The following is a 144,179-nucleotide window of genomic DNA, read 5'->3' as shown; positions in this document are numbered from 1 at the left end:
TGCATTGAGTTTTTGGAAAAGCTGCCAAACTGTTACTGAATGTGCTTCACTATTTCACATTCCCACCAATCATCTAATCATGAATAAAGATTTTAATTTCTCCACATATCCATCCATACCTATTGTTGTTCATATTTTTATTATAGTCACCTGAATATATGTGGAGCGATATCATAAGGTGGTTTTGATTTGCATTTAACTAATGACTAATGATTTTGAACATTTTTATGTGCTTATTGAACATTTTTTGTATCTTTTTTGGAGATAACCATTTTTTCCAATTTTTAATTGAATTGTATTTCTTTGTTGAATTATAAAATTCCTTTATAAATTCTGGATACTAGCCTTAAACAATGAAACTCAATGTATATATTTTTTTGTTGATGATGTGCTTTTGGTGTCATATCTAAACAATTGATGACTAACACAGTCATAAATATTTATGCCTCTATTTCCTTCTAAGAGTTTTATCATTTAGGTCTTTGAAGCATACCAAGTTAATTTTTATATATAATCTAACACAGAAGTAAAAATTCATTATTTTGCAAATGGATATCTAGTTGTTTCTACACAGTTTGTGAAAAAGACTATTCTTTAACCACTGAGTTGTCTCATCTCCTTTGTCAAAAGCAATTGGCTATATACATAAGTGTTTATTTCAAGACTCTTGATTCTATTTCTTTAATCATTATGTCTATACTTATGCAAGTACGATATTGTTTTCATTACTGTCACTTTATGGTAGGTTTTTAAATTGGAAATGTGAGTCCTATGAACACTATCTTAGCAGCATCCCATACATTTTGCTATAATATGTTCTCATGAGTTATAAATCAATGTCCTTTTAAAGAAGTATTTATCAAGTAATAAGGATTCAAAGGATTCTACATTTAGATTGGTACCAATATTGCCACTCAATAAATCTAATATCATTACTCAAGAAAACTGAAGATTTAAAATGAATCAATATTCAATTTTATAGAACAACATTCCATTCATGTGAACTTTCTACAGCCCATATTACTACTAGCTCCTACATACTCTGTACAAAGAAACAAAGAGGTGAAAAAAATTGATAAGTATCTCCACTTCCAAAATCAGTTAAACCTTTGTGGATCCATTATTTCATTTTGGAATTTTAAGATACATTAGGCAATGTTGATTAAATATTTTGACAGAATAATGTGATGAAAGCATATTACATATACTTTTCTCACAAATCTCTAAACTTTATTACCTTCTGTCTTGGAGCAAAACACTTTGAGAAATATATACTAGTATCATGTATAGAGCACAAAACACATGATTTGTGTTTCATTGGGTGTTTGTATTCATCTTTTCAAAAAAAGATAATATTCTTGAAAGTTCCAGTTGTTTCCAAAATATCTAGAAAAAACCAACAAGCTATGCTAAAAACAAAGTCATCATAGTTGAAGTGCCAAGACTTTTTTTATTTGTTTACTACTACTGTTAAAAACTGGACCTTCCTCTAAATCACAATTTTATTAGCTTCAAGTCAAGGTTATAGTTGTAGAACCTGGGGAAAATACTTATAAAAGTATTCTAACAGCTCCATGGATTATTGTTTTAATATTTAACTGAAAAAAATGCAGAAAATTACCAGTCATTTTTTGATTCATCACTTCTGAAACTTTCCTCTTGAATATCCCAGTTATGGTTTGGAAGTATTTTTCTTTTCTAATGTGGCTTGACTTCTTTTGAGGTTTCATATTTTTAATGGGCTTTTGTCTTTTTCTTTATTTTCAATAGCACTCACATTTTTGGCCAAGGTTTACCTATTATTTTGTAAGAATTTACTCGGTTTTCTTTCTAAATAGCCTCTATTATTCACTGTATATACTGAGAAATTTGATCGATTAGAATATCAGTTTCAATATTTATGAGACTTGGAATTCTTTTCTTGCTTAGTCTTTTATTTCTAGCAACTGGCTATTCTTTTAGGTTTTAGTAATCTATAAATCAGGAGGAAAATGTATACTTTAATTTTTCATGTTGAGTCCAATTTGGCTTTCAAAACTAGGCCTGTTTCCCATAAAAGTCAAACTCAGACTTTCAATTTTCTTCACCTAATTCGTTGACCCAATTCAAAACAAGATTATAGTATATTTAAGTGTTACTAACTTATTATACCTAATATTTGACCTGAAGATAACATAAAGAAACTTCTTTTTCCCAAGCAAAAACGAACACAACAGCCCATACCTTACACTGAAATTTAAGTTTATGATACATTTACAACTTCTTCAATTTTTATGTCTAACCCAAAACCCTATTGGCACTGTTAATCTAGACTTTTTTATGACATGTCTGGAGATTACAAATGGTAGAAAATTAATACTGATCTTTTTTGAGATGACTAGTTGTTTGTTGGTTTTTAACTCATAATTCCTATATTATTTAATGTTCTTATTATCTGTCTCAAAGAAAGACATGGAGATGAACCAGCTTTTAAATAATTCTTTGCTTCTATTAAACCTAATTAAGGATTATGGAACTAAAGGCAGCCAATGTAAGGAAGCATTATTTTAATGCTTCATTGCAAGATAGAATCAAATATTCAGTCTATCTTTAATTACCTTCCAAATAACTAAAAATCTTTTTCTTAGACCATTTTTAGACTTCACACTTACATTGAAATGTCAGCAATTCTAAATAATGAGACATTTAAATAGAATTTTCAAACCAAAAGAGACCTTAGAGGTTCAATAAAGCACTGTTCAATGAATAAATGGAGGTACAGAAGGCCAAAAACTTGTCAAGATCTCACATAGTTAGTGGCAGATATCTGTTTTGAATACTCGTGACTAAAATTGTAGTGGTGTTCGTTCTCATCAATCATTCTATTATATAATGAATTGTCTCTTAACTTTAGAATGTATTTCACATATAACAAAGCATGAAGATATAATGAGGAAAATAACTCTAAATATATCTCTTCACTATTAGGTCATAAGTTTTATGAATTCTGCTAGGATGGAAATATTCAACAATAATCAGTAATATAATACTCTTGAAATCACAGCTATTTCTAACTATAATATGTTCCAAAGAATCATAAATCTTATTTCTTAGTATTTAATAAACTTTTTTCAAAGTTAACTAAACTTAAAATTAGATGAGTCAGTCCTCTATTTCTTTGCCTACCACTGTTCTTTTGAAATACCAATTATAAAATAAAAATATTTCCCATTACTGGAAAAGAACCAGTCAAATTTTTGTCTAGTGTTAACTAAAACTTTATAATTATGCATTAGCTATAGTGTTCCTATGTTACACAGTCTGTATATTTTCAAGTCAACAATTCTCTAGTGGTAGGCTTGATTCCATTCAGCAGAAAAAATCTATTATTCTGGAACTAGTACTATGGAAAACCCATTTTAGAAAAAAATATTTTTCTCACAATAGATCCACAATTTTGCCTTTTTTTTTTTTTTTTTTTTTTTTTTTTTGCCTTATGTTTGGAACCACATGATTCAAATCGAATGTTTATAGTCCTTTTACTAGTATTTTAATTTTATTACTATAGAACGCCTGCGCATAATCCCTTCTAATCATTTCAGCTATGGCAGTTTTACCAACTGATAATGCCTATCCCAACATTTAGGCTTTATGTGTGTTCGTCTTTTATTTCACTGGATTGGCACACTGGTGTCATATCATCAAGCCTGAATTTTCTCAATGGGCTGCTTCCTAGCCTTGTAATCATTAACTTGAAGTACCACTTTTTGTTAAAATATTGATTCTGTCCAAACAGTAAAAGCCTTTAAGAAAAATATTTGTCAAGCAAGAGGCTCAACAACATTTCTGAGATTCAACTTAGTAAATAAAGGTCAAAATTATCAGCAGAAAAACTATACCATGGTATAAACATTTAATCTTCATATTTCAATACAGACCTTGAAACATTCAAAGTACTAATTGCAACTGCTGGCCACGATTGGCTTATACATCAAAGTTTTTCCAACTATCAGAGCCCACTACTTCATTTTTCAAAAATGCATAAAAGAACCGCCACACTAATCACTGCAGAAAAATTATAGAACAGTTATGAGGAAAGAGGCATGATGGTCTGAGAATAGAAGACGGGGGATTTCGCAATTTGCTACTCTCATTCTTCTCATGGGACTCAAAGCAGCAGCTGCTGCCCTGAATCATACTCAGGCATTGTTTTAAATGCCAGCGTGATCTACTGCATTGGATATCTTTCCCGTAAGAGAATTCTGAAGGCTTAGCCCAGGAGCACTAGGAAAACATAAGATTTGATTACAATGCTGAGTGCCTCAAGGGACACACTTCACCGGAAGCTCAAAATCCAGGAGCTTTAAGGAAAGGCCATTCTGGAATATTACACAGATTCAAAAATATTACTGATAGGCTCCTGGTTAAATTATGGGAAATTAAACTATCAAGATGATAATCCCAATGTTTCAAATATGTAAAACATCCTTAAACAAAATCTTTAATAAAATGACAATGAAATAAAATACTTCTGTATTTTAAAAATCAACTGTCTCTGGCTGAAAAAAAAATGTACTATTGTAATATAATACTAAATGATCAATAAATATACAGTAGCTTTTCTTAACATGCCTCAACTCTTCTAAATTTGTACAAGAATCAAAATGATTTTTAATGATTGAGCAGCTAATCGCACTTTAACAAAGGCCACTGCCATTAGATGAAAAAATCCAGAAGCCCTTTCAGACCTATTAGGTGAAATCCATCCTCAATAAGGCATCTGAAAATCTTGGACTTACTTAACTTCTCAGACTTGAAATTTACATACATCTGTCAGAATGTATCCTTTTAATTGAAATAATATTTTATAGTTTGCCTTTAAAGTGTCAAGAAAAGGCATTAAAAATTTAGTGTCAGTGTAAGTTAACAGGAAAATTTATAAAAGAGCCTTACTCAGAAGACAGGAATTGCCTATGAAGATTCAGGAGAATGTTTCAATAATACAGCCTTCCTTTGTGTACCTTTTTAATTATTTAACTCCAAAACTCCTAATCCATTTCCGGACCACATTATTCAGCTATATGTCCTTCATCCTCTTTTTACAAAGTAATTCAAAGTCCTTATAATTTTTTAAGTGATTGTAACATATGTGCAAAGATCTAATCATTTGCAATGCATCTTATTCCTGAACTAGAGGCCCGGTGCATGAAAATTCATGCTCTGGGCAGTGGGTTGAGGGGTATCCTTCAGCTAGGCCTGTACCCTCTTACAGTCCGGGAGCCCTCAGGGGATGCCCAACTGACAGCTTAGGCCCTTATAGGAGCAGGCCTAAGTTTCACTCTAGCCTCCATCTGTGGGATGCTATCAGCAGGTCGATCTGGTACTGCTTTGTGTTTTAATTTGCATAATACAAGACACTCATAAGCATGGGAAAACCATGAAGATAGCATCATAAATAGAGGGAAGTTTAAACACTGGGAAGTGATTAACAAATGTGGTAAATAACAATACCAATACTTAATATAGTATCACTTGTTACTTCTAATCCAGGCTCACTTTTGTCCTACCCTCACTACACTTTGAGGGGCAGGAGAATAAATGGAATTTTTCTATGTATTCAAGATGAGAGTTTGGTGTTGATTTAAGAACAAACATAATCAATAACACATAGGAGATCCTGCAAATACTTAATATCAATTTAAATAATGCAGTATACTGGAGACCTGGTGCACAGGATATTGGCCGGTCAGGGAGGAACCATCTTGCCAAGTCCTGATCGGCCAAACCCCAAAAGCAAGTTTACCTACTGGTCTGAGCATCTGCCCCCTAGTGATCAGTGTGCATCATAGCAACTGGTCAAACTGTCAGACATTTATTGTAGCATATTAGGCTTTTATATAGAGAGAGAATATAAAGCTATCAAGTCAACAAGGAAAAAAGAAATTCCAGTAGTTAATAAACATCAGGATATTAATCCTTTAGAAATAAAGATTGGTTTTTACTCAGGCAAACAAAATTCTTCTTTTCATAAAAAAACAAAGAAAAGTGACCCCTAACAGAAAGAATTTATTTTAAAACCATTCTATATCAGCATAGTTATTGTCCTGATGCCAGCATACTTTTCAGCCATTATCACCCCTTACTGTTAGAATTCTTATTTTTGGATAAGTGATCAAGTGTTTCATGTTTATCATCCTCAGCAAGCTATAGGCTCACTACAGCTGTAAAAATTTTCTAACTCTAAGCAAAGGCTCCATAGGCAAAATCAAGATATGACCTTTCAAACACAAATAGCATAGCTCTCTAGGAGTCTACTCAAGAATTTGAGAAAGAAACTTTATGAGAGAGGTAAGTTTGTAGCATGTATTTCTGTTTGCAAACCTGACCCCAAAAGGTGACCAAAATCCACATATAAATGACTATGCACTTAACTGTTATATAGGGATTTTAATATACTAAGCCTATTTAATTTACCAAAATTTTCTCTAAATACATATTACTAGTAAGCTACACTATGAAAGAAATTAAATCAGAAACTTAGAACAAGTTGTTCAGGGGGTGCTTAGTCTTGATTTTAGCATGCACATTAATATAATTAAGGTATAATTCGTGCCAATTCATAATCACAGAAGTGGGTTTGCTTTACAGCAAAGGCAACCCTCATGCTAGATGAATGGGTTAAAAAATAAAGAAAATTGTTGGTTTTCTTTGTGTTGGAATCACTAGCTTAGGGGGAAAAATTTTATCTAGTATTATTAGATGATAGAATTACTAATCTTATAGAAATGGAGAAAGTCATAGTATGCACATTTTTATAGAAAGAAAAATTTTTCTACTGTCTTTACAGGGGGAAAAATGTGCTTTTGTGTTTTTAGCTTACGGACTTTCTGTCAGACCTCATTGTTTGTTTTTTTTTCTTTTATTTTACTTTCTTTCCTCTTATTTTCTTTTCCTTTTCTTATTAGAGGCCCAATGCATGAAATTCATGTAAGAGTAGGCCTTTCTTCCCCTAGCTGCCAGCACTGGATTCCCCCGGGGAACCCAGGACCCAGCTTCTCTCTGGCCATTGGCAGACACCTAGGACCTGGCTTCCCTCGCAGCCCTGGCTTCATCTAAAAGGTTGTCCAGAAGGATGTCTGGAAGGACATCTGGTCTAATTAGCATATTACACTTTTATTATTATAGATTTTTTTAATACAAAAGCTTAGGGACATATTTATGTACCTCTTTCAGCAAGCAGATATAAATTCATGACCTATATTTTATGTTCTAACATCATTCCATAAGTCATCCTTTTCCAAAACTCGTTTTCTTTTACTTCTTTTAAATTAATTTAAATCATTCATCTTTTTAACTGTAGATATTCCTGTGCTATTTCTTAAATCACTTGTTGACAACACAAATTATAAATTAACTAACTAGAAAATTATGCAAACACTGATATTTTTAGTTATCCACTTAAGATACTTAAAGTAATGCAGTTATTAGAATAGAATGTGAATGATAACTATATTATCATCTTAACTCTATGAGATCAAGTCAAAGAAAGACTATAGGGTATTTGACTGTTGGTGGTATAAATTATATTTAACTCATAGGGAAATAAAGACAAGAGAAAACAAATAAGTCTAATGGTTCAAAAATCAGAAACCTGATATCAATGCACTGTTACTGACTCCAAGTTCAGACTTCAGTTGTTCATCAACAGAATGAAAGTTAATCAGCTTTATTATTTTAAAACTTTAGATGTAGTTAAATATAACCATACCAATGTGTTTGGGTTGGTTCAATTTCCTATTACAGATGAACTCAAATTAAGAAAAAAATACATCTGCTATAATATTTGGGTGGATATATGAATCATTATAACAATATTGTACATAGAATAAAATAACAAATCGAAAATGCTTATGCTCACCAGTTTTCACTGACACTGCAGAAGAAAAAAGAAGGGAAAACATTTTTTTTAGAATCCCTTGCCTCTGTGGGGTCTCTAGGCAATTTTGCTCTAAAGCTTTCTGTCTTACTCCATATCACTAGACTGAGACAGTTTCACTAGGGAAGTTCCAGTTTATACCTCTTCTTGAGCAATCATTGCATGTTGGTTATTTAAGTGCCTCCCCTCACTTTTAAAGGTGTTCTGATTTGTAGGAAGAATTAAAAGGTCACCCTAAATTTGATGGAATTTACTCAGTAGTTCTCAAGAATGATAGATTGCATAAGGCCCTAACTCCCAAAACGGCCATGACAAATTAATTATGCAAAAAGGGAGGTGATCATTCTCTCAATACTGTGATTAAACATTTTCATAAACTAGCACATTATCTAGGCTTAGAGCATATTTAGAGATTTCTGGGAAAAGTGCATGAACACAATCCTAGTAAGAGTTAACATTTATTATTAACTCCCTACTTGTAAACGTGCCAGGAACTATACTAAATATTTTGTTTAGAGTATGTTATTTATTCTTCAGCACAGCCTTAGAGTTACTATCAGGATTACGTCCACTTTACCTACGGGCAGTTGACACAGAAAATAAGTGATTTACCCAAGGTTACACAGCTTGTAAGCGTCAGAGCCAAAATTCAAACCTAAAATTGAGCCTTCAGCCCATGGCACCCCTGCCATAGTCCATTATTTTTGCCCAACACACATTTTTTTAGAATTCCACGTTGGCATGCAGCTCTCTCATGGCCCAATCCAACACTTCCCATAACCCTCATCATGAGATCCTACCAACTCTAGTTTCTAATATCACTATTCTTCTCTGCCAAACCCAAATTCACTTTTTTTCCTCATGACCTACCCTGTGATTTGTGACAATGGTTATAATAGGTAATCGGATAAATTAATCATTTGCTAATGGGTTGATATTTGATGTGTAACGTCTTCTTGGGAAAATCAACATTCTATTTAAAATAAATGTTACAAGATGGTATTTAATGGGCATATAAATACTATAAATTACTAGTAAACATGTCAGTGGGGCTAGAGACATGAAATCAACAGAAGAACCATATTCTGTGTCAACTGTAATGTGAGATCTGTAATAATTACTGTGTAATTCAGATCTAGTTATTATGCACCCATCATTAACTATATGTATGAGAATTGCTCAGGTAGAATATAATAGGGACAAAAACCTTAAGTGTATTCCCCCAAAAAGTATAAAGAAATGGTAATGTGTGCATTCAAATCACTCATCTGTCTGCTCTCATTTCAATGAACCACATACCTGTAGAACATAGACAACAGAGTGATGCCTTGTTGGCTTTGTAAGAAAGTAAGTAGGGATGAGTGAAAAATGTCTGTAAGGTGGAACATTTGGAATCAATGGTCAGTAAAATCTCAAGTTCTGTGCCATAATGCTGCAAATCTTTTTCAGATTTCACCTGCTTTACAAAATGTTCTTTACTGTAGACTATAATAGTTTTAGTGTCCTGTCCTTGCATCTCAAAAACATTTTTTATGCCTCAGTGACAATCTCTTCTTCACTTCTGTCACTACTTCTCCAATCACTAATCCAGGCAAATGGAAGAAAAGCAAAAATGATTCCCTTTAATTTATTGCCATACCAGAGTCATTTTTAGCCTTTAGGCTGATTTTTGCTGGCTTTTAAGTAAGGTTTGCATCTCTGCCCATTGTGCTAGAGCTTATTTTCATGAGAATGACATTTCTCATACTCACTTTTCTGCAAGCCATTTCTGCAGAGATGGGTACAGCACTGCCCAGGAGGGAAGCTGTCAAATCCCTTCAGTAAAGGAAACAGGTGCCCTCAACCAGAAGGCTCATGTCCAAATCAAATTTTTGGCAAAAGCTGACAAAAGAGTGCCAGAACATCTGATTTTATATATCACAAGAGGCATGATACTGATATTCAGAAACTCTTTAATTTGTTTTGAATAGTTTGACACTTTTATAAGTCAAGACATCTTTCAGAAACAATCAAGTATAACACATTCCCTCAGGTGGACTGGAGCTTATTTAGGATGCAGGTCTTTTTACAGAGACTATAAGACTGACTGGATTCCTGTGATATTATATGGAGTGGAAGATTACCATTGTCTCTTAAAATTTAGGAAAATATAGCCTTTAGTCAGGCATCAAGCAACATTTTTGGCACTTCACTCACAATGATCTTCTGGTGTTAATTTGATAATGCCCTAAGGTTGTTTAAGCTCATTGGGGGCCACTCAAAATATGTACAGAACTTGTGAAAATAGCTGTTAAATTATTTTCCTACTTGTTCTAAAGTGTTCACATGCCCCTAACTCTAACCCTCACCCTCACCCTAACCCTAACCCAACTAACATTTACATTTTTGTTGTTGTTGTTGTTGTTGTTGTTGTTGTTAATCTTCATCTGAGGACATTTTTCTATTGATTTTTAGAGAGAGTAGAAGGGAGGGGGAGAGATGGAGCGAGAGAAATATCAATATGAGAGAGACACACTGATCAGTTGCCTCCCACACATGCCTGGGCCACGACTGGAGTAAATTTGCAATGGAGGTATGTGTCCTTGACTGGAATCAAATTCTGGACCATTCATTCTGCAGGCTGACATTCTATCCACTGAGCCAAGCCAGCTAGGGCAACATTTGCAGTTTTAAATAACCAGTAATGTTTTCAGTTCTTAAACTCTTTCCCAGGCCAGGGCCAAAGAGAGATCAGCACAATAGATATCCACACTACCCCTGAATCTTGTCTGTTCTGCCTCCTGCTTCTCTTATCCTGCTATTTATCATTCCTCTGTTTTCACTGCTGCCACCATCCTTGTCCAAGCTAACTGACTTCCCACCCATATTGTTGCAATATCCTCATAACCGATCTTCGTTATCCCAATCACACCCAATTCCATCTACTTTTCCACTCTACAAATGAATTTTTTTAAGTGCTGTGTTTCCTCCCGTTAAGACATTTGCTTAACTTCCCATTCACCGAGGATAAGGTTGAACCACCTTCACGTAGACTCTACAGCTAAGAGGATTAGGGCTGCCTACATTCCATCATGAAACTTCCCTGCTTTCCCAGTCTCTCAGCTCCCCATATTCACCATGGCCTCTCTCCCTTCCAGAACTTTGAAATATTGATGTCTACCTATTCCCAATGATCCAACCTCCCCTCGTCTTCCAGCATCCCTCCAACATGCCATTAGCTCACTTCTACTCCTCCTGCAGCCTCAGCTTTAACTTCACTTGCCCAGAGAGTCTTTCAATGACCACTGGTTCCATGTTATGTTCTCTGGATGTGTCCTCAGAGTGCCCTGTATCAACTTTCTTTTAATTCTTAACAGTCGAAAAAATGTAATATCTATACTTCTGATATCATAAATTCTGTGACATCAGAAACTCCATCTGCACCATGCTTAACAACGTGTATTCCCAGTGCTTAGCACATAAATAAGGCCCAATCAATAATGAAGGAAACAGGACTCTGACTTCTGCTCTACTAGCCAAAGTCTCCAAGAAAAATTTGCCAGGTTCTAGGATAAGTACCCACATATTTTTCTGTTTTCAGAAACAGACTCTAATTTCCATTGAATTTGCAGATCTCAATGTGCAATTTTGAGTATAAGTGGAATGCAGAATTTTTTTTTAAAAGCATTTTTTAGTCTGTTATGTACTCTGCATGGAAAAAAAATTCACCTAAATGCATGTAAATATTTATGTAACTACTAAATAATACCTTCTCTCTTATAATGTGTATTCCATGCTTATTACTTAGGGAAAAAGAGTTTAGAGGGGAGAGACGTAGAACTCTGTGTATGTGTGTATACATGTATCTAAAATAGCTACATATTAAAGGTATATGTGTTATAATTTCAAATTTATATAATTGGTTTTGAATCATTCTCCTGTTTGTTTTTTCTATCATCTCTTCCTTTTACTGTGGGTTTATCCCATCAACTTTACTGAATCCTAGCAGAAACCACTTGTTTATTTAGTAACAGGTACAATCAAATTTCAATTTTCCAGAGCTAATCCCTAAAGCAAATGTTCTTCAGAGACTTTATTTGATAAAACAACAGCAGGCTGTTTTTAAAGATAATAAACAGAGCATGAAAGAGATGAGTAGAGAAATAAACAATGCTGATTAACAAGAAGGTTCCAAATATACCCAATATTTAAAATATTTTTTTAATATTACACAAGTGAAAAATACATACAATAACACATTTTCATTGTTTTGGGGTTTAATTTTTATTTTGAAAATATAACCCCATAAACAAAAGTAAAGATAATAAATAATTCAATGAACTATTAACCAGATTCAATAATTATCATAATTTTGCCACATTTGTTTCATCTGTCTTTTTTGCCTTTTATTCTCATTGTGTCATTTCTATTTTACATAATTCAGTATTCATATAAAAAATATATGGACTTTTCTTCCCTAATCATAATGCCATTATCACAATAAACAAAATAATCATCCATTCCTTGATATTGTCTCTTTAAAGCTGCTTTGTTTGAATTGGGATCCAAACATACCTCATACATTATTTACAGTGCCTTCACTCATTCTCTAAGATGGGGAGATTTTGTTATATAAGTTTATGTTGTCAGGAGAAGAGAAAACAAGCCAGAATAAGGGACTGGAAGAAGGGACTGTTATCCAAAACTCACAAATAACTCTTAAAACTCTTAAGAAAATGAACAACCCATTTAACAATGAATAAAAGACCTGAACAGATGTCTCACCAAAGAAGATATACGGATTGCAAATAAACACATGAAAAGATGCTCAATATAGTATGTCATTAGGGAACTGAAAATTAAAACAATGATATAATACTATACTTGCATTAGAATGATGAAAGTCTAAAATGCTGACAACAGCAAATCCTGGTAAGGATATGGAGCAAAAGGAGCTCCCATTCATTGCTGCAGGGAATGCAGAATGGTACAGATCCTCTGGGAGACAGTTGGTACAAAACTAAACATGCTTTTTTTTAGTCCTCACCTGAGGATCATTTTCCATGGAATTTTTTTAGAGAGCGTGGGAGAGAGAGGGAAAGACAAGGAGAAATATCAATGTGAGAGAAACGCATCAATTGGTTTCCTCCTGCATGAGCCCTGGCCTACAACAGAGATGTGTGCCCTTAATCAAATCATACCCAGGACCCTTTTGTCCTCAGGCCAATGCACTATCCACTGAACCAAACTGGCTAGTTTGGCTAAACATGCTTTTACCATACAATCTGGCAATTGCAATCCTTGGTGTTAACCCAAATGAGTTGAAAACTATACCCACACAAAAACCTGCACATATATATTTAGATAAGCTTTATTTATAATGGCCAAACTTGGAAGCAACAAAGATGTTCTTCATTGGGTGAATGGATAAGCCATGGTACATCCAGATAATGGAATATTATTTGGTCCTAAAAATATATCTATCGAGCCATTAAAGGGAACTTTAATCCATATAACTAAGTGAAAGGAGCCAATCTAAAAAGGCTGCACATTCTTTTATTACAATTATGTAATATTCTAAAAAAGGCAAACTATGGAGTAAGTAAGAAGGTCAGTGATTTCCAGGAGTTAGCAAGGAAGGGAGGGGTGAATAAGTGAAGCATAAAGGATTTTGTCGGCAGTGAAAGTATTCCATATAATTCTAATGGATACATGTCAAAACCCCTAGAATATACAACACAAAAATTGAACTCTAATGTGAACAATGAACTTTGAATGATAATAATATCTGAGTATAGTGTTGGCCTGCAGACTGAAGGGTCCCAGGTTCAATTTTGTTCAAGGGCACATGCCCAGGTTGCAGACTCCATCCCCAGTGTGGGGTGTGCAGGAGGCAGCCAATCAATTATTCTCTCTCATCACTGATGTTTCTATCTCCCCCTCTTCCTTCCTCTCTGAAAACAATAAAAATTATGTATTTTTAAAAGTGATTTAGAGCAAAGGAAAAACTATAACAAAGGTGGCAAGGAAGGATGGAAAAAAATGTCACCTACTTTAAACATTGGCTTGGTGCTCTCTTTATTGTAGAATACCAGATGGACAGATTGAGGAAAGGATATTGAAAATCTGGACCCTACTAAACTAATAAGAAGTTATTCTGCTTTAACAGTTACTCCGGATTTCACTTCTAAGCCTCCTCAGTTATTTTGATTTGTTTTAAGTCTGTCATAATTTCCCGTCAAGTGTATGAAGCAGTCACCTTCCCCTTATAGTTTATTCTGGTTCATGTTCAACCAGTGAGGGTGACCCAAATGGGTACAGAGAATGGACTTTTTACCTGTATATTTGGGTATAATTCAGCTCTTTAGTCAGCTACCAGAAAAATAGTTTTACAAGGTTTTACAGGAATTTATGGCTTTTTCCATACTCAAAGACTTTTAATATTATTTTTAAGTATCTTTGAGAATTAGAAATTGAGTGCCTAAAGATTAAATTGCTTCCAGATATATCAATACAGACTCTTTGATGATGTGATTTTCCTTTGTACCTTGACTGTCAAACATTTTTTTAATGCTGTCTTTCAATACAAAAACAAAATTAGCAGCAAGTGTGCTCTCTGAGGAAAATGAAATAAGATTGCTTCCAACAGCACCAGCAGCTGAATGCTTCTTATTCTTAAGTAATGCATTTTTATCCACCTGGAGAATTTTGGCAATGCAATAATATTCAGAATATGCTTGGGTCTGGGGATATTTTGATGACCAAATCACTTTTGTACTGTTGTGTTCAAGCGAAACAGCTATTAATCTAAAATTAGTTTAGAAAAAAAAATCATGGTTATAATTTGTTTAAGTTACTCCATGAAATTAGTTGTTTAATCTCCCACTCCCCTGGAAGAAGCTAAATTTCATGAGAGCCAAAACCGGTTTGGCTCAGTGGATAGAGTGTCAGCCTGCGGACTGAAGGGTCCCAGGTTCGATTCCAGTCAAGGGCATGTACCTTGGTTGCAGGCACATCCTCAATAGGGGGTGTGCAGGAGGCAGCTGATCGATGTTTCTCTCTCATTGATGTTTCTAACTCTCTATCCCTCTCACTTCCTCTCTGTAAAAATATCAATAAAATATATGTTTAAAATAAATAAATTTCATGAGAGTAAAACCTATGTCTCTTTTATTCACTAGCAAATTGATACATAGTCACTCAAATATTTATCAAATGAAAGATTTAGTTCATAAATTTCATGTTTTTAAAATTTAATTAAAATTGGGCCCAGCCAGCATGGCTCAGTGGTTGAGTGTCAACCTATGAACCAGGAGGCCATGGTTCAATTCCAGGTCAGGGCAAATGGAGGCATGCAAGAGGCAGCCGATCAATGATTCTCTCTCATCATTGATGTTTCTATCTTTCTCTCCCTCTCCCTTCCTTTATGAAATCAATAAAAATATTTTTAAATGGGAATAATCTCCAATGGCTCTAAGAAGTAACCTGTAGAAAATTTGATTCGTGGCACTAAAATCAAATTCCTTAGACCACTGACGCTTATTTCAGCTGTGTTATTGAATATGAAGCCAGTGAAGATAGAGAAAGAATACTTTTCTCTGGTTCATTAAACTCTTCTATAAATGACAGCAACTGACTACGCATAAAGTCTCTTTTATTTTAAACCATTAAAAAGTGGTTGGGTAGCCGAAACCAGTTTGACTCAGTGGATAAACCCTCGGCCTGCAGACTGAAAGGTCCCAGGTTCAATTCCGGTCAAGGGCATGTACCTTGGTTATGGGCACATCCCCAGCAGGGGGTGTGCAAGAAGCAGCTGATCGTTGTTTCTCTCTCATTAATGTTTGTAACTCTCTATCTTTCTCCCTTCCTCTCTGTAAAAAATCAATAAAATATATTTTAAAATTAAAAATTAAAAATAAATAAAAAATAAAAAGTGGTTGGGTGGCTTCTCCTTGGTCACAGCCGTCTCCTACTTTGCATTTTGGCTGTCCTCAGATCCCTCATGAAACTCAAGATTGTCAAAAAGAGGACCAAGACGTTCCCTGGCACCAGTCAGACCAATATGTCCAAATTAAATGCAACTGGTGAAACCCAGAGGCATTGGTAATAGGGTGTACAGGAGATCCAAAGGCCAGATCTTTATGCCCAGCACTGGCTATGGGAGTAACAGGAAACAAAGCACATGCTGGCCCATTGGCTTTTGGAAGTTCCTGGTCCACAATGTCAAGGAGCTTGAAGTGCCGCTGATGTGCAACAAATCATTCTGTGCTGAGACTGCTCACAGTGTCTCCTCTCACACCGGGAAAGCCACAATGGAAAGGGCAACCCAGCCCCGCCCTCATGGCTCAGTGGTTGAGCGTTAACCTAGGAACCTAGAGGGCACAGTTCAATTCCCAGTCAGGGCACATGTCTGAGTTGTGGGATAGATCCCCAATAGGGAGAATGCAGGAGGCAAACAAGCAATGGTTCTCTCATCATTGATGTTTGTATCTCTCTCTCCCTCTCCTTTCCTCTCTGAAATCAATTAAAAAAAAATTTTTTTAAAGAAAGGGCAATCCAGCAGGCCATCAGAGTTACCAATCCTGATGCCAGGCTGCACAGAGCAGAAAATAGACAAGATTGTATACACATTGTATTTGTGTTACTAGAACATGAAATTCTGCCAAAAAAAATAGTTGGGTGATAGTTGTATAATAGATACTGTTGTTCCACTAAGCATCTCACTACAATATAATTTTGTGGTGCTAATCATAGTCCTGGACATGGTTATATAAAGAAACTTTTTTATTAAATCAACAGAAAACAGATGTTTCTCTTGTTTTTGTATGTCAGAATTGCAAAGGCTTTCTGCTATATAAATTGTACATCACTTTATGTTCATTGTATTGATGACAGTGCAAAGCTAGTTATGGGGCAATTTCCTGGGGCTCAGTATCTTTGGTCTCCCCTTTAGGACCAATTGCCTACAATAAATGAGCCCTTAAATAAGTGTTTTTGGCTCATCTCATTTCTCATTTTTGCCTTAGTAAACATGAATATTCATAAAAACTTGTCAATTTCTAAAATATGCTTTTTATTGATTTCAGAGAAAGGAATCATTGATTGGCTGCCTCCTGCATGCCCCACACTGGGGATCAAGCCCTCAACCCAGGCACGTGGCCTGTTGGGCATCGAACCGTGACCTCCTGGTTCATAGGTTGATAGTTAAGCACTGAGCCACACTGGCTGGGCGACTTGTCACATTTTAAACAAGGTTTCCTGCTTCCAAAAATATTTGGGTTCATTGACAAAAAAAAAAGTCAGAAACCAACCTAAGAGATATAGTTATGCAAAATTTATCTTTTCCCCAGAGGGCAGCCTATGGAGGGTCAGATTCACAAATTTGTTTCATTAAATTCAAACAGTGCTGGGACAGTCCCAAATTGTTGAGGACCTGAAGAACTAATATTATAATTCAACTTAAACATATTAATGGGAATTTCCTTTCTCATCATTATCAGCAAATCAAGCAAAAGAGAGATAGTGAGAGATCATGAGGCATAATCTCAAGTACAGCAGTCTAAATACTTCTATGCAATGTAACATAAAAATAAGGAGTACACACAATATAGAAGTAGATGTGTTTGAAAAGCAATAGGAGTCTAGGTGACTTTTTCCCTTCACAACTCTAACAAAGCCTTCAAAAGCAATGCACCCAGACCATCAGCGGCTTCGATGTGTTTAATGCACAGTAAAAGGCTTCACTAGCCTCTCCAGTGAATGATTTGACAAAATAAAACCCTCAATTTAAACCATATTACATGGTATATTAGGCAGAAAATGCCAAGAGCAGAAGGCAAGCCTCAGATGCGGGCTCCGTGAAGCAAATTTACTGGAACTGTTAGTAAATTTACTGGGTCATTGCTTTTGGAATGCCACATACATCATGCAGGTCACCGTGTTTAGAAAAACATATAATGTCCAAGGAGGATAACAGAAGGCTCCCTGGCATTACTTTTGTGGAGAATGCCCTGCTTTTGGTTCGGCTTTTCCTTTCAGATCCAGACAATGTGATTCAATTCTTATTCAAATAAATGGTATGGGATAGCTTTTCAAAACCAATAAGGGAAAATTGCTTTTGGAAAGCCAAGTCGAAAATACACCCCCACTTGGGTACCTCAGTGCATAGCCCTCGCAGATTGCAGTCCTACCTCTAACTTCAGGCGCTCTCCAACCAGTGTTTACGAGAAGCAAACACCCAATCACAGAAAGATACTGCCATCTACAGGCTTAAAGGAACCTTATGCTAACTATTCAACAATTTTTCTGAAACCAAAGGACAAAAATTTCATATGGTAAACAGATAGGATGTATCAGCCTACTTTCCCAATAAATATTTATTAGAAACTTCCAGATGACCTCTGAGATATTAGATTTTATGTTTTAAAACCAGATACATTTAATAAAAACTTAAAACCTAGAGTAATTTTAGTAAATTCACTTTCTTTTTTTTCTTTTCCCCCCTCCCCCCCCCCAATGTATTTTATTGATATTTTACAGAGAGGAAGGGAGAGGGATAGAGAGCTAGAAACATCGATCAGCTGCCTCATGCACACACCCCACTGGGGATATGCCCGCAACCAAGGTACATGCCCTTGACCGGAATCGAACCTGGGACCCTTCAGTCCTCAGGCCAAGGCTCTATCCACTGAGCCAAACCAGTTTCAGCTAAATTCACTTTCTTGTATCAAGTAACATACTGGTATAAACAATAATAAATATCTCTCATGACCTTACCTATATTTTCATAGTACTCTTAATCATTATCTAATTATTCCTCTTACAACCACTTAATTAGCAGCTATAAATCACTATTAAATGCAGTATGGCAAAAAGCACTAATTGCACAGAATCTGAATTCAGAGGGCTCTTCTTCAAATCCTGGCTCTATGACTTATCAGTGGTATTACCTTGGTGTAATTTGGCATCTCTATGCCTTGGTTTCTTTGTCATTAAAGTGGATAGAATACATACTCTATAAGGGTATTGTGATGTTTAAATAAAAATTATACCCTGGTTCATTTTACTTAGTGGTTAGAGTGTTGACCTGTTGACCAAAGGGTCACAAGTTTGATTCCTGGTCCAGGGCATGTGCCTTGGTTGCAGGTTCACTCCCTGCCCCCAATCAGGGTGCGTGCAGGTGGCAACAAGTCTGTGTCTCTCTCACATCAATGTTTCTCTCTCCCTCCCCACCCTTTCTTCAATTCTCTCTGAAAAGCAATGGAAAATATATCCTCAAGTGAGGATTAACAAAAACAAAAAACAAACAAAAAAAAGTGCATTTGTTGTAGGCAGAATAATGGCTCCCTCCAAATATGTCCACATCTGGAACCTGTGAATATATTACCTTAAATGGCAAAAGTTACTACGATGATATAATTAGTTAAGGATTTTGAGATGGAGAGATTATCCTTCATTAGCTGGATGGGTCCTAATTTTAATCACAAGGTCCTTACAAGCTAACGAGGAAGGCAGGAGAGGGAGAAGGAGATGTGATGATGGAAACAGAGTTTGGATTGATGCAATGCTGCTGGGATAAGCAAAGGAAGACAAGTGGCCTCTGGAAACTGGAAGGAGAACCAGCCCTGCCAGCATCTTGATTTTAGCCCCATAGAACCCTTTGCAGACTTTTGACCTCCAGAACTATAAAATAATGTGTGTGCCTTTTGAGCCACTAGATTGGTGGTAAATTGCTACAGTAGAAATAAGAAATTAATGCGTTTAGGTTAAGGGGTTAAACTGGTTGCTGCTCTTCACATAAACGCTCTGGTATTAAAAAATCTGAACCAAATCCCACAGCACAAGTGACTTAGCACTTCCAAGCTTTGTTTTTCTAGTCTATAAAGTGAGGCTAATAGTGCCTACTTCAGTGTTGTTGAGAATATTGAATGAAATAGCACATGTAAAATACTTAGATTAGTGCCCAGCATAGAGCAAGGGCTCAGTGAAAGTTAATTATTATTATGTCACATAATAAAGTATTAAGGGGCTGAAACTGGTTTGGCTCAGTGGATAGAACATCGGCCTGTGAACTGAAGGGTCCCAGGTTCGATTCTGGTCAAGGGTATTTACCTTGGTTGTGGGCACATCCCCAGTAGGGGGTGTGCAGGAGGCAGCTGGTCGATGTTTCTCTCTCGTCCATGTTTCTAACTCTCTATCCCTCTCCTTTCCTCTCTGTAAAAAATCAATAAAATATATTTTTAAAAAATAAAATAAATAAAGAATTAAGGGGTACCCTAGGCAGGGAAGAAGTTAGGCAGTAAGGCACACAGAAATCTGAGACCTGTAGAAGCTCAGTGATTTCAGGGTCACAAAACTCCCTTAAACTGATGCAAGTCAGAGTCCCACAGATCTTGACCTCTGACCCAATAGAGGTTTCGCACTATATCACAGCATTTGTGGCAAAGGCTGCTTGCTAACTGTTCCCTTCACTCTTGTGACAGAAACCCTGCATTTTCTTCTGACAGAAATCACACAACAGACTACCTTTCACAGCCTTCCTTATAGACAGCTGTCCCATGTGACTATATTCTGATCAGTGGGTTGTAGATAGAAATACACCATGCCACTTTTGGACCAATCCTCTAAAAGAAATATGATTGACCTCTGCTTTCTCTTCTCGCCGTCCTAAAGGCTGGAACACGGGCAAGATGCTAGGGAAGCAGCTTCATTCAAGTAAGAGAAGATTTCATCCAAGCACAGCATAACGAACGGGAACCAGACTCCTACAGAGCCTCACTGAGCAGCGCCTTGAACACCTATAGACCCACCTACCTCTGACTATCACATGAGATAGAACCAAATTCAATTTTGTCTAAGCCACTTCATCCATCCTGTATATACTGGTACTCTTCCTATAAATGATTTAGTGAAATAGGAGAGAGGAAAGAAAAGAAATATAGAGCAAAAACAGAGGAACTCTGAGGCTTCTCGTTTCTAAATTTAATCATTGGAAAAGATTGAAAAATAAACTGTTAATAAAAACATTAATAATAACGTTAATAGAAAACATATTATGTTCCAGGCACTAGGCTAACTCCCTTTTATACACACATTCCTATTTAAACTCTATTATATGTCTATAAGAATTTTAATATATATACACCCTTTTATTGATAGGAAAGGCGGTTCTTCATGATATTAGCTAAATCGCCAAAGGCCACACAAATAGAAAGTGATAGAGTTGAGGTTTTAACCAAGGTTAGCCTAATTCCACAACCCCAGCTCCCAATCACTGTATATCCTGCCTCTCCTGCAGGAATGGCAAACAACAATTTGGCCATCTTGGAGGGCAGCTAAAGTACCTTCACATATATTTTACATCTAGTCGTGATTTTTAAAAATATTTTTATTGGGCCGGGACAGGTTTGGCTCAGTGGATAGAGCACTGGCCGGCTCAGTGGATAGAGCACTGGCCTGCGGACTGGAAGGTCCCAGGTTCGATTCCGATCAAGGGCATATACCTTGGTTGCGGGCACATCCCCGGTAGGGGGTGTGCAGGAGGCAGCTGGTCGATGATTCTCTCTCATCGATGTTTCTAACTCTCTATCCCTCTCTCTTCCTCTCTGTGAAAAATCAATAAAATATATTTTTAAAATATATATATATTTACTGGGAAACATCCTATATAATAAAGATGTAATATGCAAATGGTCGGTATGCCATAAAGCATAACAACCGGCCACATAAGGACCAGATCAAGGATCAGCAGGAGGGTGGGGCAGCAAGCTACAAGCAGGCTGAGAGAGCTACATGAGGGGGAAGGGCAGCAAGCTATGAGAGGGAAATGGGGGGGGGGGGGGGTGGAGGAAGCCATAGGAGGGTGGGCCACGGGTGGGGAGCTACAGGAGGGCAGCAGCAAGCTACTGGCTACCAGTGGGTGGCAGAGAGTTACAGGAAGGGTCAGGGCAGTAAGCTATGGGGGGCAGGGGAGCTACAGGAGGGTGGGGCAGCAGGCAGAGAGCTACTGGAGGGCAGCAGCGAGCTACTAGGGAGCTACTGGTGCACGGATTTGTGCGCAGGGCTACTAGTAGTTTACATAATGATCTCTTCTCTTACCCACCTTTTATAACTATCTGGACATTTTTAAATTAGAAATGTAAATTTGAGCTGCATGTCCTGCATGCACACATACATACACATCACCATTTTCAAGAAGTTAACAGTGGAATTGGCTGTCTCAAATCGTAAACAGAATGTGAGGGAACAGCTGTATAGGGTTTAGAACCTAAACTGCTAATCTGCCACTTGTTCAAAGGAGCCAATATTAAGCAAATTATAATTTTGAATTATTATATCTTTTTCAAATACACATTCTTCAAACAGTTACTAAAGATTATGTCTGGAAATTGAAGCCTATTTCCTAATTACATGTGTTTTGATCTTCAAATGAGACTTCTCAAAAGAATAGATTGTAGTTTTGTTCAAAGACTGCCCAGAAATTTCAGTCCTTTTTCTAAAGCTTATTATTTCATTCACATGCAATATATATAGTTAGGCATCAGTAAAGGCCACTAATTTGAGATTTCATTTCCAGAGCAGCAGTCAGTTCAAGAAAGGACAACTAAACCTGATTGTGACATTGTTACTGGCCACATAGCAATGAAAGAGTATAAAAAGTCTTTCCAATAAAACTATATCATAACAGCCCGTCAATAAATGAGTGGATAGAAAAGGTATTAAAATTTACACAATGGAATACTACGTAGCTGTACAAACGAAGGAAATCCTACCTTTTTCAACAGCATGGATGGACCTAAAGGGTGTTACGCTAAGTGAAATAAGCCAATCACAGAAAGACAAATACCATATGTTTTCAATTAGATGTGGAATCTAATGAACAAACTAAGCTAACAAAATAGACACAGACTTAGAGATACAAAGTCAGACTGACAGCTGTTAGAGAGGAGGGGGTTGAGAAGCTGGGAGGAAAAAAAAAAGGTGAGGGATTAATGAAAAAAACAAACACCTATAAACAGACAACAGTAGGGTGATCACCAGAGGAAATGGGATAGAGGAGGTAGAAGGGGATAAAGGGGGAATAAATGGTGACAGAAGGAGACTTGACTTTGGGGGGGTGAATGCGCAATGGGCAAACTCACTCTTTGGGGCCTCTTTTATAGGGGAATTAATCCCACTCATGACAGTTCTGTCTTCATGACCTAATCACCTCCCAAATGTCCAAATAAAGGTGATGTATTATAGAATTGTAAGCCTGAAATCTATATAATTTTATTAACCAATGTCACCCAACTAAATTCAATAAAAATTAAAATAAAATAAAAACTACATAATTTAAATGATGTAGCATATTCCAAATGAGCTGCAAATTTATGTCCACTACTAGATTGACTAGAACTCAAGTCTATACCCAGTGAAAGAGGTATTAGGTAATTCCAGATTTGTAATCAAAGCTTTGTTTTTGCCATATACTGTTTGTACTCCCCAAAGTTCATAAGATAACTCCCGATCCTCAATGCAATCGTATCAGGAGGTAGGACATTTGGGAGGTGATTAGGTCATGAAGACAGAGCCGTCATGAGCGGGATTAATTCTCTTATAAAAGAGACCCCAAAGAGTGACCTTGCCCATTCTGTCCTGTGAGGACACAGTGAAAACCAGGCAGTCTATGAACAAGGAAGCCAAAGCACAGACCCCATCGTCTCGGAGCTCTCAGTCTACTGAAGGATTTGATTTCGCCTCAAAGCACCATGAATAAATGTTAAATCACAGCCGTGATATATTTTATGATGAACGACCATTGCAATAGTACAAAACAAGAGGATATAATATAGTTTGTGATATCACATAAAACTTCTCTGAGGGAGAAATGTTTAAGCTGTGTCCTAAAAGATGAAAGGAAGTTACCAGAGAGAAGAAAAGTGTACAGGCAGATGGAACTATATGGAAAAAGAAGAGTGCGTACATTAAAGTAAAAGAAAGCCAGGGTAGAGCTTGGGGCTAGATGAGGTTGGTGTAGGAGGCCAAGCCAGAACTGATGGGGCTTTCTACATCATATTAATGATTTTGGTCACTGTCTTAGGAAGAATGGGAAGGCAATAAAAGGTTTTAACCAAATAATGACAGGGTGATATAAATATATTCTGGCTTCATCGTGAAATTTGAAGGGGAGCACGAATGAATAATAAATAGGAAAGCAGTTTGGAAGTGTATCAGTTCAGGTCTTCCAAGAAGTGGATGCCAAGATGGAATTAGAAGTGCAAGAGATTTATTGGTGGTAATCTATTTGAAAGATAAAGAGAAGGAGCTTGAGCCCAGCCCACATGGCTCAGTGGTTGAGCACTGACCTATGAAGCAGGAGGTCATGGTTCGATTCCTGGTCAGGGAACATGCCTGGGTTTCGGGCTCAGTCCCTAGTTAGGACATGCAGCAGGCAGCTGATTAATGATTCTCTCTCATCATTGATGTTTCTATCTCTCTTCTTCTCCCTTCCTCTTTTAAATCAATAAAAATATTTTTTTTCTTTTCAAAAGCAAAGGACTTTGAATATCCAAGGACAGATTTCAGACTGCAATGCAAGAATGCAAACTTTAAAAAAGAAAGGTCAAAAAGAAGGAATGAGCTGAAAGGCCTGAGACTGCTATATGTCTTAAACAGAGTCTCCTTCAGCCCAATACAGAGTCTCAGTGAAAACTGCTCATAAAAGTTGTTCCACACTGGTCTTCAGAGACTAACCCCTACCATCCCTCTGTGATTAGTCCTTAGCTAGGGCTCCTTATGGTTGATTCTCACTTGGAGAGAAATCTGAGAAATGCCTCAGTCACAGGAAGGAGTTGACTTAAAAAATCAGACAAGAGATGAGGTAGGCAGAGGTGAAGGTAGGGCTACAGCCAAAATGATAGATTCAAGAGGTATTTAAGAAGAATAAAAATGAGTAGTGAAAGGAAAGTCAGCATTAAGTAAGATCTTGGGATTCTGGCTTGCACAGGAATATACTTCGAATATCTCACATTGTGAGAGGATTTCAGAAGAGATAGAAAAAATTAAATGGATTTACAAAGACTATTTCAAATACTTTAAAAATATTTTTATAGGACCTTAATTTCAAGTGATAATATAATAGACAATAAGCCAAAACCGATTTAGCTCAGTGGATAGAGCGTCAAGGGCTTGTACCTTGGCTTTGGGCACATCCCCGGTGGGGGATGTGCAAGAGGCAGCTGGTCGATGTTTCTCTCTCATCGCCGTTTCTAGCTCTCTCTCTCTTCCTTCCGCTCTGTAAAAAATCAATAAAATATATATTTTTAAAAAATAGACAATAAGCTCTTCTAGGATGAAAAATTATAAAGAGGAATGAAAGAAAAGAAGGAAGGCAGGAAGGAGAAACCCAGAGTCTAAAATCTTATTTAGAGAAAAATACTTTCTATATTGAATTCTTGTCACTTATAAACTGAATAAAGGAACTGCTAATATATCCCAAACATCACAATTTCCTCAACTTAAATAATTCAGGCTTTGGGCAATATCTACACCAAATAATGATAAAATATGGGGATTTTAAGAAAGATTTCTGTATAGTAGGTGTTAAACTTTACTAAGATAATAGAGAACATTTAAATAAAATTTTAATGACAAGAAATTATCTCTGTATAACTGACCTTTAGATACTGAGAAGACCTCATTTTATGAAATAGCATGCCATGAAACATTGTTCATAACTCTTTTTTTTTCCTAGTGGAATCACATTTCTCCACAATAACTTGTAATTTCTAACATGCTTTATCTTTATTCCAAGTCATTCTTCAATTGGCAGAAATGCCTAACAATTTGGCTTTCAGTTTCTTTGTCAAAAACCTGTCCAGCAGTAGATGATTTATAATTTTAAAACAAAAGAACGGATTCCCACCGTTTTTCAAGGGGGCATTACTGTGAAGATTTTTATGACACAAAACTCATGTAACCGAATATTCATCTTAATTTTGAACTGTATTATTTAGAATTTGATAGCCTATTTTGCAACAGCAAATAAGTCCCCACATATCAGTGGCTTAACATACCAAAGTTTGTTTATCACTTCTTGATATTAGTTTGGAGAGCTTAAAAGTATCTCTTCTCTCTTTCATGTGGTGACTTAGAGATTCAGATTCTCTCCATCTTAACTTATGGCTCTGAAAGTGCTGTGGTAGCAGAAAATGCAGCTAGAAAGTCATAAAGGACAACTTATGGCCAGGCCTCTAATTTGCACACATCATTTCTGTCCACCATCCACTGGACAAAATTACAACACATTGTCTCCATCTGTCTGCAAAGAGACACAGCTATTTAGTGGGGTCTTACTCTCTTAGCTACCACTTTTCAGGTTTTAACGATGAATTTATAGATGCACTTCAAAAAGTTATCTGCAGCACACTGGTTTCTATTAAGTGTGTATATTTGCATGTTTGGATACACAGGAAATCATTGTACTATGTGCTGCCACACTGAATAGTAAAACTCTCCTTCCCTCACCATTCCATTAATTGGAAGCTTTCTCTCCTCTTCCATCTCTTTTTCTTTGTCTTTCTTTGATTGTTCCGAGGAACAACTTCTCACCTCCAACTTGTCCATTCTCATTTAACTCCAGAGCTGGTCCAGCATGCAATCTACCACAGTAGAACCAGTTATAACGCAGGTGATTCAGGAGAAGAGAAAGACAGAAATCATTAGTCACCACCCAGTTACCCACTGCTACACTAAACCTTTTTTTTTTTAATGTTTCTTTTTTTTTAATATATTTTATTGATTTTTTACAGAGAGGAAGGGAGAGGGATAGAGAGCTAGAAACATCGATGAGAGAGAAACATCAATTAGCTGCCTCTTGCACACTCCTTACTGGGGATGTGCCCGGAATCAAGGTACATGCCCTTGACCGGAATCAAACCTGACGCCCTTGAGTCCGCAGGCTGATGCTCTATCCACTGAGCCAAACTGGTTAGGGCACACTAAACCTTTAAACCCAATGTTGATTTGGGGAATAAAATACTTTCTCTTCTGCACAGCAACCAACTAACAAAAGGAAGGAAAAGCAACAAATAGACGTTTGGGGTCCTGAGAAAGAGAGAGAATATTTTCTGCTTTAGAAAGCACCAGAGAAAAATCAATATTTAAGAAATAAATGACTTTATGGCAGATCTAGGCCAGGGGTGGGGATCGTCCAGACCTCAGGCTATATATGGCCCTAGAAATCATTTGGCCAAGGCAACCACAGGTCATACTTGAAATTCAATAAATCTAGGAGCTTTTTTCATAGCAACATAAACTTATAAGAAGTGAATTACATTAAATGAATGATGTTATAAATATCCCAATGGCCCTTGGCAGAAAAAAAGGTTCCCTACCCCTGTTATAGGCAAAGATGTAATCTTTCAAATGATCCCCATGTCTCAAGTGTGGCAACCAAGGGGCAGAAAACTGCCAGAGCTGAAAGAGCCAAACTTCTGGGACCACAGAATGTCATTGCTAAAGCAATGATAAAATCACTGCTGCCCCACACACCTGAATAAGCCCCTAGAACTCTGGCATCTGCTGGAGAGAGTTCCAGGAAACTTCCAGCCTAACTTCCAGACTCAACCCCCTGCAACAGCAGAGCTGAGTGAAAATGCAAAACGCAAATTGAGCTGTTTCAGAGAAAAATTTAGGTACAATCCGTTTGTAAACAGATCCGTATCTACCACAGTTAGCTAGAATTCTTTTAAAATATGTGTATACATGTAAATTGTAACGGGAAGGGAAAAACAAAAATAAAGCATACTAACTTCTAGGAATTATAAATGTTATTGTTAAATATGTTTTAATGCAGTTTTAATATGCTAAAGGTGAATACTTATTCAAATTACAATTGACTATGGTAATAAAGCTCTCAATAAAACAATTTAGAGACATTTAATAAAATATGTGAAAAAGTATTGGCCAATACTATTCTCTTTAGCAAAATTTTCAATGAAACAGTATAACCGGACCCTCTTAACAGTTTTTAAATCATTATTACGTTTTAAAAGTAGACTGACTGCTGCTATTTAAATTCATGTTGATTTTCCTTAGCTTCAATATCTACCTTCTTTATGTAATAATTGATTTATGGCTAAAGAAGGAAAAAATATTAATGTTTTCTCAACTGCCTAAAAATTTTATTTTATTCTCAAGACATGCTTTATATTTTGATAAAATCTAAGATATTTGACTATCAACTTAATATTACCTACTGGTAAAATAAAGCAACAGGCATTCTAATGGGCAAACAATATCCTAAGTATTTGGGGCATAAAGAAAATTAGCATTGAATGAAAATGAGTCCTTGGCATTCAGTAAATTCTATCAGCCAGGAGAACTACTGTATTCTTTATTTTGATGAAAAGTGAAAAATTAAAATGTATAGCTCATTGTAGCAGTAATTTAGGTTCCTGACACAAAAATATTGAAAAACCAATAGAACACACAACTATTTCATGAGACTTCTGCAAGGGTCCTTTGGACTTCTTTAGTAAATGTTGTTCTAGAAGCTACGTTCAAACCTCAAAGTGCTTTCCTCCACTAAAAAATGTGGCTGTCTGTTGTAAATAATGTTGTCGCAACACACCTTGTAGTAAATCAAGTAACACGCGGCTCCTTGCTATCATTTAGTGCAGTAATGGTAGCTATTAAAAGACAAGACACATATAATTTGAATTGCTTCCAGCTAAGCAGCTGTTATCTAGATATTATGCAAATAATACTCCTCTTCCTGAACTACTCTGCATTTGTGCCATTAGTTGTTTTGTTTTTAATATATTTTTATTGATTTCAGAGAGGAAGGGAGGAGGAGAGGGAGAAACATCAATGATGAGAGAAAATTATTGATTGGCCGACTCCTGCACATCCCCTACTGAGGATCAAGCCCCCAACCAGGACATGTGCCCCTGACTGGAGTCTAACCCGGGACCCTTCAGTCCACCGGCATCACTCTATCCACTGAGCCAAACCAGCTAGGGCTAGTGCCATTAGTTTTATCTCCCAAACGTTGACACTGAAACAAAAAGAAAAGTTTTTTTAATAAAAATTATGCAATTACACCACAAATAAGGTGAGGTATTCTACCTAACCCAATAAAATAATAGTATTTTATTATGGTTAATATTATTTTTTGTAATTTTGTAAATTCCAAGGCAAATATAATCATCTGATGTAGGGGGAAAAATGTCTTCATACTGTAAAAAATTATGGAATAAAATCATAAGCAAATCAAATATACTGAATGATAAGAATGAGGCTTATTAGTCATTAATAAAATGCTCAAATTTTAACAAATTCCTAAAAGCAAAATGTGGGCATATAACAGTTTTGAATAATATAGATCTACAGACAGAAGGCATCTCAAGTATATAAGGGACTTCTGGGACATTTCTACCCTCTTAGTCATGAATGGGTCACATACTCAATCCTGGTATTGGAAACGTATCCTTTAAATATGAAATAACAACAACAATGAAGAGAAGAGCTGCTGATATCATGACAATTATTAACACCAACTTTAAAAATTTATTTTCACATAAAGATTGTCTCAGCTATAACTTGGGTTAGAAAGGCTTAACCTCCTAAAAATTATAATAATCTTAAGTCTTTCAATTATCAGCCTAAAAACTGTTAGTTGTCATTGTAATGGTCAAGATTGCATTTAAATAGCATTTTCTGCCCAGCTGACGTGGCCCAGTGGTTGAGCATCAACCTATGAACCAGGAGGTCACAGTTTGATTCCTGGTTGGGGCACATGCCTAGGTTGTGAGTTTAATCCCCAGTGTGGGGTGTGCAGGAGGCAGCCGACCAATGATTCTCTCTCCTCATTGATGTTTCTCTCTCTCTCCCTCTCCCTTCCTCTCTGAAATCAATAAAAATATATTTTAAAAATAAATAAAAATAAAATAGCATTTTCTTCTGTAATATTATTACATAGTAGTATGGGTGTGTTTTTGGAGTCCAATGACTATACATTTCCCAAAATAATTCAACTCAACAAAAAATACTTGGACACTTATTATATGCTAGATACCATGAATAACAGCAAACTTTAAAAATCTAAATATTTTCCCTTGAAGAATGGATGTAATATTTGGTGAGAGAGTTACAGAAAAAACACAAATGTAAACACAAACATACATGTTAGCTATCCCCTTATACCTGATTTAAGTCAAAGTAAATGAGCTTTACAATAGTATGTTATTTTCTCCCGCTTTGCACTGTCCACAGATTGTGAAACTAAGAACTCCTCTTCTGTCTATATATCAATCCATTCCATGTTGCAACACTACATTAAAGCAATCCATGTGAATCTATACTTAACAAACTGCAGGCACTTCTACATCAATTTATCTTGAACTTGGTTACACCTTCAGTATGCAGTAGACCCTAAATCAATGTTCATTGACACAGAATGAAATTGATGCTGCCTATACTAACTTAAATTACAACAGGAGGACTCGGGGAAGTGTAGGAGGCAGCTGATCTGTCTCTCTATTGTCCCAGCATGCTTCAAATACCCTCCCTGTGCTTGAGGAATTTCCCATTATTTAAGGCCTGCCTTGCCAACACAGAAACATCCGTGCAGTTAGGAGCAATCCTGACACTCCGTCAGACATTCTAGTAAGAGACGTTGGTGAGCTATGTGAGGAAGCCCACAGAATTCATTTTCCAGGGAGGGTGGAGGTGAGAAAAAGTGACCAGCTTCCAGCCACAAAGGGACCCCAGTGTTCCCAGTGCAAAATGGCAGCAGAGAAATTTCTAATATCTGGTAGCAGCTTCTCTTCAGATAATCCTGCCATCTCTGAAAAGATCAGGGGAGTCCACGTGAAGAGATCAGCCTTATGATCGCTCCAGGCTCATGCAGGGAGAAACTTAATGGCCTATTTTTCATATTTCAACCACTATTCCCAAGATGTACTTACGTGCAGGAACCCGATAGCAAAATTATGCAAGGACAGAAACAATAACATTTCTGAGGACCTAGGAAGCCAAACATATCCTATGCATGCTGGGCTCTTATTTAAATAATGTGGTGCACACTGTGTTTGCTCAGCTGCAGTCTATTTAATGGGGTAATTTGACTTTCAGTGTCTGAGTGATTCTCAAGTACCATTGGAGTGAATCCACCAGCTCTTGCCAATGATGTGGGACAATAATCCTCTGACCAGTGGTTTCTCAAGTTTTGCTGCACATTGGTATATCTTGGGAATTTTTTTTTTAAGCTGAAGCCTGGGTCTCAGCATCAAAGATTCTAATTGTTTAGGGGTATGAGCTGAGCATCAGGATTTTTTCTATTTTCTCAGGTGTTTCTAATATAGGCCAATGTTCAGAACCACAGTTCTAGATCCTGTCTACTCCAGAGATGGGCAGCCTGTGGAAGTTTGTTAGAAATACACCATCTCGCTCTAACTGGTTTGGCTCAGTGGATGGAGCATCAGCCTATGGACTCAGGGGTCCCAGATTTCATTTTGGTCTAGAGCATGTTTTTGGGCACACCCCAGTATGGGGTGTGAAGAGGGCAGCTCATCGATGTTTCTAACTATCCCTTTCCCCTCCTCTCTGTAAAAAATCAATAAAATATACATTTTTTTAAAAAAGAAATACCCCATCTCAGGCCCCACCTCTGGACTACTGAATCAGTATCTATTTCTAAAAAAGGTCCTACATGATCTGTATAAACACCAGATTTTGAGAAACACTGGCCTAGACCATTTTACATCATTTGGGACATTTGCAAAAACTTCATAATCACTGTTGGTAAATAAAGATTGTTCTTCCTTTTGTTGATATATTTTTATTATTGATAGTATTATATACATCTCCCATCCCCACCCCCTTTCCTCCTTTTCCTCCAAGCCCCTACCCACCCACCCCCAGGTCTTCACTTCCCTATTGCCTGTGTCCATGGGCTATGCGTATAAGCAAATAAGTTCTTTGGTTTACCTCTTCTCATTCCCCCATTCCCACATCAAGGTATGTCAATCTGTTCTATGCCTCCATGCTTCAGGTCTTATTAAAAGTTATTCTTTCAATTCACATCTTTTTCTTTCCCCTTTTCCTTCTTTCTCCATCCTCTCCCATCATTTCCAATGTTGTTTGAAGCATTTTGAACAAATTTTTCCCTCCAGGTAATAATTTATATGCCTGAGTTTATGCTTACAATCTTCATAATATTCTGGAAATTAACCATTTCACAATTAACCTGGCTGTGGCTTAAGATACTGAATATACTGAAGCATATAAGCTAGTACTAATCATGAAAGTAGCACATAATGAAAACGTTTTTATAAGGATATTTTGCATTAAAAATATATTTATTTTAAAACGGGAAAATACAGTATTTTATGCATTATTCTAATTTATTTGATTGACAATAATTATGTCAATTGAGATTTTTATAGAATGAAATAGCAAGCCTCTAAAATGTAGAAGTAGTTATATTTACAATGTCCCACACCAAGGAAAAATCTTTATAATAAATTATTTTACAAAAAAGTAGGTTGGTTTTGCTTTACTTTTTTTTCTTGTATATTATTGTTTTTCTTTTTTATATAAAAGGAGTAGGTTAAGAAAGAAATTAAGGCAGCATAGAGGTACATTCTTTCAAATTACCATTAATTTATCTCATGTTATAACACAGTATTTAACACTATTTTATGAGATCATGAATGCTGATTTTTAAATTTTAAAAGTCAGGGTTTTAGGTTAGAAGTGGAATTTAAATATTTGCTAAGTAGGGAAATTCCAGAACCTTGATAACGGTTTTGAATTGCAAAACCAAGAGACTCCCTTTGGAGGTGCAGGTCAGTTCCACTAGATTTAAACAAAACATTCTCTAATCTTTTGCTTGTCGTTCCAGAATTTCACAGTATCTGGGCTAGAATAGGCTTCTCCATGCTCTACGTTCCTGTCACCTCCACACTTTCCCATCTTAAGAGTGCTCACACTTCATAATTATTCTTTTGGTGCCTATCTTTCCTGGAAGACATTAATTTCAGGGAGTGAAAAATAAAGATCTAGTTGTTCATGGCTACATTCTCAGCCCTATAACAAAGTACCTGACACAGTGAGGGCCAAAAAAAATTTTGTTCTAAAAAGCAAATGATCAACTAATAATGATATCCAAGTATACATTTTTACTTACTAAAGTTACAATATAATTTTTCCCAATCAGAAGACAAAAGAATGTATAGAAGTTAGGAACTCTCTTATAAATCTATAATGTGCAATTATTGCCCCACCCTTTATCACTGTTAGTAAGTAAAAATGAAGCACTCAGAAAGAAAACAAATCCTGTTGCATTTTTCCAATTTGAAAGTTGTGCTACCCAGCACAGGGTAAAAATAAGAAGTCCATCTCCTCCTAGTCATCTGTGAAAATTATACTTACAACATAGGTCAAACAGTTCTTATCCAGAATATAACTTAAAAACATTTCCCATTTTGCTTGTCCTAAATACATCCTTCAAGATTCTTGATATAATGCAAGGCAGATAGAGCTATGGTCTTCCAAAGATGTCCTCCTACTTCCCAGAATTTATGAATATGATAATATGTCATTCCCATGATTACATAACATTGTGTGGTACCACTGGCCATAAGATAGGGAAATCACACAAACCCTAATATAATATAATCTAACCACAAAAGAAGAGAACTCTTGTAGCTGGAGGCAGAAGAGAAAGTCAGGAAAGGGATTAAGCGTAGCATTGTTGGCTGAAGATGAAGTGGGCATGAGCCAAGGAATGCAGATAATCTCTAGAGGCTGGCCTGGACCTCCAGCCAGCAGCCAGCAAGGGAGCAGGGCCGTCAGTCTTACAACCACAAGGCGCTGACTTCTGCTAACCTGAGTGCACCTGAAGAGGACTGCCTCCCTCCCATTCCACCACCCCTAAGAGCCTCCAGATAGAAGCCAAGGCTAGTTACCCCTTTAATTTCAGCTTTGCGAGACTAGAGCACCCAGCTGAACCCACGTAATTGTGAAACAAAAAATGACTGATGTTTAAAGCCACTAGGTTTGTGGTAAATTGTTATGCAGCGGTAGAAAACTAATATCATGGTGGGGGAAAACAAAAACACAAAAAGCCTTTGCAAAGACTTTGTCCTCTTAAACTGGCATCCAAAATCATCTTGCTATGGGAATGTTATTCATTTCAACTAAGTAATGGATTTATTTTTTCTGACGGCAGCTTGTGGAAATCACTTGTAAGTTAATCTAGATATAAAAAAAAACAAAAAACAAAATACCAATCTTCATGGTTTTCTTTTCAAACTGAAATTTTAAATATAAAAACCAATAATTCAAAAGGATGATTAGGGTTAATGAAGTAAAGGAGGGATTTGGGGTTCTGAGCACCCACCATGCACCAGACTCTTTATATGTAAAAATAGACCAGACACCGATGTCCTCCTCAAGAAGCTCAGAACACAGATGAACAATAATCCTAATAATACTGGGCAGCATTTATTGGATACAATCTATGTGCCAATGTTTTGCTAATGTTTTATCTGTATTTTTATTTCAGAAAAACAGATAAGTTCACAATAACATGCACGATAGAAGAATATATTAGGCAATATGTATGGTACAAAAGAAAGGAGCAAACATTGTTGATGAAGGAGACTGAGCAGGTTTTGTTAGATTAAATACTAAAGACTTAAAAAAAGAGAAGTGAAGATAAGCATTCAAAGTAGAGAAAATAGTATGCATTAAGTCTTGAGAGATGAAACACTGAGGTTTGTTTGGGAAAGTTAGAGGTACAATAGTTTAGCATGTGAAAAGGTCACATTAGAGAAAGATAGAAGTCAGTCAATGGAAGAACTTGCATGCTTAACTAAGGAATTATAAACATGTGCTAGCTGTTTCAAAAAAATGAGTTTAACTTCAATTCTAAGACCATACCCTTTTCTCTTTGCCACCTACCATAGTACTTAGCCCTAGCTCTTGTGTTTAAGGAGACTGACCTATTTTGAAGATAATACAAGCAATAAGAAAATGTATTTTAGAAACCCTAATGAAACACTACCCAGTGAATTTCACCTGGCCCCACCCGCTTATTTTAACCACTGAGAATACTGGGCCTCGGAGAAGTTCCACAATTTGCCTAAGTCCCATGACTAGAAACATACTTATTAAGAGTCTGGGCTCAAGTATTCTAGCTCCCACTCCAGGATTCTTTCCCCAGTGCCTTAAATTATTTTTTGTAGTTTTTACATAAGGATGTTTTAAAACTAAAAACGTTTTGTCTTTAAAATATTATTTTTAAATACTTAAATCTTATAAGGTAAGCGCTCAGGATGAGTTATACAGTTTTAGAAAATCAAATATAATACATATAACTAAGTGAGTTGGCCCTTGATTATTAACTAAAAAAAAAAAAAAAAAAAAAAAAAGGAAGAATTAAAACAGATGGGTACCGAAAGCATTCTCAGTTTTTTGAGATACAAACATTTGGTTTGGAAACTCTCGTCACGCCAGGATCCTCTCCTGAGCCAGTGTACGTTAGGGTTCTGGGCTGTGCAAAGAAGATTGACATTAATCTTCCTCACAAAGTCTTAGAAAATCTGATTTACTCTTATAAGAACATTATGCCCAGAAACACCATGGAAGCATGTTAGACTCATATTAAGCCTAACATAACAGAAAACTTGCATCCAGATTTTTATAGATGAGTATCTGGCAACTATTATAATCTTTTCTCTAGACAGTTTCTACACACACACACACACACACACACACACACACTCCCCTTTCCATCACTATACTCACTTATATATCATAGTGATAATATATATTCCTCAACAAATGAAAATGAGTCTTCCAATGTTTTCCTTATTTTTTTAAATATATCATTTTCTAAAATATAAACAGTCATAGTCCAGAACTATTCCAGATTCCCTGATACCCTCCCCTATAATTTTGTCAATCTCGGAAGATAATATTCTAATTCCCACTGCCCTCATATCAAAATCTCAGGGGCACAGGTTTTACATCAAGAAAGAGAAAGTATGCATTTTTTATTGTGCCTATCACAATAGTTATAAACAGACCCAAGGCAGAGGAAAATACCAACAAGTTATATTTGTAGGATTAGAATTCTCACCCCAAAGGCTTTTTATCTAAGTGAAGAAACATATTAATTGATTCAATAAGACTCTATAGACTTAAGAAAGTTTACTTCCTTATGCAGATAATTCTTGCTTTGGATTTAGAAAGAAAGAAAAGGGACAATAAAATAGCACTATGCTAATAAATTTGACATTGCAGACAAAGTGCTTTGTAAAACTTAAATAGACATAGCTATTAAAGAAGTTGAATGCACTCATTGTGGGCAATTATATTATTGTTTAAATATTCCTAGCCTCTCTTTATGATGTCCTGTCCCTAAGGGAGAATTGGGTATTCCCAGCCTGTTTGAATCAGGTGTGGCCAGTAGAAATAAATGGTCAAATAAATGTAAGCAAGAGATGTGTGCCACCACCCCCATCCCCACACATGATGCTCTGGCAGGAATGTTAGGAGCCAAGACAGTGTTCACCACGAACTGCTTTCCTCAGCCATGTAAATGGTAATATTAAAGACCAAGATGCCCAGCTGGCATGGCTCAGTGGTTGAGTGTCGATCTATAAAACCAGGAAATCAGGGCACAATGCTGGGGTTGCAGTCTCAACCTCCAGTGTGGGACTTGCAGGATATGGCTGATCAACGCTTCTCTCTCATCACTGATGTTTCTATCTCTCTCTCCCTCTCCAAAATAAATACATATTTTTTTAAAAGATATATTTTTAAAATTAAAAATATATATCTTTTTTTAAAAAAAAAAAGCTCCATCGCCTTTTTTTCCTGGCATGAGGTAATGAGAGAAGAGCATAGCTGACCCATAAGGAAGAAAAGTATGAGCCCAACATAACCTTTCTTTGCAAGCCGCTAAAATGCTCAGGCCATTTGTTATTACAGCCTAACCTAGCCTATCTGAAAGGAGCAGGAAATGTCCTGTTTGTCTAAAGCAAAGAAGACACTAAATTATAAAACATTAGAAGAATGCTGCCTGGAATAAAGCTAAGGATACCCACTATCAACAATACTATATGATATTGTGTTGGAGCTCCCAGCTAGCTCTAGCTCTGTAAGACAAGAATAAAGTTAAGAAGACACACACACACACACACACACACACACTTATATAGATATATAGGTGGTTATTCATATGTGTGGTATATATAATATACCTTTTGTTTCATTTTCCCAAGAAAACTGACAGCCAAATAACTACAATTAATCAGAGAATTTAGCAATGTTGCTAGATGCATGCTCAGTGTAACAATCAATGCAGAAAACCAATTGCATTTCCATATACCAACAACAAACTAAAAATAAAATGGTTTTAAGCTTCCATTTATAATAAAAAAAAGAAGATACCAGAGATAAATCTAACAAAGGGTATCATAAAGAAATAAAAAATATTATTGGAAAATATTGAAGATAACCTAAACAAATGGAAATCTGTACCCCAAAATTAATATATTATATTATTCAGTTACATTCAGACTAACAGGTCAGTTCATCGAAGTTAACAAAACTGATTATCAAATGTATAAGAATGAACAAAGACCCAAGAATATTAAATATAATATTGAAGAAAAATAGTAAGATTCAAGATAGATAAATATAATACTGAATAAAAATAACAAGGTATGGAGAATCACCCTACTGATATCTTGGCTAACTAAAAAGCAATTGAGACAATGAGGAATTGGCAAAACAGAAAAAGAAAAATATATCAGAAAGAAACAGAGACATGTACATATGAGAACTTGGACATGACAAAGATGAGATTTTAAATAAAGGAAAATCTCTTTAGGTTTTCATAGTAAGAAGAATAAACCATTAAGAAAAAGACTGATAAATTAATTGTATTAAAAGTTAAAACTAATGTATATAAGAGGGAGGGAGAGAGTATGGGCAGAAAGGAGAAAGGAAGGGAGATGGTCTTGGAAAATATTTGCACTGCATAAAAAAAATTAGTAGTTAAAGCATATAATATCTAATCAATATAAAGTACAACTTAAGGTACAACCAAGATGGTGGCATATGTAAACACCTGTGCTTGCTGCCTCTCACAACCATATCAAAACTACAATTAAAATACAAAACAAATATCATCCAGAACCATGGGAAAGCTAGTTCTGAATGATATTAGTTTTGTATTTTAATTGTAGTTTTGAATTAATATAGAATAAAAAGAGTAAATGAAAAGGAAAACCTAGTGGCCAACAAACATTAAAAAATGATAAAGCATTAGTAATCAGAGAAATACTAAGTTAAATTAGTAGTCAGAGAACTACAAAGATATAATTTCACACCTTGAATTGGCAAAAGTTTAAAAGCCACACAATATGGGAGATTTCATGTACAGCTGGGACGATAAAATGATGTAATCACGCTAGGGAATAACTGGCCTTATATTAAGGGAAAGATATGCATTCCCTGGGATCAAACAATTCTACTTGTAGGTACATACCCTAGAGAAACTCTCACACAGACCACCATGAGACATGGGCAAGGAGGTCACTGCATTGTTAATATTGATGAGTTTCTCATCTGTACATTAGGGATAAAAATAACACATCTCATAGGGTTATTGTACGGAATAAATGAATTAGAACATGGAAATTCTTGGAACTGTTCCTGAAACAGAGCAAGTGCTTAATTAATAATGATTAGCTATTGTTAATAGATCCATTTCTAGGGCTCCCTTTGCTTTATTTTGATTCTCAGCATCCAGTACACTATGCTCAAAACTTGAGTATTTTCCTTTGCAAGTTTTCTTCTCTTCACAATTGCTGACTTCATTTAATGGGTTGTTCCTTAAGCCCCAGACAAGTCAGACTGCCAGGTAATCAGGCTGCAGCCAGGCCTGCTGCGATCTGGGTGAGACTTACTCATCCTCTCAGGTCACAGTTACACTAAACCTTTTCTCCCGAGGTGAGCTGGCTTTCTCCCATCTTACACTCTCCCCAGTGAGGTCTGCCAGAGTTCTTAAACTTATTTTGATCTATGAGATGAACAAATGCTAAGTTGTGCCAACAGACTTTCAATTTTACTTTCTAACAGGATTCTTAATCATAAGGTTCTACCCTAAATAAATGTAAAAGGAAAGAGAAATGGAAGGAAGAAAGGAAGAGAGGGGGAGGAGGAATTAAAAGAAGAAATATCAAATATTGTTCAAGAAGAAAAAAAAATGCATGTAATGAACAGCATAGATAAAATGCTTTACCAAATCTATTCAAAAGTTCGATGTGAGTAAATTTTCCACTCCACCTTTACCTACAGCTGTTTTATGACTCCTCTCCCCCTTTGATTAACTACTCCCATTCCCTCAGCATCACGTCCTTTGAAACTCTGAATCCTAAAACAAGTCAGTATTCAAGAGCAACGGGTGCTAACATATAATGTCATACGTTCCATATAACATATTGACATTTTTAAATGGTCCCCTAGATTAGATACAATCCTTTACCAGGACTCTTTAAAAGTCAATTCCTCCGTCGTTAAAAGTTTTCATCACAATGGCCATTGAATGTGGGAGAAATCTTGAGAGCAGAATTTTAGGAACCTACCAAACTGTATAACCTATCTGACTTCAAGTACTCTCCATCCCACTCCCTACCTCGCTGAGGAAAATTAGCTTAATTTGAACATACAGGGCATAGACTGTTCTTATTCATGACAAATTTATTTATTTTAAAACTAGAGGCCCGGTGCACAAAATTCGTGCAAGAGTAGGCCTTCCTTCCCCCAGCTGCCCGCACCAGCTTCCCTCCGGCACCCGGGACCTGGGCTTCCCTTGCAGCCCTGGCTTCAGCTTCGTCTGGAAGGTTGTCCAGAAAGAAGGACATCCGGTCTAATTAGCATATTATGCTTTTATTGTTATAGATATTTACAAAGCATTACAATGTGTCAGGCAAGTCTTAACAGTTACAAATCATTTGATTTTTGTTTTACTCTGTAGCATACTAGCGTGCCTTTTTCTATTTTTACAGCTCAGACTTCCTTTGCCCCTTCTCTTACTCTTTCTCCCCGCCTCCTCAGAACTAAGAAATGAAGGTACGAGGATAGGGTCCATCTCCAAAGACTGGCAAGGAGTAAACTACTAGCAGTGAAATGGGAAGCAAGCAAGGATTCTGTGAAGTTATGACAGACACCTTAAAAAAACCAACCCTCTCAACTTACAGATACTTTCTCTGGAGTCCTTTCTGCTAGACCATGGAAGCATTTTACAGAGTGCTTCTGCTGGGCAAAGGTGCTTGCTGAAAGAATCTGTGTGCGTGTTTTGTAACATGCCCGTACGCCTATGATGATGCTGTGACACACAGATTCTGTGGTCTCCAAGTGGCACACCATCCCCGTGTGGCCATGAAGAAGACTGAAAATTAACCTTAATCCCAATTGTCAGGAGGATTAAAACCACATAAAGAATTAATCAAATGCTGTTTATTTGAAGCTTACACCAGTAAAAAAGAAAGTCAGGACAGATCACCACCTACAGCACCACGCCAGAGACCAGCCAACACACCTTAACTCCTCATTGCCACAACCATGAGCTCCCAATTTTCTCAAATTACCCCACCGAGGTGGAGGCTGCAGTCAACCGCCTGGCCACCTGTTAGGTTTGATTGGACAATTGAATCAATACCCTGCCCCTGGGAACTGACCTTTAGGCCACTTCCCAATGGGCATTCCACTTGTCTAGACCAGGGGTCGGCAAACTGCAGCTTGCGAGCCACATGCAGCTCTTTGGTCCCTTGAGTGTGGCTCTTCCACAAAATAACATGGCCTGGACGAGTCTATTTTGAAGAAGTGGTGTTAGAATAAATTAAAGTTTGAAAAATTTAGCTCTCAAAAGAAATTCCAATCGTTGTGCTGTTGATATTTGACTCTGTGGACTAATGAGTTTGCTGATCACTTGCCTAGACCATAATCCACCTGCTAAAACCATAATCTCTCCCTCCAGACTTCCTAGAATCCGGACCTGCATAGAGAAGTCTCTGCAAAGAGGTCTCCGCCCAGAGTCCCTTAAAGCCGCTGACTCCATCACTGGGTGCTGGAGCCATCGGGGTTCAGCCAGCTGGTGTGCGGATGATGGAATGAACTCCTAATCCCTCACCAGTCTGGCCTAGTGCATTCCTCCTTCGGAGACCCTCACATCAGCCTGCAGCTGCGGGCCTCCAACCTACCTCTCCCTGGGCGTGGACCACGTCTTCCATGAGTTGGTGAAGTGGGAGGGCGCTGAGCATCTTAAAGATGCAAAACCAGCCCAGCACGTGGCCGCATTCTCCTCCAGCACGAGCTGAAGCCTCCCCAAGAGGAGTGGGCAAAACTCAGGGCACCATGGGAGCCACCCTGGCCTTGGAGAGGACCCTGAACCAGGCCCTGATGGAGCTGCAGCCCTGATACCACCTGTGCAGGCCCTCAGCTCTGGGACTTCCTGCAGAACCACTTCCGGGGTGAGGAGGTGAAACTCATCAAGAAGATGGGTGACACCGGACTCACCTCCACAGGCTGCGGCCCCCAGGCTGGGCTGGGAGAGGATCTCTTCAAAAGACTCACCCTCAAACAGGACTAGGAGCCTGTGGAGCCCAGAGGCCTTTGAGAGGCCCCTCTGCATCCCCTGGTGTCTGGCTTTGGCCTGAGCCTCTCCCTGGAACTACTAGCCATTCTTTTAGCCACCCTGAAGCCCTCTCCCATGCATTGGACCAAATGAAACAATAAGCTTTTTGCAGCCCTTGAGTGTCAGCCTATGAACCAGGAGGTCACAGTTCGATTCCAGTCAAGGGCACATGGCTGGGTTGCGGGCTCAGTCCCCAGTAGGGGGTGTGCAGGAAGCAGCTGATCAATGATTTTCTCTCATCATTGGTGTTTCTCCCTCTCCCTTCCTATCTGAAATTTTAAAATATTTTTAAAAAACTTTTTGCAGAGGGGAAAAAAAAAAAGAAAGCTATAGTCATTAGTTCTGGTAGACTGATGGGGTTTGAGAGGAAGGTGGATTTTGAAAGTCTTGACTTGGTCAGTGTTCCATTAAACACTTAATTTTTTGTTAGAATGGATTTGGGGAATGAGGAGAAGAGACTTTGTGATTGGCTCTTGGCAGCCTTAGCTCAGTTCACTATCTACTCACACATAAAACTTTCCAGGCTGGCTACAGTCAGAGGAGTTTTCTTGTTTTATTTTTTTTTTGGGGGGGGGGAGGGAGTTTTCTTGTTTTAACTAAAAGACTATCTGTTCCTCTCCTTTGGGGTCCAAGTTTTGAATAAGAAATTCATAAAAATAATTTATTTTTCCAGAATATTCACTTTAATGAATTTTTACTTCCCTCTCTTGCTTCATACATCCCATTTTACATAACTTTTACAAAAACAGTGAGTTTTAATTGTTCAGAAACACTTTATTTAAGCACTTCATATAAATTTTATATATAAAACAACATTAGAACTAATGCAATAAAACAATGACTGTTGGTTTAATTATATTATAAATTAATAAAACCACTGAAATGCTATGAAAACAGAAATAGTTCATCATTTTCAATCCACATCTGTGGCTTTTAAAAGTAATAATAATTCTAGGATCTGGATCTCTAATCTGATGGTCTCCATTCTTTAGCAAGTCCTTGTTTTTTTCCTTTCTCTAAAGGAAATTTCTTTGCTGTGTTTTTTGTTTGTTATTATTTAATCAACAAAGGGCAAGTGGACAGCAGCTTTTGTGTGTGTGCTCTTGTTGAAATGGTATTTTAGTAATTTTAAATAGTGTTCCCTCCAACATGTCAGGATGACTGGCAATCCTCCCCACTATTTATTAGGAAAACTATTGCAATTTCCTTTTCCTTTCCCTAGTTGCATCAAATACTGTAATCATTTTATTCTGTAAGGTGGTCACCAATGCCTTCTGTATGCCCTTCAGCTATGTCTCTTCCCACAACCACTCTAAACCTTTTAACTTTATTGTAAATGCTGTATTATTCCTGCCTTTCATCATCAGTCTATTCCTCCTAGACTCCTCAATTATCCCCAGACTCCTACTTTGAACATTGCCCAATTGGATTGCACAAACATAGCAAAGTTGGTCCAGATTTGCTTGTTCAGACTAACAAAGGCTCTCGCTTTGTGAGTTTGTAACTCAGATGAGTCTCTTTGCTAAGTTCTTTTCATACATCTTCTCATTCAATCTTCCCAATAATTGTATGAAGTAGGGATTTTACTAATAAGGTAAGTGAGATTCAGTGCATTCAGGAACAGGTACTTGTACATGATCATACAGATCTGGGGAGCCAGAAGGTCAATCTGATCCCCAAGTCTCTGACCTACTTGAAACAATAATTAGGTATTGGCTAAGAACTATATGCCTGGAATTAATACATTAATTCCAGACCTTTGGAAATAATATATTGAGAGAAAGGACCAGAAATATACATTTTTAACAAGCTCCCAAAATGATTCTTAGGCACAATAACATTTGAGAATCCCTGAAGGCCCACATCTTACGGGTTGGTCTCTGTCTCCATCACCAAGCAAAGAAGACAGAATTTTGTGTGATTTATTTTTCTGATCCTTTATTCTGATTTAGTACTTCCCATATTTTTTCTTCTTAATAAAAGAAAAAGAACCATACCAAATTTTAAAAACCACTAATTTTTTAAAAAATATATTTTATTGATTTTTTACAGAGAGGAAGGGAGAGAGATAGAGAGCTAGAAACATCGACCAGCTGCCTCTTGCACACCCCCTACCGGGGATGTGCCCGCAGCCAAAGTACATGCCCCTGACCGGAATCGAACCTGGGACCTTTCAGTCCGCAGACCGACACTCTACCACTGAGCCAAACCGGTTTCGGCCCACTAATTTTTTTTTTAGATAATCAAAAATAATATAATGAATCAAAGGTGAGTAAGGTACAAATTTTAGCTTAGTTTGGTTTTAGAAATCTGCTGTCATAGTAGAAGTTGTATAAAATAGTTCAAATATAATACATATTTTTACATACAAAATGTAAAAGTTATAGATCAAATACAGAGTTAGTGACTATTTGGGGATGGAAGAAGGGATAAAAAGGAGTGAATAAATACAAAACTGTTCTAAGAAAGGCATACAGCAGCTTCCTTCAATCATCAGCGAATAAGGCCCAAGCTTGATTGAGGCAAACTAACTTGTAATTTTAAGATTGTGTATATGATTAGGTTTCATTGTTTGCTTTTGAGAAGTTAATGACTGCTTTTTAAAGTAAAGTTTGTAAACTTTACATAATAAAGCAAAAGACAATGCCATACTCCATGTATAGCATGAGTTTCCGGTCTGTTTCTAACACAATTTCCCCACCCTTCCCCCTTCCCCCTCCCCCCACACCCCTATTATTAACCTGGACTACAGTCAATCTGCTCAGTGTGATGGAGAGGCACCTCAAAAGAATAACCTATAACTGGTCTAAGGTACTATTATTGTTAGATAGATCTATCAGAAAATCTAAGAGAAACAATTGTCTCTTTCATTCCCTCCTTTCTCAGTATAAGTTCCTCACAAAACTGATGAATGAACACGTTTGCCATTTCTTTACTATCTCTTTTGTTTGAAAAGTCTATGATTTTTAACATTTATAGTAAAATATTTTACTTATGGAAATTTGAATGACAAAAAATAAGAAATATGACAACATTAAGTTTTGGAGAGGATAGGGTTGACTATAGCACATGTAATATGAGAAAAGGGGTCAGATGGAACCACCTGAGAACACAGTTTGGTATTGCTTTGTAAAGTTGAATATGTGTACATCCCATAACCTAGACTTTCCACTCCTAAAGAAATTCCCATGTATATTCCAGTGAAACTCTTGCACATGTGCTCCAAAAAGGCTCACAATGACAATGTATGCCATAATAAAATGGAATTAGAAAATGATGATCTAAAACAGATAAAGTGTGGTATGTCCATGCATGAGGACAATAAAACAGAATGAATGACAAAATTACAACTTACAATAAAAACAGATGCCTCTTACATAACTAATTTTTAAAAATGTTAAAATCAAAATTAATAAAAGGAGCCAATACAGTCTGATACAAATTTTAAAGCTCAAAAGAAGCAAAAATAATACTATATTCCTTAGGCATGCATACATATGTGATTTCTTTCTTTAATTAAGGCAGGGAAATGATAAACCTCAGTGCTGATTCTCAAGGTAGAGGGAGGAGTCCAGAGGAGGAGTGAGAAAGTGAGCTCCCAGTTTAGATGTAAAATATTGGTAAACTTTCTAATTCAATGACAGGTTCCTTGGTGCACATTATATATACTTTAGAACTTACATATGTGATACATATATTCTTGCTATGTAGCAAAATAAATTTTCACTAATGATAAAGGGAAAATGTTCAGAAAATAGCAGCCTAAAAAAATTGACTTGAGAGAAAAACTGTGTATAGCTTTACATGAATACAACTTGTAGGTCCCACCCTAGAGAAATGACAATGCAATCGCAGTTAATAGCAATGTAAGACCATGGGAAATTCCAATTATAATGAATTTACTGTGTTCACTACTAGTTTTTATTTCATTAACTTTTTTGCTCCATCAAAGTACTTGGAACAATAAACTTAGTTAGTCTGACATGTGGGAAATATTAGAAAATCTTTTACTTCACATTGTCTCATGCCCAGAACAATCTCTTTGTTTAACACTGACTTTGTTCTCAAATTTGCCAGGGACAAGTAGGAGGAGAAAAGTTACAATAAACATCAATTGAATTGTTTGGGGGTTTCTTAGTTTTTCTATGTATTTTTGCAGCAATTTTGTCACAGAAAATTTTTCCAGAACTCTATATTGTCTGTGTACAAAACCTTTATTCTTTGATTTAATATAAAGGTCCTTAGAGATTGCAATGTACCTAGAAATTCTTGAACCTGATATTTCTCCTCTCCTTCAGAGAGCTTTTGTCACTATTTCCCCTTTCCTTGGATATACTAGCTACTGTCATCATGCCTACCAACTTTATTATCTGAATCCCTGTCTTCCTTAGGAAATCATTATACTGCAGAGGTATTGTTTGCACTATCATATTACTTCAAAAGTAAAATTTGTCCTTGAATACCAACAATCCTCTAATGGCAATGATTCTTATATCTATGAATTTAAAATATCGTCTTACAATAGTAAGGTTTTTTTGGGGGAAAAGAGTAAGTTTTTGTGTCCCCATGTGTTGGCAGATATGTCAAATTTTTTCTATTCTGAAAAGTAAGGGATATGAGTGAATAACTGAACAAAATGTTTTCCAGAAATGCAAATCAATTGTAATTACTAGGAATTAAAGGAAACTCAGAGAAAATTCTGCTTCATCAATATCTCTAAATTCTTTATGTATTTTCTGTAATAGAGAAATCAGTAAGAGGATTGCATAGAAATTTAACAACTAGAAGTTAACTGGAAATTTTGAATCTCCTAAATGATTTTAAAAGTCCTGGTCCTTCTTATCCTTATGGCCTGACCTCTCATCTTTCATTTTGGCTCATTCAGATTTACAGAAGCAAACTAAGGAGGCATTAACTCCTTAAAAGTTAACAAATACCAAGTTCAATAAATATTTTCTGAATAGTATAATAGAATAGAAACAAAAATCTGCAGCTCATGTCCTAATGTGCTTAAGAATCAGAAATATTTTTTTATATTTTTTTATTCTTTTCAGAGAGGAAGGGAGAGGGAAAGAGAGAGAAGAAAAAACATCAATGCTGAGAGAGAATCACTGATTGGCTGCCTCCTGCGTGCCCCCGACTAGGGGTCCAGCCCGCATGTGCCCTGACCAGAATCGAACTCTGACCTCCTGGTTCATAGGTTGAAATTCAACCACTGAGCCATTCTGGCCAGGCTCAGAAATTTTTTAAAGTAATCCTCCCATCCAGTGAAGACCTTTTTACCCAGCATTCCTGACCAATGCTCATCTAGTCTCCAGTGACAGGAAATGCATCACCATAAAGGCAGGCCCACACCTTCAGTGAACAGCCTTACTGGTTAGAAAATTCTTACATTAAACTACAATTTACTACTTTGCAGCTTCTCTACTTTTTTATTTTTCCATAAAGATTTTTTTTAAATATATATTTTATTGAATTTTTTACAGAGAGGAAGGGAGAGGGATAGAGAGCTAGAAACGTAGATGAGAGAGAAACATCAACCAGCTGCCTCTTGCACACCCCCCACCGGGGATGTGCCCGCAACCAATGTACATGCCCTTGACCGGAATCGAACCTGGGACCTTTCAGTCCGCAGACCGATGCTCTACCACTGAGCCAAACCGGTTTCGGCCTTCCATAAAGATTTTGAGATAATGCCTGTTTAAATTCTCCCTTTTTCCTTCTTTGTTCCACTATAACACTCCCCATAGAACACACTTTTTGGTTTTTCTTCAACAGAGTTTCCAGTGTTTTCTTCTGCATTTTGTCAATGCAACTCTAAAAGCATGGTACTCAGAAGCAGATGTAATATTTTGGGTATGAATCATCTCATACTATAAACTCTAGACTCCTATTACTACAACCAAACATAAAGCTAGCTTTAATATAGTTCAATAATTATTCGTTCAGCAAACATTTGCCAAATATCTACCAACTAAGTGCTATTAACAGGTTAGGTAGGCCTTAGAGATTCAAAAATCAAGGAAGGCTTAGTTACTGCCCTCATATATCTAGCTGCATTACGCTGTTAACTCATGGGAAGCATATGATCAGTTAGCACTCCAGCTTTTCATTTGTATTTTTACAAGCAAATCGCCACCTCTGTCTACTGAGGAACTTGCCTCCAACGCTGATGAAGTTCACGGTGACTTTAATTACAGCATCCTCTTTACTAGTGAGAACAAGTTTAACGGAATTCTTACAGAATGTAAGTGAAACATCACAACACCTGTGGGTGATCTTTGTCTATTCAGAAGTAGATATATTTAGCAGAATATCCTGAATTTTATGTTGCCTTTTTCCCTACAGAAAAAAATAGTTATTTTTCATCAGAAATGTATTATTAATCTTTTTCAACATGTGATTTCATTTTTTTCTTAAGTAACAGAATTTTAACTAGCCAGGTGTCCTCTTTAATTCACTAATTTTTATTTAGCAAGAAAAATATAACAATTCACTTGATGAAGATTAGGATAGCAAAATCTTCTATTCCATTAAGGGAATGGTGCAAGAGCGGTTGTATGTAGCTCAAACCATGAGATACCGTCTCTAATTAAGTAAATGTTTATTTATAACCCATCTACAGAAAACTGACGCATGTGAAGAGAGAATCAGAAGTACTTCCAACAGAAACTGCTTTAATTTTTGATACGGGCCAAGCTCTTCATCCTTGAGAAACAGTTTGTATAGAGAAGTGTCCTACATTCTTCCAACAGTGCACCTCCCAGCTGCTCCAAGTAATACATCTTGTCCTTGTACGTGCGAAAGTGTTTAGTAAAACCAGATGGCTCACTGTTTTTCCTGTCCTGCAACACTTAAAACTGGCAAGAATATAGCCAAGGTCAAAAACTTTACAGATCTTAATGACATGAACAGACACTTAAAAACGCTGGTTCATCCATAATTAGATTATTTCAGTTATTCTCCACCCAGCTCTTACTAAATCTCAGTTCATTCCCTGGCAAATATTATCCTAGCACACACAGAGCCCGAGTCTCCCCCACCCACACCTTTGTGAAAGTCATGCTATCACTTGAAGCCCTAAGGAAAATGGGGAAATAAGACTAAATGTCAAACCAAAGTTTATCAGCCAGTCTTTATTACCAGATATTTTGAATGTCACACCTGAATAGTCAACTCAGAGAGATCCACTCATGCACCAGAACCCGGCTCGATCATGAAGTCTGCAGGCAAGACAAGCGGCTGTTCAAAGCCAGGGCTTCACAAAGGAATCGGCCAGGGGTCTTGTTATTATGAAGAGTCTGACTCAGCAGGCCCGGAGTGGGGCCTGAGGCCCTAGCTGGTTAGACTCTGGATAGAGCCTCAGCGTGTGGACTGAAGGGTCCTGGGCTCGGATCCCTGTCAGGGCACATGCCTGAGTTGCCGGCTCAATCCCCAGTAGGAGATGTGCAGGAGGCAGCCTATCCATGATTCTCTCTCTTCATCGATATTTCTCTCTCTCCCTCTCCCTTCCTCTTTGAAATCAATAAAAAATATATATTAAAATAAAAGTTAGAGTGGGGTCTGAGCATCTGCATTTCTACAAAGCTTCCAGGCAATGCCAATGCTGCTGGATGGTGGACCATTCCAGATAACAAATTTTCAGGGCTAGACAATAGTCAGAATTCTACTGCTGCCATTGCCGCCAACTTCTCCCAGGACTTGTTTCCAACCTACTCATTTTTCTCTCCGTGACTCACCTTTCCTGACACACCAGCTCCCCTTCTAGTAACGATTGGTGTAATCATGAAGTTGGTAGCTTTGTCCATCTCTCCTGCCTCTGTGTTTCTCATCTCAGGTGAAGATTCTGTCTCTGCCGTCTGAAATCCCTCCCTGCATTTAACATCACCTCCTTGTAGGGTGGTGCCTAGATGATGAGAAGGGACAGAAAGGGCAGAATAAAACCCTAACATGCCAAGGTTCCTGAAGGTCAGGCCCCCCAAAAAAAATGTTTAGTTCCATTTATCGGTGGTGGAAGCGCGGAGTTGTAGTAGGGAGTGGAATGACTAGGGTGATCGACCTTGCCTAGGACAGTCCCAGTTTACACCACTGTCCAGACATAATTATAATCATCATTCATATCTCCCCTTTGGCTGTTCAAAGTGATACAGTCTTATATAACCTTCCTAGACACAATGAAATCAGTATTTCATCTTAAATGGGTTAGAACAGTGTTATGCAGCCTGTCACTCCAAGAAACCTCACTCACAGATGGAGGTCTATACAAGATGCTAAAAGAGCATATGTGGCTGAAACCAGTTTGGTTCAGTGGATAGAGCGTTGGCCTGTGGACTGAAAGGTCCCAGGTTCGATTCTGGTCAAGGGCATGTACCTTGGTTGCGGGCACATCCCCAGTAGGAGGTGTGCAAGAGGCAGCTGATAGATGATTCTCTCTCATTGATGTTTCTCTCAATCCCTCTCTCTTTCTCTCTGTAAAAAAAAAATCAATAAAATATATTTTTTTAAAAGAGCATATGTGCTTGGTGTGATTATGCTGATCATTACATGTGGATCAAATGTTTATTATAGTTACACATTATGCACCTTATATTTATAAACTATGGATAGATTACCTAAGTCCCCTGACACCTTATCAATCCAATTTAGTTTATTATTAGGACCTTTCAAAACTTTAATTGTGAGGCAATTAATCAAGGGAAGTGTGGAAGTGACCACGGAATTAGAATATGAGAATAAGTTAGGCAGGCAATGGCAGCTTTGGGGGTAGGTAATGGAAGGATGTTAATTAGGATGACAACAGGCATGACAAAGTGAGTTAGATGGTAGATATATTTTAGATGGATAATCAATGGGGCTTAGAATCTAGTTGGCTACCAAAGGCCAGAGAGGGGAAGCGGTAAAGGGTGATTTTTTTTTTTTTACCAGAATATCACATAAGTTTATTTCAGATGTAACAGCAATGTTAAAATCAATACGTTTACTTCTTAACTGTACCAAGTAAATCTAGCCATTAAGTTGTTTTTAAATTTAAACTCAAGCAGGGCTGGTTTCTTTTTATTTTATTTTTTAATATATTTTATTGATTTTTTTACAGAGATAAAGGGGAAGGGATAGACAGTTAAAACATCGATGAGAGAGGAATATTGATCAGCTCCTTCCTGCATGCCCCCTACTGGGGATGTGCCCGCAATCAAGGTACATGCCCTTGACCGGAATCGAACCCAGGACCCCTCAGTCCGCAGGCCGACGCTCTATCCACTGAGCCAAACCTGTTAGGGCTCTTTTTATTTTTTTTATTGAACTTATTGGGGTGACATTGGTTAACTGAGGGAGCTTCTCATTTCTGCATACCATGGTTTCCCAATAGTTCTGTTTCTGGAGGACTTTCAGTTGATGAGTAAACTGCTTTGGGAATATTTCAAACTCCTTTCCCCAAATGAAAACTAATCTGGACAAATTATATATTTTTACATAGGTCTTCCTGCAGATTATTTTCTTTAGAGTCTAAATGCAATTGCCATCCAGTACATTTTCTGCCTTTTTGCCCCACAGCAAAACTTAGCTGTCCTGAAACATGATGGATATGTCCTGTGATCATCCAGTCAATAGAATTGTTTTTACATCGATGATAATTTTTATCAGATTTTAAAATAATCAACCCACATGGGACATGATTTCCATCTCTACTGACTCCTAAGCATATGAATTAGTGCCCAGCAAATGTCACTGTGACCTCTTCTACTGACAGGACTGGTTTATACCAGACCATTTTCTACATTTTTGGTGGGTGGATAACTTTTCATAAGATGGGAGACATCAAATGTCTAATTTATTTTTAAATTATTTTAATATATATTTTTATTGATTTCAGAGAGAAAGGGAGAGGGAGAGAGATAGAAACATCAATGCTGAGAGAGAATCCTTGATCAGCTGCCTCCCGCATGCCCCCTACTGGGGTTTGAGCCTGCAACCCAGGCATGTGCCTTTTGATTGGAATGGAACCTGGGATCTTTCAGTCCACAGGCTGATGTTCTATCCACTGAACCACACCAGGAAGGGCCAAATGTCTAATTTATATTCCTAGTTCAAGGATGTGAAATGTTTCAAAACATTTATGTAATTGACTTGACAGTGCTTTTTAAAAATTAATTTATTATCACCAGGAAAATTACAAATTTAAGTTATATCCACCTGAAGATTATGTGGATATAGCTTAACTTACCCAAATTCAATGGTGTCTAAGAAAGTATCTTTAAAAAAAAATGCACAATGCAAAAGAAAGAAAGCATATTTCATTAAAGATTTGGATTGGTTATACCTGAATGGGAAGTGCATGAAGGACCAGGGAAGGCAGAGTGTTACCTCAAACTATTAAAGTTTCCTTGGAGCTGGTGCCTTAAGTCTATTGTTCTATTTGTTTTCCCTACACTCTGGCTCTGGATAGTCCCTTAAATTCAGAACTGCTCAGATTTTGAACCCTCTGCCCAACCTAATCCTTGGCCATGTGTTCCCTCCTGAGTCCTAGCAGGGTATCTGATTCCCAGATTCAAGTACACCCTAACTATTGTTTTCTATCCTAGTTTCCAACCATATCCTAGTTTCCAATGGCATTTCAGACTGGCCTCTTATACTCGAATGTTTCTGGGTTTCTTACCACTGAGTAGTGTGATATCTGTATCCAACTCAAATCACATGCTAGCGTAGGAAAAAATCTCACGGAACATGGCGTAATTGTATAGATGAGAAAACTGAGCTCAGATAGATTCATCAGAACCATATGGCAAATTTAAGACAAACAAGCCAAATGTAATGTCTTCTTGACTTTGTTTATCATAAAAGCTTCTTTATTTCTTAACCGTGGTCCCAGTGCTGAGAACAGATTTAACAATAATTATATTTTTATCTTTAGCATAGACATTGCCCTACCTTTCATATCCTCCAACTAAGCTTCATTTATAAGATACAGGTATTTCATTTTCACCTGTAAAATTGAGATGCTCCTGGGTAAAATATTATAGCTACTGAAGCAATTCGCTAAAAACCAATTACCTGATTCAAGCAACAGAGAAATAACATATTAACAATTTGAAGGGACATGGGGAATCTAAATGTTGCTGAGTAACTATCAAAATAAAAATAGTAGATATAGCTCAAATACATTATCACCTTCGCCATATTCTTGGAGAACTACTATCATCGAGAAGTTTCATGGGATTTTTATACGAAGTTAGAACTTTAGGATTTCCCAGGAGCACAGAACTAATTAGGTTGTAAAGTACTGATTCAGTACTGTTTCAAAAGCCACATTCTAAATTGCCAACACTGGTGCTCTAACAAGCTGAAAACTCATTTTGCTTGCAGACTTCAATGGCTTTATAGATAAATTAAAGAAACAACAATATAAATGCAATACCCCAATGCTACAAAAAAAAGGATAAAAATCAGAGTAGAATTCCAGAGTCTCAAATGTACATCTTGTTCCAGGAACAGCCCACATAAACTTTGTCCTTCCCCAATGGAAACCAAAACACTAATTTAAGTGCTTCAAAGCTAGCATGGTTTTTGTGCAAAGCACTTACTGGATGCTTGATACGGAAATAAATCAAGAGTCTGTAAGAAAAAAAAAAATGTTTTGCATGAAAAAGTGAGGATTCAAATCCAGGTCCATGCATCTTTTTCCTCTTCTTTTTCTATTTTACATAGCAAATCCCAGATGAGAAAACTAGGCATAAATAATAAGGTGGGAAGAATAAAAATCTGAGCACCTAAACTCCCAAGCCCTCCATAAAAATATAATAACAAGGCAAGACAAAGGCTGGGATGTGCGTGGTCTCTCGGGTACAGCAGGTGGGTGTTCTTTTTTGCTTAAAACCCTTTTGTGCATGCATCTCTAAATAAACAAAATTAATATTTCTTATAAAATACCTTTAGAAAAGTAACAAAATGAATTTCAACTTGAAGACGTTAGCTTTTTTTGCTTTGAGAAAATTAGATACAGACTTCTGAGCTAATGAAAGATAAAAATATAGTTCACATTTATGTCCAACATTAAAAAGTACAATGTCTGTGTTCGATGTTTTCTCTATCAAGAAGTCATAGTGTCATGGGTTATATTTTTTCTTACAGTTTTAATCTCGCAAATAAAACAATGGAAAGAAAAAAAACGGGTCATAGGTCAATCCCCCTTATTATACTTCTGAAAATCTCAGAGCAACTACTTGGTTCCTGTTTTGATGCTGAGGGCACTAAATACAATATTTGCCGCAACCTTAGAAAGTAGAAATATTATTGATCTGCTGTTAGTAAAGAAACTATTATGGTTTAGAATCTAAACTTTAGATAGAGTGAATGTGAATTCAAACCTAAATGTTTCTGACTCCAAACCCAATTTTTGTGCACAGAGCTGTGCTGCTACTGAAACTGCAGGTAATCAACCAAATGTGTGAATTAGACAATGGTATGTTGCATTTACTAAAAATATCGTAAAATTTCATTTAAATTTACTTGTAGCTAGAGAGAAAATACTTATATAATTTTTTTAAATCCTCACTCAAGAATATTTTCCACTGACTTTGAGAGAGAGTGGAAGAGAGAGGGAAAGATAGAAAGAAATATCCATGTGAGAGAAACACATCAATTGGTTGCCTCCTGCACATGCCAGGCCAGAGCCCAGGGAGGAGTCTGCAACCGAGGTACTTGTCCTTGAGCAGAATCGAACCTGGGACCCTTTGGTCCGCAGTCCAACACTCTAGCCACTGAGCCAAACTGGGTAAGGCCTTACATGATTGTTTAAACCGTTAAGTTATCCTGTGAAAACACCATGATTATTGTTTATTATTAAAATATCATCGATGCAGCCAAAACCGGTTTGGCTCGGTGGATAGAGCATTGGCCTGCGGACTGAGGGGTCCCAGGTTCGATTCCGGTCAGGGGCATGTACATTGGTTTTGGGCACATTCCCGGTAGGAGGTGTGCAGGAGGCAGCTGATCGATGTTTCTCTCTCATTGATATTTCTAACTCTCTATCCCTCTCCCTTCCTCTCTGTAAAAAAAAATCAATTATAAATATTTTTTAATATATATATATATATCATCGATGCACATACAACTAATAAATAAAAATATACAATAGTAATAAACTATTGAGCAATTTAGAAAAATCCCCAAACTCTTCAGTGCATCACATTTCTGAACATGTATTTAATTGCTCTTATCTTTCCACGCATTTCCCTACTAGAAGGGACAGATAACAATGGGCTGGTTCCACAGATCGAGATCCCAATGAGCAATCACAAGATGCAACTTCAAGTTGATTTCTATTATTAGAAGCATTTGCTCCAACCTTCCATTTGGAACAAGTACATAAGGAACAGCGAGCCAGAAGCTTGAATACAGTATGTGGCCAAGGAACAGCATTCTCTGTGTGACACTAACTAGTACCTAGAGCAAGCTAGTCATGTTGACCTCACTGAAATCAATCTGTCATCAAGTGAACTATCTGGCTTGAATCATCTATGACCTCTCGATGGCCGCTCCAGAAACCCACGAGTTAGTTATATGTACAAGGTCCAAAGATAGCCACATATATTCAGTTACCAAAACCTCAGTCACACATGAAAATGTTAGGAAAAGCCTTCAAACCTACTTTCAATCCAGAATCACTTTCTGATTTATAGTTTAAAAATGCAAGTTGTTGGTTGCTGCTTTATCATGCTGAGACGGCAATAATCCACATAATACCCAAAGTTCAGGAGCCTTTTAAAATGAGACATCCACTCCTTTCAGGCTCTGAACTTTACTTTACTTTTAGAAAGGAGGGTTTGGCCTTAGATTCCTTTACCTCAAAGCCACATTACTGCTGAGTGGAGTAACAAAAGTAGATTAGGAGGCAGCACATTTCTGAGTGGTTATCATAGTGGCTGTTGTAAGACCCCAGGCCAAAAGCAAAGAGATTGACCAGAACTTCATAAATCAGCCAGAGTTTGTTTTGTTAGCCTTCATATTGTCATTGTGGAAGGGAATTAATATAGACTAATGAAGATCTGCTACATGCTAAACTCTTCCTGTGCCTTCTCCCCACTTCCTCAACAGCCTCTGATTGGACATGTACCAGAGGAGAGAAACCATGAATAAAACTCTCTAGCTGAAGACAAACGCTGCAGCGTACACCTGGTTTCTGACTACTCTACCAAGTAAATAATCTGTGGACACCAGGAATATTGCCAAAGCCACCCATGTAATAAGTAAGGCAAAAGGCTATTGCGTGCAAGGAAGTTAAGGAAGGGGAAGGTGTTTTTCGTGCACTCAAAGAGAAAACGTCAGCCTGAAAGAACTTTTAGAGAAGGCTCTTCGCCAATGTTCAGCAGGCAAACGTGAGTTACCTTCTTGGTTGCTGCAGAGAGTTATGAATGAGCAGCATGCAACTGTGCAGATTGCCACGGAACCTCAGACTTCAGCACGCTCTACCTGGAATTTAGTTAACTTCAAAGAAATGAAAAAGCTTAGTCATGAACCAAAAAGAGTATCTATACTAATAAAAGAGTAATATGCTAATTAGACCAGGAGACCTTCTGGACATCCTTCCAGACAAAGCCAGGGTGGCAGGGCCAAGGCAAAGGCAATTAGGGGCAATCAGGCTGGCAGGGGAGAGCAGTTAGGGGGATCAGGCCAACAGAGGAGGGCAGTTAGGGGAATCAGGTCGGCAGGGGAGGGCAGTTGGGGGTGATCAGGCAGGCAGACAGAGAGGTTAGGAGCAATCAGGAAGGCAGGTAGAGGGGTTAGGGGCAATCAGGCAGGCAGGCAGAGGCAGTTAGGGGCAATCAGGCAGGCAGGTGAGTAGTTAGGAGCTGCAAAAAGCCTGCCCTGCACTCTTGTGGATGCTTCCAACCATGTAACAAGCATGGAGGGAAGATCATCTAAACTGTGTATGCCACTGCATGCAGACTTCCTGTGCCTTTCACTGATGTTAAGGAAGAGAAAGGAATTGTTTCATGTATATGAAGGCATGGCAACAGTGCACAGCTTGAAGAGCTAATCTTCAATGCTGAACTGTTTTCAATTCTGCATTGATAGTTGTATAGCTGATGATGATATCAATATTTGGATATTTATCATTCACTTGAAAATAAATAGATATATCAAAATATAGATATAGTATATCAAAAATTTTATTAAGGAGGGCTAACAATTTTATCATGCTAAGAAAAATATTATACCTGCATTTTACTGTATTCCAAGCAATTATTCTATACATACCAGTACCTAAAAATATGGTGTAATGTTATTTTAACTATTAAAATATAATAGATAGAAGAAATTTGGTTTTATTCAGATGCAGAATAAAATACGGACAGGCTTTTGTGATTTCCTATTGATTTTTTCAACATAAATGTGCCTTGTGCGCCACCTAGAGGAAAAAAGCAACATTTCTATTGAACATAAACACAACACGTACTGGTTATAGAGACTGAACAATCTAATCAAGTTATAATATAGAAACTTGAGAGAATTTTAATGTAGTCCTGATAGAATATTACTTCCAGTCTTATCTAAATTAAGTCATATGCCAGTTGGAATCTAACAGGAGTAATTACAGTTGCAATTATTTAAAATTCTTCTTGAACAGAATTCAAACTCTAATTTCCCTTAGCTAGATTTTCTTTTGACATTAAGCTAGAGTCTAATTATTTTAAATTAAATGTGACACTTGTGTTACCAATAAATAGTTTCAGCGATACGAAAAAAACTTTCTCTTTTGTTTTTCATATATTTTTTAAAAGTATTACTGATAGAAAAATTGGAATGTAGCTCATAAAAACTTCAAAACCTAAGTGTCTTATTACCAGAGTAAAAAAAGAATCAAAGTCCATCATCAAACATTTTTTTTTTTTTAAATATATTTTATTGATATTTCACAGAGAGGAGGAAGGGAGAGAGATAGAGAGCTAGAAACGTCGATGAGAGAGAAACATCGACCAGCTGCCTCTTGCACACCCCCTACTGGGGATGTGCCCGCAACCAATGTACATGCCCTTGACCGGAATCGAACCTGGGACCTTTCAGTCCGCAGACCAATGCTCTACCACTGAGCCAAACCGGCTTCGGCCATCATCAAACATTTTTATCAAGTATCTTTCTGAGCCTCATGTAGCAAAGTCAGTTAACAGTAACACTACCTTCTGTGAGTAAACATTTTTAATATGCAACTCTGTTTTATGGCATATATTCAAATTAAGTAAACACACTTGTTTTTTTTTCAATTAGAAGAGGCTCGCTCCTTTTACTATGCTATATTAAAAGCACTTAATCTGGACTACATCTCTATGCCTTCATTTTTCTCACTATATCCTTTCTTCCTAATTAGTGTCATGAAAAATTAAGTCTCTTTGGAGAAGTGTCTATTCAGGTCCTTTTCCATTTTTCAATTAGGTTGTTTGTCCTCTTGGTGTTGAGTAGGATAAATTCTTTATATTTTTTGAAAATTAACCCCTTATCAGATGTATCATTGGAAAATATGTTCTTCCATTCAGTGGGCTCCTTTTTCATTTTGTTTATGGTTTCTTTTGTTGTGCAAAAGCTTTTTACTTTCAGGTAGTCCCATTTATTTGTTTGTTTTCCCTTTGATCCTAGGAAATATAACTCTGACATGTACTCAGGGATGTAGTTTTGCTAAGAATGTGCGATTGCAGTGCTGAGAAGGTGTAAATTGGGAAATAATCATATTAAATACCATTTTGGGCCTCTTAAAATGACATTCAGGTTTCTTTAATAGACATTTTTCTTATCATTTTTTTTTTCTGCTGTGTTTCTTTTTAACTCGGCCGCCAAAAATAATGCATTTACAGGTCGCAGCAGTAACACATTATGAACAGCAGAGGGAGCCAGAGGCACTAGCCAGATGGTAAAGGTCAATGAGGCCAAACCACGCCTAAATTTGTATCCAGGCATATGCAAAACCCCGCACGCTGAGAGTGTGCAAATCATATTGATTGAAATAATTGGAAGATCTCTTTATTCTCAAACATAGCATAAAAATGTCTAGCTATCCTTAATGGAACCCATTCTTACCAAAGATTAAGTCCTGGGTAACTATAATTAGGAAAATACCTTGTCAATTTATTTTTTAAATATTTTAGAAACATCATTTTCAAATTTTTAGCACCTCCATGACTCTTGTTACGAGTGCCTTTGCACCAATCAGAGCAGAGTTCGAGCTCCTTATAGGGATGCGTTCCACCTTGGGGAAGAGAATTAGGCCAAAACAAATCATCTCACTCATGACTTCTATTAAGAAGGAAGGACTTGTTAGGGTGGCCCAATTACAGACTTATGCCCACAAACGGAGCATTTTTAAATTCCTGTTTATTCCTCTCTGTGGTCTCATGTTTTCTCACTTTTTTTCATATATTGTCTTTTCTTTGTGTTTTGTTTTTCCTTTTTTCCTTCATTTTTACTATTTTTCCCCCAAATATTTCCTATTTTTCCCTGTTTTTATTTTATGTTCAGCTATTATTTTTGTAATGTTCTTTATACTATTAATAATTTCCCCCTTTATCCATAAGTTTTCTTACTTCTATAATCATAGCCATTGTCTCAAAATTTCTTTTTCTCTTTTCACATTTATTGAAAGGAATACCTCTTTTCAACTTTTGTAAAGTGGGAAGAATAATGTCTCTGGCTATATTCTATAATTTACTTACTTTATGAATGCTTACCACACACCTACAGCATGTGGCAGGTTTCAGGCACCAGGGCTGGGAGGCAGCAATAAGGAATATGAAAATGAAAATGGCATGATTCCTTTCCTCTGCTGCTCCCAATATGATATTAAACAGATATAAATAACTATCAAGGCGGTATGATATCTGTACCATCAGAAACACATAATCTTTTTCTCCAGGGAGATGGGATTATAAGCGAAAATTTTTACATATCAATGAGCGTAAATGGAGAGAACAGGATGAATAGTAATTAGGAGAAAGAGGGAACAGTTTAAGTATGTCGAGCATGGGCTTGTACTGCGGGGAATTTTGTACATTATCTGCCAGACAATAGGGATGGTTCCTCTGCAGGATTTAAGACAGACTGCCTGCCAGCAAGTCTTTCCTGCCTGCTGTAGGCTCCGTGAAAGAGGCTGGATATCACAATTACTAATCCTCATCCTTCATCAGCCTCTTCCTTCCTTTGTAAAATGGGATAAAAATCATAGTACCTAATTCGTAGAGGTTTGCTGAGAATTAAATGAGGTAAGAAATGTAAAATACTTATAACTGTCCCTGGAGCATACAATACTAGTGTTAAACCCTGCAAGCCTTTCTCATTGTTGGCATTGTTGTTATATTAAGGGTTAATCGAGGCCTATTCAAATACTCTCTATTCTTCCCAGGAAGCTTTTTTGAATCTCTCCAACTTAGTCTAATCATTTATTTCACTGTACTCCTGCTCAACGTTACCCAGTTAATATTTAATTGCTCCCCAATCATGGTGTACATTTTCATTATGTGTCCTCATGAGAGCATAAATTCCTTTTGGCAGGGAGCGTGGAGTTGTGCGGTGTATTTACTTGATTTGCTCGTGGAACTAACATGAATGAGCACAGCTAATAGGCCCTCAGAAAGCATTAGCTCATCAACGGAGTTCAGACCTTACAAGTGAATGAGTGACTACTGTGAAATGCAAGCCTGCACTTTCACTAGTGGGAAGTGAACATTGTCAAGAAGCTGAGGAGATATCAGAGAAGAATGGCTCAAATAAACAGTACCTTACTGCTTCAGGGTTCTTTGACACTGTTAGAAAAACTGTTATTACACATGTATTTATCCACAATAAATCCGTTATTCAATTAAAATTTTACAACAACCTTATGAGATTTTGTAAATGAGTGAGGCTCAGAAAGGTCCATAGTCACGTTGTCGTTAATAAAGACAGAGCTAGGGTTCTAATCCATGTCTACCAAATCCCATGTGCTCTTTCTTCAATCTATAGTAACTTCCCTGTGCTCTTTCTTCTATACTAACCTTCATTAACATAAGTAAGGTAAATTGGAGAAAACCCTTCTTTTTTTTTGCAGAGAAGAGATACATTACATAGTCAGAACAATTACGGAAGCACAAATAAAGTGAGAACCACGATCAAAATGGAAATTTTAGGAAATCTAGCAATAATTATCAAATGTTGAAAACTGATTTAAAAGGTTGTAGCAACAAATTAATTGTAAATAAACAAAATCCAAAATATTAATATTGACATTTTTCAATGGTGGAACAAATGCTTGCTTTTTTTTTTTTTTTTTTTTTTTTACAGGTAGTATGGTAATCCTTGGGCAGGGGTTTATTGAAGGACCAAAGTTCATGATAACAATGAAGTACTTCCGTTTTTATTTCATGTTTTTAAAGGTCAGCCTAAATTCTTTCTTGACCCAATGAGTAGCCATTTCTTTGTTAACTTGGAGTCCAATTCCTGTATCACTGACTGGAACCTGCCTCTGACTGTACACTTAGTTGATAGGGCATTACCTACAAATCTGCTCCTGTCCTTCCTTCATTTATTTATTTTTCAACAAATATTTATGGAGCACTTACAATGTGACAGGCACTCTGCTAGAACCAGGGGATGCATCCGTGAAAAGATAAAAAATAAATAAAAATCCCTGCCTGCCCTAGGAGAAAAAAAAATAGAAAGGGATTCCGGGTGCATGGCGAGGTGATGGTGAAAACAGCTGCAATTTTAAGTAGGCTGCTCAGAAGGGGCCCATAGGAAAGAGGGTGTCTGAGAAAAGACTTTTAAGAGAGAAGAGGAAGTCTCTGAGGAAATGTGGGGGAAAGGCACACCAGGAAAGGCAGCCGTCAGTGCAAATGGCCTCAGAACACGTGTTCCTGGCGTTTGAGCTTCACCAGGAAGCCCGTTACACCTGGAGAGAAATGGGAGCAGCAATAGGTGAGCACGGAGACAGGCACTTACAGAGGGAGATGGGGCGCTCCTGCAGGGCTGGGCTGTATATCTGCAGTTCAAAGTAAGTAGCGTTGAGCCGGCAGTGACTTGTTAAAGGGTAATTTGAAAGCAGGAGGCTGCCCTAGTCGGTTTGGCTCAGTGGCTAGCTAGAGCGTGGGCCTTGAGGAATACCTGGGTTGCAGGCTCCTCCGTGGCCCAGGCCCCAGTCAGGGCTCATGCAGGAGGCAACCAATTGATGTTTCTCTCTGTCTTTCTCTTCCACTCTCTAAAAATCAATGGAGAGACATATGTAAAACTTTCAACAATAAAGAATTTTTAAAAATAAAATAAATAGCCGAAACCGGTTTGGCTCAGTGGATAGAGTGTCGGCGTGCGGACTGAAAGGTCCCGGGTTCGATTCCGGGCAAGGGCATGTACCTTGGTTGCGGGCACATCCCCGGTAGGGGGTGTGCAGGAGGCAGCTGGTCGATGTTTCTCTCTCATCGACGTTTCAAGCTCTCTATCTCTCTCCCTTCCTCTCTGTAAAAAATCAATGAAATATATTTAATTAATTAATTAAATTTTAAAAATAAAATAAATAAAAATCAATGGAAAAGTATCCTCGGTTGAGGATAATAATAATAATAATAATAATATAAAAATAAAAGCAGGAGGCTAGGAAAGGGAAAACATGGTTTGACTACATCCAAAATATTGATGGTCAAGTTTTTTTTCCTCTCAGGTATCAAGTATTGCATAACTCATTAAATACTTTCTAATTAATGTATCGGAGAAAAATAATTTAAATTTAATATAGAGGACTAGTCACCTAAGCTTAGAATAGTGCCTTACCTTAGAAATTTTGATGACTAAAATGAAAATATGAGTAGCCATTAAAAAATGTGTTTGTCCGTTTACCCAGCCATTATAAATCAACTGGTTAGTCAATATTTTTATTGAAGTTGCTTTAATGTGCAGAATGGTTGGCGTTTTGAGATAAGCTGAGGTTTGGGTGCAGTTGAAGGTCACAGACCTCCTGCAGAGAGTACGTTAGTAATCTCTGCTTCAGGGTTCCCGGCAAGGCCAGTGTGCAGAGGGGGATGGAAGAGGGGGGTGGAAGCAGGGTAGGAGGGAGAGTGAGCAGACAGAACCAGGAGAGGAGAGGGAGCCTGGCTACAGGCCAGCAGGAGCAGATGCCTGGCAGATCCTATCACATGTATGATGGGTGTGGGGAGCCGGCCCCTACCTGGGCGGGTGCTGATACCAAAAAAAAGAAGCCAGGGAAGAGTTGGGTTGCTGCAGTGCTGCCCTCGGATATTCGTTTTCCAAGGCTGCCCGAACAGTGTCACCGACGAGGTGTTTTCAGCAAGAGAAACTCCTTTTCTCACGGTGTGGAGGCTAGAAGTCTGAGATCCATGTGCCAGCAGGTCTGGTTTCCTCTGAGGCCTCTCTCCTTGGATGGCAGAGGCTGCCTTCTCACTGTGTCCTCACACGCTTCCTCTCTGTGTGCTGCCCCTGTCCTCACCTCTTTTTTTTTTTTTTTCTTTTAATATATTTTATTGATTTTTTACAGAGAGGAAGAGAGAGGGATAGAGAGCTAGAAACATCGGTGAGAGAGAATCATCAATCAGCTGCCTCTTGCACATCCCCCACAGCTGCCTCTTGCACACCCCACAACCAAGGCACATGCCCCCGTCCGGAATCGAACCTGGGACCTGATGCTCTATCCACTGAGCCAGACCGGTTTCGGCCTCACCTCTTCTTATAAGAACGCCAGTCATACTGGATTAGGGCCTGTTCATCTGCCCTCATCACCTCTTTAAGGTCTCTATCTCCAGTCACGTTCTGAGGTCCACAGAGTTAGAATTTCAGCATGTGAATTTGAGGGGGGAGAACACAATCCAGCCCAGAATGCCTAGCAACAGCACCTGAATCATCTATCAGGCTGAAGCTGGACTCCGGAGCGGAGCACCTAATTACCTACCTAACCATGAGGCAAAGCAGATGAACCCAAACATGTTCTTGTATTTCTTTTTGTTGTCGTTGTTGTTTATTGCATATTTTTTATATTTTTTTAAATGATTTTTTACAGAGAGGAAGGGAGAGAGATAGTTAGAAACATTGGTGAGAGAGAGAGATATCAATCAGCTGCTTCCTGCACCCCCTACTGGGATGTGCCCTCAACCAAGGTAAGTGCCTTTGACCAGAATGGAACCTGAGACCCTTCAGTCCACAGGCCACTGAGCCAAACCGGTTTGGGCAATATTTTTATATTTTCAAAAAGCATCAAAGAAATCATCATGAAAATAGCAGAACTTGATTGCACTTTCTTATACTTACTCTAATAGAGTCTTGTAAATTGGCCTCTGAAAGTCTTAGCTGGCCTGCGGCCAAACCTCAGGGCTGACGGAGCAGCCCAGCCAAGGGTGGGGGTAGGTATTGGATGCAGAGCTCTGGGCCTAGCATGGAAATTGAAGTGCAAATCAGAAACCTGTGACCAAACCCTAGTTACAGGGTCCAGAGGAGCAAAGAGAGTCTGGAGAAAAGGCTGCCACTGAAATGCTACCTACGCGTCAGATATGAGACTTGGCTACCAGCTGTGGTTCTGGTTCCCTTAGGGTAGGGGTGTCGAACTCAATCAGAGAAGGGGCCAAAATCTAAAATCCAGCCTAAATCGCGGGCCGAATGGTTTACTGAACAGTCATAAACTGACAATGTCATAAACTGACAGCGGAGTGCAGTGATGACAGCGCGGTGCGGGCCACATTGCAAGGCCTGGTGGGCTGGATTTGGCCCGCGGGCCTTGTGTTTGACACATGTGCCTTAGGGTCTTCGAAGGCAAATCCTAAACAACGTGGTTAGAAGGCGTGGGCTTTGGAGTGGAAAAGCTCCAAATCAGAAAACTAAATATATATCATCCTGGGTATGACCCTATGAGAATGTAACTCAATTATCTGAGAATGACATTGTCTCCACGTCCACTACTATCTCTGTAACACTCATTCCTTTTCCTTATTCTCGCCGCTCGGCTGAGTAGGGGCTGGAGGAGCCAGTTACTGACAATTATAAAGGTAAGCCAGTGGAAGGACCCCGGAATGAGACAGGCCAGAAGCACCAGGGAAGGAATCTTCAGCCGTCAGTGCCCTCAGACTCATATGGATTAAAATCTACAATTTCCTGGCTTTGCCTTCATGCATTATGAAACTATTTTTTTAAAAAAAGGTATCTGCTTTCATTTCTATCTGCCAGAGCTCTGCTGAGCACCGAATATGAGATTCTTTTCAATCCAGCTTAAATATTTGCTATTGCCATGGAAACGTGATGTTGACGTTTCTGGTTGCTAGTGGCGTCACAGTATTGGATTCGTACACAATGGCATTCTGTTGGCTCAGATGTGGGGCTTTTTAATCGGCTGCACTTTCTTTTCAGATGCCGGCACAATAATGGAAAGTATTGATTTGCCATGCAAATTCTACGTGAAAATCTCAAGCCAATAACCCAGAGAAATAAAAGCACCTGTATTTAAGGACTTACGTTTAAGGATTTTTTTTTTTTCCAGCATCTTTCATGGTGAAAATAAATAAATAATAAATAAATAAATGCCTTGAAACAAAGCAGATGCCCACCAGTAGCAGAATGGCTGACTATTTTGTGCTGCTCACACGCCACAGTATACCATGAGCCATTAAAATAAGTAAATTATAGCTATGTCAGTGGACTTGAAAGATTTTAACCAGGCATTGACAACTGAGAAAAACAAAACATAAAATTATATATATATATATATAGAGAGAGAGAGAGAGAGAGAGAGAGAGAGAGAGAGCGCAATTCTCATAGCAGCATTGTTCACAATAGCCAAAGGGTGGGCTATTTAAATTTTAAAATGTATTAATTATAATGTATACTTAATTTTTAATTTATTACACAATTATGAATAATTTGTAACTTAAAAAACATACATAGAACTTTACTCTTTCAGATTTTTACAATTATTTAAATAACATTTTATAAAATATAGGATGTCCCAAAATATATATACACACACTGAAGAATTATAAAGGCAGCATTTATTAAAATACATTTCATTTTCAAAATTTAGCTATCAGCTCTTAGAGTGTGTATACATTTTTGGGGGGACACCCTGTATATTTAATTTGGATTTTAAATACAATTATGCTTTGAATACAATTACATTTTTTAATACTTGCATCATCACCATCAGTAAGACACTGATTATTTGAAAATCTTAATGACAGTCTAATAATGTTGCTGAAATAAAGGCAGGAAAAAACAAATTTATAGGCTAAACATATGTCTTATGAATTATACTTGTCTTTATTTTATTAGTCATCTAAAACACCAACTTATGGTTGCGGGCACATCCCTGGTAGGGGGTGTGCAAGAGGCAGCTGGTCGATGTTTCTCTCTCATCGACGTTTCTAGCTCTCTATCTCTCTCCTGTCCTCTGTAAAAAATCAATAAAATATAAATAAATAAAATATAAATAAATAAATAAAACACCAACTTAATCAACAGGATGCCAGACATTAATTAAATTTGATATGTTTAGATTTTTTGCCAATCTAGTGTCCTATAAAAACTATAACTTTACACATATCTTTCACATTTTTTTTATTATGAATATATATTTGTCCAGGTAGGAAAATAGAACGTACTTTATTTAACAGCTTGCTAACCTGACTTTGGTCATCAAACGTTCTAAAATATGTATGTGGGCCTCCATTTTTACTTTTGACCCAGGCTATCCAGATCTTCTGGTCTGGCCTGTGAACCACTTTGAAGAAAGGACCTATAAGAATCTAAGTTAGAGAGAGCGCCCGAAGGAAAGCATAGGCTGCGAGGCTCCTGGGGTTTTGAGGGTACTGTAGTGAAGGATGGGAGCTCCAAGACAGTGTCTAGTCAATACGCATTATCTTCATTCATTTCACCAGTAAAAACCCATTCTTTCCATTTCTATGATCCTCATAAGACTTCTGAGGTAAAGCCTTCCTAAAACGGGCTTTTGATTCGTTTTTTCAAATGTTGACTAACCACTCCTGGAGAAAGCGTTCCTAATTAGGGTATTTCAAATGTTAACTAACTGTCCCTGGGGAGTAAATTCCAATGAACTATCACAGTGTGTACAGCTGTTTGAATAGCTGTATTTAAAAGTGATTTTTGTGTGTGTGTGCAAGTGTAACCATAATCAATCCCTGTAGACTTTCTTTTATTTTTTAGCTTAAAGCAACTGAAATTCATTCTCTTACAGAGAGGTCAGAGGTCAGAAACCAAGGTGGTGGTAGGGTCGGTGCCTCTGTAAGCCCCAGGAAGAATCTGTCTCATGCCTCTCTTCCAGCCTCTGCAGCTGCCAACAGTTCTTGGCATTCCAGGGCTTGTGGTGGCATCGCTCCAAACGCCACCTCCACGTTCACATGGCCTTCTCCTCTGTGTGTGTGTGTGTGTGTGTGTGTGTGTCCTCTCATAAGGACTCTAGTCATTGGACTTAGGGTCCACTCCAATCTAAACAAGAGGTAACCGGTTTGATTCCCAACCAGAGCACATGCCTGGGGCTCTATCCCCAGTAGGGGTCACGCAGTAGGTAGCTTCTATCTCTTTATTCCTCTTCTCTTCTCTTCTCTTCTCTTCTCTTCTCTTCTCTTCTCTTCTCTTCTCTTCTCTTCTCTTCCCTTCCCTTCCCTTCCCTTCCCTTCCCTTCCCTTCCCTTCCCTTCCCTTCCCTTCCCTTCCCTTCCCCTCTCTCTCTCTCTCTCTCTCTCTCTCTCTCTCTCTCTCTCTCTCTCTCTCTCTCTCTCTCCTTCCCTCCCTTCTTCCCTCCCTCTCAAAAAAATCAATAAAAGTAAGTTATAGCAAATGTGTTAATCACCATATATATAAGGGCTTTATAAGTAAAGACGTAGCGATTCTTACAGGTGTTCTTGCCGTTCCTTAATTCAAACGATGCCAGCCTTTTCTCTGAAAGGTCAGAAGTCATCAGTTCTGTCCTAGGATGCCTCTATTTGACTTCTGCTGTACAGAGCTGCCCCTGGGCCCACAGAGTAGAAAGGACTTCTCCCTTCCCAGGTGGTCCCTAAACGCTGCTCATAGCACTCGGCTAAAATTTAAAGAGGTCAGAATTGTTCCAGTCATTCTCACCTCTCAGATCACAGCACACATCTGTGACAGTGGCTACCTCTTCAATGAAGCCAGTTTCTCGGGTCTCATTTTACGTTGAAGGTATGCGTAGACTTCTGTACTTAAGCCATATGACCCAGTTCACTTCATCTTCAAGGGGCCTCCGGTCTTCGCCATTAAATGATTTGAATAAAATAATCCCTTAACCCCACTGCATAGAAAGACGACGTCCAAACACCATCTATTTGGGTCACCACCTCCATCTGGAGCAAGACCGGTCCCAGGGAATGGTGCCCTAGCTTGATATTATTTTAGTGGAAATAACCTAAGGCTTATATCACAGGCCATGCCGCTAATCAACGTTTTTCTTTCTTTCTTTCTTTTCTTTTTTTTTTTTTTTTTTTAATATATTTAATTGATTTTTTACAGAGAGGAAGAGAGAAGGATAGAAAGTTAGAAACATCAATGAGAGAGAATCATCCATCAGCTGCCTCTTGCACACCCCCTACTGGGGATGTGCCCACAACCAAGGTACATGCCCTTGACCGGAATCGAACCCGGGACCCTTCAGTCTGCAGGCCGACGCTCTATCCACTGAGCCAAACCAGTTTCGGCTAATCAACGTTTTTCTAATGCTTCCAGTCCTTTTAACTTTCCTGGCCTTGAGTTTTCTTTCTCATCAACATCTCTCTGCATGGGCCTGAGCCTCCACCAGGATCTTAATCTGTGGGGTGCATAGATGCCTTCACTTATCAGTCGGCTGTAAGAGTGCCTGTGAAAGAAAAGTACCTCCACTTCATTTCCAGCTAGGCTAAGAGCTGCCCTCAAGTTGTAGATCCCTCAGGTGCACTGGTTGCTATGCAAGTTACTGTCTTAGCTTAACGAGTCCCTGCTTCCTGTCCAGCAACAACAACTGGAAGAGGCTGGTATTTTCACTCACATTTTATATAGAAAGATCTTGCCGAAGCCGGTTTGGCTCAGTGGAAGAGCGTCGATCTGCAGACTGAAAGGTCCCAGGTTCGATTCCGGTCAAAGGGCATGTACATTGGTTGAGGGCACATCCCCCGTAGGGGGTGTGCAAGAGGCAGCTGGCCAATGTTTCACTCTCATTGACATTTCTAGCTCTCTATCTCTCTGTCTTCCTCTCTGTTAAAAACCAATAAAATATGTTAAAAAAAAAAAAAAAAAAAAAAAAAAAAAGATCTAGGTGTCCAGTGAGGTGCCATAGGTCCCCTTATGTCATCCCAAATTGAACAAAATCAACACTGGACAGACAGGAATGTGGGTGGAAACTCTATGCCATTTACCTCTGGCTTCAGTCATGTTGCACTTGAAAATAATCTTTAAAAGTTCTGTTTGTACTGCCGTTCCAACTATTTTTGCATAATTGACTAGGCAGAATTTGTACAGTCTGAATCAAGTGTTTTGAAGCATCAAAGTGCTCCACAATATTCTTTTCTATTGTGTAGGCAAAGGTCAGAGTCACTCATATTTCCAATGTTGTTCTAAATTTTTAAAAATCTTGCAGTCCAGAGAATTCACTCTAAAAAAAAGTGATATTTGTATCTTATAATATTGTCAACATTTAAAAATTGTTGACATTGGCTCAGATTTATTTCTTCTGACATTTGTGGGATATTGAAGGTGGCAAACAATTGTGAATTTAAAAGCTTGATTTGGTTTTGCTTCTCGGTTTTATAAATAAGTGCAAATGACCAACAATGATTTTCTCTTCTCTCCCAAAATGTTTCTAGTCCATGAAGTTCCATGAAGTTCTCAAAAAGTTTATTAATTGCAATCCAAATTAAGGATTAAGTTCATAGAAAAAGAAAATACAATAGTTTAAATAATTCCTGGAATGTCTGGAATTTGTTGAGATGAGTTACAACAAGTCTGTATATGTTTGCAAGAGAAGGTCAGATTAAATTTTTCTTTATTACAGTGGTTCTTAAAGTGTGGTCTGAGGGCCTGCAGCATCTGTGTCACCTGGGAACTTTTTAGAAATACAAATTCTTAGCCTGAACCCAGACCTACTGAGTGGAATGAGGGGAGAAACAGAAATCTTGTTTTACAGAAGCCCTCTGGAACAAAGGTGGAAAATTTTTAATCCCAGACATGAAATTTTAGACACATCATCTATCTCCTGGTGCCATCACTATATTATCTGGTTAATAACTTAGCCCCTTACCCGGCCTTCTTAGTATTGTAAATACTACCTATTGTAATTCCATGGTCAGCAACCACTTGCGACTCTTTGGCCCCTTGAGTGTGGTTCTTCCACAAAATACCATGGCCTGGGCGAGTCTATTTTGAAGAAGTGGCATTAGAAGAAGTTTAAGTTTAAAAAATTTGGCTCTCAAAAGAAATTTCAATAGTTGTACTCTTGATATTTGGCTCTGTTGACTAGTGAGTTTGCCAACCACTGACCTAAGTTATTCTGATTCACTTGTTATATTGGCAGTCTTCTCTCTCCAAGTGATTTGGATACATGCTTAATTTTGAGAACTATTCTATATAATAAAAGGCTAGCATGCAAATTGTCCCCTCAGGAGTCTGACCAACTAGGAATTTGATTGCTTGGTATGATGTGTGCTGACCACCAGAGGGCAGCATGGCACAAAGGAAGGCTCCAGCTGGCAGCCAGCAACTGGGGGAAGGAAGGCCCCATTGGCCCTGATCACTAGCCAGGCCTAGGGACCCTACCTGTGCATGTATTTCATGCACTGGGCCTCTAGTTGGTTTATAAGTTGTAATATACTGGAAACACACCAGCAACATAACCTGAGGGGCCCAGTGCAAAATGAAAATGCAGCACCCCTTGTTTAAAAATTAACAACTTCAACCTCATCTTTGCTCGCTGTTGTCTGCCTTCCTTTCAGCTATGTAAGTGTATTTGTACTTCAAGACCCAACTTCAAGTCCTCATCCACCTTAATTCACTGACCTCTTGTCTTTCTAAACTTTTCAAGCACTTGTTTTATTCTGTAAATTTAGCTCTTATTTTAAAAATATTAATGATTGCTGATCATTGTGTTCATGTTGTTTCTTGGGTTAGAATATAAGCATCTTCAGCATCTATCCTAGATGGTGCAATCATCATACAATAGAAATAGCACAGGCTTTTGAGGCCTGGGTGTAAATACCCTGTCTTATTTTACTAATGGTGATGGGATAAGTTAATTCACATTGAGCCTCAGAGACTTTATTTGGAAAATGAGCTAAGACTGACTTCATTGGGTATTGATGAGTATTAAATACGATAACATATGTAAATAGCTGAGTCTGTATAAGGGCTCATCAAATATTAGTTTCTTTCTCAGGTGTATTATACCATACATCTGATTTGCTTCAGCAGACAGACCAGTGCTGAACACAAAGGTCTGTATGCAACAAACATTTGCTCATTGGAAAATGAATGCATTTTTTTAGGTATTATTTTACGTGTATCCAGGAAGTAAGAAATCCTTTGTTAAATGTAAAGTGTTATTTAGCTAATTTTTAAAAAAGCATTTTCAAACCTACTATGTTATTAATAATACTTTACATGGGTAAAAATAGAGATATTCTTATTCCCAATGGGTAAGTGAGGAAGAATAGCACCAACAGATTAAGTGATTACTCTAAATTACAAGGTATCAATGCAATTTAATATCCTCTAAAGCAGTGGTTCTCAATTATTTTCATTGCTATTTCATAACTGTAATTTTGCTACGGTTAATAAATCATAATGTAAATATCTCTGTTTTCCGATGGTCATAGGCTCTACAGCAGTGGTTCTCTGTGGGTAGTGACAGAAACGATAGCAGGGTCGCCCAGTTATGAAGTAGCAACAAAAATAATTTTATGCTTGGGGGGTCACCACAACATGAGGAACTGTATTAAAAAGGGACACAGCATTAGAAAAGTTGAGAAACATTGCTCTAAAGTGTCCTTGAAGCTGGGTCTAAACTCAGATATGCTGACTCCTTGTCCATTTTTTCTCCCACTATAACTAAGCTATCTCCAGCAAATAAAAATGTCTGTAAAATATGTGTGGAAACAATTATTTTAGTTGATTAAAATAGTGTAAGGAAGACTGTTTCTTATGTTGAACATATAGTGAATTAAATGTAGGGTGCCTATTGCAGATCCCGAGTCACATCAGTAAGTACATGCTTAGGAATTTAGTGAGATATTTAAATTCCTCTTTTTGATAAACATATTTTAAAGGGCCCATTTTGAGTTTTAAAAGCAACAAGAAGAAAGCAGGGAACACCCATTCAATGGTGAGCTAATTTCTCAATAGAAACTGTGCAGGCCAGAAGGGAGTGACAAAAAAATGCTCAAAGAGATGAATAGCAAGGACCTACAGCCAAGATTACTTTACCCAGCAAAGCTATCATTTAGAATTGAAGATCAGATAAAGAGCTTCCCAGACAAGAAAAAGCTAAAGGAGTTAATCACCACCAAAACAGTATTATAAGAAATGTTGAAGGGTATTATTGAGGAGGAGGAGGAGGAGGAGCAAGAGGGAGGAGGAAGATGAAGAGGAGGAGGAGGAAGAGGAGGAAAAGGAGGAGGAGGAGGAGGAGGAGGAGGAGGAGGAGGAGGAGGAAGAGGAGGAGGAGGAGAAGAGATAAAAAATATAAACAATAAAAATGGCAATAAATACATATCTAACAACAATTAAACCCAAAAATCAAAGTAAACAAACAAGGAATCTAATGAACAGTATAAACTGATGAGTAAAATAGAACCAGAGGCATGGAAACATGGAACAGACTGAGGAATCTCAGAGGGAAAGGGGCAGGAAGAGGTTAACCAAAGAACTTATATACATACAAGCATTACCTATGAATACAGACAACAGGGTGGTGGAGGCCTGGGGCAGGGCAAGAAGCAGGTGGAGGGGGACAATGATGGGGAAAAGAGGACTTCTGTAATACTCTCAACCATAAATATTTAAAAAAATAAAATAAAAAACAAAAAAAACCTTAAGAACAAGTTTTATTATTACTATTTTCTAGGTTTATTATTCAGACAGTTTCAATTTAGGGCTTAACCCATCGTGCTTGAAAGCCACTCTCCTCTCCCATCTGATTTATTACACTCTTTTCCTGCTAACTGGCTCAAAACACACCTGCCTCCCACCCTCAGCCACAGCCCAGGAACCGGTCCCGCGGGAAACTGCCAAACTGGTCCCTCCGCCAAAGGTCCGCTACGGTCAGGGCTCTGGTATAAAAGGCCAATGAGAAGGCAGCACCCCCTTCTGCTCCCACCCCCCTCGGCTCCCCTCGTATCCAATCGCTTGTCTGTTTCGCGTAGCGGGCGCCCAGGATTGGCTGAGAACGGTGATCGGCGCGGGGACCAGGGGCGGGGCGTGGAGCCCTGTCCATCACGGGCGGCCGTGGGGGCCCCCGTCCTCCTCGCTGCGCGCCCGGCGAGGCGGGGGGCGGGGCCCGGAGCTGCTGCGCCTGCGTCGTGGGCGTTCTCGGGGAGCAGCTGCCGCCGCCGCCGCCGCCGCCGCGTTCGGGTGCAGAACCTGGAATCCCCGCGCCTCGGGAACAATGAAGCAGAGTTCGAACGTGCCCGCCTTCCTCAGCAAGCTGTGGACGCTGGTGGAGGAGGCCCACACCAACGAGTTCATCACCTGGAGCCAGGTACGGGGCCGGGGGGGGGACCTCCGCGCCCGGGCTCCCGCGGGGCGGCCCCTCGCGGCCTGCGTCTCGACGCCCCGTGCGAGGCCCGTGGGAAGGGGGGGCGCCCCGGCGTCCGGCCTCGGGGGGGCCCCGTGTGTTATTGATCGCGCGGGGGATCACGGGGAGGCGCGGGGGTCCCGGCCGGCGCCGCGCGCCCAGGCCGCGGTGGGGGAGGGGCGCCCGCGCGGGGCCGCGGCCTGGGCGGCCGCCTAACGGTCCCGGGGCCGGCGTTCGGACCCGGCCCTCCCGGCGCGGGGCCGGCGGAGGGGCCGAGTTTAGGGAGGGAGGGAGGGGGGAGGGAGCCGCGTTCCTGCTCCATCAGCCGCGGTTCCTCCCGCCCGCCCCGGCCCCGCGCGGCGTGACCGACCGACCGGGCTGCCCCGGCCACGGGCCCGGGCCGGCATCCCCCACGCCGCCGGGGTTCCGCGGAGAACCGGACCGGGGTTCCGCGGAGAACCGGACCGGGGTTCCGCGGAGAACCGGACCGGGGTTCCGCGGAGAACTGGACCTCGGGGACCCGCGCGCGTCGCTTACACACGCACACCCTCTGAGATCTGCACCTTTGGGAGGGGGCAGAGGTTCAAAGGCAGGTTGCTTGCTGCTTGTCCATCGTTTCTTTTACTAAATATCACGGAGAAAATGGCAGCACGCCATGGGAGACTCTGAGCCGTTTGTAGGAGCTGGTTTTGATGGTGATTTCATAAAAGTGCGAAGGGAGCTGAAAGGAATCGCAAGGTTTCGCCGAGTTGCTTCAGAGGATGGACGCGATGCCCTGGTCCGTGGTCGGATCCCAGCTCCAAGGCCAGCACACAGGTCACGGTCACGGACGGAGCACCAAGGGCCCTTCGGCAGCGCCTTGTCTACTCGAGCCTGTGCGGCGAGGTTGGCGAAATGAATGGGCGGCCTTGCACTTGCAGACGCTGAGACGCTCGGCAGAGTGGTTTTTCCCCCGAACGGCCTGGGCTGGCGTTAGAATGCCCTCTTCGCAGGCTGCTGCAATCGTGTTGTAAGAGGGGAGTGGCTCTCCCCGGTGGAGATGGTCCTCTGTTTGGGATAGGTCCTTGTGCCCAGGGCTGCACTGGACCTGGCACCTGCTGGGGGATGGGTAAACGTCACCTCCCCTCTCTGGCCCTTTCTTTTCTGTTCCTTTCCTGGAATTCTGTTTTATTACTCTTGTCTCAGCAGGGAGCAGTTGTGTTGACGCTTTGACTACTGGAACACCATAGTCTGCCTTGCGTTTCTGTCATTCATTTTTTTTTTTTAATCTTCCTTCTAGGAGTTAATTTTCTTGAAGGTCGGAATGGTCAGCTTGATGGTATTAAGCGTTTGATGAATTGTGTACAGTGGTACACAGAAAGGTGAAAATAGGGCAGCCAGCTGCCCGCATATACTTAAAAATAAACAGATGTCTCATGCTTTCATCAGTCGGAGGATTAAACGTTGACAAGGATGGATGGGCACAGGCTGCCGCTACCCAGCCTTGCTGGAGATTGGACTGAGACTCCCCCGCCGCCCCCCATCCAAACTGACTTTAACATACCTTTTCGGCTTGCATGTGCCTCCTTATTTTTATTGCCTAGAAATGGTACATAAATATATTGGCAATTGATTTAATTAAAGGGCATTATGTTGGTGACAAGTCTAATAAATTCTCATCAGTCGAATTATTTTGGTATTTTTATGAGCAGTATCAACTGTGGAGTCTCATACTAATCCATAAGTGCATCATCTTATGAATTCTAAGCCAAATAAGCAACTTAAAATCATTCTTGTTTATCCCATTATTAAGTCTAAGTTTAAATATGCATTTTCTAATACATGATGGGACAATTAAAATATAAATTCAGTGAGGGAGGGACAGTGTCTATGCCAGGAACACAGTAGGTACTTAATAAATACTGAATCAATGAAATTCTTGAAATACAATATATAATGAGAGTGGTAAGAATGTTAAAGATGAAACTATACCTGAAAAGAATCTTAGAAATCATCAAGTTTAGCCTTATCATTATATAGATGAGGATTTGAGGCCTAGACAGGTTAGTTATTCATAATTACAAAGCTAGCCATTATTTAATGTGGGAATCTAACATACCGTGTTTCCCCGAAAATAAGACATCCTTCGAAAATAAGACCTACTTACAGGTTTCCTTCTGAGTGAAATATAAGGCATCCCCCGGAAAATAAGCCCCCCCACCTAGGCTAAACATGAGAGATTTGGTCCACTGATTCTGGAAGAAATGGAGTCACAAGAAATTCACCAGGAAATTCAGGAATTGGATTGTTATGATGATGTTCCAGAAGATGATGACATGATTGTCATTGAATAAATGAGTAAATTCTTGATAATATAGGATTCACAGTTTGTCTGGTTTGTATTGACAACTACCGTACTACCGTACCGTATACAGGTAATAAATTTCCTTTATTTTCATTTAACAATAAATGTGTACCGTATTCTTCTTCATGGAAAAATAAGACATCCCCTGAAAATAAGACCTAGCGCATCTTTGGGAGCAAAAATTAATACTTTTCAGGTATAGTTTCATCTTTAAGACACTGTCTTATTTTCGGGGAAACGGTAGATATCTGACCTTCAAGATCAGTGTTTCAGCAACATCACTACACTTAATATAGATTGACACAGTATTTAGTTACCAAAGAGTTACCCTTTCACAAGTCAGTGGACAATTCTGGATTAATGTTGTCTAGGGCTAAAGCTTAGTGGCTTAGGGAAGCTGTCTCACTCTGCCACAGATTTTTCCAAAAGCAGTGACAGTGAAAGGTAGAGCTTTAATTAAACAATGATGTTAGATGAAGAAAAACAACAACAACAAAAGTTACTCTCATCTTTTAGAAGTTGCTATTTTTTAAAAAGTTGTTTCTGGTTTCCCTCAGACTTGTTTGGCTGAACTTTTGTTTATGTAATTTAGCATTTATACTATTACAGTGAAAATCATATTAAGACCTTTAGAAACAGCAGATGCTTTCAAAAGGTAATTTTAATGCAGTATTTTTCTTTTTCCACTAGTAGAAAGTAATTTACTCCTCTAGCTGAGTGTAAGGCAATGGGAGAAAACTCTTTCAAACTATAGTTTGAAATCTTGGCCTAATATTCTTCAAAACTTATATAACTTGAGTATTAGACCCAAAGTGTCTTTAAAACACATTGTACATGTTTTATTTTTCCCATATTCTCCCCATGGATGTTTCTTTTTACTTTCATTTTTTGTTCTTTTAGTTCCTGTAACTTTTATGTGGCTATTTTGGCCTTGGTGGGTAGGTAGTCGATTGCTGAATTGGGGCTGATAGTGATATTGGACAGCCTAAAGCTGTTTCAATTGTAGAAGAGTCCTAAACAGAGGAAACAGGTTTAGCTTGGAAGCAACTGAGGAAACTTGATACTCAGAGTTGAGACTATGGAAGTTGAATGGAAGTTCTTGCCATTGATTGTGGGAACAGCCTTTACTGCTCTTGATATTTGATGTTTATGTTGAAGTGAAGCACTGTAAAAATGAGAAAACTGGAAAGTTGTTTTGCCAGTGTTATTACCTTTGTCTCCATTCTTCTGATTGCTTGAGAAGACCAAGAAGTGATTTCCCCTGACTTTATATCCGTGTGCCCCTTTGGCATTCTGTACTTCCCTACCCCTCTCAAATCAGCAGTGACAAATCAGGAAATAGGAGGGAAAGAGTACAAAAACAGAATTTGTCCAGTATTCTCTAGCTGTCTTGGTTAAGTTTGTTCTGTAGGCCCTTAAACCTCCCACTGTTTTGGTATCATTTTGAACTTCTCAGCAATAATTGGGTTATTACAGTATTCCCTACTGAAATCAAGAAAGGCCACAAGAGTGGCAGAAAGCCATCCTAGATGGGCCTACAGAAAAATTAAAAGATTCATTGAGAAGTTTTTGTTTGTTTTTAAGTTTGTATCTACACAAGAGAATGAGCTCAAGACTCAAAAGGAATGGTTGTTAAACATTAAATTGTAGACTGATTGTTTTTAAAAGAATATTGCAAGTTTCTATTCTGAAAAATGTTTTAAAATAAGGGGGCTGAAGTATTAGATTATTAGTAAGAATTTTTAGATGTCTTTAAGAGGACCAATTGGAGCAATAACAACTGTTACTACTTTTCAGAAGTTTGTCAACCTTTATGGATGAGGCCTAAATAAAAGCTCCCCATTTCTCTCACTGCATTCAGTAATGGCTTTCCTCCCCTTGTAATGTGTGTAGGGTGAGTCCTGGGTTGTATTGCCTGAGCCTCACAGTCTAAACAGGAGTAAGGTGGAATGTTTGTACCCAGAGAGGTTATTTACTAATTTTAGAGTGGAGACTGCAGGAATACCATAAGTGGAGACCAAGAATGATATGAGTGAATGAGGGTTGTGTGTGTAAGAGAGAGCAAAAATAACCAAGGGGCATTCATCTCTTTATTTGATATAATCCAAGAGTTGAAATTCTAAAAATAAAATTTGCTCTCCTGTGACCACAACTTTATTCAGTTACTCACAAATATTTATTGTGAATCTCTCATGGCCAAATAGCGGGCTCATACTAGGAATTTATTCAGTGGTGAACAGAATGTCTACCTTCATAGAGCTTACATTCTAGTGAAGGGCACTGGCAATTAACAAGCAAACACAAATAATATAGTTAGTGTAAGTACCATAAAGAAAATGAAGATTAAAAAGAGTGTATCAATTTAGGGTCCAGTTAGGAGACAGAAGTCAATGCAGTTTTTTAACATGAAAAGTTTAATAGAATTGCTGACTATATTGGTGAATTGGTGAAGAAAAATCTAAAATACAGGAGTAACAGTTGTAAGAAGCAGCCACCATTGCTAGGGCTAATAGAGGCCAAAGTAAGAGTCCTCTCCCCAAATGTAAGATCCTGGCCTTGTTAGAGAGAGTTATGACCGTTTCTCACTGAATGGCAAAGAAGTTACTGGTGCCACACTGGTGGAACTTACTGGAATTTCATCCTTCAGAATTTACTGGGAAATATAACTTATAAGGTAGAGGTTGACAAACTATGACCATGAGGCAGCTGTTTTGCAGGTGAAATTTAATTGGATTTAGCCATGCTTAGTTTGTTACATAGTGTCTATATAGTTGAAGTGGTGGTAGAAGAAGTTTAAAAAATTTGGCTCGCAAAAGAAACTTTAATCGTTGTACTGTTGATATTTGGCTCTGTTGACTAATGAGTTTGCCGACCACTGGCCTAGAGTATCCTAGAAAGCTGTTTATGGGGAGATGTCATATTAGAGATACTTCAATTTGCTGCTGCCCTGAAGGAGCCTGTTAAGGACAGGGCATTGGGAAGAGGAATCCTTTCCTCTTTTAATATATCTCTAGTATCTTCCATTGACATAGTTAGTACCACGCCAGCTAGCAAAAGAAAGGTACTTATGGGACCCAATTCCATGTTTGCAGAACAGACAATGAAGAATTAATTTGGAGCAATAAATTGATAACTAGCATGTAAGTGACAGACTTGTGGATATTTGAGGTAGAGAATTAGCTCCTCTGAACAGTTGACTTTTGAGCCAAGACTTGAATGATTAGAAAGCATGCACTAAAGGGGAATGGCACATTAAAGCCTTGAACATGGCATTTTTATGGGTTTGAAAAAGGCCCAGGTGATTAGAGTATTCTTAGAGAATGTGGGGTCAGAAAAGGAGGTAGGAACAGATGATATAAGGCTTTATGGGTATGGTGAGAAGACTGGAATGAGGGAACTAATTAGAAGATTATCACAGTTTTCCACTATGGTGTTGAATATAGTGTGGCTGAGACTAGGATAGTAGCAGTAAAAGTGGTGAGAAGTCGTCAGATTTGAAGGCAAATCTGCATAACTTACTGATAAATTGGCTGGAATTGGAGGGACAGAAGAATTAGATTTGGCCTGAACAACAGGGTGAATAATGGTACTATTTGCTGGAAGATTTGGAGAAATGCAGGTGGGGCCATATTAACTTTGAGATTACAGATGGATCACTAGTAATATTTGAAAATTATTTTATTTTGCTTATGTTTTCATATTCATATGGCCACACCTATTTTTTTTTATCACCCTGGAATATGTTTTTATTCATTTTTAGAGAGAGGGGAAGGAGAGGATGGAGAGAGAGAGAAACATCCATCAGTTGCCTGCCTTACACAACTGGACCAGGGATCAAATCTGCAACCTAGGTATGTGCCCTGATGGAATCTAACCCTCTACTTTTTGGTGTACACAGGGGTCTTCAAACTACGGCCCACGGGCCACATGCGGCCCGCAGAGGAGTCTGATCCGGCCCGCCAGGTTTTTTGGGCAGTGAGCGCAGCGGAGGTGTTACAGTAGGAATTAGTAGTTCATATAGTCCAGCCCTCCAGCTCTCTGAGGGACCGCGATCTGGCCCCCACTTTAAAAAGTTTGAGGACCCCTGGAGGATGATACTCCAACTGAGCCACCCAGGCAAGGCTGTCCACATCTAATTTTAAAGGAGATGGGGAAGTGCAGTGTTAGGAAGGACAACAAATATTTCAGAAGAACCTGAATGACTTCTGCACTCCAAGGCATTCATATGAAAATGTTGAGTAGGATGTTTGGATAAAAGACTGGTGTTCAGGGTGGAGTTCGGAGCTTTGAGGTCTTAATTTATAATCCCCGATTACTAGTAATAAATTCCAACACGTCTTCATATTTATTAACCATTTATGTTTCCTATTCTATGAAATCTTTGATCATTTTTCTATTGGGTGGTTTATCTGTGACTATTTTTAGGAATTCCATGTATATTCTGTATATTTTTTTTAATATATGTGCTGCCTATATCTTTTCTCAGTTTGTGGCTTTATCTTTTTACATTCTTTTGATGAGCAGAAATTCTTAATTTTTAGTATAGCTTAATATATAGTCTATTTTGAGGTTTATGCTTTTTTTTTCTCTTCAGGATATTTTCTCTTACCTGCTCCAAAGAAATAAAAATACTTTTCCATCTCCTTCTGAAAGTTTTAAAAGTTTACATTTGATGTATTAATTACTTGGAATTTACTTTTGTGTCTGTGAATCATCCAGTTCATTTTTAATATAAATATTTTGTTGTCCTAAGCCCCTTTATTGAATAGTTTGTTTTTTTTTCACCAGTGATATGTATTGCTACCTCTGTCTTACAGCAAAATTATATATTGTGGTTTTGTTTCTAGGTTGTCTGTTCTGTTCCATCAGAAACAATGACGTATCGCATCCCTTATCACATGTCTTATTTACCGTAGCTTTATAAAAGGTCTTGCTTTTGGGAGGGCAACTTATTCTTCAAGAGTGCCTTAACTATTGTTTGTCTTTGATCTTCCATATATGTTTTAAAATCAAATTCTATTTTTAAAAATAAACCTATTGGGATTTTTATTGTAATTGCATTGAAACTATAAATCAGATTAGGAAAAATAGATATTGCCATGAACAAGGCACATTTCTAAATTCATCTTATTATTTAATAAATTTTATTTTTTTGCAGTTAGGTCTTGCACATCTTTGTTAGATTTCTTCCTAGGTATCCTTTAGTTAAAAATATATTCCTAATTCTTGCTGGTAATTAGAAATACAAGAACCATTTGTATATTGATAATACACCAGTGAGGTAATCATTTTACAGGCTTGGTTTCTTTTAAGTGTACATCCATAATATTTGTAAATGACAATTTTCTTCTTTCTTTTAAAACCTTATACCTTCAATTTGTTTTCCTTTGCAGTGGTTACGACCTCAATAAGGGTGACAAATAGAAGCAGTGATCATAGGATCCCTTGTTCTTATTTTTAAAGGGGACATTTTCAATATTTCTTTTTATTAAGTACTAGCTATTACAATTGAGAGTTTTTAATTTTTGTTGTTGTTGATGTCAAACTTAATTGGGTCACTTAAAGGGGAGAGAGGCATGCCAGGATTGGGGGGGATACAGGAAAAAGTTCACTTTGGGAGAATAGTAAGATAGGTTTGAAATAGACAATCCGGTGAGAATATAATGAGTTAACGAGCATTGTGTAAAAATGCTGTCAGTAGAAAATCCAAGTGTGAAATTTGAGATGGTCAAGGTTAGAGGTGTAGATGTGATAATCATCACACATAATAAAGTCTGTAATTAAATACACTGGTGTGGATGAGATTGCCTAAGGAAAGAGGATAATAGATGCCTTGAAGGATAGAAACCAAAAAACACACTACCTCTTGGTAGATGGAAGGCAGTTGAAAGGAAATGTAAGAAATAAAAGTCCATAATGTATAAAGTGTCAAAGCCAAAAATAGAGAAGAGGTTATCAGTAATGCCAAATGAAATGACTCAGGTGTAGGAAGATCAGGAGTGAAGGCATTGAATTTGTCATTTGACATTTTAGAAAAAGTGGTTTTAGCGGAGAGAAACAGAAACCAACTTTTAGTGAAAATTAGTAGATGGTCCTGAATTGCAGAAAGAGACTTCGAAATACTTGTTTGATAAATTTTGCAGTGAAGGAAAAGACAAATGGTGTGGGTAGATGGAGAGAAAATTAAAGGGAAAGTCCTTTGAAAATGGGGGGAAATGTAAGAGTTTATAATTTATTACCTAATAACCAATATTTGTAACCAAACTTCTTAAATTTTGCCAATCTAATAAGTGAAAATTATTTGTTTTGCTGTATATTCAATTATAAATAAAACAGTCTCCTTAAAACTCATATTGGGTTTTTCATTTGTTTAGAAATTTTTAATCAATGCAATTAATTTTTCATCATAAATTTGAAAAATGTTTTGTTAATAGTCTTTCAACTTTTTCAATCTATTTTAATAATCTTATTATAAATTAAGTTTAGACACAGTAATAGAAATCCAAACAATAGTGGTGTAACAAAAAGTGTATTTTTCTCTCACATCTGAAGATGCCCAGTCACCTGTTTTATCGCCGTACTTTGTTCCTCTACTCCAGGGCTTTGCTGGAGCACTGGTCTTTGGCTCCAAGTTCCAAGCAGGGATATGGGATATAGGGATTAGATAGTTTGAATCTCTCCCCTTTTAGAAACTTTTCTGAAAACCTTATTGAATATGTTCTACTTTTATTTTGTCAGGTGTGTTATTTGGCCACCACTTATTGTAAGGGGACTGAGAAATGTAGTTTCAGCATCAAACAAAATTATATTTCAGTTAGTAAGAAAATTTTTATATATAAAAATTATATATATATAATTTTCCACAATGTCATATATATGTACATATGTGTATATACATGTATATACACATATGTACATATATATCACATACATTTATATACTTATACACTTGCTAGGCCTGATGCACAAAATTCATGCAAGAGTAGGCCTTCCTTCCCCTGGCTGCTGGCACTGGCCTCCCTCTGGCACCCAGGACCTGGGCTTCCCTCCAGCCACCAGCAGGCACCTGGGACCCGGGCATCTCTCGCAGCCCTGGCTCTGACCAGAAGGATGTGCAGCCTAATTAACATATTCACTATTATATATATATATATATATATATATCACAACATTTTAATATATATATCACAACTTGTCAATGGATTGACACTTAGGATGTTTCTATATCTCGTCTACTGTGAATAGTGTTGCAGTGAATATGGGAGCACTGATATCTCTTTGAGATACTGATTTCATTTCTTTTGTGTATACACTCAGAAGAGGGGTTGCTGGATCATATTGTAGTTGTATTTTTATTGTTAATTCTTTAGGAAACTTCATACTGTTTCTCTTAATGGCTATACCAATGTACATCCCCACCAACAGTATACAAGGGTTCACTTTCCTTCACATTCTTGCCAGCCCATTGTCTTTCATTTTTTTTATAATTAGCCATCCTAACAGGTATGAGGTGATACCACATTGGTTTTGTTTTGATGTTCCTGATGTTTAGTGATGTTCAACACCATTTTATATACCAGTTCGCAATTTGTATGTCATTTTGGGAAATATGTCTTTATTCATATCCTTTGCCCACTTTTTAATTGTGTTGTTGTTCATGTTTTTTGCTGTTGTCTTGTATGTTCTCCTTATATATTTTGGATCTTAATCTCTTATCAGATAAATTATTGCTAATATCTTCTCTTATTTTGTTAGGTTATTTTATTTTGTTGATTCCTTTGCGATGCAGAATCTTTTCAGTTTGATGTAGATGATATCTTAATTAGCTTGACTAGTAATTTGTGTGTGTGTGTGTGTGTGTGTGTGTGTATCTCAAATCATTGTATTCTACACCTTAACTGTATACAATTTTAGTTTTGAAAGATACAAAAATAAATTTAAAAAGTAAAGGCATCTGGAAATAGGGTAGGCAGGTAGCAGTTTCCATGAATAAACTTACTACTTTTTACCTGAATGGCTTCTGGGTTTATTATGTGGGTAATCCTTCCAAAAGCTTGGTTGTAAAAAGTGAGGTAGCAGAGAGCTTTTGTTTATTTCTTTCCAAATGGAGAGTTTATTAATCCTTTTTCCTCTTGATTTTATCCCCTGCTTTCAATGCTACCCTTACTTACCTTTTAAATTCTCAGACAGATTTGCTTCCTCTGTCTTTAGTCTCTCCTTTCTTTAGTACCAAACTAAAGAAACACCATGGTTTTGAAAACACCATGATTCTACCATCTGTATGGGATAGGATTAACACTTCCCAATTGTTTTTAGTATTTTCTTACCTATTGTTAAATAATTATTTTTACAAATGAACTTCAGTACTTAATATTTCCTTGTGTTAGCAGCTCTTCACCTTGCCTCCAAAAATCGTTGTTTTTTTTTTTCCCACCTGAGAAATTAATGTATTGGTTAATTTAGGCAGAATTAACCATTTTACAACCATGTATTCGTTTCTCAGTAGTTTAGTATTTTCTGAAAGGTATATTTTTAAACTTTATTTTTAGAAACTTTTCTATTATTGGAATATTTTATTCCATTTAAGTTTTAATTGTTGTGGTTGTGATAAAATATATATAACATAAATTAACCATTTTAATCATTTTTTAATCCTTATCCAAGGATATGTTTTTATTGATTTTTGCGGGGGAAAGAGAGACAGACAGACAGATACCCATGTGAGAGAAACATCAATTGGTTGCCAGTTGTTTCCCATAAACACCCCATTCAGAGATCACACCCACAACCTAGGTAAACATACCTTGACCGGGAATTGAACTTGTAACCTTTTGGTATATGGGACCATGCTCCAACCAACCGACCCACCCAGCCAGGACTTACCATTTTAACCATTTTTAGGTATATAGTTCAGTGCCATTAAGTATATTCATATTGTTATGCAGCCATCACTATCATCCATGTCCAGAATGTTTTTCATCATCCCAAACTAAAAATTCATACTCAATAGACAATAACTTTCAATTCCCCCCTTTCTCCTAGCTTACTACTGTATCTATTAATTTGACTATTCTTAACTCATATAAGTGGAATTATACATTATTTGTCCCTTTATGGCTAGTTTATTTTATGTAGCATAATGTCTTCAAGGTTTATCTACATTGTAGCATGTCAGTTTTCTTCCTCTTTAAGGTTAAATAATATTCGTGTGTGTGTGTGTGTGTGTGTGTGTGTGTGTGGGTGTGTGTGGGTGTGTGTGTGTGTACACCACATTTTCTTTATCCATTTACCTGCCAATGGACATTTGGATTACTTCCACTTTTTGTCTACTGTAAATAATGCAGCTATCAATATGGGTGTACAAATATCCTTTTAAGTCCCTGATTTCAACTCTTTTGGGTATGTGCATAGAAAGGGAATTCTGTGTTTAATTTTTGAGAACCACTCTACTGTTTTCCACATTGACTACTCTAATTTCATTTTCACCAACAATGCACAGGCATTCCAATTTCTCTAAATCCTTACCAACACTTATTTTCTGTGCCCTTCCTCTCATGTGTGCGTTTAAATAATAGCCATTTTAATGACTATGAAGTAGTATATTGTGGCTTTGGTTTTCCTTAATGATTAGAGAGGTTAGGCATCTTTTCATGTGTTTATTGCCATTTGTATATCTTCTTTGTAAAAATATTCAAGTCCTTTGCGCATTTCTAATTAGGTTGGTTGTTTTTGCCATTGTTGAGTTGTCAGGTTTCTTTTTATATTAGGGATATTAACTCCTTGTAAGATACATAATTTCCAAATGTTATCTCTGATTCTGTGCGTTTCCTTTCCATACTCTTGATAGTGTTTTGTTTTGTTTTGTTTTTTACACAAAAGTGTTTATTCTGAGGTAGCTCCATTTATTTATTTTTGCTTTTGTTGCCAGTGCTTTGATGTTATCCAATAAATCACTGCCAAATCCAGTGTCATGAAGCCTCTGTTTATGATTTCTTCTAAAATTTTAATAAATGTAGGTCTTTTATCCACTTGAGTTAATTTTTGTATATGATGTAAGATAAGGGTTCAGACTTCATTCTTTTGTGCGTTAGTACCCAGTTTTCCCAGCATCATTTGTTAAAAAGACTGTCCTTTCCTTATTAAATAAATGGTCTTGGCACCCTTATAAAAATCCCTTTTGACTATATGTGAGAATTTATTTCTGGGCTCTCTATTCTATTCTATTCTATTGGTCTGTCTGACTTGATGATTGTATTCTAGTAAGTTTCAAGTTGTTTATTTATTTTTTGTATGAAAGAACACTAGTGAACTTAAGTATTAATTAGTTACCAGGTACTTTACTAAAGTCTCATATAGTTTTTCAGTTGGTACTTTTCTCAAATTTTATCTTATTTTTGTCTAATTTTGTTGCCTTTAAAGCAATATTAAATAATTATGCTATGTACATATTGTACTTATTTTTCTTATGATTTAATAGGAATTTTTCTAATATTTCACTATAGAGCATGATGGAGATTTTGGTTTGAGATGTGCTCCTGAGCTTTTTTTTTTTTTACTTGTTTTTTGTTTCAGAGAGGAAGGGAGAGAGAGAGATAGAAACATCAATGATGAGAGAGAATCACTGATTGGCTGCGTCCTGCACACACCCACATTGGGGATCGAGCCCACAACTTGGGCATATGTCCTGACCAGGAATCGAACCGTGATCTCCTGGTTCATAGGTCTAAGCTCAACCACTGAGCCACACCGACTGGGCCTGAGCTTTTGAAGTTGGCATCAAAAGCTTAATTGCAGTTTGGCACTTAATTGAAGTTTGTTACTGTTGCCATTAACAGTTATAAATTGTTGGTCTGAAGCTATCATAAAAGAATTGCCCAGTTTGGGGGTTCTTATATACAGTCTCATATCAGAGGACCTTAATTAACTATTTGACTTTTTTATTTTTTTCAGAATGGTCAAAGTTTTCTGGTCTTGGATGAACAAAGGTTTGCAAAAGAAATACTTCCCAAATACTTCAAGCACAATAACATGGCAAGCTTTGTGAGGCAACTGAATATGTGTGAGTATGGACAGCATTATATTTGGAGTACTGTCATCAGCCACTGATTAAACAGTTTTTTTTCCATTAGAATGATAAGGAGGAAATATACTACATAGAAGCACTATTAAATTTTGACTTCTCTGTTTTAGTCATCTGAATTTTGAATCTTTTTCAGATGGTTTCCGTAAAGTAGTACATATTGACTCTGGAATTGTAAAGCAGGAACGAGATGGTCCTGTTGAATTTCAGCATCCTTACTTCAAACAAGGCCAGGATGACTTGTTGGAGAACATTAAAAGGAAGGTGGGGTATTGTTAACATGATTTAATTAGAGCATTACCATGTCATACACTTGGCTGAGACATCAGTGTTGAAATTGAGACTATATAGAAATATATTGGTGTTCTTTGTTAGGATAACTTAGACTAATAAAGTTTTAATTATTTCCCGCTATTTTTCCCCCCGGTGCTGAATTATACTGAGTGCTCAAACACCTTAAAAGGGAAGGAAAATGTTTGCATGCTGACTGAGGATGAGGAGTCATTCATATTGGGATAGCTCACTCCTTTTAATTTAGCTTAAAAAAATGTAAGCTCTACTAGAATGTAAATTCTGTGGAGGGCTTTTTATGTAGTTTACTGTTGAATTCAAATGCCCAGAATAAGTATATAGTAGGCATTTAACAGTACATTTTTTAATGAAGTTTTTACTGAAATATCTTACCAAATCCAGAAAATGGGGGTGGGAGGGTAGAGAAGTAAAAGGGCAGTGGGCCATGGAAGAAAATGGCCTAACAAGAAGCTATTACTGCATAAATTTAATTAGACATGGAATGTGATAACAAAGAGGCTTGGGGAAATTACAGGGAGTTTGACAGAATGAAATGAAGGGGAAAAAAGCCCTTAAGGTGTTCCTGCTTGTGGAAACTGGAAACTTACCCACATTTAAAAAAAATAGACTGATTATTCTTTATCCTCTCTCTGAACTATGAAGTGTATTCTCTCCCTAGAATCTTATCCAGGTCTTTTTGGAAATGGATTACTTCCTGAACAAGCTATAAGATCCTCTTAATAGGGAAGCTTTGAATTACAGTCAAGGCATTTGTTTGACATCCTAAATATGCTTTTTGAAAGGTTTCATCTTCAAAACCAGAAGAAAGTAAAATTCGTCAGGAAGATTTAACAAAAATTATAAGTAGTGCTCAGAAGGTTCAAATAAAACAAGAGACTATTGAGTCCAGGCTTTCTGAGTTAAAAAGGTAAAGTATTATTTCCAAATATAATTCTGTTATGGGGTTGGTGTGTTTATTGTGTGTTGTGAATTGGAGGTTAGTGCTTTAAGTACTTTTAGAAAATGTTGTTGAAGCCAAGGTCAAAGATTATTTTTCTGTAAATATTGGTTCCCTTTATTTTTAATGTGTAGTCATAGACTTTACCCCAATATTGTATCTTCATGATGGTGGTCGAAAGAATATAAAAATCTGAGCTTTTGAAACAATATTATACACATGCCTTAGTATTTGATAAAAGAGTAGATCTTTAAATTAGTGTAGGAAATATGATTCTACATAATTTTTTTTCTTTTCTTTTAAAAAATATATCTTTATTAATTTTAGAGAGGAAGGAAGGGGGAGAGAGAGAGAGAGAGAGAGAGAGAGAGAGAGAGAGAGACCGACCCCCATCAGTTGGTTGCCTCCCACATGCAACTTCAGACTGCACCTGCAACCTGGGTATGTGCCCTGACCAGGAATGGAACTGTGATCCTACAGTTTATAGGACGGCACTCAACTATAATAACTGAGCCACACAAGCCAGGAGAGGTTAGCTTTTATATGATCATACACATGAGGGCACACAAAGTACTACATGTGCTACCTATTCTTTTTTTGTGTGACCTATCTCTTAGGAAAAAGTAGGACATAAAAAATAGGGGGGGAAAGGACACAAGTCTGAAAAAGTACAGTATTTTTTTTTTTGGGGGGGGGGTAAGTATTAAAGTCTCATTTTCGATATCCCCTATTTGTAAATATATTTCTTTTTGTAATAGTTTGGATTGAAGAAGATGGATTTTGTGGAAATTAACAAAAACAATGAATATTAAACATGTAATAGGTGGATTATCTTTTATGTCTTCTCAGCATTATCATTGCTGCTAACATTCAATAGCAATGCAATTTCAATAAATGTTGAATGAAGGAAAATATTATTCCTGGTCCAGTTAATTGGTTTGCCATATATTTGAATATGCTTTTCAAAGACAAATATTTCCAAGTGTTTTTATACGCTTGTTTTTTTAGACAGATCTTAATATACCGTTTTTAGAATCTGATTGACTTTAGTTCATCTTTAACCCTTAGCAAATTATTTGTGTGATCTTGGGCAAGTCTTCTCAATTCTCTGAGTCTTAGTATCCTAATTTATAAAATAGAGATAATAATTCCCTTCCTGATGGATTTGAGAGAAGTTTAAATGATTAGTACATATAAAATGCTTATGATAGTACCTGGAGCATATTATTGCTAGGTAAATATCACTTCCCTTTAAGAATTGTTTTCTAAGCACAAGTACTGAATTCACTTGGTAGCCAAGTTGAAAGGTTAGCTTATGCAAGAAATAATGAACCAGATTGTCAGAGAAATAAATTGCCTACTACTATATGGATGTAGGCATGAGCCTTAAGTTTTTGTGAATATAGTGTCATGAGTAGAAGCTACTGCAGTTATAAAGGAATGATTCTAGATTTGTATCAAGATAGTTGTCATCTATATAATTGAACCAAAGATTTTCTAGTCTCATAAAAATATATAATAACTACTTAAATCCTCTGGTGTTTTTTACCTTTATTTTTAATTTTTAAAAATTTGTTATCCCCGTGTCTTTAATATCTTCCCCCCCACCCCCCCACCCCCATCCCACACACATACACCTTTAGCAACCATCAGCTAGTTCTTTATATTTGTGGTGTTCTCTGTTATGCTTAATTAAATATATTAGGGTCTGGCTTTCTGACTGAATTCTTTTCTTTTTTTTTGCTTTTGTTTTTAAATAATTGATGACATAGTGAGAATGAGTCCCTTTGGAAGGAGGTGTCAGAATTACGAGCAAAACATGCACAACAGCAACAAGTTATTCGAAAGGTAAGCTTTTCCCCTCATGATCCTAAATGCGTGTTTTAATAAGCACCATTTGTGACCCAAAGAATACTTTTTGAATACTCCTTGGTTGATTTTAGTTTCTTATATGTTAGGTGCACAATTAGAAGTAAAATTATGAAATCAAACAAATTAGGCCAAGTGTTAATATTACTTTTAATAAAAAATATAGTAATTTCTTACTCCCAGTTAATGTTATTAACTTTTAATAAAGATCCTTTTGCCTGACAGAACAAGTTTAAAATATTTTATTCTTAGATGCATAATTAATACATTGTCAATTTCTTACACAGTTATTACTATAAAAAAAAACAAAGCTTTATTATGTGGGGACTCATTGTTCATTTGTTTTTAGTATTTTTTTACTCTAAAAGGCATAAGTACAGGTTCAGAAGATAATGTTTTCAAATCGGTTGACCAAATTATGAGTTCAAAAAAATGATTTATGAATATATGTCACTATTAGTCTGTGCAGAAAAGCAGTCAATATAATTTTGTAAAATAAATCCTATATTTTAGTATTTGAGCTGAAAATTGCTGGAGGAACTGAGAATCCCTTTGTTGTATTGTTTCTTTGTGATTTGATCTATTCATATAATCTTTCATATGTTAATAAGAGGTGAAATATAAAAGTAATTAAGGTAGCTATTTTTTGCTCATGAGTAAATTGGACTCTAAGTTTAAACAACAGAATTTTCTTTGGGGGAGGGTGCATAGTTGGAGAGCTTCTGCTTGTCCATGCTCAGAGGACTTTAGCTAAAAATAGCATTATGACTGACAGGATTTGAATCTAGTGGAACAGGCTTAGAAAAGAGATGAATGGTAGTTGCAACCTCTGGCCTATAGTCAAAATAGCTTATTCTTAATTTTTTTTTTAATTATTATGCAAGTGAAGTTTGAATGTAAAATTCAATTCTGAGTCCCGAGTTACATATGTTTTCAAAACTTTCCATAGCCAATTTCAACATGCAGTCCTGTTAAGAATACCTGATTTATAAACGATAATGTACCTTACCCTGTTACTTTATTTTTAAAAATCTGTTTCTCATTTTTCAGAAAACAGTATTTTGCTTACATATTAACTTACAATATCTGCAATTTGTTGGTTTTTTACCCCCCTAATGGCAAGAATAGTTTGTAAAATGCTTATATAACATTTCAATTTTTCATGAAAGCTAACATTCTATCTGCTCAGATTTGAGTTTGAATCTGTGTGTTTTGTTGGGGGTTAGGGAGTTTATATAATCATTTTTTCTCTATTCCTGGAATTGTTTTTAATTCTGCAATTTACTCTTGGCTGTAGATGAATTGAAAATAGTGTATGTGGCCGAAACCGGTTTTGCTCAATGGATAGAGTATAGGCCTGTGGACTGAAGGTCCCAGCTTGGATTCCGGTCAAGGGCATGTACCTTGGTTGCTGGCACATCCCCAGTAGGAGGTGTGCAGGAGGCAGCTGATCGATGTTTCTCTGTCATCGATATTTGACTCTCTATCCCTTGCCCTTCCTCTCTGTAAAAAATCAATAAAATATATTTTAAAAAAAGAAAATAGTAATGCCGAGACCAGTTTGGCTCAGTGGATAGAGCGTCGGCTTGGGGACTGAAGGGTCCCGGGTTCGATTCCGGTCAAGGGCATGTACCTTGGTTGCGGGCATATTTCCAGTAGGGGGTGTGCAAGAGGCAGCTGATCGATGACTCTCTCTCATCGATGTTTCTAACTCTCTATCTCTCTCCCTTCCTCTCTGTACAAAATCAATAAAATATATTTAAAAAAAAAAAGAAAAGGAAATAGTGACTTGTCAGGTGCAGAAGTCAGATGTGGTATATGTTAGATGTCTCATCTTCTTCAGGTTATAAAGAAGATGAGGCATCTAACATATACCACATGTGCAGTGGGATGGCAGAACTGTAAAAAGAACTAAGAGGTAAAACAAATTTCAGAAGAAATTTAGCCAGTGATTCATGTTCTTGTAAATTCAATTACTAATGTTTCTAGAATTTTCCCATAACACTTTTTTATAAATGAAAAAAAATAATTGAAGTTGAATGATTTCAAAGATATCTTTAAGCATAAATATATTTTTGTCATCTCTCAGGATTTTTTTTTGAGTAAGCAATATAGTGGCTAACCTTTTCATATACTCTAATGTTGTCTGACTCTTCAGTTTAAAAGTTTATATTTTGCAGTGATTAAGGAAAAGAAGAAAAAAGAAAATAAGGAAAAAAACCAACCCCCCATAGACAGACAACTATATGAAGGAAAGGAGGGTTAGCTGTGTTGGTGGAAGGAAACTTGACTTGGGGTGGTGAACACACAATATAGTAGTACAGCTGATGTATTATAGAGTTGTACCCCTGAAACCTATATAATTTTATTAACCACTGTCACCCCAATAAATTTAACAAATTATTAAAAATAAAATGAAATGTTTATATTTCTTTTCCATGAAAAAGCTTGTATTACTTTGTAAGGTGTGCCGTGCCAGCACAGCCAAGGGCTCGGTAAGCCTGAGGGAGGGCGGTGAAGGATGTAGAAAAAACAGAAAAAGAGAATAAGCTGGGACTAGGTGGATCTCCTGTGCCTGGCTGAGGCCACAGAGAGAGATACAGATGGTAAGCTGAGCCTTTATTTTATAGTCAGAGGTAAACAAGGTAGTGGTCACCATAGTTACAGTGTTCTTATGAGTTTCACTTGTTTTGGCAGCACTTGGCTGCACCTCCCACAGCCCATTAGCTACCCAGAGGGAGTGTCTAAGGTCAAGCTTAATTATGCTAAGAGGGCTGAGCCCTCTCAGCTGGGACTTGGTTGTGGCTTTGCCAACAGGCAGTCTGAGGCTTAACGCTATAGCCTCTCCCCTACAGTAAAGCAAACTATTTAGTAACTTCTTTGGGGGAGAACACAATATTAAAGCTATACAATAGGTTTTTCTATTTGACAATTCTTTATTTTCATCATGAAATTACATTTCACAAAGCTTACAAGAAACTTTTCTGCACAGAGTCCATATTGTCCCCCAATCCCTTTTTTCTTTATTCATAGCCTCTGTACTGTTTCTCATTCTCCATGTAATACTCACTTTTTTTTTTAGCTCCTTTAGGAAGTTACAGTATAATTTCAAGGCATACCATGTCATATATGGTTCTCATTCACGTTGGTACCATCTGGAGGGCTTGCTAAACACCCATATTGCTGGGCCCCTCCTCAGAATTTTCAGATTTCAGCAATTCCAGAGTTGGGCTACGAATTTGCATGCAGTGATTCTTCTCCATTAAGAAATACTGTCATAAAGTATGAAGGAATGTGGCATTCCTTTCACTGTTTAATAGTTTTCTTCTAAATTTAATCACACTGTGAAGATTAAATCAGCTTCTCTTGATTGTTAGCAGGAAGCTTTAATAGATACTTAGTGCCTCAACAATTTTTCTAGAATCAGCCAATAAACTTTCTAACTTTCTAAAATTTCTAAAATTTCTAAACTTTCTAAAATTTTATGACTTATTTTTCTTTTGAGTAAGCAATTTAGTGACAAAGTATTAACAATTTTTTTTGTATCTCTATATTACCTGGTGTAAGAAAAATATTGCCTGTCAAATACCAGTTTTTGTTTGATTTTTGCATCATAATATTCTTGAAAGAATTTTAAAAATTGGCATCTGTATTCAGGCATGCTTATAAGTATCACCAAAACAACTAAACTGAATATTGGATATGTAAGTGGATGGGTGTGTTAGGCATCTCTATCCTAGATAATAGCATCTTTATCACAGGTTATTCTTCTATACCAATTTTAAGATGCATCCAAATTTCAAATGTGTTAATATTGGAGAAATTATGTGACTTGGAATAGAGGGCATGCAATATTTGAATTAATTTTATAAGATGTGGAATGTGGACTAAAGAACTAGGAGTCTATGATGGAAAAAATTTATATTTATATTTTCCTTTTAGATTGTCCAGTTTATTGTTACATTGGTTCAGAATAACCAGCTTGTGAGTTTAAAACGTAAAAGGTAAGATTTTATGATAAAATATTTTGACCTACACATGGACAACCAAAAATGTTAGTGTTTAACCCATGAATGGCCCACATTTTCTGAGTGTACGCCCGTTTTCCTGGATGAACAGTCCTCCCTTGTTAACTTACACTCAAGTTTCAAGAGTATGTTGTTTCCTCATGCTGTCATCATGCTCATGTTTTTGAAAGATAAGGATTGCCTAAATGATCACTTTACAGATACATACAGTTAATAAAAAATCTGCATTTCATTACATTAGCAATTTAATGTTATCTTTAGAAATCCTGAGTGAAATTTTTTTTAAAGGTTATATCTTTAAAAAAAAATAAGCCTTTTTACTTGATGATATGTTTAATCTACTCATAAGGTCTTTAAAAGACTATATGTCAGCCATGGATTGTGATTCCTATAATTGTCAGTAACTACCATTGTTAAAACTAATACATAAGAACAGTAGTAGACAAAGGAATATTTGGAAGAAGAAAAAGACTATCTTATAAGGCTAAGATTTTAGCAAAGCTTGGTTATGCTCACAGCTTATGCAGTTGCCTTAATTAACCTACTTCCACTAACTAGTTCTTTCTTATGTTATTACCTATTTATTTTTTACCATGTAAGCACTGTTCTTAAAACTAGACCAGCAACTTACCCCCATACATTAAAATAAACTCAAAATGAATAAAGGACTTCAATGTAAAATGGGAAACTAAAAATCTTAGAAGAAGCCATAGCCAGCAAAATAGCAGATACTTGTCTTAGCAATATCTTTACCAATAGAGTTCCTAGGGCAATGGAAACTAAGGAGAAAATAAACAAATGCGACTGCATCAAAATAAAAAGCTTCAACACAGCAAAAGAAACCATCAACAAAACAACAAGAATTGCTGTTGTTTGAGAACATATTTGCCAATGTTATCTCCAATAAGGGTTTAATCTTCAACATTTACAGGGAACTCATATATCTTAACAAAAATAACCCAATCAAAAAATGGGCAAAGGATCTAAATAGATACTTTTTAAGAGAGAGCATTCAGAAAGCCAAGAGAGAGAAGACAACATGTTCCAAGTCACTCATTATCCGAGAGATGCAAATCAAAACAACAATGAGGTACCATCTCACACCTGTCAGAATGGCTATCATCAACAAATCAACAATTGAAAAGTGCTGGAGAGGATATGGAGAAATAGGAACCCTCCTGCACTGCTGGTGGGAATGCAGACTGGTGCAGCCAGTGGAAAACAGTATGGCATTTCCTCAAAAAATAAAAAATGGAACATGCCATTTGACCCACTAATCCCACTTCTAGGAATAATATCCCAAGAAAACAGAAACACCAGTCAGAAAGGATATATGCACCCCCTGTGTTCATAGCAGCACAATTTACCATAGCTAAGTTTTGGAAATAGCCTAAGTGCCCACCAGCTGACAAGTGGATTAGAAAACTGGTACATCTACACAGTGGAATACTACACTGCAGTAAAAAAAGGAATTCTTACCATTTGCAACAGCATGGATGGAACTGGAAAGCATTATGCTAAGCAAAATAAGCCAGTCAGTGAAAGATAAATATCACATTATCTCACTCATTTGTGGAATATAAAGAACATTATAAACCGATGAACAACAATAGATACAGAAGCAAAGAAGCATCGAACAGACTGTCAAACTGCAGCTGCAGTGGGAAGGCAGGGGAGGGTTGTGGGGCAGGGGGGAGGTAAGAGATCAACCAAAGGACTTGTATGCATGCATATAAGGATAATCAATGGACATAAGACACTGGAGGTGGGGTGGGAGGGAAATGTGCTGCGGGGTAGGGGAGGCCTGGGGAAGGTCAATGGAAAAAAAGGAGATATATGTACTACTATTTGAAATACTTTAAACGATAAAATTAAAAACCAAAGAAAAAACAAAAATTAAAAAAAAATTATATGCTTAAATGAGCAATGAAATATACCTGGAGAGAGTAGTTGATTACATTTATTATAGCAAAAGTAGTAAAAATGAATGAAGAAATAAGTTTTAGACACACTGATTTCCCCAGTTTCTTTCTAAGATATAATCATTATTAGGAGTTTCTTTTGTATCCTTACTAAAATTTATTTTATCCTTACTATTCATTATTACCATGAGTGTATTTGTAGTAGAAGCAGTTTAAATTACTTGTATGTTTGCTTCAGTGAATTCATAGATATCTTTTGATTTTTAGGCCTTTACTTCTGAACACTAATGGAGCCCAAAAGAAGAATCTGTTTCAGCACATAGTCAAAGAACCAGCTGATAATCACCATCATAAAGTAATTTTTTTATTAACTTATGTTTATTGTCTCAAACTAATTTTTATTAATAGCAATATTTCATGCATTCATAGTTTATTGAGTAATAATCTAAGTGTTCATCCTCTAGCTTTATTAAATCATGACTTTTTTCATTGTTTATATTAGATTATTTTAATAGCTAAACCATTATAATATAGTTGTCTCGGTTGTCTGTTCCTAAGTTTGCTTCTCTCCCCCTGTCCAATCTCCTGTCACCTAGAGATAATCAGTTTTGAATTAGTATTTATTAATTCTGTAGTCATTTTATATTTGTGAATCCATGAATAATATTTATTGTTATTTATATACTAGGGCCCAGTGCACGAATTCGTGCACCTTGAAAGGAACTGTGGGCCATGAGACTGTGCTATGCCCAGGGGCAGGTCTCGGCCCATCCTCCATGTCCTCACCCAGACCCTCACGCAGAAGCCCCTGGTCCCCTGTCTGCCAGCAGCCCCACTCCCTAGCCCCCTGTCTGCCAGCAGCCCCACTCCCACCGCCGCCACTCCCACTGTTGCCACTCTCATGCACTGGCCCTGCTTGCACACTGACAGTGTGGAGTGATTGGGGCCAGCGCCAGCAGCAGGTGTGAGCGGGGCCAGTGCCGTCAGTGGGTGCAAGCGTTAGCTGCTCAGAATCAGGGGGAGGTGGAGAAGCCCTCAGCGGCGATCAGAGCCAGCAGCTTCTGCTTGCACCTGCTGATGGCGCCAAGTGATCGGGACTGGCACCGGGCACTGGCAGTGGTTGCAAGTGGCAGCTCTTCAAGGTCCTTTTAAAAAAAAGTTAAGTAGAATGCAGAGAATATCTTATACTTCTGCACTACTAATACCAATTAGTGTATAAGTTCAAGAAGAGCAGAGAATATATCTGTTTTGCTCACTGTTGTATTGTCAACATTTAGTAAGTAGTAGATTCTCAATTGGCATTTTTTAATAATGTTTTGGAGTTAATATAATATCATTTTTTAATGTATTTTTTTTCTCACTAATTGTTTAGGTTCCACACAGTAGGACTGAAGGTTTAAAACCAAGGGAGCGGATTTCAGATGACATCATTATTTATGATGTTACTGACGATAATGCAGATGAAGAAAATATCCCAGTTATTCCAGAAACTAATGAAGATATTGTATCTGATCCCTCCAAGTAAGGAGATTGTGAAATAACATTTATGAAAATAGTTACTTTTCTTACCAAAGAGCTAACTCCAAACCACTTTATTCTTTGATGAACTAATATCTGACTCATGTTTGGGTTATTAAATTGAAAAATTAAACCAAATTATTCAACCAGATATCCCTCCCCACACCATCCCCAAGAAAAAAAAACTCAACAAAAAAACTAATAAGAATTCTGATGTTTTAATTTTGTAGCTAAACAGCTTTGATTCTTTGTGATCTTATATTGTATGAACTATCAATATTTGTGATTAAGATACTCCCCCAAGAAATTTAAGCCTTTTGATATGTGGTTTGGGGAGAGAATTTCCAAGGAAAAGGAATGGTTAGAATTAATTTATTGAATTGGTCTGTAATGGGTTCTTTCTCCTTTTGTTGATATAGCTGTAGCCAGTACCCTGATATTGTCATTGTTGAAGATGACAATGAAGATGAATATGCACCAGTCATTCAGAGTGGAGATCAGAATGAGCCAGCCAGAGAATCCCTAAGTTCAGGCAGTGATGGCACTAGTCCTCTCATGTCTAGTGCCATCCAGCTAAATGGCTCTTCCAGTCTGACTGCAGATGATCCTGTTACCATGATGGATTCCATTTTAAATGATAACATCAATCTTTTGGGAAAGTGAGTGTTCATTTAGATGTCTAAATTTATTTTCTTTGCTTGTTTACTTTATATATTCTATATCTCTTTGAATGACCTCCCTTTCACATTATGAACCCATCTAGTATACGGTACCTTTCTGTGTTTTGGTCAGGGTTGAGCTCCACAAATGCTGTTTTGAGAAGGAATTAATCATTCCATGAGCAGTCTTGGTATTTTCTTGGCAGTTCTTCAGATTTTCTTAATGAAATACTTGTTTTGAATGTCCATAAAATATATGTGATTGTATTTGTGTTTATATCAGGGTGATGGAATAGCATATCTCTATTAAGGGACTTATTTTTAGCCTTAAAAAAACACACAGAAATTAGTAGCAATGACCAGTAATAAGAGGTTAAACATTTAATAATTTATAATATAGAGGAAAGAAGAAATCAGACTGTTTTTGCAAAACCTTTTTTTCTGTAAACACTGAAGTTTTATGTAAAAGTGCTGTGAGTTCTTGGTTAACCAAATTTTTAGGAATCCCAGATGCTGAAGATAAGAATTGATAAGGAATCCCAGATGCTGAAGATAAGAATTGATAAGGACCTCTAAGATAAGAATTGATAAGGATTCCAAAGTTGCTGGATGTTTTGCCTTGCTAGATTGCTATGTAATTTAAACATAAAAACAGGAAAAGCTAATTGATTTCTTTTTTTAAAATCTTTTTCCTTAGGGTTGAGCTGTTGGATTATCTTGACAGTATTGATTGCAGTTTAGAGGACTTTCAAGCCATGCTGTCTGGAAGACAGTTTAGCATAGACCCAGATCTTCTGGTTGATGTAGGTACTTTGAACAATTTTAGCTGTACTGGTAGTTTGTGTGTCTGTACGTTATTTATAAATCAGTATATCATTTTCTTGTATTCTACACTTGTTTTTGCATTTTTTAAAAATTAATGGTTTTGTTTATTAGAAATATTGAACAGATGGGTTCAAGACAATGAACGAAGGTAATCACTACCCATCTGTAAATAGCAGTGCAGTTAATCCCGCTGTAACAACATATCAACTCTGTTCAACAGTACTATTAAGTCTTGTCTGGACTTGTTGCTGTATTATGGTTTTCTTTAGAATAAACTGTCATTGAATAGAAATTGGTGCAAGTTACTAATAGAGATATGTGGCCAGGAAATAGCATGAAGGCACTTACTAACTTTGAAAATGTTTTCTATTCAAATGTATTGTACTTGCTATATTTTTATAATGTTTGTGTCCTGTGTCCTAAGGTTCTCCTGCTTCAGTCCCCACTACCACCTCTATGAACTTGACTCCAGTATTGTCTGGTCTGTGAATACTCATCTTACCATTCCTGGCACTAACCACCTTTCTTGTTCCCATCCCTTGTGTAACTATTACTCCTTCTCCCCTTGCTTAAAGTTTTCTTTGTGACCTGCTCCCATCCAGATGAATCTGGTTCTCTCTCCATTTTATGTTGTGAACATATTTCTGCCTTTTGAAGGTTTTGACATATTTTTTTTTCTCCTTAAAATTCTTCTCTCATATCAAGAGTGTACAGTCTTGTCCTTTCAAGAGCTCTATGAGGCTAAAAGAAATTAGTTGTGTCTTACTCTTCAATCTTAATTGACCACCTTATCTCTCTAGTGATCAGTCTGTGTCAGAAGACTTTATTACCTTTTCCAAATAATGTGCCTCTCAGGATGGATTTCATCTTCTTTGAAGACTTCTTTTCCATGCCGACCTATGTTACTATCTTAAGTGAATTCAACATCCTTGTTACTGACCTACTTCAACTTGTTAACAATAACTTGACTGCTCTTCTTTATCCCATCTGTCTTTATACTCACTCTGAATCAAGGTTCCTTTAGAATATCTGTTCCTTAGATCACTAAGAAAAAAATAAAATCCTATTACATCTACAAATCCTTGTAATCTTCAACTAGGTTATTTTAATTCAATTTTGAAACATTTTTCATACTCATTTGTCCTCAAGACCTCATCCAGCCAACTATTTCCTATTCACAAAGGATAATTCACCTCTTCCTGGTCCTCTCATAAGATGTGGAATCTCATCTTACAGAAAGTACTTGCTCTTTAAAGCCAATTTGTACACCTGTCCCCTGCATCTTTGTTTTTCTCTCCCTATCCTTGATCTTTCCCATCCTCCTTTAATGCTTCCCCATCTTAAAAAGCATTTTGATATGTTGCTCTGCTCATTTACCATTCTGCTTTTTATACTTTCACTCATTTAGAAATGAGTGGCTATGTGTGTTACTTCTTTTTTACTCTGTATTTCATTTGAAACCCTGTATTGTCTTCTTATTTACTCTAAGCTTGTGCTGCCTTGGTTTATCCATAGTAAGTAGGCTGTGATTTCCTGCTCTCCTCCTCCTCTCCTAATTAAGGTTTCTGGGCTAGTGGAAGAACATTTGTTTTGAGTCAGATTTGGGTTCTCCTTTTGGCTCCTGTTACTTATTATACTAGCTATGTTATTATTAACCTTGGAAAAATTAAGCTCTCTTTCCAAGTTTCCCTATCTATAAAATGTAGCTAATGCCCAGAAGGGCTGTTAACAAGAATTATAAGTAATTAGCAGCATTATTATTTACACTATTGATTTTCTGAAATAGAACTTGTTCTGTTTATTTTAGAAGTCCTGGGACCTTTATTGTCTCCTGTTGCCCTAAAAATTATCCATTCCTCAAAAACTGTTCTTTTTTCTTGCTTTTTCTACTTCTAGTTGGGTCTTTCCCAAGGTACTGTCTTTTATCCTCTTATTTTATCTTCTTTTTCTTTTTCTAGCCTTCCTCTCTGAAGGGATTTATGCTTGTAGAATTGTTCTCAAATATCTATCTCCAGCTCTTAATACTTTTTTTCCCTAAATATATTTTATTGATCTTTTACAGAGAGAAAGAAAGAGGGAGAGAGACTTAAAAACATCGATGAGAGAGAAACATCGATCAGCTGCCTCCTGCACACCTCCCACTGGAGATGTGCTCACAACCAAGGTACATGCCCTTGACTGGAATCAACCTGGAACCCTTCAATGTGCAGGCCGATGCTCTATCCACTGAGCCAAACCGGTTAGGGCTCTTAATACTTTTTAAAGTAAACTTGCTTGAATTCTAAGTCCATGCCTTTAAGAGTCATCAGATCTTGCCTTAGATTCTGTTTAACACCAATTTTTTCTTTATTCCCTAAACTAGATACCCTTTTCAGCTTCTTAGTTTTCTGTAGTGGTATCAGACTTCACTTTATTCACCCAGGGTGGTAATCACATAGGCATCTGGTCTTCCTGATCTTTATCTCATCATTCACCAACTCCGGAGTATTTTCCAAAATAACATTCTCAAGCATCCCTACTTTTTGTTTCTAATATTGGCTCTCTTAACAAGACCTTAATTATCTCATCCTTGAATTATGCTGTATTGTTATAAATAAAGAATCCATGTATAGGTTGCCTTGTTCTCTGAGATGGCAAAAATAATAAGGGCATAAATAAGTATGCTGAAGAGTTCATGGGTTCTCTCTGCAAAGTACAGTTATTAGTGATCCCATGTGGAGTCGGCAGAAGAGAATTCAACCATAGAATTCAACCCAACTATGTCAGCTCCTCCTCTGTGATCTTTTTTTTTAGTTCAGGCCATACATCTGCTGGGAATACATGAAGGCAATCCTGAGTCACTGTATAGGAGGAGTGGGGCAAAGAATGAGTGAGGATCTTTCACTGTTGGGCCTCTTCAGGTGCCACTCCCATTAGGGACAAAATCTGGTTAGGCCTCTAAGCTGAACTGCGGAGACTGGCAGTCTCCTATAGCTGTCTACTCTTAAGGAACCGAGTTTCTTCCTCTTTAAAGATCAGTAGGTGATAAAGTTAATGTAAGAAAAGAAGAAGCTGGGATATCTTTAGGTCTACCATGAATGTAGAACTTTGAGAGGAATCAGTATCCAGACAGGATAGAGGAGGAACCTACCTGTGGCCTCTGCATTTCACGTATCCTGTGAACTGTTTGGTGTGTTCTCTGGAAATGTTGAAATTGCCAAATCTCACTGCTCTGTCCACTTCTTACTGCCGAGAGAATGGTCTTGTTCCCTGACTGGCCTCGCTTTACTTTTGAACCTTATGTACACAACTTACTATTCAACTTAGAATTTGTGTGTTATTTGAACTGGTCATCTTCTTGGTTGTTGCTAATGTTATAATGTATTCTTCTTTTCTTCCTTTCCAAATCATTAATCATTCCCCAGGGACTGATACATGTTGCATAGCTTTATCCAGACCTTTTGTTTATTCTATACATATGTGTATGTTTGTGTCTCTGTGTTTTTCTTCTTTCCTTCTCTTAACTCCTTTGTACTTTTGAGCTCCACCATCCATTATTATTATAATACTAGAGGCCTGATGCACGAAGATTTATGCAAAAATGGGCCCTCCTTCCCCTGGCTGCTGGTTCTGCCTTCACTCTGGTCGGAGCCGCCTTTCTGCCTTTGCTCTGGGCCAGAGCTGCCTTTCCACCTTCCCATGCTGCCAGAGGCCCAGAGCTGCTGGGGTGGTGCTGAACGCCTGTGTTGTCGCCATGGCAACGACACAAGCGTCCTGCCCCTGGCTGCTCAGCACCTGCGTATGCAAATCAACCCTCCATCTTCGTTGGATTAATTTGCATATTCACTCCTGATTGGCTGGTGGGTGTCAACAAAGGTCAATTTGCATTTCTCTTTTCTTAGTGTAGATAGATTGTATATGATCATATGTTTCTATTTGCTGTTGTTCTTGTCTTTTAGATTGTAAGCTCCTGAAGAGCAGGAATAGTGTATTCATTTTATATTCTTTATGATGTTATTATATGGTCAATAAATCCCTATGAAATTAATGACTTTGACATGGTTTAAACAAAAGTTATGTCTCTAAACTGGCTGGCCTGAGGAGTACAGTAAGCAGTGATTTTAGCATTTATAGCTTCCCTCGCTAGACGAATTAAAAAGAACCAGCAGAGAGATACTATTTGTAATCTAGGAGCCACTATCATAGAACAGATTCTATAAATTTATCACATGATTAGCAAATAGTCAGTGAAGACAGTGTCAGGGAAGTGAACTCAGTACTGGTTGGCACTTAAGGCCCGAGGTATTTAGGGAGAAGAAAAATTAAGGAAATGAAGGAGAATGGAGTTTTGAAAAATCACCATTTGTCTCAAGTTTTTACTTTATAGTTTTATAGAGAAACTAGAGGCCCAATGCAATGGAGGAGGGTGGTTTCTCAGCCCGGCCTGTGCCCTGTCCCAGTCCAAGAGCCCTTGGAGAATATCGTTAGGGCTGCTGCTTCTGGCTAAGTGGTGCTCCCCCTGTGGGAGCACACTGACCACCAGGGGGCAGCTCCTGCATTGAATTCATGCCCCTGGGTGGTCAGTGCACGTCATAATGACCAGTTGTTCCGCCATTTGGTCGATTTGCATTTTAGCCTTTTATCATATATGATAGGATTCGTTACAATGTCTAATTCATGGGCTAGCCTGCTCTGTTTTTCTTTCTGCTTTTCTCTTCGCAACTTATTTTACTCCATGGAAGCTTCCTAGTGCAGAAACTACATCTCTTCACCCAACATGGCTGTATAAAAATTTTGAATACAGTTAGCTTTTTAATATTTTTTAAACTTATCATCTTTCTTGTTTGGTCTTTCAGCTTTTCACTAGTTCTGTGCAGATGAATCCCACAGATTACATCAATAATACAAAAGTAAGTTTTAATTCATGTTGCTCAGGACCCATAGCTATAAGAATTTTTAAGAGGTCTTAGTAAGCATAGAGCAATACCTCTCCCAGTTACAAAGCATTTTATATTACCTAATATGTGTGATCAAGATAGTAAAATTCCAGATGAAAAATTAGCTTTGGGTTATAGGGTGAATCATTACCCAGTTTTACTGGTACTTAACTATCAGTGCCATTAACTATTAGTATGAAATCAGTCCTCAAAGTGCTGGGAGATCACTTGATTAAACTATTGGACACTATCTAGAACTTAAATTTAATTTTTCTATATATTTTGGAGCAATATGTATTTTGCTGTTTAACTGGATTTAAGGTATTGGTTTTCGGAATAGGGAGGAGATCCAAGAATAAAGAATGACATAGTGTATACAAAAAACAAACACTATATCACATCACTAAATAAATGCAAGACATGGGTTCATTCAACTGAAGGTCTAACATTTAATAATATCATATTTACTGAAACATAGTGCTGAAATGGTCCATAGAATCTTATAACATAAATCTAGGTAAACTATGATCCACATGACAAATTTAGGCATGCTGCCTGCTTTTGTAAATAAATTTTATTGGAACATAGCCATACTTGTTCTTTCATGTACTGTCTATGGCTTATTTTGCATGAAAATTACCGAATTGAGTAGTTAAGACAGAACACATTTATATGTGTGTGTGTGTGTGTACACACACACACACACACTTAAATTTACTAATGGCCTTTATAGAAAAAGTCTGCCAATCGCTAACATAAATCATCCAAAGTGATTCAAAGTTCACAAATTCTTTCAACTTTAAATTACCCAGGATTATAAACTACCAAGAACAATATCACATCAACTGCTATTCCCTTGCTCATGACAGATACTATGTAACATGGATTTATAATACTCTTTCCTACTAAATTAGGATACTCCTCAATACAGGAATCTAAGTGGCCCCTACTAATGAATAAGAGTCTGCATGGGAGCTGAAACCCATTTGTCATCCTGGTTCTCATATGTTTTATTGGTATCCTTGGAAAATACCTATTTTAAGAAGTATAAAAATAATGGTATTAGTGCTTTAATATTTATTGTAAACGCTAAGAAATATTTTAATGTAAATTTTTGGAAAGGTATAAGTTGTTATATCATGGTGTTTTTATTGTTTCGGAATCCTAGAACTCATACTGCTTTATTTTACGATGAATATCGGAATTACTGGAATTAGTGTGTTTGTTATACCATATGTACCTAACCAGCAACAGCTATCTGGGATTTACAGCTGTTTAGGAGAAGTTGTGAACCTCTACACCTCACTTTGAATATCTTTGAAAAGAACACTGAAGAATTTAACAGCATTAGTGATTTAATTCCCTTACAATTATATGTAAGGAGAGAAGACATCACTGGTTGAAAGAAGCAGTTTAAATGACAGAAAAGAACTGAGAAAAGAATTAAAAGAGCCACATAAAGGAAATGAAGAACCATCTCAACTGTGAGACTTCCAAATACAGGGATAAATAGTTTTAGGATATTATCATGTTATCCTCAACTTTCTAAATGTGTTCAGTTACTCTGTGAATGAAATGTATAATACATTTTTAATGAAAATTTTAAAATTGGTTTGTTTAAAGGGTGATCTCTTTATTAGAAGTTTGAAACCAGCCATCTTTGACTGACTTATTCCCATCTTTTGGCCTTGACAAATTCTGTGTATTCTGCTGTTGAAATGCTCCCTCCTTTTCATACTATTGTCATCCTAGTTCAGGATCTTTGTTTCATCCACTTGATGACAGCAATAGCTTTTTAAATCAGTCTTGTTACCTCTACTCAAATCTCTCTCTAGTACATATTTCTTGCTCCCTCTTCTCTATATGTCAGATAATGTACCAATATTCACTTTTTTTTTTTTTTGCTCTTTTCATGAACACATAAAATATGAAAAAAAAAAAATTGTTATTTTTTTCTCTTTTAGTCGGAGAATAAAGGATTAGAAACTACCAAGGGCAATGTAGTTCAGCCAGTTTCAGAAGAGGGAAGAAAATCTAAACCCAAAACAGGTAGGTATAAATGTAGTACTAATTTCTATAGAATTTCTAAAGTAAATGTCCTATATAGAAGCTAATGCATGCCAATGAACTTCTTGCCATACTTAACAATTGAGCACAGATATATTGATCTCAGTTCTCTGCATAATGGTTCCAGAATATAGAGAAAATTGAATTGGTGAGGTAATAGTTCTTAAAATTTAAGTTGTGTGTGGGGATTTTCTATTTAACTTTGGAAAGAACCTTCATTTCTTAATCCTACCTAATAAAAGAGTAATATGCAAATTAATCATCACTCCACTATACCCACAAAACATGCCCACCAGCCACACCACCAGCCAATCAGAGCTAGTATGCATATTAACCACAACCAAGATGGCTGCGACCACAGAGAGCAGGAGAGGTGCTTGGGTTTCCCATGCAATAGAGGAAGCCAAGCTTCTGCAGCCTAGCCTAAGCCTCCACTCAAAGCTATAAAGTTTTAATTATAGAAGGTAAACGAATTCAAACAGAAATGGCGGCAACTACGGAGCAAACAGGGGGCTTGGCTCTGCTCCAGGCTGCAAAGTTTCAATTGTAGAAGGCAAATAAATTCCAGATACCAGGGACTCGACTTGGGTAGCCAGGGGGTGTGGCTGGCCTGCACACCATCATAGGCCCCTCACCCAGGCCGCCCCACACCCCAAGGGAACTCCCATCCTGATCCGGGACATCCTTCAGAGCAAACCAGCTGGCCCACCTGTGCACCAGGCCTCTGTCCTGTCTAATTAAAGTAATAGGCAGATTGACCATCAGTCCAACACACAAGCTGGCTGCCCCCATGTGGACACAAGATGGCCAGCAGGGGAGGGCAATTGGGGAGGGACAAGGTCTTCAAGGGAGGGCAGTTTGAGGTGATCAACCCTGCAGGGAAGGGCAGTCAGGGGTGACCAGGCTGGCAGAGGAGGGAAGTTGGGGGCAAACAGGCTGGCAGGGGAGCAGTTAGACATTAATCAGGCTGGCATGAGAGTGGTTAGGGGGTGATCAGGCTGGCAGGCAGAAGTGGCTAGGGGCAATCAGGAAGGCAGGCAGGTGAGCAGTTGGGAGCCAGCAGTCCTGGATTGTGAGAGGGATGAACATTCCTCAAGGGGTCCCAGATTGGAATGGGTGCAGGCGGGGCTGAGGGACACCCCCCTATCCCCCACCGCATGCACGAATTCCATGCACCGGGCCTCTAGTTGTTGAATAAAGGACTATTCTGACTTGAACATTTTTTAATTTGCTGACAAATACGTTATTTCATTGGCTTAGTGATTACACATAAGTAGATCTCTGCTTTTGTATTTTCCACTTACATCATGAACTCTGTATAAGCTGGTGATAAACGTCCTTTTTTTCTAATCTTTGTTTTAGATAAACAGCTTATCCAGTACACTGCCTTTCCACTTCTTGCATTCCTTGATGGGAACCCTGCTTCTGCTGTTGAACAGGGGAGCACAGCATCCTCAGAAGTTCTGTCCTCTGTAGATAAGCCCATAGAAGTTGATGAGCTTCTGAATAGCAGCCTGGATCCAGAACCGACCCAAAGTAAGCTCGTTCGCCTGGAGCCGTTGACTGAAGCCGAAGCTAGTGAAGCCACACTGTTCTATTTATGTGAACTGGCTCCTGCGCCTCTGGATAGTGAAATGCCACTTTTAGATAGCTAAATTCCCAAGAAGTGGACTCTACATGTATATATTCATCAAAATGATGAACTATTTATTTTAAAGTATTATTTGGTACCCTTTTTTGTAAATTTCTTTGTTTTGTTTTAATTGGATACTGTGGAATCAAAAGCACTTTTTGCTTTTCTCACTAACCACACAGCCTTGCAAAGCTTTCAGATATTACTCAGCTCTATAGGTACACAAGATTTAATGCACATTACTGCATATCTTTAAGTTGGATTCAGATGGGCATTTTTTTCTGATGGTAGTAAATTTGAATTATTTTTTATATATATATGCCCATTAACCCAGGTTAAACTTTTGTTTGTTTTACTTGTTTGATGCTGTCTGTTGGCATTGAGTGTCAGTCACTAAAATTAATAGTAGAACTAAAGCTTTCTCTGTTCCAATTACTTTTACTAAGTATTTTTCACTTGGCTTATTTTTAAAACTGGGAACATAAAGTGCCTGTATCTTGTAAAACTTCATTTGTCTCTCTTGGTTCAGAGAAGTTCATTCATGTTCTTCAGGAAAGGCAAAGTGTACATGAGTGCTTGTGTCTGATATGGTTCCAGTTCTGTATGCCTAGAAGGGGATGGGATGGTGTCAGCCCAATCCACCTAGTTGGACTAGTTTTAAGTAAAAGTTTTTGGTTTGTTTTTTTGAACCATAATATTTAGTAAAATAAATATAATGAATGTTGCATACTGGTGTTTATTATGTGTCTTCTTTGGAGGTGACATCCACATGAACCATTTTTTCCTCTTTTCTTGTGAAGTAGATTTAAACTGTAAACTGTTATCCTTAATATGAGTTACATCATGATCTTTGTGCCTCCTCAGAAGATAGACTGTATTACAATAAGGGAGGAATATAAAGTCTCTAAACTTAATGTTTTATAGTTCTTTGTTTAAGAATTATAGTGGCTTGCTTTCTGTTTCTAATAAGGAACTGAGAGAATTATGCCTCTCATTGTTCCAAATGAGTAAAGAACATATCACTGGATGCCTCTAAGGGTCTATAATTTTTGTTCTGAGAGAAAGTCAGGTCACTTAGTCTCTTTGGAACAGGTGCTCAGAGGATTATAGACACTTAATGCAAGGTAAGGCCATCTTGAAGATCAGGCAGAGGGCTGGAAGCAGTGTGGTGCCTGAATATTTTATGGGGCTATTTAATGAGGTATTACATGGGTGGCTTCCCTATTGGCCATATTCTGTTTCTTGATATCTTGGAATTTCTCTTACTATGATGCAAAAATGCAAAGTAAAACCTAGCACAGAGGAGTAGAAAACCCTTTCTTAGCAGATTATAAAATATTTGGCTCAGACAATGGGATCTCAGTGAACTAATTAAAGACCTCAGAACAGTTTTCTGCATAAGCTTTCTAGATGTTTTCAGGTGAAAAGAGTTGAGAAACTTAGAGGAAAGAGAACTTTAGAGACCTTTTTTTTTTCTCTTCCCTTCCTCACTGGGATATGATCAAGTTTCTTCTCCTTAGGGACATTTTGGAGCTGTGGAAGTATTCTAAAATGATTTTGGAAAACTTTATATCCCTTAGTAATTTTAAGTTGACATTTTAAGATTCAGAATAGATAAAAGGTGTTATGTTTTGTCTAATGTGGAAAGAATAATTGTTAAGGGGGATAAAGCCTTGTCGTGAGGCATCTTTTCAGGCAGATCAAGTTTAGGAAAGTACGCATGGAAATTGGAGGTCTGGAAACTGACTCCTTTAAAAATAATTTTGTGTTTACCAGAGGAAGCCTCTGTGTATTACTTGGAAAACAAATTACCACCATATGCAGTTAAAGAATAACTCCCATCTCCATCCTCCTCCAACTTTCTTTTACCTCAAGAGATAAGATAGCCTGTAACTAACAAGAGCTAACCGTGTTTTTTCAAGGCTTGTCCCTACAGCTGGTCCTCCAATATTTCCTTCACTGTTGTTTCGTTATAACGTTGATGAGGAAATTAATTCCCAGCTGGGACCACTGTGAAGTTTGCTTGTTCTCTCCATGTCTGCATGGATTTTCTCTAAGACTCATTTCCTCCTACGTCCCAAAGATGTGCACGTGAGGTTAATCACCGTCAATAAATTGTCTCAGTAGAGTGGGTGTGGGTGTGGGAGTGGGTGTACCCCATGATGGAAGTTTCCTGTCCTTTGCTTCCCACCTTGAGCCGAGCTGCTGTGATGGGCTCTGGCCACCTGCACATTAACTGGAATAAGCAGACTAGAAAATAATTATCTTTCTCAGATTCATGTATACAACACATTTCTATGTGTAATACTACAAGTATTTTGGGTCTTTATTGAGAAGTTTGGTGATTTTTTGTGACCAGATATATTCCAGATTAACTTCACAATTATTTATATCAATTAGCCTATGATAAAGTTGGTTTTGCTGTGTGACATTTTGATGAACATGCACAGAATCCCTACATTTAAGAATTAGCACCTAGACTTCCTAGATTGTTTTCAAACTTTTTTTTTTTTTTTTTTTGAGAACTGGTTGCACATTGGGCAATAGAGCTAATCAACCTATTTCAAGAAATTGGTATCAAACAGACTACAATACAATAGACTTCGACAGTTTTGAGAAACAGTGCCTAGTACTTTGTAGTGTCCCCCAATTTGGGGTTACTTGATTTTTTTTTTTTTCTTGGTTAGACTGGGGTTGTAGGTTTTGGGAAAGATTATAGAGGTGAAATGCCATTTTCAACATATGTCAAGATACATGGTGTCAATGTTAACTTTTCACCGTTAACCTTAACTTAGATTGGAACGTCAAAGGGAACATTTCTGAGCACAAAGGTTCAATATCTTCCATACCATCTCAAAAACAACCCGAGTGGCCCATGGCGCCACTGCCTTACACACATCAGTTTCACTGCCTTACACACATCAGTTTGTGTTTTTGTCTGCCAGCTACAGATTTTGAACTCATCAGCTTTGCAATTAGTGAGCCACTTCCATTGCTTCTAATAACTAAAAAATTAATAGAAGCTCTCTTTATGCTAAATATATCTTAGAAAATCATGGGTGAAGGAGTAGAACAGCTTTTGCCCAGTAAATAAGGATGCTTTTAGAGATGTCACTGGGCAGTACTAAAAGGTATAAATAACACTAGCCAAATACAAGTCGACCATAGGAAGCAAGACAAGGAAAATGAAATCCAATAAAAATGAAACACTTTTGATCTGCAGAGACCCTGTTAAGAAGATGGAAAGGCAAAGCTACAGACTGGGAGAAAATATTTGTAAACTGCATATCTGATAAAGAACAATCTAATAAAATATATAAAAACAAACAAACAAAAAAATCCAATTAGAAAAAGGCCAAAGACATGAATTGACGTTTCCCGAAAGGACATATGGATAGCATATATGCACGTGAAAAGATACTGTCCATTAGCCATTTGGGAAAGGCAAATTAAACCACAATGAGATAACACATTTCTCTCAAGACAGCTAAAATAAGTGATATCAAATGCAAAAATTCAAGGAAACCAAACATATATCCAAGGTTTGACTATGAAATGCTGTCACTCTGGAAAAGTCTGGCAATTTCTTATAAAACTAAACACTTAACTCATCCACAGGATTCCTCTCTTCATCTGACTCTGGCGAACCAGTAACCTGTTCTCAATTTCTCTAATTTTATTGCAAGCATGCTATAGAAGTGCAATAACATATGTGACCATTTGGGATTAGTTTTTATAACCCACCATATTGCCCCGGAGATCCATTCAAGTTGTACCAATAGTTCACTTTTTATAGTTAAAATAGTATTCCATGACACAGATGTACCATTGTGTTTAAAACTTCATCTGTTGGGAAGTTACCAATAAAGCTCCTATGAACATTTATGTAAATTTTTGTGTGAATTTTAGTTCTGGGTAAACACCCAAGAGGTTTTTGGACGTCGTTTTGTGAATAATACTGGAGAAACTCAGACCATTTCAAATGAGTTATTGAATAAAGTGTAATAAAACTTCTAAGTCATATGGAATAGAGCATTTATTTATGTTTTAGTAAGGAACTAAAAAAAAAAAAAACTATCCTAAGAAGAGAATGGCAACTTGGGGGGGGGGGGGGGGAATGCATGCCTGGAAGATACATCAAGAAGAGAATTATCTATCAAGTGAATTAAAAATGTTCTCCAAACTAAGCTGGTCCACCTAAAAGTTCTTCAGGAGAAGCCAACTTTAATCACCATTGAGATCTAATGTTAGGGGTTACTTTCAGGGGACAAAAAGAGTATCACCTTTAAAAGAATTTTTCAGGAGAGAAAATGGTCAGTTAACCCTCTAGTGCCAGATTCTTTTGTACACAGGAGGAACACAGGTCTGAGTATTAAAGTCACCTAAATTTGAGCTGATAAAGAATTAATACACTGCACACTTCCTCTTAATTCTTTTATTTAGAGAGAATACACATTTAAATCATGGAACACAATATCAATACAGAATAAAGGGGAATTAAGCTGAATTGTTATATTTTGTTTAAATAAATATATTAAGAGAAGTAAAGGTAGATTAATATACTCAATAATGACACAAGTAACTAAGTTTCTAATTGGCTGTTATACTGCTTGATTTTTAAGATTATAATAACCTATATATATTAATTAGGTGGCAGTAGATACAAAGCATTTTAAACACTTTTTGAATTGTATAGTATACTATAAGCAGTTTATTATACAGCATTCCATCATTCTCGTGACCTCAATTTAAAGGTAGAAGGCAAGCTGGACACCAGCAATCCACATTACATAAATTACCCACCAGTACTCAGGTGTAAAATCTATTATGTGGGTTTTGTTTCTTTTTAAATAGAAATAAGTTTTGAATGTCAGCTATTTTTGGCTTAGGACTTCTCAGCTTTGCCACTAATTAGCTATCTAAGTCTGTTCCTCAGTTGCTTCATTTTTATAACAGGAGGATTGGACTAGATTTTGTCTAAGTATCTACTGGGGCCTAGTATTTGCAGTTTCTTGCTGTCCTGTCAAAAGTTTAACTCCTTTGATTTTCAAAATGAACTTTCAAGGTGATTTTCACCAACTTCCTTCTAATTCATGATTATCCTTTTCAAAACCTTTGTCTAAATCCTTCAGAGTTCCCAGCATCTCCATTAACCCCTTACTTCCACATGTGTTTACAATGACCAAAACAAAGTTCACTATGTTGGTATGGAAGGCATTCTCTACCCAAGGAAGATTATAATCTAAGTGAATATTTAATTTAGTACTCATCACCAATCTGAGTTTCTTTGAAGTCTCTGTCTCAGTCTTCATCATAACCTACACTATTGTCCCTCAAACACTCCCCACCTTTCTAAGTTCCTTATATATATATAATGGAAAAACCTGAAAAGATTTTTCAGACAACTGATTTAAGTGACTTGTTTACATAATTCTTAAATAGCCCATGTTCTTTGAAATCTCCTGTAAGGCAAGGCATCAAGTATTTCAAAAGGCAGCCACTTCCTTTTATACTTTCTAAGACAGTTTAAGTTCTAACAACTTAAAAATCAAATTGTCAATTTTTCTTTTTACTATTATTTTCACAGGTACAGAACAAGATGAACCTAAATGTCCACTTTTCTTAACTTTCCACCATACTCATAAAACCTTTGATTCATTCTAATACACCTATCAATGCACTTGACAAGAATGAATAAAATGGCAAGCAGCAAAATCTCATGCCAGAACACTGGAGAAATTTTATGGGAAGCACACACATACACAACTTTACAAAAGTTGGAAATACTATTAATTTCCAATAAGCAATGATCAAACTGGGACTTTCATGCCAGAAGTCCTGTTCAGTCAAAATCACGATTGGTAAGAACAAGAGGTGCCACCAGTGTCCAAACATAGAGAACCAGGCCGATCCAACTCGAAGAGATTTTCACCCAGACAGCTGTCCACTGACTCTTCATCTCATGAGAAGGCTCATACCTGAAATTCAAAGAAAACAAAGGAGAGGTGTCGAATGAGCCATCAAGCTACTTCATTACTTCCGAAGTATTCTTTGTATGCAGTTTGTGATAACAGATCCTATAGGTCCTGACTAATCTGTTGCCTTGTTTTTAGTACTAACTTTAATAATGTAAAGCTAAAAAGCAGTAATTTTCTTTAAAGGAGTAAGAGGCAGGCATCTAAAGTAGTTTTTTTACATAACACAATGAGGCTTTCTGTGTATTTCTAGCTAGTGGTTACGACAGCAGAGAAATGGAGTGTAACTTCTAGATAAGTAAGATGTTATAACACAGAAGACAAAGAATATAATCTGTTCAAAATACATACGGGGAACTCACTTCTCTCCCTCATCCCCCTCTCAGATTTAAGACTGGGAAGGATATACATCCCAAACCTAGCTGATTTTTCTGTTAATGAAACAAAGCAAGTATACTTTTGATCGAAAGTCTAACATTTACTTTTATTACCTATGAGCCAAAGCTGTGATTTACTGAGAACTATGTGTATTCTTACAACCTAATACGTTGGTTCTGTAGAAACTTTTTTAAATGTTCAATTTTCAATAGTAAGTGCCAGTAAAGGCTGCTCTCAAAGAAATGAAGATTAATTTTTTGCTGGTACTTAGTCTTATTACAAGTTAAAGGTACTATACATTAAAAACAGAACTGCCCAAAACATATAGTTTACCTTGAATCTTATATCAAATCTTTCAGTAATCATTTGGACAAAATTTGAATTTTCAAAAATAAAATAATATAAATTGCTACCTTCCTCTCATCAGAAAAAGATTTATGGATTAGTTTTGAAGTAATTAAAAAAAAAAGCATAAATTCGTTTTTAAAGAGGTTCTATGGACCCATCTACATTAATGTATTCACACTTCAATTTTAAAGACTTAACAACAAGGTTTGAACAAACTAGGAGACATATCTTTTACTGTATTTTGTCGGGAATTTGAAAAGTAATAAACTATTGGATAAACTACCAACATGTATTTCTACAGGAAGTGTTAGTTTCATGAAGATATATTTTAATCTCTTCAAGATTTAGAAATATTTCAATGTTATCACAAAAGCACGGAAGGAAAGTGCATTTCGCACACTAATATCTCAATATCCATTTCGCTGTAGTTTTGAAATATACTGAAGGATAAAAAGTACTTCACACCATATTTTGCAATGGCATTAAGACAAAGCTATCAGAATTTCCATATGCAGAGCTTCACAAGAGGTAAGCACCTGTACCAGTTGGTAAGGGTCATCATGATGTAGAGGGAAGCCAGGAAAAGCATGAAGTGGAAGAAGGAGTAACTGTAAGTGACCCCATCCCTTTCGTTATCTACAGCGCGGTGAGCGTCATCTCCATCCTCCAGTGACCCGTCATTTCTGGGCCCACCATCTTCTATTAGTGTGGATTCATCACTTGTTAGAGTCAGTTTATTCACCTGACTGTTGTTCGAAGTGCGGATGCTGAAAGGAAGAGAAGAAAAATGGCATTAAAATGATTTATAAATGAATATACTTCTTGTCTAAAAAAATTCCATATTTTTCTTACCTTGAGTAAAACACACACAACAAAAAGAGGATTAGTCCTATAATTCCTTGAGCATGCCACCACTGAACAGCCTCTCCCTCCTTTGGGACAATTCTTGTTGTGTTGTACCCAATTATGCTTAGCAGACTTGGGTTGCAATTTGTTTCTGCAATGTAAAATTAAGAATATAACCTAATTGAATATTCAATTTAGTATCCACCACCAATCTGAATTAATGTTAGAATAGTTAAAACATTATTTTTTCAAGGTATAATTGTAGTTTTTTTAAATTCTTTATACCCTTACAAATTCAAAAAGTTTTTCTGAAAAAGGGCACAAGAATAACAAAATATTTTAAGACAAATTGTATTTATATTAATAACGAAACCTTCCAAGTTTCATATTGTTAATTTTATAGCAGTGCTTGGAAAAGTTAATTTCATTTTCAACCTCAGGCAGAGCTGAGAAATATTAGTAAGCTCTCAAAAGTATAAATGAATCTCTAGCTGACTTAGGAATTCAGGTGTTCTACACCAAAATTCACTGGCTTTTTACTCTATATTATGATATATCAATAGTGACTAGGAATTTTATCAATCTGTCAAAGTACATTGTTATAAAAGAAATAGCTTACACATAATACCAATTATTAGAATGCTAGCAAATGCTTTGTGTCAATAAATAAAGCCATAATTACCTGGTGCTTATTCAGTTTTTAACTGTTCTAACATAAAATTAAAGTAGGATTGGGAAAGTATTCAGCGAAGTTTCCAAAAAGTCTGTGTGGGTTTTTTTTTTGTTTTTTTTTCCTTTTTTAAATATATTTTATTGATTTTGTACAGAGAGGAAGGGAGAGAGATAGTTAGAAACATCGATGAGAGAGTCATCGATCAGCTGCCTCTTGCACACCCCCTACTGGGGATCTGCCCGCAACCAAGGTACATGCCCTTGACCGGAATCGAACCCGGGACCCTTCAGTCCCCAAGCCGACGCTCTATCCATTGAGCCAAACCGGTCCTGGCTGTGTGGGTTTTTTTTGTTGTTTTTTTTTCCTGAAAACTAATTCCTCAACCATTTTTTCACCTCAAATGACATATATTATAATACTTCTATTCCCATGAAATGCAATGTAACTAACCTATAAAGATATTCATTACAAAGCTCAATTATATTCACTTGCAAGGTAATAATAGATTTTAAAAAATCTTCAGTGAAAAAAACTGTACTGTCTACAACTGAATTAATATTTTATTTCTTCAACTGAATCCATATTTCTTCCTATTTATCATATGAACTGTGCAAATTAGGTATATTTCTTGTCATGTTCACGTAATTTCTTATAATTCTGTTAGTGAAAAAAACTACATTAAACATGGAAATGTAATTATTTCCATACTCTATTCCTCTAGGAATACAATTGTCTCCTCTACCCACCATAACAGTCAGTCCCCTTTACCCAATTTGCCCTCCCTCTGGCACCCATTGCCCTCTGGTCACCACCAATCTATTGTCTGTGAGTTTGTTGTTTTGACATTCCACATATGAGTGAAATCATGCATTTGTTTTCATCTTTAAATAGTTTAATTTCACAAAATGAGCATCTCTGGGAAAAATAAAAGTTGCAGGATTACAAAAATAAACGCAAGCAAACAAAACATACCTGGTTCATTGGTCATAGCAGACCATGTCAAATACATTGTGTAGACTGTAATCACTGAAGACTGTAATAAACCAGATCTTGGTTGTGATTCCTACAAGAAATAAACAATGGAGATAAATATTCTAACATCATCTAAAATTTAGAAAAACTCGGAAAAGTAGAAGTTTCATACAAACTATTATATAAAAAGCATACTTGGATTTTTGGCAGTATAGACATTATAGAAGCACCAAGGCAGAGGAGCATGTTGACACTGATGAATGCCTTGTTTTCTGAACAACTGGCTGGATGAGTATAGTAAACAAAGAACAGGATGATAGCAACTAAAGACAGCAGATAATTCAGAGCTGTAGCTGATAACAAAGCTGTGGAAGAAATATAATTGGACAATTAGATTTTATCACAAATGCTAGAAACTGCTTAATCTTGTTTTACTTCTATTTAAGCAACTAACATTATGAGCAATATGCAGGCTATAAAAGTAGGAAATATTCTGAACTTCATTACAGAATAGTTTTATACTCTTTACATATAGCTCACTGCTATTATGTTTTCAAGTTAGTAGCATACTAATATGATTGGTTTTAAAGAGTGATAACTAGCTGAAACTGGTTTGGCTCAGTGGTTAGGGCATCAGCCTGGGGAATGGATGGTCCCAGGTTCAATTCTGGTCAAGGGCCATGTACTTTGGTTGCAGGCACATCCCTAGCAGGAGGTGTGCAAGAGGCAGCTGATCGATGATTCTCTCTCATCAATGTTTCTAACTCTATCCCTCTCTCTTCTTCTCTGTAGCAAATCAATAAAATATATTACAAAAAAAAAAAAAAAAAGTGATAACTAGCCCGGCCGGTGTGGCTCAGTAGTTGAGCATCAACCTATGAACCAGGAGGTCACGGTTCCATTCCAGGTCAGGGTATATGCTCAGGTTGCAAGCTCGATTCCCATTGGGGTTGTATAGCAGGCAACCGATCATATATGTGTATATTTTTTGTATGTATAAGTGTGTCTGTGTGTGTCTGTGTGTATATGTGTGTGTGTGTGTGTATTTTTTTTTTTTAACTGCTCCACTGTGGCAGTGTACCTGCTGTAGACCAGAGGGGTCAGACTAGAGAAAAAACGGTAACTGTATCAATAGACCTTATAAAAGTCACATATGCTAAAAATTATTTTCAAAATACAGAAGACAAAACAAAAACAACTAGAAGGGGAATATTACTTAAGGTTTGTTTTAATCTTTATTTTCTCCCATCACCATTTACCCTCACCCCCTATAGCCTCTTCCACTCTGCCCCCTATAATCTCCACACTGTGGCTGTGTCCATGAGTTCTCTCTTTTTAAATTTTTTTGCTTAATCCCTCTTCCGCTAACACCCTTCACCCACCCATCAGAGCTGTCTGCTTGCTGTTTTGCTTGGTAGTCCGGTTTGTTCATTATATTCCACATATGAGAGAAGTCATACTATAGTACTTGTCTTTCTCTGATTGGCTTATTTCACTTGGCATAATGGTCTCCAGGTCCATCTATGCTGTCACAAAGAGTTAAAATTTTCTTCCTTTGTACAACTTAGTAATATTCCATTTATAAACTTGGGATGCTTCCAAATCTTAGCTATTGTAAGTAACACTGCAATGATATATGCTTTTGAATTAGTGCTTTGAATTAGTGCTTTTGAATTAGTGCTTTGGGCTTCTTCAGGTAAATTCCCAGCAATGGAATTGCTTGGTCATAGGCAGTTCCATTTTTACTTTTTTGAGGCTATTCCATACTGCTCTTCAAAATTAAGCTATCTTGAAGATATTCTGTACAACAAACACTTACCTGCATACCAACATCTTGAGTTTCCTTCTTCCATTTTTTCAACCCATGATTCATTCCATGAATGGGCAAAATCAATCAGTAAGACAAGCTGTATGAGGATGAAACAAAAGGCGCCTGCCATGCCGACATAAAACCACACTGAAAGAGAAAACAACAACAATATACAAATAAGTGACCGGTTCAGTTTTATTTGTCACTATCGTAATACACAAAAGGGGAAATACAATTTTACATAAATGCTTTGATTTTGCCAACTGGGAGAAAAGGTAAACAAAACAAACAGTCATAGTTCAGGCAATTCTTTAACTTTCTTTAAAAAAATATCAATATTACACAATTTTAAAAATATGTTTCTTACCAGTTGTAAAAGTTCCTTCTGGAATGAAGAAAGCCCCAATAATAATTGCTATTGCTGCAGAAAATTTAAAGAACCAGAATCTAAAAGAATAGGAAATACGATTTTTTATTAATAAATAAGTCATTCAATAAATGTCATATATAAAATCTTTTAAAAGCACCTTGAATAGCTTTAATTCATGTTACTGTTCTATTTTTTTCTGATGATACCCAGAGAATGAGAAGCGAAGACTACTATGTACACTGTTTTAGGACAATTTGAAGGAAAATATTTTTATATTTAATTGGTTACAATAAAATGAGACTCAGTTCCATTTCACATGTTAATTTTATGTAATAAGGGCAATAATATGTGAAAATATAACGTTATTATAGGTAAGTTTGTATTCATTAGTTGCTTTTCATTTGTGCCCTGACCCAAGATAAAACTTGCAATCTGGTGTATCAGGACAAGCTCTAATACAACTGAGCCACCTGGCCAGAGCCTTTGATGCCGTTCTAACTCACAGTACGAAAGTAACAAGCACCGTTATCAGTACAAAAACACAGTGTGCAGCTCATTTTTTAAAACCAGAACAGCCACGTGAAAAGTACTTAAGCCAATGTACTAAATCAAAGCAGATGACCGGGAACTGTGTGCTATTTCACCTCATGCTGAGCTACATCAGTGGAACACTCTTAGTAGAAAGGTTTTAAGAAGGAAGAATTGCAGAGTCCTACCCTAACAGAATACCCAACAAAGAACTGATTTATACAGAAAGGGTTTTAAGCAAATCTGTACACACACTTAACATGTTATAAGAAAAAAAATACCTGTTATTCTACTTACAGCACAAGCACACATTCACCAGTGCCCAATAAAACAAACATGAGTGCCACGATAAAAAAAAAAAAAAAAAAAAAAAGCATTTTTGCTTTAAAAAGCACACAGCACAGCCAGGCCTGCATGGCTCAGTGATTGAGCATCAACCTATGAATCAGGAGGTCACAGTTCAATTCCTGATCAGGGCACATGCCCGGGTCATAGAATCAATCTCGTGTGGGATGCACAAGAGGCAGCCAATCAATGATTTTCATCACTGATGTTTCTCTCACTCTCTCCCCCTCTCCTTTTCAGAAATCAAATAAAATACACACACACACACACACACACACACACACACACACACTTTAAAAAGCACACAGCCCGTAACACTTCATCTTTAGGGGAGTAATCATGGAAGTTCCAAGATTATATCTACTAGGATAGTCTTGTATCTATAATAATAAAAGCGAAATATGCTAATTAGACCAGATTTCCTTCGGGATGAAGCTGGGGCTGCGAGAGAAGCCCAGGCCCCTGGTGCCTGGCGGTGGCCAGAGGGAAACCGGTGGTGCGCAGCCAGGGGAGGAAGGCCTACTCTTGCACGAATTTCATGCATTGGGCCTCTAGTTCATCTATACAATGTTTTTTCAAAAATGCTTGAGAGAAATTTCTAGAACAGTGGGGCTCCATTAGGACCAGCATAAGATATAATGATACAAGGACTGCACATGTAAGACTAGGAATTGATTGTCACATGTAGCTTTTAGGTCAAGAACATCTCTTCTCAGTTGATTCCAGTCTATTACCAAGATTAGCTGTGATAATAGGAGCTCCAGAAATGTCAAGGCAGGCGCCTGGCTTCAGTAATGCCCACATAAACATTTCCCAACAGTCAAAACTCCATTGAGAACAAACTTGAATGTATACGAAAAGCTCTGAGTGCACAATATTCACGCAAAGCCTTCCGGAACAAAGAGGGCTGGTAATGGTGCTGATGGTGGTTGCAGACACGCCACCGTGTATGCTGCGGAAGGCGGGCGCCCAGGTGGAATGCTGGATGTGGGCTTGCTCCAGAGCCTGACTCAAAGTCCCTAGAGAGGTGTCTACTGACACACAAGGGTTTTCAGGATAACTATTGTAGGTCCCAGGAAAAGTCAGGTGGTTTTTTGACCTATTAATACTTAACATTGATGAAGAGTGGCAGAACAGAGCTAGTCTTTCCAGGATGTATTCTTCTGTCATTAGCCAACGCCTCTCCTAGTATATCTGGCTGCTGCTCTCCAGAACAATGTCATTGCCTGGAGGTGGGACACAGTGCCACAGATTGTTCTGGAAAGCCAGCAAAGAGGATGATTTGCACAATGAAGTTACCACTAAACCATTGTGTAAGTCCAGTCCCCAGGCTTCTTCTGTTCTGTAGTCCAAAAATATTTCTTTAAAAGCCAGAAAAATCGGTCAATATCAATAGCATGTCAAATATGTCATCAGCCACTTCGTCTTTATGGTGCTATAAAGTTGTTGTGAAAGCCACCATGTTATATCCAGGAATCCGCTCCAGCAGCTCTTCATCAATATACATTTCTACCAAAATATATTTATTAAAAATAGGCATGCAGGCCAGTTTATTCTCTTGTGTGTCTTCGAACTCCTGGTAGTAGTTGTCCATAACGTTTCTCTGTCATAACTGGAACTCCACAATAATGTCCTTAAAATATCCAACCACAGCATCAAATTCTGCACAGAGGCAGAAGAGAAAGCACGGGGTTCTTTCCATCACCGCTGTGGCCGCATCCACTCTGCGTGGGGTGGGTGGGTCCGTAAGGTTTCCTACCTCCATCTGCTCCGGAGAGCCCAACTGGCACAGGGAAGCCTCATCACCGAGGCCACGGCCAGCTACTCACCGCCAGCTCAAGGCCCAGCCCGGTCAGTGCCTGCATGCCACCCTAACCTCAAGAAAAGAAAACTATAAGCTAATTTCCCTGGTAAGTAAATAAGCAATTGCAAATACTAAATTTTTTTTTTTTTTGTTTAACTTATTAGGGGGGACAGGGGGAGAGATAAAAATTTAACATTTTCAGAGTACCAGAAATGGTGTTCTATATTATAGGAGAATAATGAAAGGGACCCTGAAGTTTCCTTCTAGGTTGTTCAGTACCACCAAACATTTAGAAAGGTAATCAATCACTGTGTTTAGGAATGAAGTTTTTCATTTTGGCTGCATTGTATGTCTAAGGAACTGAGTTCTATTTTATGTAGTAGTTAAAGTACATACCAAAGGAATAAGCTTCTTGTTACTAGTCACAGATGTGGTGATTCCGTTTAAGATGAAAATATAAAACATGATGTATCAGAGATTATACCAATAAATGAACGAAGGCTTACATTTAATGTTTATGTTTCCAAAGAGTGACATTCTCAAGTAGACAAAAAAAAATATTCTTACTTTGTCATTCATGAATAACAAAATATTCTATAAATTGTTTAAGTTTATTTGGCTTTAATGTTTATTTAGAAAGATTCAAAATTACTGGTAACAGGCTACCCAGACTTATATATTAAAGCTTACAGTCATGCATCATGTAACAACATTTAGGTCACCAATAGATAAACAACCTATAGGACAATGGTTCCATAAGATCATAACGGAGCAGAAAAATTCATATGGCCTAATCTAATAACATTATAGCTGAGGTAATGTTGTAGTGCAACACATCACTCAAGTGTTTGTGGAAATGCTGGTGTAAACAAAACTATTATGCTGTATAAAAGTACAGCCCATATTAGTACAATCATGTATAGCACATAAACAAGATAATGCTAATAGAGAACTGTTTCTGGCTTATATCCTATATAACAAAACCCTAATATGCAAATCGACCGAACAGCAGAACAACCGGTGGAATGACTGGTCACTATGACACATACTGACCACCACGGGGAAGACGCTCAACACAAGAGCTGCCCCCAGCCCGCAGGCCCCAGGCCACCCAAAGTGGTACCAGGAGAGGGTCCCCCGATCACCTTGCTAGTCACCCCATAGATCAGTCCTGATTGCCAGCCTGGCCTAGGGACCCTACTTGCGCACAAATTTCGTGCACCGGGCCTCTAGTATTTACTATAATATACTTTTAAAAACATATTTTTTAATTATAGTTGACATACAATATTATTTTAGTTTCAATGAATGCTATACTCTTTATTATTTTAGAGTGTAGTCTTTTCTATTTACAAAAACAAGTTTTCCTGTAAAACTGTTGTTACGCCAGCAGCAGCCTCATATCTCTCATGTTTACCATGTCTCTTGACTGCATCATTTTATCTCATGTTTGACTTAATCTTGTGTTATTTTACATTCAGTGCAGCCTAAGTGTACAGTATTCATCAAGTTTATCTACAGTACTGTCCTAGGTCTTCACATTCACTCCCTACTCACTCCCTGACACCTTGAGCAATTCCAGTCCTGCAAACTGCATTCATGATTAATTGTACCATTTTTTATCTTTTATTCTATGTTTTTACTGTACCGTTTCTGTTTAGATTTGTTTAAATACACAAATACATATGTATAACTGCTTACAGTATTAATAAGTACAGTAACATGCTATACAGGTTTATAGCCTAGCTACATCATATAGCTTAGTTGTGTAGCAAGCTATACTACGTATATAGGTTTGTGTAAGTGCACCCTATGATGTTCGCTGTTCTCGCAACAATGAAATCGCCTAACACCACATTTCTCAGAATGAAATGTATCCCGTCATCAAGCAGCATTTGGCTATATTAGGAAACTTACCCATTGTGTATTGCAGCTCTAGGATCACTGCTGCTCTTCACTTTGATCATCAACAGAGAGAGCAGAAGATAGAACATAGCCAAGCCAAAGCACAAACGGTATACAGCTTTGTAGCCAACCAGAATATTACAAGGGACGACACCTTTCTCATTCTCACAAAATCCAGGGATCTAATACAACAAAACAAGAGTTTGTGATCTAGAATTTTTTCAAGTAAAACATAAAATTTCTCTGTAATCAAGTAGTTTAAGTAAAAACTTAGAAAATTAAAGTTTGCTAAGTATGTAATCAAGGTAAGTCTGGAACATTTTTATAGCTAGAATTTAATTCATTTTTCACTTTATGTGAGCACATGATAAACTACAAATGCAAGTCCTAAAGAGAATATTTATTTTGACTTGCAGACTTATTCTGAATTTTCTAAAACTTGCATTCTGCTGTGATATACTGAATTACCTATTTAGGAAGAGAAAAATATAATCAATAAAAGTTTAAAGAATTATATGATTTGTAATGGATCCAAATCATATTCTCTTTAGGGTTGAAAACCCTAAAGAGAATAATGATGGCTTTTCAAAAACAATGCTATGTACCGGTAAATAACAACTGGTATTTCTGATAATGAATAAATTCAGATTTTATTTTTTAACTTAGAATCTTGAAAAAGACCAATGACCATTTCGGAAAGTCACATTGAAATCAGAATACAAAAAATTTTAAAAATTTAAGTGAAATAACTGGGGGTAGTCCTCAGAGCTATATATACTATTTGCATACACAAGAACTTAAAATTACATTTAAGCTAAGAAGGCACTACACTTCCTTTTGGTAGTTTCTACAGAGTCAATAAGCCCTTTCTTGGTCTAGTGTAGTCAACTCAGGAATCCAGGCTGCTGGAGAAGCCACCATCTCAAATGTTGCACACGCTGTAATAGAAAATGTTGTAATAGAAAAGGAGATCTTACATCAGCAAGTAGAAGCTGAGGTGTATCATATCCTTCACAACCAGTACTGGGGACATGACCCTACATATCACAAGTACTCTAGGAAATACAAATCTTTGATGACCTTCAGAAAGCAGAGAAGTAGAAATATTTCGTGATAAGAATTTACATCCACTAGCTAAACTATTATAACCATTGTCAACTGGATCCATTGCAAATCATATGAACAACTCTTGGCATGATTTGCTTACACCCAGGACTTGAAATAACATTAACTGAGCATCCAGCTATGATGCTAACTACTTTCAAATTCATCATAATCTAATTATCTAAATTTTTACCATTATCCTCACCCAAAGCCAGCCCCAAGCATACAACTATATGCTTTGAAATGGAGGTTCTCTGACATAAATATTCTCTTTCAGCATCAAAAGTTCTATTATCATTCATCTTGCTTTGAAGGTAGCTAACTTCTGTATTTCCTCTCTTGATCACCTTCTCCCTCTCCCTCTTTCTCTCTCTCACAGATGAGATCTCGTATCTGTGACTACTCTCAAAATAAAAATTACTAAACCTCCCCATTCTAAAAAAAAATCCTTTCCTTAACTCAGTTCCCTACTAAGACCACCAACTTCACCATAAAACTCCTCAAATCAGCATTTTATACTCCCTAGATACATTTCCTCATGGCCTACTGATTCCTCTCCTACTCCCCTCTAGACTCAACACTCTGAAGAAACTGCTTTCTCAAGTCATGAACTTGTTGTCCAATACTTTCTTTCTGAAGACTGCATAACAGTACATTCTCTTGGTTCTCCCTTTTCTTCACTGTTTCTTCAGAGGTCCCTTTTTCTCTACCAAACTCCTTTCTTTTGTAAGTTACATACTCATATTTTCTACTTCCTACTGATTCTCATTCTCTCTCTCTCTCTCTCCCCTCTACTCCCCCACCCCCCATATGTAGTTCAGCACTCCCAAGTCAACATGCCACAAACTATAATAAATTGTATTTTCCTCACTGCTTTTTACAACCTGGCTCCATGAAAAAAAATCTTAAAAATATAACACTCTTTCTTCTTATTACTTTTTTCTGGATTAACAGCAACAGTTTCATCCCAGTCGTCTTAAGACCAGAACCTTGCTATTATTTATAATCCTATCACTGCTGATATTTAAACCCAGATTCGTCATTTCTACAATCAAAGTCTATTTCAGAACCTCCATACATTCACTTATTAAATCGCTGCAACAGCCTCTACATGTAATTGCTTGACTTCTATCCTAATTATCAGATCGATCTTCCCAAAGCATACATACTAGGTTCAAGAAGCTCTTTATCTTCAGTCAGGTTCCTATTTTTCAATCTCTGAATACAAAAGTTCTACTCATTCTCTGAATGGGCTCTTTTTCTTGACACCCACTGAAATTGGCATTTATTTGGTTAGAATTACTTATTTTCTCTTATTAGCACAGCATATTTTCTATATCACCATCACAGAATAAGACATCTATACTGTCTGTTTTTCCTAAGATTATGAGCAATTAAAATTGAGATTATGTATTATTTTACTTTGTACATTACTCTGCTTCCAATACAAAAAAAAAAAAAAATCATTTCGTGCATACACACACTATAGGTGTAGTTAATTTAAAAAAAAATACTGACCTTATTCAGTTGTTCTTCCATTCCTGGTATTAACATTACACAAGCCACACACACCCCAACGAACAAGAAGAAGACATAGATGAGCCTCGTTATAGTGGAGTTGTTCCCACTGGGGCAGCAGCGGCACAGCAGACACGGGGCACTGCCACACAAACATGGTATCTGAGGGAAGAACAGTAAAAATAAGAAGAGTTTAAAATGATGAAGGGGAAATTCACATTCTTTCATTAAAAGAGAAAAAGAACTGAAGTTAAGGTAAGTACCAAGGGATAAAAGGTGTTTGGCTCACATGTATCATCTGTAAATTATAACTTAGTGTCATCTGGGTAAAAACTGAACAAAGTCGAACGTAAAAGTGCTTGCCCCTACATCAAGCAAAATGAATAAAATCAGTTAAAACAACAAAGGAAAAAAAATCACCAGCAGCAATCAATGTTTAGCTAAAACGAAGAAAAAAGGGGGGAGGGGAACAGGATGGGGATGGAATATTCATGATTACAAGGCCATCCTCAGCTCCCCAGAAATCATACTAGTGATTTCACAAAATTCTGACAAGTCTCAAATACACCAGAGGAAAAGAAGTAAATTGGTATCCTTATCTTTTCCCTCTTCCGATTTGGTGGTAGTGATAATTAGGCAAGATAAGATAAATGAACTGAGGCCAGCTAACTGTCTCTAATGTAACCGAAAGTAAACTCGGGCCAAAACAGAGAAACAGTGCCTTAATCAAGGGAAAAAAGGAAATGAAACAATGATTTTCAGACAACAAGAGGCACTGTAGGACAGTAATTTCTGAGAGAGGAAACAATGTGAGCTCTATGATTGGCCCATCTTTCTGCCGGGAGTTCCCAGTGCGGGGTATGGGATCCAGGCAGAGACCAGCAGTCAGAGAGTTCAGGGAAATGAAGACAGCTTCACTGGGCAGAATCCTAGAGAAAACTACACAAAATAAGCCGTGGAGATCTGCAGAGGCTTCAACTTGAGTCTTCAGGAGACCTTTGGAATAAATTACCCTTGGGAAGGGGGGCAGGAAGAGGAGTTGGAATTCCCACCAGCCAGAAAGAAAAATCCTTGTAATCCATAAGGCATTGAGTTATAAGGGTTTACTCGTTACTGGAAAAGGGGGGGGGGGGGAGTCAGCCATAAACCAAAGGCCATTCCAGTCTCACCTAACAAAGTCTAAAAGCAAATACCAAAAAGACCAAATTCTCTTCAAGTAACTCACCTATGTCCAAGAATAAAGCCCAAGAGTACTTTTTAACAGAAGTATTTTCTACTTCCTACTGATTCTGAGGCAAGTATACCTATTCTCACCACTTGTATTCAATAAATATCAGTCGACTATATTTACATGGGTCTATTTCTGGGCTCTCTATTCTGTTCCACTAATCTTTCTATTCTTTTGCCAATACCACACTGTCTGATTACTGCTATAGCTTTATACTAAGTCATGTAGTTGGGTAGTGTCAATCTTCTAGCTTTGGTTTTCAATACTGAGTTGGCTGTTCTGCACCTTCTGTAGCTCCATATAAACTTTAGAATCAATTTGTCAATATCCAAACAATAACTTCCTGGGATTTTGACTGGGATTGCACTGAACCTATAGATCATATTTGAGAAACTGACATCTTAACAATGAGTCTTATTAATCTATAATATGTCCATTTAAACTTTGCTCATCAGAGTTTTGTTTTCCTCATATTGATCTTGCAAGTATCTAAGTACTTACAAGATTTATACCTAAGTAATTGTTTTAGTTGTTTTGGATGCTAATGTAAATGGTATCATGATAGAAAAGTGATATACTTTTATATATTAACCTTGTATACTGCAACCTTGCTATGATTGCTTAGGAGATCCTATTTTTTTATCTTTATTCTTTTGAATTTTCTACATAGATGATAAAGTCATCTGTGAATCTGTATGCCTTTTATCTTTTATTTCCTTTTCTTATTGCACTAGCTAGAACTACAAGGACAATGTTAAAAAGGAGTGGTGAGAGGAAACATTCTTTGCCTTGTGCCTGATTTTGAGAAAGATTTTAGTTTCTTACCATTAAGTATGATGTTAGCTGTAGGCTATTGTTGATATTCTTTATCATGTTGAAGAAGTTCCCTCGACTCCTAATTTATTGGAAGTTTTCATGAACAAGGGTATGAATTTTATCAAATGTGTTTTCTGCATCTACTGACGTGATAATGTGATTTTTAAAAACTTGCTGATGTAATGGATTACATTAACTGATTTTCCATTGTTGAGTTAGCCTCCCATACCTATGTTTATAGCAGCTTTATTCATAATTGCCCATGATGTACTTCAGTAAGTAAATGAACAAATAAAACGTGGCACATCCAGACAACGGAATATTAATCAGGGCTAAAAAATAAAAAATGCTATCAAGCCATGAAAACACATGAAGAAATCTTAAGAGGATATTACTAAATAAAAGAAATAAATCTGAAAGACTAAATACTATATGATTGCCACTGTAAGATATTCAGGAAAAGGGAAAGAATTGGAGACAGTTAAAAAAAAAATGTGAAGGGATGAATAGGCAAGGCAAGGATGATTTTTAGGGCAATAAATCTATTTTGTATGCTCCTATAATGGTGGATATATGTCATTATATATTTGCCCAAACCCACAGAATGTCCAACAGCAAAAGTTAACCTTTATGTAGACTACAGACTTCGGATGATTGTAATATGTCAATGTAAGTTCATTAATTGTAAAAAATCTACCACCCTGGTGAACATTGATAATCAGGAGGGCTATATATGCATGGGGACAGGGAATACATGGGAAATCTCTGTATCTTCCTCTCAATATTTCAGTGAAACTAAAACTATTCTAAAATATAATCTTTAAAATGAGTATATAAAAATGATAACACATTGATCAGATGGGATATAGCAGAGAAAACCAAGGCTGATTGAGCATTTGAAAACTGACTAATGCAATTCACCACATTAACAGACTAAACACACACACACACACACACACACACACTATAATCATCTCAATGGATACAGAAAAAATATTTTAGAAAAAAATTTTACAAAATTCAATTCCCATGATAAACAAATACAGCTTTCTTCAAACAAGGAGTAGCATATCCTCAGCTTGATAAAGGGCATTTACGAAAAATCTATAGCCATCCAAACTTCCTAGTGAAAATCTGAATGATTTCTCCCAAGATCCAAAACAAGGCAAGGAAGGATACCTATTCTCACTACTTGTGTTCAACTTCACATTGGAGGTTCTAGCCAACATAACAAGGCAAGAAAAAGAAAGACAAGATACATACACTGGAAAGTAAAAATAGAGTCTACATGAAGATCCCAAAGGACTTACAAAACGCTTATCAAAATTAAGTGACCCACAAAAAAAGAAAATTGATAAGTTGGGCCTCATTAATATTACGAACTTATCTTTAAAAGGCAGCATTAAGAAAATGGAAAGACAAGCCACAGACTTAAAGGTAGTATTTACAAATCAGGTATCTAATAACTCATTTGTATCCATAATATAAGAAATTATCAAGCTTAATTAGAAAAAAAAAGGCAAAAACATTTCAACATTTAAAAAAAATATATATAGACACCCAATATGCACATGAAAAAAGTACTTAGTAGTATACAGTTGGCCCTTGAACAATGGGTTTAAACTGTGTTGGTCCACATATATGTGGGTTCTTTCCAATAAATACCCGATACTATTTTTAATCTGCAGCTGGGAGTCCAAGGATGGGCAGGGCTGGCTACGTGTATTCACTCACATTTTATTCAGGGGACCTGAGCACCCGTGAGTTCTGGTATCTGCAGGGGTCCTGCAACCAAACCCCTCCAGATGCCAAGGGTAGTTAAGTTTCGGGGGAATCAAAGTCGTACTTGGAGTTTCAACTGCATGGGAGTCACTGCCCCTAACCAACCCCCCCTTGTTCAAGGTTAACTGTACATTATACCAATCCACAAGGTCTCTCAAGAATTTAACAGACGTTTCTAAATATGAAAGAATTCAGGGATTACAGCATCCATGACCCTTTTTGAAAATTTTATATGACAAAATTTGGTCTATTAGGAGATGACATTAAGATTTTTAGGTATCCTTTTTAGCTTTGAATCCACTTAAGTGGAAGGCTTATTAAAACAGGATGCTGAGCCGTAGTCAATGATTCCAATAAGTTTTCCAGCCTGGGGATGCCACTGGGTCTAGGAACACACTAGTTTAGTGCAAAGACTAAGCAACTGTGGCAGTTATGGACATAAAACATAACAGCCGCATATAAAAAAAATAGTACAAAGGGATTCTGGTTAAAGGTGGCAGGCTGAATATATGAATATGCTCCCTTTAGAAACGTCAGTAGAATGAAAAAGGGATTTTTACTTAACTGATCTAATTTAATAATGTGAATATTTTTAAAATTTTGAATAAATTTTAAATTTGTCAACACCTCTAGGTAAATGAGCCTATTGGCTATTAAGACTGCGGAAGAAACGGATGTTTATATTAAAAGGCAAATTCTCCTTTAATTGCTGTGGAACTGCACTCCCAACTCCTCAGGAAGAAAGAGACAAAGGCACCAGGAAGGGCCGGGGGAGATGATGGGAACTGCATGCTACAGATACATCCCTAGACTGGCCACAATCTTCCAGAACCTGAATAACCTTGGCCACGGGACTTCTGTATCTGCCAGGGATCTCATCACTAGAAGGTAAGAAAACTGCCTCTGTTTCTCTTTCCAATGTACCTTGGAACGGCAGTATGAACACTATCACAGTATTGTGGTCAATCAAGGTGGAAAACTGAATTTTAAAAACGTATATAGGAATATCAGTTCCCCCACACTGTCCACTAAAGCTACCATCTGACTTAAAACACATACACATGACGAAACCTTAAAACTTGTTTCTTTAACCTGTTAATTGTCCTTTAGGTCAAGTTTGCTCATCACTGATCTGGAGATGAGAAAATGGAAAACATCTCCTCTTTTTAAGCTTTCCTATATACAAAAAAAAAAAAAAGCCCACTTGATAACTGGACAAAATCTAACTTTATGAATCAAATTACACTATATTCCCCCTCCCAAAAAAAACCCAGCCAATCTTATAATAATCATTTATTATTTTGTAACACATTTTATTACACTATATATGTCTCTCCTGTATAAAAGTCAATAGATACAAGTAAATTCCCTAACCCAGATTAAAAAAATAAATACATCTAGTTTCCCTGTCCAATTACAAGAACGACCTGGATTGGAGTAACAACCTTCAACATTTATAATTCAAGCCATATTAAGATCTTTTGGAAGGAAAAAAGAATGCAAAATAAAATGCTGGGAAATGTACATAATGATGTAATTTGATAAGTCAGACAAGCAAATTGTTAGAAGTGGAAATCAGGATTCATAGATTAAAGAAATACGATCTGAATCCAAATTATCTCACCCCAAATTACAAATATCTTTATTAACTGTAATATCAATGCTTTGTTTACTTTTTTTTAATGTGGACGAGCGTGTGGTTATTTTAAACTGATGTTTATTTGTACCACCGAGATCAAGAAATCTTGCCATTAAAATGAAAAAACGGTTTCATTCTTTAACAAAGCACTGCACTCTCAGCAACTGAATCTTAAAAACCTATACAGGAATATCATTTTCCCCACCCTGTCCACTAAAGTTACCATCTTTCTGACTTAAAACACATAAAACATAACGAATGCGAAGTACGCGTACTGCATTCCAGGTCACACAAGAACGCTCCGTGCGGAGACTGCAGGATGCGCGGCCCTGCAGAGCCGGCCTTTCCAGCGCCCCATCCCCCGGCGGCTCCGCGTGGGAATGAATGTCTCCGCACCAGGCAGGCCGGGGAGCCCCTCGCACGACGGATTCCTGATTTCCGGACCCCGGTACCGCATCGCCCGCCCCCGACCGCCGCCTCCGGTCCGGGCGCAGAACAAAGAGGCCGCGGCCCCGGGGACGCGCGCCGGGAGGGAGGCCGCGGGGAAGGGGCGCGCGGAGGGAGGGGCGCGCGGAGGGAGAGGCCCGGGGTCTGGGCAGATACGGCCCGGGGCCCCGGGCAGACGGGAAAAAACACAAAGGGGCCTGTGGGGAGCAGCTTTCCAGACCGACGGGGGAGGGGGGAGGGGGGAGGGGGGAGGGGGAATGCCATCCGCTGCCTCCCCTCCTCCCATCAGCGCCGCCTCCCGTCTCCTCCGTCCTCCGCTCCCCGCGGCCGCCGGCAGGCCGCTCGGGGCCGGAATCTGGGCCGGAATCGGGGCCAGAATCGGGGCCGGAATCGGAGCCGGAGCGGAGCGGCGGGATCCGGGAAAGAGAAAGGGAAACCGGGGAAAGCAGGCACTCCCTGTGGGGTGCGGGGTACCGCGCACCCGCCGGTCCCCGCGCACCCGCATCCCCTCTCCGCCGCCCGCCACGCCGGCGCCCCGCCGGCCGCGCTGCCGCCTCACCCAGCTCGCCACGGAGCACAGCCCCAGGACGCCCCCCATCTCCGCGGCGTCCGGGAGCGGCCGATGCCCACAAGATGGAGACGGCGCCTCGCCCGGTTTCCTCGGGCTTATTTACGATCTGCGAGGCGCTTCCGGCGCAGAGCGTGCCCCGCCCCTCCCGGCGCCACGCCCCGCCCCTCCTGACGTCACGTCCTCTGCGGCGAGGGCCCGGGAGGAGGGAGGGCGGTGCTGAGACTGCGCATGCGCGGCCCTGGCGGCGGGCCGACACTTCCCCGGAGAGGGTTAAAGCCCAGCCGGAGCCCTGGCCAGCGTGCTCAGTGGGTAGAGCGTCTGGGCATAGATTGAAAGGTCCGGGCTCCTCGCCCCATCCCAGGCAGAGGGCCTGCAGGAGGCAGTTCATCAATGATTCCCTTACATTAGGGGTGTCGAACTCAATCAGAGAAGGGGCCAAAATCTAAAATCCAGCCTAAATCGAGGGCCGAATGGTTTACTGAACAGTCATAAACTGACAATGTCATAAACTGACAGCGGAGTGCAGTGATGACAGCGCGGTGCGGGCCACATTGCAAGGCCTGGCGGGCTGGGTTTGGCCCGCGGGCCTTGTGTTTGACACATGTGCCTTACATCATTGATGCTTCTCTCCCTCTCCCTGAAAGCAATAAAAGTAGATATTAAAATTATTAATAAGCTGAAACCGGTTTGGCTCAGTGGATAGAGCATGGGCCTGTGGACTGAAGGGTCCCGGGTTCGATTCCGGTCGGGGGCATGTATCTTGGTTGTGTAAGACTTAAGAAAATACTGCCTGCCTTGTTGTTTGCTACTGCCTGCATTGTTATTTGCTTCCCGCCCAGCCGAGTTTCCCGCCGCAGCTGAGTTTGAGTTTCCCGCTCAGTTGAGTTTCCCGCTCAACTGAGTACTGCTGATAGAGCCACCCCCGCCCTGGGCTTGACCCTGAGAGCCACTACTGTCCCAAGTCCAGAGGTCCTAATCAGAGAAAAACATCTGTTTCCCTCCAAACCAACTGACCTGGACAAGCTACTTGTGGTTTTTGCCCTTATAAGCCCGCTGTAAACCCTCAAGGGGGCCCTTCCATCAGCCTCTGAGCTGGAGGTTGGGTCCCGGCGCCGGTCAATAAACCTTTTGCTTGTTGCATCGAGACAGGTGTTTGTGTGTTTCGTGAGGTCGCCTCCTCCGTGTAGGACAAAAGGCCTATCCAGGTCTTGCAGTTGCAAGCAAGTCCCCAGTAGGAGGTGTGTAAGAGGCAGCTGATTGATGCTTCTCTCTGATCAATGTTTCTAACTTTCTATCCTCTCTCTTCCTCTCTGTAAAAAGTCAATAAAATATATATTTTTAAAAATGTTTAAAAAAATAAAATTATTAATAATAATAATAATACTCCAGTTTGATAGTGTCTGGCTTACGGTAGCTTGCCACGTGAAGAAAGCAATGGGAGGAAAACTCGCCTTTTCTTACTTTTTGTTTGAGTGTTAGGAAAGGGTAGAACTGAGGTGGCGGTTGCTGTTCCTCTTATTTACAGATTGGGGAGGATTGTTTTCTCTTTCTCGATGGTATCCCTCCTAACTCCACTTAGTTCTCATTTTTGTTTTCGTTTTCCCCATTATTGCGCTCCTCCCCCCTTACCTTCTAAGTTTATTCCTGCAGCCCACTGCCTGGGACAAGTTTTATTGTAATATTTCCTCTCATTGGGGTGTATCACTTCTGTCTGTATGCTGTTGACATGCATTTTAATTTTTTATCCTATTAGGATATTATTAAAAGAAGTTTGCACACTCAATATTTTTAAATTTCTAAAATTATAGGAACAGCATCTTTTATTGCAATATAAAATACCTCCTATTGATTATTTAGTGGTTAGGCCTCAGGTACTAAGGATTCAATGGCAAACAAAACAGTATACTAGTCCAAAAAATAAATACAAAATTAGTAGTATCTTAGGAAAATCCACGAGTATGACTAAGACACAAGTCAAAATAGACTTGCACAGAGTAGGCTGAGAGAATTCTGGAATACTAGAGACAGGCTTAAGGTTTTCCTCAAAACAGTCTGGGTTCATTCTCATAAGTGGTTAAACAAAGAATCAAAGCTCCCAAATAGAGCTCGAAAAAAAATGTAAAGCAAGATTATCAAGCTTATTCTGATAATAGTAAAAAATTCAGTAATGCATTCATAAAAGTCAAGTTAAACCAATATAATCTACAGGATGGTTTAGACACAAAATTTACCCTTATGAAACTAAATAAATTACTTTGAAATATAGACTTTACTATCACTCTTGAAAGAATTATGAGAGCTGATGCTGAAACCGGTTTGGCTCAATGGATAGAGTGTCAGCCTGCAGACTGAAGAGTCTGGATTCCGGTCAGGGGCATGTACCTTGGTTGCGGGCACATTCCCAATAGGGGGTTTGCAAGAGGCAGCTGATCAATGATTCTCTCTCATCGATGTTTGTAGCTCTCTATCCCTCTCTCTTCCTCTCTGTAAAAAATCAATAAAATATATTTAAAAAAACAAAGAATTATGAGAGCCAAAACCGGTTTGGCTCAGTGGATAGAGTATCGGCCTGCGGACTGAAAGATCCCAGGTTTGATTCCCAGGTGAAGGGCATGTACCTTGGTTGTGGGCACATCCCCAGTGTGGGGTGTGCAGGAGGCAGCTGATTAATGTTTCTAACTCTCTATCCCTCTCACTTCTTCTCTGTAAAAAATCAAAAAAATATATATTTTTTTAAAAGAATTATGAGAATATCTACACCCAAATAATAATTTTGGTGTCACAACTTACCCTTATGGCGATAAAACCATATCTTCGATGTACAAGAAAATATTTAGCTTTATATTTTCTATGGCAATCTATGCCTGGCTTCAAGTCAAAAGAAAGGTCAAAACACATCTCTGCTTTCTAATACTCTGGAAATTACTGTGTGATCAGTAAGGAGATCATTTCTATTATCCCCAATTCTTACATTAAAGTACAAGTTTAAGAAAAATATAGCTGGGCTCCATATTGAATTCACATAGCATAGTCCATGGCTGATGTGTTTTTCTACAGAACAAGTGTGAATAATGAAGTATCTTTCTAAAAGCTGGTTACCAACACCTTGCAATAACGCTCTAGTCTTCATTAGGGTTTATGATTGTAGAGCAATATGGAACCAACATTCTGGAGTTCATGGCATTGGGCCTTTGTTAGCTACCACACATTTACTCCTGAGCTACTCCAGGAGCAGGCTAGGAAGAAATCAGTTTTCTATCTCATGCAAGGTTGGCATTTTTAGGAAGCATATTATATGTTCGAGTTCCTGATGCATAGGTAAATTTTCACTGATATCTTGGCTGGCTGCTGGGGTCATGCTCCTTTCTGTAATGTTGAGACCAGTCCTTCCCTGCTACTTCTTCCTGGAAATGCCCATGCCCAGAAGTGAGTAGTCTGTAGCCTCCACCCTCTCCAGTAATCCCTCATCCACATCCATAAGGAAATGATTTAGAATCTTGCACCCCACATTATAAGTTCCCTGTTTAGCCTAGAACCAGTGTCCCTCCACCAAGTTTAGCTAAAATCAGACTTACTTTGGTCACAAGTCTTTTCTGCTTTTATACACATCTCTGCATAAACTTTAAAGTTAATTTCTTAATGGACTATAAGCTGTGAAAATGGTGAGAATATAACAGATTTTGAGGAAAAGAATCAGGTTAATCAGAAATCATGTTAATTAGAAATTATGCTGCTTATTTCCCCTGTCCTCAGTAGGCCAGCATTGAAACTATTGTGATTTAAAACATCTTGGGTCTCCAAAATAAATTGTCTTACATTAGGATGGCCGACATTTGTGCATAGTAAATGTTGTACGATATAAGGAGAGAAAGGGCCTATGAAAAGTATTTTATGACTTTATACTCCTAAAATAAATTCTAAATGTAAATATTTTTAAATATTCAACTTACGTTCTGTAAGAATAAACCAGAAATAAATCAGAACACAGTCACCTATAGGGGTCAGTATAAACTTAGAATTGGAAGAGCATATCCTGATTAAAGACAAATGATGTTAGTGAAGAGAGTGTTGGGTATTTATTTAAAAAAAAAATAAAAAGAACAAGCTATAATGTTAAAGGTACAAACACTCTCTTAAATTATTATCTTAATCAGTAAAATAGCAAGAAACAATTTTCTTTCTACACAGATCCCCCCCCCCCCCCAAATCTGAACCAGTAATTCCCATAACAATCAGATATGTTTATACTAGTGAAACAGATGACTGCAAAAATGTAATATTTACTTCAGGCAGAACATATATAAATTTAAATATATATATATATATATATATATATATATATATATATATATATATATATATATATATATATATAATTCTTTTTTTATTGATATTTTACAGAGAGGAGGACGGGAGAGAGATAGAGAGCTAGAAACGTCGATGAGAGAGAAACATCGACCAGCTGCCTCTTGCACACCCCCTATCGGGGATGTGCCCGCAACCAATGTACATGCCCTTGACCGGAATCGAACCTGGGACCTTTCAGTCCGCAGACCGACGCTCTACCACTGAGCCAAACTGGTTTTGGCAGAACATATATAAATTTAGAGAGCAAAAGCAAGTACTCATCATGTAAATAACAGAGTAAAGAATTCAAGTGTTTCTAATGTTTAATATACTATTTTATAATCCTTGAGAATGATTACTTACAGAAATGCTAATGGCATTTACAGAACATTTTGTATCTCAAGGGCAGTTAGCTAAAATATGTTCAGCACTAGGCTGGTGTGGTTCAGTCGTTGAGCATTGACCCATGAACCAGGAGGTCATGGTTTGATTCCCAGCCAGGGTTGCTTGCTCCATCCCCAGGAGAGGGCATGCTGGAGGCAGCCGATCAATGACCCTCTCTCATCATTGATGTTTCTCTCTCTCCCTCTCTCTTTCTCTCTGAAATCAATAAAAAATATATTTTTTAAAAATCTGGAAATCATGTATAATTTTTCCCATATTGATTTATTATTTTCTATTTAAAAAAAAATTATGTTGACAGTGCTCAATGAATAGCTGTTGCTAAACCTTGTAATATCAGCAAGTGTGGAGAAATGCAATCTATATTATCTATTGAGAAAATCAATAGGTTTCCTTCCTACCTCCTCCCCCATCCCCTAAATTCCAATAAAATAAAAGAGCTTAATGCAAAATAATATTAAGTTGAACTCTAGCTCACAAAGCAAAATTTCATTTTCTATCTTTTTCTTCCTTGGTGATAAAAGGGTTCTATGCGGTACGTTATGATAAAACATCTCAATATAACTGCATTTGTCTACTGAATGGGACCTGAAAACATGTGACCACCTTTATATGAGCTGGGATAGAACAAATGACTTTCTTGGAAACAAAACTGAATCTATGGCTTGTTTTGGAATTTAACTTAGAAAGGCAGAAATATGAGTTGCCACAAATTTTTAACTAAGAAATACCCCACAACCTTGAAGGATTTTAAAACGTTTCTTCTCAGCTTATAGAAATATCAAGACAATTGAAAGGTTCACAGCATTCAAATCGTCCTCTATTCTAGAAGTCTTGATTGAGGAAATTGGGATTAAAGAGATGTGGAGGAGGAAGCAAGTCTTGCAGAACAAATGGTTGTTTTGACAACAAAACACATGAGATGCTTTCAATCATTGAGGAGAGAAGCAGAAAGATAAACAACTGAAAGAATAAAGCTTGATTGTGAGCATTATGTAAGTGAATAACAAAACACTTCGCCCACAGTGTGATTGCCAATAATTCCGTCATTATAGGTACATCTTATCTGTTATTTGTCGTTTTCAGAACCCCCAGGGGATTTTTAATTTAATATTTACTTACAAGTAAAATAAGATTTTTCAAATGCATTTATTCCTTCCCCAAAATGCTTGCGGCCAGTGTTAGTTGTTACAAATGGATTGATCTTTTTATTCTTCAAGAGCTTTTCAGTTCTTCTTCAATAATACCCTTTCTGTGGGCCTTGGTAGTGGAACAATGTCATAAATTCTTTTGACTTTCACAGCTTGACCTTCCTTCTGTAGTTAAAGTCAGAATGAAGGCTTCATAAAAATTGGGCATTATGCTGGAGAGATTTGTGTGGGCATTATATGTGCCAACCAATAAATATGGTAGCTCTTATATAAATAAAACCAATATCTTGTCTGAGAAAATAAATAGCTGCTATCCTCAAAATCAGTTGTTGATTCTGCGTATTTTAATATTTAAATAAGTATTTCAATTCCAAATAAGAGTTTTGTTCTATATATTAGGAGATGTTCAAATTTTGCCTTGAAACTACATGTGAAGACACTTGCAACTTGAGTCAGAGTGTTTAAGATTGAGAATCCTGACTTAATTTATAAGGTTATTGATTGTGTCCTGGGGTACAGGAGAAATATTTAGAGTACCACATGCCAACAAAAGAGTATGGTGAACATTCATTCACAATTTCTCCAGATTAGGAATAACCTCTCCTTCAACACACATATAATATCTCAACCAGAACTTTCATAATTACTATAATGCATTGAAATGGTCAACTCTTCTTTTGTGAAAATAGACCTAGCTTCAGTGACAATTTATATAATACCCTCAATATGCTCCTTCTCTGCCCCCCTTCCCACCCCATAAATTTGAAAGGCTCAATCAGATCTGTGTTGCTGTGTGTGTGTGTGTTTAATTCCTCAATAAATACTTGGAAGATTTAGATATCTATTTTTAATTAAGTTATGTCTTTGAGCCAGTTTGGTCTTTCTTTGTAAAATGGAAATTTAATTAACCTTATCTTTAGGGACTTTATAATCTAGGTAGGAAGTTCACTTACCAAATACTAAGTTTTGACTGCTAGTACCGAATTTAAAATTTAGTTTTTAAAATATTCTGTGTAAATCATTGACTGCTTCCTTTTTCTTTCCTAAAAAAAAAAATTCAATTATGAATTTACCTTATAGAATCACTATTCAAAAAATTATTTGCTTTTTGTTCTTTACTAGTTTTTTATTAGTAAAGTTTGATTTGATTGTGCAGTTAATTATTATAATGGCGACTCTCAGATTTTGACTCCATGATCTTACATGCTCATGTATGCAATGATGGCAGAGTCTGTATTCCAACCACAATTTGTGTGGTTAAAAGATCCACAAACCTTGCAACATGATGCCTTCTTCCTCTTTTTAGACTTTTCTGTTTATTCCTGCTGTACCTGCTGATTGTTGTTCTTTTCAAGCAAGCTGCACTGTCTGACATAGGAGAGGCAAACTGAGAAGAGGGTAACCATCAGGGGACTTGGAAGTAAGGCATATGTAGGGTTAAGCCCTGTACCCATTAACGGTGGCACTTGGAGAAACTTTCTTAAGTGGTCTAAACCTGGGTTTCCTCATTTTCAAAAGAAGAGTCATGATACCAGTCAAGTTTTTAATCTGAGGGTTAGTGGACTCATATCTATAAAACACTGGTACTGACTGCAGTTGGCGCTTTGGGTCAACTGACAGGCTTCCGAGGGCTTGGGAACTGGACACCTTGAACTGTAATTTCCTTTATATGGTCTTAAAAGTTGTCTTTGCAGATAAAATTAAGTGGAAAATTATGTTATTAAAACATTACTTGAAAAATATATGAAATGCTTCTACTTCATTATCAGGTATAATTGGTCATCAGCTCTGGTATCAGTTCTAGAAAATATTTCCATGAAAAAGAATTATAAGAAGTGCATCCTAACATTTTGAAGAAGGATACCTTTGTGGGCATTTGGCCTAGAGCAATCACCCTTGTTGGCCATGTATATGGTCACAGGGTATCATCTGTGGGTGGGGAGGCGCCAGGAACAGGAAGGAAGTCTTCTCTTAAAGGCTCGCTCATTTCTCTTTAATGAAAGCTCCCCACTGAACTAATACCCAAACCAGAACTTTCATAATTACTATAGCAATTATGGGGTGACGTAGTGTCTACTGGAAAGGAAGTGAGGCCATGTAGGTCTTCAGCTGCTGAAAGTTACAAACTGTTTCCTCTTCTTGAGAAAGTCGGTTTTGGGGAAAAGATAGAAAATTAGGGGAACAATAATACCTGAGGATCCCCAGCGTCTCACACTTCAGAGCTGTGGATAACACAAAGATTCCTTAGCTGGGTATAATATATCCTAAAACGTACATTTTGAGATCTGGTCTTATTAAGAGATTGCTGGGCACACTTCTACCCTCAAAATGACTCACAGTATTTCAGCAACACTGGGGGTTTCACAGCTCGGTGTGGTTTGCAACAACCTTTGCCTCACCATAAAAGAATGGTGAATAATTTTGTGTTTTAATATCCTCTAAAATGAAATGTCATGTAGCTATATCAGTATACTCTTTTTTTTTTTTAAATAACATGGAGACTGATCATATTATGATGTCTACCTTCATATACAAATTATGCAAACATTATAACTATATAAAAATGGCCACAAACAGGAAAACAGTAAAGGAGTGGTAATATTTCAAAACATTGTCTCTAGTATATTTAGATAAAGAAATTGTGGTTCATGTGATTTAAAAAAAATTATTATGTTTTTGAAATATTCTTTAGCGGACAGAATTTTTTTTTAAAAAAAACCACACACTACAATAAAATAATGTATTGAGTGCTAAGTATGTGCAAAATCAGAGCTAGGTACAGTGGGAATAAAAAGATTAATAAGAGCTTGGCCGATGTAACTCAATGCTTAAGTGTCAACCTATGAGCCAGGAGGTCACAGTTCAATTCCTAGTCGGGGCACATGCCCAAGTTGCGGGTTTGATCCCCAGTGTGGGGCATGCAGGAGGCAGCCAATCAGTGATTCTCTATTATCATTGATCTCTCTCTCTCTCTCTCTCTCTCTCTCTCTCTCTCTCTCTCTTTCTCTCTCTCTCTCCCTTCCTCTCTGAAATCAATAAAAATATATAAATAAATAAAAAGATAAATAAAAGAATATGCCATACTAAAAGAGTTGTGTTGTAGCATGGGAGCTGAGATTTAGACAATACAACATAGGTTATAGGATGTAACGAGTGTCACAGGAAGGCTCAGAATAACTGCTGTACAGATGCCGGGAAGAAGGAATTATGACTATGGCCTTGTGTTATTTTTTTCATTTACTTTTTATGCATAAAGGTCAGCTTTGGACCAGTGAATAACAAAACAAAATCCATTAAATAGATCCGTGTGCACCTTGAGAACATTTTACTTACTATTCATATTTTATAGACTAGGAACCTTGTTGCTGGTATTTTATTGAATCTCTTTTCTCCTAGGTTTGGAAATGTGTGGTAAAGGAAGACAAAGGTAATTTAATTCCAACAGACCTGTTCTGACATGACTCTAATAAATTAGAAACACACCTGGGAATTACAGAAGCTTAAAGACAACTCTCAATTCATTTCCTTATCAAAAAAATAAATTCACACTGAATTTTAAATGCAAAAATAACCTTTATTGAGACTTATAATGAGGATGTAAAAAGCTTTTATAATTAGGCAGTGGTTTATAGACTTCAAACGACTGAACTCATGACTTCTTGAGCATTTCTGAAGCATTAAAAAAAAAACACAAAAAACATCTCTTTTAACAAATGTGAAATCTCATCCTACTCTTCCCAGAATGGTCATCTGACATCAAGATAGAAAGCATACATAGAGAATAAGAGGAGAAAGGAAATCAAATATCTATGGTACTTATCACTCCATTTCAATTCAGAACACAGTTTTCTGACAGTTATAGTTACACAGGTCACATGTAAACACTATTCAAAGTGTTTCAAGAATAGGATGGCAGCCGAAACTGGTTTGGCTCAGTGGTAGAGCGTTGATCTGCAGACTGAAAAGTCCCAGGTTCGATTCCGGTCAGGGGCATGTACGTTGGTTGCAGGCACATCCCCAGTAGGGGGAATGTGGTCGATGTTTCTCTCTCTAGCTCTCTCCCTTCCTCTCTGTAAAAAATCAATAAAATATATTAAAAAAAAAAAAAGAATTTGGGGGAGATAATAGATCAACCGAAGGACTTGTATACATGCATATAAGTACAACCAATGGACATAAAACTCTGGGGAGGGAGGGTATGTTTGGGAGGGAGGGAGGGAGGGGGGGAAAAAATCAATAAAATATATTAAAAAATAAAATAAAATAAAATAAAAAAAGAATAGGATGGCAGAATGATTACAAAATAGAATTAAGCATTTTATTTTATTCAATTGTCATCCTTTATTTTAGGTTCTAAAGAGAGACAAATATGGCAGGTGCATAATAACTAAACTGACAGGAAAATGGAATTAAAGTAGCTAGACTTTAATTACTTTATTCAGAATATATTGAGCACAATTGACAATACTAGCATTTTAGGAATTACAAAAAAGAGAACACAAGAATATTTTGATTGTGTTTTGAATTTATTCTCATGGAAATTCTAAGAAGTTTTCTTGAAGAGAAAAAAAAAGAAATTCTTTGGTAACTATACATGTATCTGCAGTGACCAATAATTATAATATTGAATTTTTAAAGGAATGTTTTACATGCCAACGACATCATGCTCTAGCGGACAGGTCTATTTCAACAGTAGGTCTATTTCAATTGTGAGGTTCTGGCAACCTACAGCGGTGACTTTTCAACTTTCTTGGGCTACCACCTAAAGATAAAAATACACTAAATGCACAATAAGATAATCTAGTTCATTCCCTCCCCTTTGAGGCTGAATCGTGTGTTAGTCACCCACACAGATGTGAAACTTTTCTATTCTCAAAGCTCCTCTGTAAAATGAGGCTAATAAGATTTGGCCTCCTTAAAGTCAGGATTAAATCAAAGGATGTCGGTAAAAGACTTAGAATCTGTGTCTTACACATATTCGAGAGTAAAAATAAAAAAATAATAAAAACAGCAGCTATTACGATTGTTGTTTTAATAAGCCAATACAGTACCTCTTAAATTATTCAACATTTCTTTCAAGAAACTTTTTCTCTTATATTTCTTTTAGACAATTGAATTCCCTATGCTACCATTCAGTCTATACCCAGCACTTAAAGGCACAGTCCTCTAATTTGTTTATTTCTAATTTGTCAATTTCTAACCTCCTGAGCTCTCTCAGGATAGGGCCACTGTCTTCAATTTTTCCCCCCAGTTCAAAGCAGTGAGTCAAGCACACAGGTATAGCTAATATATAAGTAACCTATTATTTTATTCCTTTAAAATTGATTTTATTTTTGAAAAAATAACATACACATCATTTATAAGTCAAATATGTATAACAAAATACAGTAATTTTCTGTCAAACTCCTCCAATTCCTTTCCCCAGAGGCAATCACTATTGACCTTTTTAGAGATTTCTTCTTCATGAGTGTATGTATTTCTCAGGACTATGTATAGACTCCTATATTTTTATTATTCAATTTTAAGTACTGCCTATTTATTGACTTTCTGATATGGTGATTAGGATTTAGCTCCTGAAATTTTCCATCTCTGCTTCCTCTCCCTATTGCCACAAACAAATTACATTAAAAATTGCTATCACGTGTTTTATCAGGTTCTTTTGTCTCTCAAATATTCCTTTATATCTCTTTGAGAATATTTGAACTTTTTCTCCTTCTAAGATAATGGCTGCTTGTTAATATCTGTTATTTCTGTATTCACTACAGTTCTTTGTACTTTTTGC

General features: G+C 37.5%; 2 protein-coding genes and 1 pseudogene across 4 annotated transcripts; 1 reads left to right on the top strand and 2 right to left on the bottom strand.

Moving 5' to 3' along the window:
• Positions 1-73,084: 73,084 nt before the first annotated feature.
• Positions 73,085-108,165, top strand: HSF2 (heat shock transcription factor 2). Of its 2 annotated transcripts, XM_084889650.1 has the most exons (13): positions 73,107-73,292; positions 86,623-86,731; positions 86,889-87,016; positions 87,847-87,971; positions 89,774-89,849; positions 93,813-93,874; positions 96,088-96,175; positions 97,193-97,341; positions 97,758-97,997; positions 98,695-98,800; positions 103,658-103,711; positions 105,703-105,787; positions 107,168-108,165. In XM_084889650.1, exons 1-13 carry the CDS (start codon positions 73,200-73,202, stop codon positions 107,458-107,460), a joined length of 1,608 nt encoding a protein of 535 aa, XP_084745776.1. In that variant the 5' UTR covers positions 73,107-73,199; the 3' UTR covers positions 107,461-108,165. The 2 variants fall into 2 exon arrangements, with proteins under 2 accessions (XP_084745775.1, XP_084745776.1); XM_084889649.1 differs by lacking the exon at positions 103,658-103,711 and having other exon boundaries at positions 73,085-73,292.
• A 3,693-nt stretch (positions 108,166-111,858) lies between these two features.
• On the bottom strand, positions 111,859-132,672 carry SERINC1 (serine incorporator 1). The gene is made up of 10 exons (XM_084889654.1): positions 132,486-132,672; positions 126,015-126,176; positions 123,405-123,574; positions 118,808-118,887; positions 118,450-118,587; positions 116,826-116,995; positions 116,631-116,721; positions 114,992-115,136; positions 114,676-114,906; positions 111,859-113,416 (listed from the first exon to the last, which is right to left on the bottom strand). Exons 1-10 carry the CDS (start codon positions 132,522-132,524, stop codon positions 113,281-113,283), a joined length of 1,362 nt encoding a protein of 453 aa, XP_084745780.1. The 5' UTR covers positions 132,525-132,672; the 3' UTR covers positions 111,859-113,280.
• On the bottom strand, positions 118,894-123,398 carry LOC311625430 (ADP-ribosylation factor-like protein 2-binding protein; annotated as a pseudogene). The gene has a single exon. The product of its transcript is annotated as an ADP-ribosylation factor-like protein 2-binding protein (transcript).
• Positions 132,673-144,179: the final 11,507 nt, after the last annotated feature.

Source organism: Pipistrellus hanaki (genome assembly GCF_964339955.1).
Source record: "Pipistrellus hanaki genome assembly, chromosome: 7".
In the NCBI taxonomy this organism is placed as follows: domain Eukaryota; kingdom Metazoa; phylum Chordata; class Mammalia; order Chiroptera; family Vespertilionidae; genus Pipistrellus; species Pipistrellus hanaki.
The sequence above is the reverse complement of the archived record's forward strand: the minus strand, read 5'-3'. Positions and strand labels throughout refer to the sequence as shown.

What these genes read in the sequence shown, in the direction of transcription:
- HSF2 (XM_084889650.1), top strand. Translation starts at nt 73,200, where the DNA reads ATGAAGCAGAGTTCGAACGTGCCCGCCTTCCTCAGCAAGCTGTGGACG. An exon ending in AGCAACAAGTTATTCGAAAG is followed by an intron (nt 89,850 to 93,812) that starts GTAAGCTTTTCC and finishes TTTTCCTTTTAG; the next exon opens with ATTGTCCAGTTTATTGTTAC. An exon ending in ATTGTATCTGATCCCTCCAA is followed by an intron (nt 97,342 to 97,757) that starts GTAAGGAGATTG and finishes TTGTTGATATAG; the next exon opens with CTGTAGCCAGTACCCTGATA.
- SERINC1 (XM_084889654.1), bottom strand. Translation starts at nt 132,524, where the DNA reads ATGGGGGGCGTCCTGGGGCTGTGCTCCGTGGCGAGCTGG. An exon ending in CTCAAGATGTTGGTATGCAG is followed by an intron (nt 116,996 to 118,449) that starts GTAAGTGTTTGT and finishes TTTCTTCCACAG; the next exon opens with CTTTGTTATCAGCTACAGCT. An exon ending in CTATACTGCCAAAAATCCAA is followed by an intron (nt 116,722 to 116,825) that starts GTATGCTTTTTA and finishes TATTTCTTGTAG; the next exon opens with GAATCACAACCAAGATCTGG.